General features: G+C 45.3%; 2 protein-coding genes across 3 annotated transcripts; one reads left to right on the top strand and one right to left on the bottom strand.

The window, feature by feature from the left end:
• Window positions 1-80,950: 80,950 nt before the first annotated feature.
• CUNH11orf68 (chromosome unknown C11orf68 homolog) lies at window positions 80,951-95,674 on the bottom strand. Of its 2 annotated transcripts, none has more exons than XM_088468321.1 (2): window positions 95,608-95,674; window positions 80,951-83,436 (listed from the first exon to the last, which is right to left on the bottom strand). In XM_088468321.1, exon 2 carries the CDS (start codon window positions 83,424-83,426, stop codon window positions 82,701-82,703), a length of 726 nt encoding a protein of 241 aa, XP_088324447.1. In that variant the 5' UTR covers window positions 83,427-83,436; window positions 95,608-95,674; the 3' UTR covers window positions 80,951-82,700. The 2 variants fall into 2 exon arrangements, with proteins under 2 accessions (XP_088324447.1, XP_088324448.1); XM_088468322.1 differs by having other exon boundaries at window positions 95,585-95,663.
• A 146-nt stretch (window positions 95,675-95,820) lies between these two features.
• DRAP1 (DR1 associated protein 1) lies at window positions 95,821-142,404 on the top strand. Its single transcript, XM_088468320.1, has 7 exons — window positions 95,821-96,091; window positions 106,592-106,664; window positions 112,302-112,395; window positions 115,740-115,859; window positions 115,997-116,087; window positions 116,177-116,265; window positions 142,171-142,404. The coding sequence occupies exons 1-7, from the start codon at window positions 96,050-96,052 to the stop codon at window positions 142,304-142,306; spliced, it is 645 nt and encodes a 214-aa protein (XP_088324446.1). The 5' UTR covers window positions 95,821-96,049; the 3' UTR covers window positions 142,307-142,404.
• The last annotated feature ends 1,775 nt before the right edge of the window (window positions 142,405-144,179 follow it).

Raw genomic sequence — 144,179 nt, 5'->3', positions numbered from 1 at the left:
AGTTTTTACGACTCACACATTACACCAGCTGCCCCTGCCACAACAGTGCACTCGACCATCGTTTCTAGTGCTGCCGCATTTTCCCCTACTGTAGGTGTTGGTGCCCACCCTGGCCCTAGTGGGTTGGGTGCTCCGCACACCCCACAGGCCGATCCCCATGGATGCATTCACCTGCGCCATCCCCCTTTTCGCACGCACCGCAGCCCCCATTTTTTCCATATTGGCCCGCATTTTATCAGGCCGGGCAGTCTTTGGCGCAAGGGTCTGCATCGGCAGGGGCGGGGCTTTACCCCTATTGGGCTCTTCCAGGTTGGGGGTCTTTTATGCCGCCAGTTTCTAATCAACCCCCTCTCGTGGGCCAATCCCCTGCTTCAGACAGCGGGTCGATAGCTGCGATAGTAAACCGCAACTTTTAGGGACGGTTTCTGTTAATAATACAGCACACAGTGTTAGGCCCGTTGATACTGCTGCTCCTCTTTCTCTTACAGCCCCTTCCGGAGATTCGGAGGGTAGAGTGGAGAACACGCACGGGACTCCACAGACGTCAGCAGCGGACAACGATGAAAGAGCTACGACTGCAGTTGCCATTGTTGGCGAGGAGGGGTCTGATGATATTGTACCTGGCAGCGATAGCTCAACCACTAGCGATTCTAGTTCTGCCTCGGGTTCACCAAAGAGGCCGCGCAAGCTCATGCGCATGCTGGAGCAGCACTTTAAAGGAATGGATAAAGGCATAGGGGTTAAGCCAGCTAGGGCGCCAGCAGCCTCTACGGCTTCGGATGCGGATTTAGTGCACTGCTCCAATACGGCTATCACTAGAGGTGTTAGGAAAGGTATTAAGGAGATTAACAAGAGTCGCTATGTAGACCTTTTTACGATTATGGAGTTAGGTAGGAAAGGCTTAGCGTCAGCTAAAGCCTCTGGGGGAATGGGCGAGGAAGCGTACCATTCCTACGATAATTGGATGACTGGAATGCTGGTTTTTGGTGCTTGTTATCTCGAGACAAGGCCGGCAGAATACATGAATGTACTCAGGTACAGTCATCTCATCCTGGCATTCCTACGATGAGGATTTTCGCAGGAAGGTAATAAAACCATGGCTTTGGGTTTCAAGGACGTCGAAGTATGGCTTGACATTGCGCAACAGCACAAAGTCTTGGGCGGCAGCACGCCAAAGCGTAAGACTCTGATCACAGCAAAAACGCAGGCCATTCCATTCATTAAAGGGAAATACTTTGCCTTTAATAGTGGGCAATGCGATAGGGGTACGAAGTGTCGTTTTTGTCACTCCAGTGCCAGCTGCAGCGGAAACCACTCCACCAAAGATTGCACCAAGACAGTTGGGTCTTCAGGTATCACTCGTGGCGAAAACGAAAAGTAGTCTGGATTTAGCCCCTTCCCCGATTCGTTTCCAGGTGTTGTATAGATGGTTAGGTTTTTACCCGGATAGGGCCTCCGCAGAGTTTTTGTTTCGTGGTTTTTCATGCGGTTTCCGCATCCCGGTCGTAGCATCGGTTACAACGGTAGCTTCCCGCAATTTGCACTCGGCCAGAATGTTCCCCGACGTGGTGAGAGCCAAATTGGCTACAGAGTTGGGCTTGGGTCGCATGGTCGGTCCGTTTCCCATACACAATTTGTGCATATCTCCACTGGGCGTAGTCCCCAAAAAGGTGCCGGGTAAGTTCAGGCTCATACAACACTTGACGTATCCTGCCAGCCGGTTAACGACGCCATCGAGCCTAACATTTGCAGCGTGAGTTATCTTTTGATGATGCGCTGAGGCTGGTTAGGAGTTTTGGGCTCGGGGCATTAATGGCGAAGGTTGATAACGAGTTGGCCTTCCGTTTGTTGCCCTTACACCCCGAATCTTTTCAGCTGATGGGTTTTAGGTTCGACGGCTCTTATTTTGTGGATCGCTGTTTGCCCATGGGCTGCGCAGTCTCTTGCATGTTCTTCGAGAGGTTTAGTACTTTTCTTCAATTGTGAATTCAGGCGGGTTCTGGTCATGCAGGTATTGCCCATTACCTGGATGACTTACTAGTCGTGGGACCAGCGGGTGAGGTCAAGTGTGGTGATGTGCTTTTTTCAGTAAACGCATTGTTCCGTACTCTTGGGGTGCCCGTCGCGCATGAAAAAACGGAAGGCCCAGTGACGTGCTTATCCTACTTAGGCATCCAGATAGACACATCGGCCGGTTGTTGTCGCTTACCTGAAGACAAGGTTTAGTGGTTGAGAGAGCAAATTGGTCACTGCGTAACAGCAAGTAAGGTTTCTTTGCGGGAAGTGCAATCCTTGCTGGGGTTGTTGCATTTTTCATGCCGTGTGATACCCATAGGGAGGGTTTTTTGTAGGAAACTGGAGAGAGCCACGTCGGGTATATCCTTGCCTCATCACAAATTGCGCCTGCCTAGGGAGATCAAGGATGATCTGACTTTGTGGTTGTTATTCTTAGAGAAGTTCAATGGAGTTAGGATTTGGCCTTCCCCACCCGTCGATAGCAAGTGTCTGCAGCTGTTTACGGATGCAACCGGGGCAGTTGGTTTTGGCGCTTATTTTGATGGCGATTGGTGTGCTGAGCCTTGGCCAGAGGCGTGGCATTCCTCAGGCTTGACGACAAATATGCTACTATTGGAGATTTTCCCAAATAGTGGTCGCCGTTGAGCTCTGGACCCACAAATTGAGTAATCAGAACATTGTGTTCTGGTGTGACAATTTGGGGGTTGTACAGGCCATTAATAATCAGAAGTCGTCTTCCATGCCTGCATTGCACTTGGTCAGGCATCTGGTCCTCCGTTGCTTGGAGGCGAATATCGGTTTTAGGGCATGCCACTTTCCGGGAACTGACAACTGAGAACTTAGTCCTTAAGGCAGACTCCCTTTTATGCAAAATACACCGCTCAAAAACCGATCAGCTGGGCCGGGGGCGGTGGATTACCCTCAGGGCGCAGCCCCAGTCCGGAGTGTGTCCGATATTGTTGGCAATTAAGTTTGCTAGTTTACGCCCTTGTAGCTGTTCCCACTGGCTGGCGCACACAAATTCCTCTCCCCTTACAAAATTCCAATTTTCAGCTGTCTTTAAGCATTGTTTACTGGCTTTAAAGTTGGATACATCCGCTTACGGCACGCATTCCTTTAGGATAGGAGCTGCCACTTGCGCTGCAGGGGAAGGCATGTCAGTCAGCAGCAATCAGTCGCTTGGCCATTGGAAATCTTCCGCTTACAAGCGGTACATTCGTCCTAATATTAGCCGCTAGGAATGCGCTCCATGCCGGGTTGACCCAGACTTTTACTCGTTACCATTGTGGGGGTGTGAAGGGATTTGGCCGAACTAAATTTTTTCTTTACCCCAAGGGAAATAAAAAAAGAAAGAAAGAAAAAAAGAAAACAAAACAAATGAATGAATTAAAAAAAAAAAAAAGAGAGAAATAAAGAAATGACACAAAGAGAAACAAGATCCCCTAGGTTTTTTTTTAGATGGTTTTACCTTCGCCCGTTTCTCCTCATATTGCGCCGCCCCTCCCTCCCTTCTCCCTGCTGCCCAATTGTTTAGTATTGGTCGTGTTTTGTTTGGAGGAATGTTAAAATTTGCCTGCATGTTTTGTTTCATGGATTGTTATTGACTGTTTTGGGATTAATCTGATTACAGATGCATCTCAAGATGGCTCTCCTATTTGGTTTATCGGGTACTCCTTCATTTACTGGGCTGGGCAATCTCATTTATCCACCAGGGCAGCAGATTTATTGGGTGGTCGGGAGGTTAGGTGGTTAGGAATTAGGGGGCTCAGGTGGGAGGGAATCATTCCACTTGCCACTGAGTCCATCGTAAAATGGGGCGTCCCTGGGTGCTTGGTTTTTCACGCCGGCGGCAATGATCTAGGGAGAGGGACAGGTATCAGCCTTATCCTCCGTATTAAAGCTGATTTGCAGGCTCGGTGGGGTCGGTCGGACATCACCCAGCATCGCGTGTGGTGATGCCCTTACGGTGCAGCGGTCTTAGACCGGACGAGGAGGAAAGTTAATGCCTCTGTTGGTAACTTCATTACAGCAAGAGGGGGTTCTGTCATTAAACACCCTTACGTCAAATATGATGACCCTAGTTTATTCCGCCCCAACGGGGTGCACCTTAATAAAGCGGGCATGGTTCTGTTTTTGCGTAGCCTTTTTTCCGCATTTGGGGTGGAATTGTAGTTTTGGGGTGGCGTGCTGCGGTTCTATTAGACCCTAGCGTTGGCAGAAAAGCATTGCTTCTCAGCGGCCCAACAGGGCGCAAGTGGTAGTTGCGGGGCGCCTTCCTTTCCCAGGACAAGTTGTCTCTGCCCTTAAGGGGGGACCTGGGCTTCTTCCTAGAGGTGGGCTCAGTAGTACTAAGCCAAATGAATGGGGGTGTAGCCTATCGTAACTCAGGTTTGTGTCAGAGGCCTTCAGGTAGCCTCATTTACTAGTTTATCGTGGGCTAGAGCTTGGGAAGCAAAGCTTTTCCTTCGCCACCAAAGAGATTGTAATTTAATAAATCTTTGTTCAATTTTGATTCCACTTCAGTTGTCTGTGTCTTCATTCAAGTTAATTAAGGCAATAAACACCTGTGTAAGGATCTAACACCTCAGGCAATGAGGGCTTATGTCCTCACTACCAATGTTTTTGACAGTATGTACTTTGTCTGTTTTAATTAATAAAGATTGCATAAAACTGCCAAACAAAAATCCATATAACGCATTCTATGGGACTTCAATGATGTCTGACAAGATGCTTATAAAAGTCCTGCTGAAATAGTGACAGTCTCCTCTTCTAGCATTAGATCTAGGAATTGTTTAATTGAGTTCAGTGAATCCCAATCTTTTTCGGACTGCCATCCCTTAGGTTCCACAAATTTATTCCAGCACTCCCCACACCCACCCATTGAGACAATTATTCAAAACATTTTTTTCAAAGTATTGATTAATGATATTATATTATGGAACTAAGGGCCGTTTTCAATCAGGTGGGAAATGACGAATACTTTTTGCATGCTGAACTTTCCACTGTCATCGCTGGTTTTACCTGTGGAAAAGTATCACACGCGTCCCCGCTTTTCCCAGTATTCAATTAGGAATCGGCGAAAATGACACCCAGCGAATTAGGACCTGGCAAAAAGTCCTGTCAGAAATGGGGAAAACTGTCTGGACCCAGCTGAAAAGATGCACTAACATAGCGGATCACTATAGGGGTGTTCTAGTACCCCTAATAAAGCTATTCTTGGTACTTTAGTTTTTTTCAAAAGCTTGCTATTAGCGTCTTTGCACAAGTGGTGAAGAATGGCATTACGCAATATTTTTTCAAAAAAATAAGTAGTCCCAGCAAATTTGGGGTACTAGCATATTTAAAAGTTGCTAATGTGAAGTTTTATAAAACTATAAAAAATAAAAAATCCACCTGCCGCAAGCACCTGCAATCTTAAAAACATCTGGCACAAAACTTGGGGACCACCCTGGAGTCTATTTCGCTAGTTTTTATGTTTGTTCCCCAACTTTGGTCTTTTTCGCCCCCAAAATAAAAGTGCTTTTTTGGGGTGTTCTGAAGTATATTTTAAACTTTTTTTACACACTTTACCTTTGGGGGCTGTCCCAAGGGTGCTGAGTGGTTTCCGGACATTCGCACCTCAAAACTCCAATTCTGCACTTTTTTTTTCAACTGCCATTCATAGATGAGACTTTTTCGCCGGGTTCATTGCATTGACTTTCCGCACCAGCGAAAAGTCTCCACAATTGAATACAGGGATAAGTTGCCGCTGGCGAAATGACGTCATCGGCAAAACTTTTTCGCACCTAATTGAATACGGCCCTAAAAATGGGTTTTAAATTAAAATACAAATTTATACTGGTTTCTCTTAAACTATGTACACAAGTGCTATTCCTAACATCTGCTTCTGGGATAAATGAATGCAAAGAGATTGAACACACCACAAAAACAGGACATCGCTGACCTAGCACTCTGGCTGGAGAAGACTGGTACCATTTCACCATACCTCCTCGCTGAAAACCACCTGGGTAAAGCAAGACAGTGCCTTAGTCTGGACAAAATCCTTGGTTGTAGGCACAAGGGCACACCCAAGCATAAGCAGCGCATTCCCAGACACTGACACGCAGGAAGGAATAACAGTGCAGAACGTAGCTACTAAAACAGTCACTAGACTGTATTGCACTAATGGATGTACGTCCCATAGGACCACTATCAACATTACGCTGGGCTGAGCTCTCCAATAAGCCTGTAATCTGCAAAACTGGGTAGAATAGCGGTCTCCTGCTTGTATACTTAAAAAGGGTGTTCTCTAAACGAGTACACCTCAAACTGTGGTAGAACTGTGTCTATAAACCACTTGTACTCACATTTAGGACCTCATTCAGAGGCGGTCGCACGGAGCAATTGGACGTAGCGAGCGATGTTTTTTTCAACTGCGCATGCATGCACATGGCAGTGCGCGTGCACAAGCCTGTCTTTCCGCCCGCAATCCTCTTGCTCGCTAGTCACTACGAGGTCGTAGCTGTGATTGACATTTCGTGCCATTTGTGGGTGGTTACTGGGGAAGGTGCTTGTGAACGGGGGTGTGGTGGCGCGAACGCAGGCGTGGTTGACCTCAAAAAGGGCGTTTTAAGGGCTTGCATATATTACTGAGCGAGTCATCACACACGTCATCTCATTGCAATAACGATGCTACTGCTCGCAGGGTCTACCTTAAGCATTGCGAGTGCAGGTAATGGTTTCGGCCTCAACCGATGTCTGTAGGCAATTAACATTGTAACAGGTGTTAATCGTGCTGACGTAGGTTGCCGCTTGTTTTGCATATTTTCGATCACTTTGGGTGCGACCGATCGCTCCTGAGCGACCGCCTCTGAATGAGGTCCTTAGTCTCATCTCATTATTTACACCATCAACACTCCATGTGTGGTACATTAGTCATCATTACATAACACCTCCCTTCTCCTCCCCCACCACAGGTTCCAATCCCTTAGCGCTGTAACCACCTCTCATATCTAATGCAAAGCTGTACACCTTCAGTTACAGCAGCTCTCAGCCTCACAAAGCAAATGTAGTTTATCATCCCTCTATCCGATTCTGGGATACATGATGGGATTTTCAGTTCCAGAATAGCTGAAAAGTCACAATAATTCCAGTACCCTCTGAGTGGGATTAGAGAGCTGCTTATGTTATACCATAAACCCACTCTATTATCCTTATATACCTCCCACCTTTCTTTCACCTCCTATCCCCCTCCCCAATGTTTCTTCAATGGCTCCCCCAGACGCCTCTCCATTCTCTAACTTACTTCTCAGCTAGTCTACGATGCCACATGCATCTCCCCATGTGTAGTCTCTTCCCCTTTTTACTGCTGCCCTCACTGCACATAGGTATAAGGACCCAAAGTTCTATGCACTTAGATGCTTGACTTATACCGATCTGTGTAATACTGGGGAGCTGATGATATATTAGTTCACCTCTGTAGACTTCCAAGTTGTCGTCACTCAGCAGAGGAAAACTGGAGTTTGCACTCACTGTAAAATCCCTTCCTCATAGTCCATCTGGGGGAAACTGCATTACTTACATATGGGTTAGAGTGTGTGGCACTAGGCGTTTGGCACTACAATGATCAAAAGAATACTCCGCCCATCCAACCCCTACCACCTCCACTGGACCCTCAGTTTATTAGTTTAGCAAAACTGTATGGATAAAGTTGGAAAAAGATACCCCAGGTGAAAGAACAAGACTTGTCATGGCGTTCACAGAGGCTGCTTGAGGATCCCTAGAGTGAGCTCCATACAGATGAAGCTTCCTGTTCATGTGGGAGTTCACGATTTCCTAAAAAAACTTCTGGTGAAATTCCTATTCTCCGTGGTGAGCGGTGTGGCGGCTGAGAAAGCCGACCTTTTAGTTGTCCAACCCTGGAATGTAAATGACTGATATAACAGGAACCCAGAGTTCTGCCCAAAGAAAGCGCTGCCTGAAAACTTCAAGTTACATCCTGCTTATTTATGTATGCCACAGCCATGGCAATGTCTGACTGGATCCAAATAGGCTGGCCTTTCAGAGACTGCTGAGCCCAGTCCAGGGAATTCCTGACCATCCTCAATTCTAGAATGTTGATTGCGAGAGCAGACTCTGTGGTGGGCCAAAAACCATGAAAGTGCTGGTCCAGAATTACTGCTATGCTACCCATCAGGTTGGCATCTGTCATGACAAGCACCCACCTCCAAATTGAATTGGGGGAACCCTGGGCTGATTTGGGGTGTGGAGCCACCACAGTAGTGCCTGGCGTGTCTGAAAAAACATCTGAAAGTTTTCTGTACAGAAAGGAATCCAGGTTCTGAAGCGTCCAGGCATGAAATCTGGAGAATGGAACTGCCTCAAAGGCAGCTACCATGTTCCCCAGCAGTTTCAAACAGGGGACCCAAGAACACCATCCTCTGAGATGGGAGAAGGTTTGACGTGAGAAAGTTAACAATCCAGCTGTGGATCTGTAGAGTGTCCACTGCTACCTGCAGATGTTGATGCAGAAGGACCTCTGATGGATGCTTTAGTAACAGGTCATCCAAATAAGTTATTATGGTAACCCCTGTGCATCTTAGTCAAGAAACCATATGGGCCATGACCTTCGTGAACACCCTGGTAGTTGTGGAGAGACCGAAGGGCAAAGCCTGAAACTCAAAATGTAGGTCTCCTACCGCAAAGTGGAAAAGATGATGGTTACCCTTGCAGATGGGAATATGGAGATAAGTATCTTTTATGTCCATGGATGCCAAAAACTCCCTGGTCTCCATGGTGCTGACTGAGCGCAATGATTCCATCTTGAATTTCTCCTGAAAGTGGTAAGGATATAACAGTTTCAGAGTCAGATGAAAGGACCCGTCTGGCTTGTTCACCAGAAAAGCTTGGAGTAAAACCCTAGCCCTTGCTGGCAAACAGGAACCGAAACATTGACTATGGAATCTAAAAGGGTATGAACCAACTCCTTTTTCTGGACGGATCCTGGGGAAGAGGAGCGACAAATTATCTTTGTGGCATGGGACCAGCCAGGTCCAGAATATTCCCTCTGGTCACAAAGCCCCTCACCCCAAAGATCCGGGGCAAGATGTTCCGGAACTTGAATAATACTAACTGAGGGTGATCTTGGGCCCCCAGAATTTCATGCGGTTTACCATTGGCTTGGGGAAAGGACAACCGTTTCCTGTAGTGACACAGCATGTGAAGGCTTCCCTGTGGGTGTATCCAGACATACTTCTGAAGGATTAGAAGTACCCTCTGCCCTGGGGCCGAAAAGGACCGAGACCTGGGAGATATTGTCTTGGGAATAGAGACCGGGAGTAAGGGCTCTTACCCCCAGTAGCATGAGATATTTTTATTTTAAGTTCTGACCCAAAAAGGAACCCCCCCTCAAGTGGGACTGTCTCCAACGTATGCTTGGACTCTGAGTCAGGATGCCAAGACCTAAGCCAAATATATCTCCTAGCAGAAACCGCTAATGACCTTCATGGATCTGCTCTGCTAAATGAAATTATTCAGAAGTATCCTCCTCAGACTGAATTCCTGAGACCATCTGAGCCATCCAGGTTGCTATTGCCCTGATGACCCAGGTATTAGCCATCTCCGGCTTAAAGCTGGATACACACTAGACGATGTGTGTGCCCAGCGACGGCTCATTATATTGGGCGGTACGTACACACTGCATGATCTAGTTTATGACCACCCACTATATCGTTCTCCCGCAGCATCCAGAAGCATGGTGTTGGCTGCCGGATCTTCAGATCAGAAGATGAGTCGAACGACGCACAGGAGTGAGCAATCATCCATACACAATGAGCGATGTGGCAGATATATCGCTCCTATCTGTGTCGGAACAATATATTGTCCGATATATATCACTTAGGGCCTGATTCAGACCCGCTCACACGCGCGAGCCCTGGAGCGAGTGAGAACTTCACTCGCTTGGGGCTCGCAGCAAAATGGGGCGGCTGTCGATGTTGATCGACAGCTCGCCCCGTTTTGTAGGTGGGTCTGGGGTGTGGCTGCACAAACTGAGGCGTTCCCAAAGGAATGCCTGCCACTTGTGGGCGACCCTACTGACATCACATGTGAGGTCAGTAGTGAACTTCCTGCTATATTAGAGCAGGAAGTTCACTGGAGCTTGCGGTGGACGAGACCCTACCACAAGGGTCTCGTCGCAAGGCCAATGGTCGCGATAATCGCGACCACCGCCAGGCCGCCCGCACAAGCTGTGGGTGGTCACCCACAGCTATGCAAGTGGCCTGGAAGCGTTTTTTTTTTTAAAATCCGCCCTGATTCAGAGCGTGCGCTCGCAAATAGCGAGCGCCTCTGAATCAGGACCTTAGTGTGTACCCAGCTTAATGGAGGCACCAGTAAGAGTAAACATGGATTTAAATACAGCCTCGCTTCTCTTATCTGTGTGATCTTGTAAAGGAACAGAATGCACCATAGGGATAACTGTGGCAACCAGGAAATAGGTGCAGCCAATCGGGGCAGGACCTCCCAAGGCCTGGTATCTTCGTCTGCAAAAGTATAAAGGTACCTACATTTTTTAGGGGCCTGAAATTTTGTGTCTGGTTGGAGCCAAGTTTTCAGTAACATTTCTCCAAAATGCGATAAAGCAGGGAAAACAGACACCTGCCTCTTCTTACATTTAAAGAAAGAAGCAGAGCTAGCCTCAGTGTCTTGTATCTGCAGGGTCTGGTGGACTGCGTCAAATAAATGTCAGATCCTCAAACTAGCAAGAGAATCCTCCCAACCTGAGGCATCTTCCCAATCAGGGTCCACCTCCCCCTCCTCATGAGAGGAGCCTGTAGAGTCAGAATGACCAAGAAACCTAACCGGGGACTGTAATGACTGCTTTTTAGTAGCCATGGGCCCAGCAGATGCTGTCATCACTGCCTGACACTTCCCCATACTTTTTGCCCATGGCAGCTCATCTGGAGGATCAGATAGGGGCTGAGGGAAGGACTGTACACAAGGAAGAGAGTCACTCACCTGAGTCTTAGTACTGCAATAGCCTCCGCCATGGACCTAACCCACTCTGGGAGTACCAACACATCTACAGAACCTCTAGGCTGTGGGGCCATGACGTTGCAAGCTGCTCAGAGAGAACCTGGTTCTGTGCAACCCTTTGGTAATTTCTTTCTGCAAGTGGAACATGGAAAATACACAGTAGAGCCCTGCTTAGCTTTAGAAGCTTTTTCTGGTTTCACTGACATGTTGTTATTCTAATACAGAAATAAAACAGGAAAATACCTGAAATCCTGACACAGGAATAGTGCAGGATGCTATGTTAACAACTAACAACCTGCCTAAATCCTTAAGCTCTGGAATAGTGCAAGATACTGTCTGACAGTTTAGTAGCCACCTAACGTAAAATGTGGATTATAAACTTAATTCAGCAAGTCCACATACAGACAACCTGCACAAATAAAAATGAGCTATAGCACAAATGATTGTGCTATTGTTAATATCACACAAGTGCCTTATCTCTGCCACTGTATGCAGTGTGTCCCCCAGTCTGTATAGCTGGTCTCTTTGCTAGAAAATGGCACTGGAGAGACTCCTCTGAGCCCGCCAAGGAGGAATGGGGCAGAGCTAGCCTTGGGAGCACTGTCTGAATGGCGATTCCACACTGCCACAGGCCCTCACCCAGCCAACAAAAAAGCCCAAAACAGCAGAGTAATGCTTTCAGAAGCCACAGAGTGTGCTAGGAAAACCAGCAGAGACACCCGGTCATGGAATTATGCTGTGCCGGCAATGAAAGGGTCGCAGACCAGCACTACTAGGGTAGCCTGTGGCTGCTTGTTACAAGCTGCACTCATAGCTTGTCTGTTACTAAGGTGTTACCTCCTGTTGCCGGGCAATCAAGCAAACAAGGAAAGTCACATATGCCTTCCTAGTGTTAGGGGGATTGGCTCACTCTGCTATTTGTATGCTCTGAACTTTTACCACATTGCTGATTATAGCGTCTTGTCAGTGAGCTATCCAGAGGCCAGTGTGTGCTCCGTGGTCTCCAGCCATTCAGGACTCTCTGTTGCTATGTATCCTGCTGGGCTCCAGCCACTGTTACCAGTTGCATACTTGTCTGCATGCCGGCTCTGTGATTCTCTGGAGCTCCTGCGGTGTATCAGTTTCCAGGGTCCCAGTTGTGAACTCTCTCCAGCACAATTGTCTGCATTCCAGCTCCATGGTCTTCCAGTTCACCTGCAGTGTGTCAGCCTTCTGGATCCCAGCCGTGAGTTCACTCCTATGTACTTGCCTGTTTTTACTGCTCCATGGTTGTCCAATTCCCCTGCTTTGTGTCAGTTTCCTGGGTCTCAGCTGAGAACACAGTCCAGCTAAAGCAAGACATCATTACCTCATTTCAGCAAAGTGGCCAAGGCCAAACCATTCATCAAGGATTTCTCTGCTTCAACTCCGGCAGTCCAGCTAAAGCAAACATCATTACCTAAAATCAGTAAAGTGGCCAAAGCCAAACCATTCATCAAGGATCTCTTTGCTTCAACTCTGGCAGTCCAGCTAAAGCAAGACATCATTGCCTGATTTCAGCAAATTGGCCAAAGCAAATCCATTCATCAAGGATCTCTCTGCTCCAGTTCTGGCAGTCAAGCTAGAACAAGACTTTATTTCTTCATTCATATAATTTGCTACATGCCACACCGCTCACCATTATTTAGGTGTCTCATTGTAGGCCTGCAAGACTAAAAGATTTTGGTTTCCATTTCTTTATTTGTTGTACAGAACTGTTCTTTGAATATTGCATTTTAATTTCTGCCATTATAACACAGTGCAACAGTATATTATTGACATCTTGACTGTACTTGGGACTCATGCTACCTACTCTGTTGCTTATTCATTTGTCTGCTCATTGCCAAAAATAAATTGTTATATTTTTATATACTTTACTGTTTTTACTCCAATTCAATACCAGAGAATCATAACATTATAATCAGCCAAATATATATTGACTTGGAGCTTAGCATGGAGCAAATCCAGGGACCCGCACAGACACTGGCAGCCCAGATACAGGTTCTGACACAAAAAGTTCAAGAACTTTCTCTATGTGTGGAAGAAGTGCATTCGCCTGTTTCTTCATCTAGTTTGAAAGAACCCTAAATTATTTTACCAGATCGGTTTACAGGGGATCGTAAATTATTTCTGAATTTTCGGGAGAGTTGAAAATTATATTTTAAGTTGCGTCCTGTTTCTTCCGGGACAGAAAGTCAGTGAGTTGGTCTTGTGATTTCATTACTCCAAGGAGATCCACAGACTTGGGCCTTCGGTCTCCCTGCAACTCATGCAGCCCTTCAATAGTGGAGGCTTTTTTTGTGGCTATGGGTTTGATTTATCATGATCCGGATCAAGTTGCTCTGGCAGAGTCAAAGTTGCGTTCTCTTAAACAGGGACTAAAAGCTGCGGAGGATTATTCCTCGGAATTTTGACAATCAGCTACAGACTCCGGTTGGAATGATCCAGCCCTTTGCAGTCAGTATCGCCTGGGCCTTTCTGAAGCTATTAAGGATATCCTTCTTCAGCACTCTCCACCTCAGTCTTTGGATAATCTAATTCACCTTGCTATAAGAATTAATCGACATATCCATGAACGTAAATGAGAATTAAACCTTCCTGGAAGATCACCTCGATCTTCTGTCTGGGTTTCACCTCCTGATTCTGATGAACCTATGCAGATAGGTGCTTCTCGTTTATCCTTGGAAGAAAGACGTAGGAGACGGAGTAAAAGGCCTATGTATGTATTGTAGGGAAAAGACACATTCCCTGATTAATTGTCCCATTATAACAGTAAAAGCCAAGGCCTAAATGTTAAGGAGGGATTGCATTTAGGCCCTCCTCCCATTTCCTTTGAAAATGCAATTTTGGTTCCTGCCAACATCCATTGTAATACTGTTACTTTGCAGTGTCTGCTTTCTTGGACAGTGGCGCAGCCGGTAATTTTATGGACTTTGGATTCTTTAAATCTCTGGGTGTGTCAGCTGTTCCCTTGGACTCAAAATTCCTATTTCTGGATTGGATGGAGGCCTTGTGGCTAATGGCCATATTGAATTCAGAACCCCCTCTTCTTCAGTTGTCTGCTGGAGCATTACATTCAGAATCTATTTCTTTCTTTCTTATACAAGGTTCTCTGGCACCCATTGTAATCGGCCTTCCAGGGCTCAGAAGTCACAATCCTGTTATTGATTGGTCATCAGGAGAAATCTTAAAATGGAGCCAAGCTTGTCAATCAGCCTGTCTTACCCTTCCTCTCCGAGCTGTTCAACATTCTGAATTGAAGAGTACTCCAGTTATTCCTGCTCAATATCAAGATTTCATGGATGTATTCTCTAAACAACTGGCTGATGTTCTTCCTCCACACCATCCATATGATTGTGCTATCAACCTGGTGCCCAGTGCTAAATTGCTCAAGGGTCGACTATGTTCCCTTTCGATACCTGAAGATAAAGCTATGAAAGAGTATATCGAGGATGCCCTTGCCAAAGGTTTTATTCGTCCCTCCAAGTCTCCACCATCAAAAATTCTTATCCTCTTCCACCCATCTCAATCTTGTTTGATCAATTATGTCAGGCCACAATTTTTTTAAAATTGATCTCCGAGGTGCTTACAATCTCATAAGAATTATAAAAGGCGTCGAGTGGAAGACAGTCTTTAGTACTCACGCGGGACATTATGAAAATCTTGTTATGCCCTTTGGATTTGCCTATGCCCCAGCAGTCTTCCAAGACCTTATCAATGAAGTCCTTCGAGAATTCTTGGGAAAATTTGTGGTGGTTTATTTTGACGATATCCTTATTTTTTCCCAGTCTGTGTCTCAGCATTCTCATCATGTTTGACAAGTTTTACAGAAACAGCGGGAGAATCAGCTTTTTGCCAAGTTGGAGAAATGTGCTTTTCATGTCAATCAAGTTTCATTTTTAGGCTACAATATTTCCTCCAAAGGTTTCTCTATGGATCCTGACAAAGTCAAGGCTGGGTTGGACTGGGTTCAACCCACTTCTTTGAAGGCTATACAGCGTTTTTTGGGTTTTGCCAATTATTATAGAAGATTTATTAAAGCCTTTTCCACCATTGTTTCTCCAATTGTTGAACTTACTAAGAAAGATGCTGACACTGGTAACTGGACACCTAAAGCTGTTCAAGCTTTTGAAGCCTTGAAGGCCACATTCACTCAGGCCCCTGTACTCCGACATCCTAATCCAGATCTTCCTTTATTCTCGAAGTTGATGCCTTTGAAGTTGGAGCTTGAACTACACTCTCTGAAAGGGATCCCAATGAAAACAAGTTGCATCCATGTGCGTATTTTTCTCATAAGTTCTCTTCTGCTGAATGGAACTATGATGTAGGCAACCGAGAGATACTGGCGATCAAGTGGGCATTTGAAGATTGGAGGCATTGGCTTGAAGGTGCTAAATAAACATCAGATTAAAGTGCTTACTGATCATAAAAACCTTGCATATATCCAAACTGCTAAAAAACTGAATTCCCATCAAGCTCGTTGGGCACTCTTCTTTACACGCTTCAATATTCTCATTTCTTTTTGCCCTGGATCTAAGAACATTAAGGCCAATGCACTCACTAGGAGCTTCATTCCAGAAAAGCAAGTTACAGGTTCCGATGAACCGATTGTTCCTCATTCCCGGATTCTTTGTGCTGTCACCCGGAGTCTGGCTGAGTCTATCCAAGTCTGTCAAGATGAATCACCTCCAGACAAACCTCCAAGCCTTTTTGTTCCGGTAAGGTTCAGAAAATCAGTGTTAATGGACTTCCATGCTAAACAAGCTTTTGGTCATCCTGGCATTAGTAAAACTTCTGAAGTGCTGGCTCGTTCTGTTTGGTGGCCATCTCTCAATAAGGATGTTCGCGAATTTGTCCTTGCTTGTGAGGTCTGTGCTTGCAACGAAGCACCTCGAACAGCTCCGTCCGGTTTGTTGCTGTCTCTTTCTATTCCATCAAGACCATGGACACACATAGCTATGGACTTTATTGTTGAACTCCCGGTCTCCTCTCAATGTTCAGTCATTTGGACTGTCGTGGACCGATTTAGCAAAATGGTTCATTTCATTCCACTAACCAAACTGCCAACGAACTGTCCCAGTTGTTTCTTCAGCACATTTTTCGTCTTCATGGGTTACCTGTGGACATTTCAGACCGTGGTACGCAATTTGTGGCACAATTTTGGAGATCTTTTGGTTCTTCCTTGGATATTTATCTCAGCCTTTCTTCAGGATATCATCCACAGTCCAATGGCCAAACAGAATGTGCTAAGCAATCTGTGGAACAATACTTGCGCTGTTATGTTTCCAAGCATCATAATGACTGGGTGTCTCATCTACTGCTTACTGAATTCGCTTTTAATAATTCTTGTCATTCTGCATCAGCTGTTTCACCTTTTGTTTGTTACAGGACAACATCCAAGAGCCAACTCCTTTGATTCCAATCAGTCAGCAGCACACTCTGTTTCCTGACTTCGTCGAATTTGGAACAAAATTAAATCCAATCTTCAGAAGACTGCTCTCCGTTCCAAAAAGTCTGCTGACAAACATCGGAGGTTCTGTACATTTAAGAAAGGTGACTTGGTCTGGCTTTCTACAAAGAATATTAGACTTCGACAGCCTACTCAGAAGCTGGGTCCTAAATTTATCGGTCCATTTTGTATCCTCGATCAAGTTAATCCAGTTGCCTTCAAGCTACTTCTGCCCAGGTCATTATGAATTAATAACACCTTTCACTGTTCTTTGTTGATACCAGTATTCTACTCGTCCAGATTTAAAGCTAAGCCTTCTCCTAAATCTGCTCCAGTTATCGTCCAAGGTCAACAGGAATATGTTGCGGAGAGGATTCTGGATTCAAAAATGTCTAGAGGCAAATTGCACGTTCTCTTTCATTGGGAAGGGTATGGCCCAGAGGAACGTTCCTGGGTTCCGGAGGATGGTCTTCAGGCTCCCAGACCCAAGAGACCGTTTTTTTAAAAAATTTCCTGATAAACCGGAATCTGGGGGTTCCTTAACCCCGCATCAAGGGGGTGGTACTGTTACAAGCTGCACTCACAGCTTGCCTGTTACTAAGGTGTTACCTCCAGTTGCCGGGAAATCAAGCAAATGAAAAAAGTCACGTGTGCCTTCCTTGTGTTAGGAGATTGGCTTTTTCTCCTATTCGTATGCTCTGAACTTTTACCACATTGCTGATTATAGCATCTTGTCAATGAGCTATCCAGAGGCCAGTGTGTGCTCCGTGGTCTCCAGCCATTCAAGACTCTCTGCTGCTTATCCTGCTGAGCTCCAGCCACTGTTACCAGTTGCATACTTGTCTGTGATTCTCCAGAGCTTCTGCAGTATATCAGTTTCCAGGGTCCCAGTTGTGAACTCTCTCCAGCACAATTGTCTGCATTCCAGGTCCGTGGTCTTCCAGTTCACCTGCAGTGTATCAGTTTTAACTAGTTAACATTCTCTAATGATATCTCTCTTATTTCTCATTGGTATCTCTTTCTCTTGCTTCTTTTCCTTTTTAAAAAAAAATAAAAAATGTTTCATTATTTTAAAATATACAGTGAAAAATTATTTATGCGAAATAGTATTGTTATGAGTATTATACTTAGGGCAATAATATAATGCCTTTCCTCTGCATATTATTTACGTGGAGCTGCATGAATTTAAATCCGCCATTTTTATTAGGGGCAAATGCTACATCCATTAGAAATGAGGGGATAGCGGTCATGTGGTGTAATAGAGTCACGTGATGTAATATGTTCGCTTATCACGAGATTTGCACATTGGATGCAAGACACTGGGAGGTGGAGCCGCCTGTCTTACTCCGGCCGCTAGATGACATAGCGGACGGGAGTCACGTGACCTGCCTTTTCCCATGGCCACCCGCTGCATACTGCATGTCACACTATGCGGCAGTACAGGATGTTTCTATCCTCGTGGGCAGGAGATCATGTGACCTGTCAACTTGATGGCCCCTTGAGAATCACATGATCTCCTGTTTACACCACGTGATCGGCGTGGTGGATGGATGCGGTTTGCAGGACAGGTATGTTTGGGTTTTATACCCTTACTATCTGTCTAAATTTATATTTTTATAACAATGCAAGGTTTGCCTCATTAATCTAATTCATTTTAATAGTTGGAATATTTCTTTTTCAATGCACGTATACAGATGAAGTGTAATTGTTCTCATGTGTTTGTAATTAGTGGCCCTATTGTTTCTGTATAAATAGAATTAAACATCTAATCCCCTTTTTTTTATATAAAGCTGGGAGTCACCCAGCGAAACGCGTCAGATGTTGAGCACCCCCTAACTCTGAAAAGATATACCTGGATTTTCATTTATACCTTTGTTGGCTCCATTTCCTGAATCAGACTCCGTGGACTACACAAACCCCGTTTGGGGTATCTACTAAGTGACAGGTGGACTTCTACAGTCGCTTTCAAGACATCCATTGGGACTACACAGTTTCACCACTCCAAGGGACACTATAGAGCGTGTTTGCTGTTCCGCCAAAATACTGGACCCCTGTACATCGTGAGTTGGTTAGAGACTAATCCAATTGGAATTAATTTCTTCCACTGTCATTATGAAGGAGTCATAGAGGAATAAGCCACTGATAGTTACATCCATTGTGTACTATAACCTCAGAGCAGGGGCAGTATATCCATCGATTGGCCTTTACATGTTTTTAATGTGAATTAATGTGATATTTATATACATATGTGTGTTAGTGTATAATTTATATATTAAATTTATTTACTGATTACACTTCATCTGGTTACAATACAACATTCAATTGTATTTATCTCATATTAGCGCTGTATCATACTATCTGTTTAGCATCTTTTCTATTGAGTGTGACTACACTCATATATTACAGCTGCTGTGGAAATAGTGCCCATTAAAGCACCTGTTGTGAAGATTTCTTCACACAATCTCTTTTTTTGCCCCTAGACCAGCACAGCTGATTCAGTGACACCCTGGAGGCAGTAGTCAGAGCGGGACTTACAGCCATATTCAATTAGAGGCGAAAAGTCTGAGGTTTTTCTGGGGATAAAGTATCGGGCGTGTGCCCGCATATCCCCGTATTCAATTAGGATTCGTCGAAAACAGGACCCGGCGGAAAGGTAAGTATCAAAGTCTTGTCACTTTTGGGGAAATCAGCCTGTCACCCCCCAAAAGATGGTCTGATATGGGGGATCACTATGGGTACACCCGAATTTACCTGCTAAAGGTATTTGGGGTTTTTAAATGGCCGCAGCAGGTGCTTTAATGCGTCTTTAAAGAAGTGGTGAAGAATAGCATTTAGCTTAAATTTTTAGGGAAAAATAACTTGTCCCATCAAATTTGGGGTACATGAAAATGGGTGCAAGCATATGTTTAAGTCCCTAAAGTGATTTTTTTAAAAATCATTAAAAATACACCTGCCGCAACCAAGCGCATTCTTAAAAACACCTGCCGCATACTTGGAGACCCCCCCTGAGTCTATTTCGCTAGTTTTTCAGTTTGTCCCCCAACTTTTTTCACCCCCAAAATGAAAACACTTTTTTTGGGGTGTCCTATCGAACTTTAAAAATTTTTTTTGACACAGATTACTTTAAGGGGACATTCCAAGGGGTGCAGGGTACTTTTTTTTAAGTCTGCGCCGCAAACTCCAATTCTGCACTTTTTTTTGCCACCTATTCAGTGGTGAAAACTTATCCCCGGTTATTGACAAAGAGTTTTCACACCTGCGAGGGGTGGAGTTTTCTTTGGATTATTTTAGTGCCAAACTCCTCGTGCCACACACTCTAACCCACATGTAAATAACACAATGTCCCCCAGATGGATGCAAGAGGAAAGTTAGTCCCACCGCGGCCTGTCAGAAGCAGGGCCACCATAGGCGATGTGAATACTGTGCACTGCAGCAACTGGCTGCATGGCCCCTACATGGAAAAAAAAGAGATGGTTACAGCTAAAAAAAAAACCAACAACTTCTGCTTACAGCTAGAAGGGTTGCTAGCCAACCAAGCTCCTATCTGCACAACAGCAGCAATAGACCAATTGTAATTTTAACTTAAAGCTGGCTGACATGATCTTACAACTACATAAACACTGCTGAAGTACTATCAGGTTCACTTGAAGTCATCTGACCCTCATTCATGTGGGAAAATAATGCATGTTTATTATTAAAAGAAATAAATAATTAACAATAATAATAATATTAATTATATTAATAATAAAAAAGGAAAAGCCACTTTTCCAGCCCAATCAGATTAATTGTGTGTGACTCTGAGGGGACTTTGCATGGATGTTATGCACTCATGTATCATAGTGCCAATATCACACAGTGTCCCATTGCCACAGAGATGCATTAATCCCAATTACAGGTTTTAAAACTAAAATGTCCTAGTCCTATAACAGCTCCGGACCTCTAGTAAAATGTATATATTTCTATTTTAGTTTTCATACTAGCTGAACATGGCTAAAAGGTTTGGGTAACTAGGTGTGCTTAATCACAAGACAAAAATGATGAAAACAAATGTATCCTATTTTTTCTGTTTCTTTCTCAAGAATGGCCACAAAAAAAAAAGATTATCATTCTAATATGATACTAAAGAAAGATATGCAGTATCTGTTATAAAAATAATTATTATATAGATTAAAAAATAGTAAAATGTATTTCCCATTAAACTTATCAAAATAAAAACCACAAGATTGGTTTGGTAGGGCAAAATGCTCCAACTATTAAATGAACAGAAAAAAACAAAACAAAAAAAATATATATATTCGGGACTTCCAATAGGTAGAGCACCATGATAGCTGCATATTGCGAGTATCTCTCCCTTCGTCTAACTATCTGCCTCCATTCACTTCCATTCAGTACCTTTCAACTATAATCCCGACACATTACTGGCTGACTTATTGGGTCACACACACTGCCAGTCCTTCCATTCATTGACAAAGCCGACATCGTTCATTCCTGTGTTCATTAATAAACCATGACCTATGTACACAGTAAGAGTATGGGAAGTGATGGTGCAGCTTCTTACTTCAATACATTATGACAACTGCAATATAGCTATTTAAGGAAGATTTTATTGCAATACAACACATAGGACATGAATATACTGTATTATTATTATTTTTCACTTCTATGCTTTATTGACTTACTGTTATGTTCTTCTCCACAGGTGTCACTAGAAGAAGAAGAGAGGAGAAGAGTGCGAAGAGAAAGGAATAAAATTGCTGCTGCCAAGGGCAGGAACCGCCGTAAGGAGCTGACAGATTTTCTGCAGGCGGTATGTGAAGAGAACGGGGAAGTGGGTGTAGAACCTGAGTTAGAGAGGCCAAGATGGGATATAAACTCTGGAATGTTGGTTCTGGAAAAATGAGACCATTGGGTTAATAGAAGGAAGTGCAGAAGTACTTGAAATACATTTTGGTATCAAAATCAGTCCTGTTTTTCCTGTTTATAGGAGACCTCCAAACTTGAAGGGGAGAAGTCAGTTCTGCAGAAGGAGATAGCTGAATTGCAGAAACAGAAAGACAAGCTGGAACTAATTTGTTTTGAGGGTCTAAAACAGAGTGTCCGCAAAGGCAGCAGTAACACAGCTGTTTGAATAAACTAAATGTATATAATGCCTACTTTAAGATTACATTATTCCATAGCAACTTGTATTTTCCTTAATATAGTTATATTTGTGCATCTTTAATCCTTGATGCCCACCAGCCAATCTGCAAGGTGCCCTGATCCCATCAGCGTAACCAGCAGGGGACTTCCTCTAAGCTCTTCAAGGAGGAGCCACATGAAGAACCAGCTCAAAGTCCTAAAGTCAATCTCCCCAGAATATAGTTTAGCGACACTGTTCTTGATCCAGAAGCTCTTCACACTCCTTCCTTGATGAAGACACAGTCAATTACGCCAACTCTGGTCTTCACTTCCCTGGACCTTAAGAGTCTTGCTCCTCTGCCCATCGCAGGCTCAGTAGTAGCAGCAATAGCAGCGGGGATCAAAGTCCTGCCTCCCTCAGTTCACCTACATTATTGACTCTTTAGGATGATCGTTAAAACAAAGTTATCTTCATTATGTCTCAATTGTCTTACAATAGACTTGCCAGTCCTAAGATTAAGATCCCCTATTCTCTCACTCCCAGTAAGGCATGATATCACCTTCCCTTAATAGGGTTTCCTATATACATATTTTCTTCATTATAAAGGGATTAAAATAAGATACATGGCCTCTTTTTCATAAGGTCACAAGTTCATTCAGCAGTAGAGCTATATAAGACCACAGGGTCACAGATAAAGTCAAGGGCAAAGCCGACACTAAACTGCATGACCCTTGTTACAAGGTCACAACAAAAAGTCAGCGGCAGGGACGAAATTAGGCTATGTGGCTTTATAATAGAGTCAGAAGAGAATGTATTGCAGAGTGGTCTGTATTTATTAATTATATATTTTTATATGGTCCTTGCTTAGGGTAAATGTATGTACATTTTGATAATGGTACATCAATGAAGCACCCCCCAAAAAGTGTTATTATTCATGTTTATCACATGTAATACTAAAATTAAACAAGATATACAGTATATAATGAAATACAATACAAATTTTACACAAAGGCAAGAGTAAGTCACTGAGATGTTTCAGAGTCACTTAAAGCCTCAGAAGGCAGATATTTATTAAATTGGATTTATAGCACCAGAATAAGTTGGGGACACATTCCATGCCCCCATTGCTACTGAGAACTATGGTCTAGTACTAAGTATTTGTCAATTCCTGGTGACTGTGTGATGTTAGGCCAATCTAGGGCTACCTATGAATACAATACAATTTGTTTTTAGAGTTTAAAACAGAGTGTCCTCAAAGGCAGCAGTAACACAGCTGTTTGAATAAACTAAGTGTATATAATGTCCCCTTTAAGATTACATTATTCCATAGCAACTTGTATTTTCCTTAATATGATTATGTTTGTGCATCTTTTGCCCGTTTTGTTTCTGCGACTTTATGGCAATACAGCTATAAGCCCTTCCCTGGTGTATAGCCGTGTGTCTGCAAGGACTGAGACGCACACTTTCATACCGCTTTATGCATCTTTAAATGCACCTACAGCAGGTGCAGATAATCAATTTAAATATGGCCTCCCATGTGAACGATTCTGCGTCTCAGTATGCAACTAATATCAGCACCACACCCGTGCCACTCCGTAACCTGCCCATAAGACGGACCATCTTCGTGTATTCACCAAGGCACCTTCCTGTCACCGCCCAGGAATGCCTGACTCAATAAATACAGTTTGTCACAGTGTGTCGGACACCAGTCATCACTTACCGTGTCCGGCAGCACTGGCTCCCTGATAGGCTGCGGGCGGGGAGTTCCTGGCGCACGCTGCCGATGACGTCTTCTCGGGCTGCCTGTCATGTCCCCCGGCGAGCGGCAAGCAGGGAGATCCCGGCACCTGCTGCCGCTGGCTTCCACTGTCGGATGGGTGCAGATGGTCGTGGCTCCCCTAGGGGCGCGCATGCCGTACTGCAAGTATATTTAGAGAGACAGGCACAGGATTATGGAGTCACTGATTGGGGCTGGCTTGAACCCTGACCTATATAAGGAAGGTCCTGGGAGCACATCAGTGCCAGAGTATATGGTCCATTACTATACTCCAGCGTTCCTGTGCATTTCCTGATTATTGGTTCTGACCTTGGCTTGTTCGTGACTCTGATTCTGCCTGACCCCTGGTTCGGCGTTGATTATCTGGTTCTGACCTCGGCTATTCCCTGTGACCCGTTACGCCAGCTACCTGGTACCGTATCGTCTGTTTGGTTCTGATCCGGCTTGTCGACTACACTAGTTTTCTGCACTTCAACTAAGTTCACCAGCACCTGTATAGGGAAACCTAACCTGAGGGCCGCAACATGTGTGTCGGATGCAGCCAAGTCCATACCTTCTTGCGAGGGTCCCTGGTGAATACCACCGGCACATTAGACTCTGTGCCTCAGGAATAGGTCTAGCCAATTCCCTGAACACGGGTTGCATCCACAAGAGAGTTTGTGACACACTTTCTGAGTCCGTGCGTCTCCTGTGTGCCTCAAACGCAACTGAACACGGATTCTGGATGCACGCGCAGTGCGACTTCATATAGGAGGCCATACTCAGACGGATAATGTGCATCTGCCATAAGACTGGTACCAGTTTTGATGGTGCATCCGATGGTACAGCTAAAAGGTGCACTATGTGGTATTTAAGTGTCTAAGGACGCTGACGTGTCTGTCTTTGCACATCTGGACGCACGGATGTGCACTAGGGAAGGACTTTGTAGCGTCTTTAGCAAAAAATACAGGTGCAGCTGCATCTAATTCAGAATCAGGCCCCAGTGATCGTGATATACGGGCTATAGCACGTTTTTATGTGATACAGGAAGTTAGGGACTCGGTTTTTAAAAATGCCCGGGTCCCCCAAGACACGCGGCGTGTGCACCGAGAAACAGCCAACCACCACCGGCGGTGATTGGTTGGGGAGATGCTGCCGGTGGTTGCTGCAGCGCACACACGGCAATCATGAGACGGACTCTCATACCTATTTCATTAAGCACCCTGCAGAAATCTGGCAGGGCGCCACGTGCTGTTCACCATCGTGGCCAGAGGCTCCCCACAGGGGAGGAGAGTTAGCTGAAGAGTTGAGGGGCACAGTGCCAGGCCTTATTATAACTATGCCGCAGACACACTACTTATGGTAATAAAACAACTTGGAGTGACCTGTTTGATGTTTCTCATTGATAAACCCATTGGTCTATACTGTTTTATACATAGATTATGACCCTTATTAAATCCTACTCTCCCCTCCCAACCCTGCTCCCCTTTCCCCATGTCTCTACCCCTTCTGCTCTCCTCTCCTGTGTACCTGTACACCCACCTGTGCCCCGTTCCCTTCTCCCCATGTGTGTACCCCTTCTGCTCGCCTATGTACTTTGCCCGTCCCACCTCTGTGCACTGTTCCCCTCTCCTCATGTCTGTACCCGTTCTGCTCTCCTGTGTACTCTGCCCCTCCCACCTCTGTGCACCGTTCCCCTCTCCCCATGTCTGTACCCCTTCTGCTCTCCTGTGTACTCTGCTCCTCCCACCTCTGTGCACCGTTCCCCTCTCCCCATGTCTGTACCACTTCTGCTCTCCTGTATCCTCTGCCCTCCCAACCCTGTGCTCCCCGTTACCCTCTCCCCATGCCTGCACTCCTTCTGCTTTCTTGTGTACTCTGCCCTCCCACCACTGTTCCCCGTTCACCATTTCTGTACCCCTACTGCTCTCCTGGGTGCTCTCCCCTCCCGGTGCCCTTCTCCCCATGTCATTCTCAGTGCAAAATATTCACTATAGCGAGTTTTTATGGGCTACAGGTAGTGGGGCATAAATTGTTATGGGACCCAGAAACAATGGAGTAGGACCCCAATTTTTAAAAGTATGGGGTCCTTGAAACTCACATTTTTTTTCATTCAGTTCAATTACACTTTGTGTGCATTTGTGATATGTACAGTAGTGGCTGTGCTCATCATGTGGACATGTCAGCACTCATCCCTGTGGATGTGCTCTTTATTCAAGAAATAGCTGGATGGAATGTGACTGACAGAAGATACACAGGCCCTCACTTCTGATGCGCTCTCACGGCCTGATTCAGAGGTGCACGCTATTGCAGCCGCAACTGTGTCTTTATGGTGATGCCGCAGCCTATGGGCTTCCTACTGGCTGCGGCGCTGTGCATATTAAGATGCACCATTGTACATTGCACCAGCACTATGTAGGCACAGAATGTCCGCCTGAACAGGATGTAGTCAGGATCCCCACGGTCAGGATGCCGACGGCCACAATACTGACGCATTCCAGCGGCAAGTATTAGGATTAGGGGAAGGGTTAGGCTGCAGGAGGAGAGGAACCTGAACATGGCCGCCGTTGCTAGTACAACTGTGGCAAAAGCATCTGGTTAGCCATCCCGTTACCACCTCCTGTTACCACTCATAAATAGACTCTGAAATTGCGTCTCTTTGTATCCAAATTCGTTCTGCGTCTTTTGGCGGTGACCATTGGGACACATGCGCAGTGTAACTCGGATGCATGCGCAGACGGAAAATATTGTCCGACATCCATTTCTTCTCCTCAAACTAAGGAACAGCCTCTGCTAATGGAGAGTGCATGGTGATGCCTGGAAAAAGATCTATGCGGTACCTTACACATCCATTACAGGCAAACCTTCTGCCCCTTTAGCATCACTGTTGAATGACTTATTTAGTTTTTTACCTAAAGTATGGCTGTGTGTAATTGCTTGGGATTGTTTTTAGTACAAGTATGAAGCTTTCATCACACTACTTAGAGGGTCTCATTTAGACCCGGTCGCAAGCGCTGAGCGCTCGCAACCGGGTCGATATTGATCCACTGGGCATGCGCACGTCGGAGCCGGCTCCGACGCGCGCATGCGCAAGACCCGGCTAGCGACGGGCGCTCCATCACTGCGGGTCTCGCACCAAAGTGGGCGAGCTGTCGATGTTGAATGACAGCTCGCCCTGTTTGGGAGGCGGGCAGGGGTGGTGGCTGGCCAAACGGAGGCGTTCCCGACGGAACGCTTACTGTTTGGGGGCAGCCCCACTGACATCAGTAATTATGTCAGTGGGGAGCTTCCTGCTCGATCAGAGCAGGGAGCTCCCTGGGGCTTGCGCTTGCCGAGACCCAACCTTAGGGTCTCGTCGCAAGCCCCGATGGTCTTGACCATCGCGACCATCACCCTGGTCAGTCGCTAAGCTGTGGGTGGTAACCCACAGCTTAGCTAGCAACCAGGAGGCCGCACTTGAAGATGCAAGCGGCCGCCCTCATTCAGAGCGACCTCTTGCATCTAACGACCGGGTCTGAATGAGGGCCAGAGTGTGCCTAGAAATGGACGTCTCTGCCAGAGGCCTACACTTCTAATGGCAGGTTCTGGAGCACTGTGTCTCCATTTTTAGCAATCTAATAAACTGAAAGTCACTCTATACTGAATACAGTCTCTGCATTATTGCCTTAGATATCATACACTCTGCTCCATTCCATATTTTGCCCACACTGTATTAGATTATATACTGTTGCTAATTTTCCACTCAGCATACCAGACCCACTTAACTTACAGATCCTGTAGTGGGGTGAAAAAGTGCCAGAGGGTACCCGAAATACCTGAGAGCCTAGGGGCCCGGCCATGGGTTAATACAGTCCTGGACCCATATGTTGCTTTTATTTGACCAGGTTAAGGGTCATATTTATCAATATTATGAATTAACCCCTGGAGTATAGCAGAAACAACTTCACAAGATTTAGCAAGCAAACTTAAGATATTTATTGTATGCCTCACATGAGCAGCACAAAGAATTCCACTTGGTTTGGCTGGATAACAATTAGTAATCAAGATACACAGTGCCTGGGATTACAGAAACACTTGAAATTCATAACACAACCAGATATGCACATAGTGAAAATCCTTGTATACTTGAATGTAGTTTATAATATTTGCAGGTATTGAATATAATTATCAGATAAGGAGCAGAGGGCCTGATTCAGAGCCGGACGCTGACCATCCACAGCTATAGCGAGCGGCCAGGAAGATGGTCGCGATGGTCAAGACCATCGTGACCATCGGGCTTGCGACGAGACCCTTGTGGTAGGGTCTCGTTGCCGCAAGCCCAAGAGTGCTTTCGGCTCTAACAGAGCCGAAAGCACTCCCACTGACATCACTTGTGATGCTCTGAATCAGGGCGTCCATTTTTTTTTTTTAAAGACGGCCTCCTGGCCGCTCGAATAGCCACTTATGCGAGCGGCCAGGTGATGGTCGCGATGGTCAAGACCATCGCGAAAATCGGGGCTTGCGACGAGACCTTGTGGTAGGGTCTCGTGGCCGCAAGCCCCAGTGGACTTCCTGCTCTAATAGAGTGATGTCAGTAGGGCCGCCCACAAACGGCAGGCATTCCTTCGTTAACGTCTCAGTTTGTGTAGCCACCCCCCGCCCCGCCTACAAAATGAGGCGAGCTGTCGATCAAAATCGACAGCTGCCCCTATTGTAGGGAGTCCCGGAGCAAGAGAATTTTTCTCTCGCTCCGGGGCTCGCGCATGCGCACGGGGGACCATCGACCAGCTTGCGAGCGCTGTGCGCTCACGAGCGGGTCTGAATCAGGCCAGAACAGAATGAAGTAACAAAAGTCTAAAAACACAGGTAATAATTGCAGGTAGTGGCAGGTTTCAGGCACAGGGAGTCAGAACGGACATGGAGCGTACTATGATACAGAGGCAGCAGTCCAGGCAGGAAACATAGTTGGAAGAAACAAAAGTCCAATAAGCCAGAGCAGGAACCTTATCACAGGAAACAACATAAATGACCAGCAAAGCATGCTGGTTCCAAGCAGCTTTTAAGGCTAGTTAACAAGTGTTGTCCGTGATTGCTGATTGGCAATGGCTCACCAGGCAACTGATCTAGTAATGTCCAGATAGCAGCGCTTCTGGCAGGGACCAGAACTGCAATTCATACACAAAATGGCCTGGTGACCCCTGGTGGTGAGAAAGCATATAGCAAGGAGCAAAACAGACAATACTAACATAATGCACCCCCTCTGGAAGGCGGATTCCAGATGTCTTAAGGTCATCATTTCTTCTTTTTCTTTTCGACATCAGGGGAAGAATGTAAAGACACATTAGTATACCCTGCAGAATTTAAGCAGTCATCCAAGAGAGCAAAAACATCAGGCGGCCTGAATTTCTTTACAACTGCCTGACAGAAACCAGACAGATCTGTAATACGGGGTCTTTAGAGTACACTAAAGAAGATGCCCACACCAAAGCCTTTCCTCTGAACCTCATCAACATATTGGCTATTATATCCTCTTAGGTAACATCAGTTAATTCCATATATTGGTGCATAAAATCTTTAAACTGGGAGACATTCCCATCAAAATAAATGGGCTGACAACTGTAGCGTATGTTAACTGGTGTTGTCCATGATTGCTGATTGGCAATGATTCACCAGGCAACTGACCTAGTAATTTAAAGATAGCAGCACTTCTGGCAGGGACCAGAACTGCAGTTCATACACAAAAGGGCCTGGTGACCCCTGGTGATGAGGAAGCATATAGCAAGGAGCAAAAAACTATTATTTTTACTAAAATATTGTGAATACGGGAGTTCACATTACTAGTAACAAAGGGCTATTAAAGCAGTTTTCGTAAAAAAATAAACTACTCCAAGCCCTTAAATATGCATACTTTTAGTAGGCAGATCGCATTTCCCATAACAGACGGTGCATGCGCAGCATAGTCCCTGGGTATTTTTGGGTCAAAAATATGTGAAAAATCTGCTATACAGAGCTGATGCAGGAACGCTGGAGCATCCAAGAGGACACTACAGGCAATGCACTTCTCTCTGGTCTCGGTGGCCCTGTCCCCTCAGCGTGACATCATGATGTCACATGTTGGGAGGCCAGAAGATTGCCCTGCTTCGGTGGTGTTGGAAGCAGTTGTCAATATGAAGCTGAACATTGTGTATTGATATTTTTTTATCATGGTTCTAAATCTCAACTTTCTAGGAGCACTGACCACCTTTTAAATTAATTACCTTATACATTTCTATCTATATACATTTAGCTTTATCCTCTATATCAAAAAAATAAAATAAAATAATTTTTTAGAATTAGAAACTGAGAAAACAGTTCTTATTTATTTATAATTTCTTTCTCCTTAGCAGTAGATGTTGTATTTCTCAGCAGAGTAGATGGAAGTAAAAACCTAAGTTGGTTACATAGGTACGTCACTGGATGATGGGTGTTAGTTTCTTATTTTTGACAAGATTATTTAATGTTTCCTTTTATTTGCCCGGATGACCGGGTATTTGTGCATAGCTCCGCCAAGATGGATCTTGTGTTCGCTTTCCCAGGCATAGTGCAGGTCGTCTCGCATAACCTAATAAACAAAAAAACCTGTTATTCAGCTATTGAGGGTCATATTCAGCTCACAGTCTGTTAGCTGAACTTATATATTACAACAACATAAATAAATATATTACAGCAACAAACATATATTACATAAACAAATGTTACAGCAACATAAACATATATATTACAACATATACATATATATTACAATACCATAAACAAACATATTAAAATCCTGTGAAAAACATATTAAAATACCATAACAAACATATTTAAATCCAGTAAGAAAAAAAAAACATTAAAACAACATAACATGAATAAAAACTTAAATATACCTAAAAATGTAAAAATCAACATTAAAAATCACAAAACTATTTACAATTATTGCTAAAACTTTATATGTCCATATTTTTCTCCTTCCTTGGAATGTCTATGGATAGCGAGCAAGAATTTGTCACAGGATTCCTTGAGATCCTGCAGTCCAAAGAATGTCTATGGCAGATAAGCTGTAGATAATACCGTAATAAGTCCCAAAAATTGGCAGCGTTGGAGGTGTTGTTGGAGTACACCAAAATGTTTGTTTCGGATGGTACCCAGAAAACAGTCCGGCAGAAAATCCAGAACTTGCGTACGGTGTACATCAAGGAGAAGAAGAAAGTGGATGATTCCAAGCAGTCCGGAGCGGGCACAGACGACCTCTATCATCCAACGTTGTGGTACTATAACATGATCAGCTTCATCAGCGATCAGGAGCCACAACCCCAGTCTGTTGTCCTGATGGCCGAGCGAGAGGGAGAAGAGACGGCAGAAGGGAGTGGACCGTCTAAGGAAGTAGAGAGACAGTTCACAAACCAAAACCGTTTTTTTTTATTTTTTATTAAACAAAACATTTTATATCAATCCCAAATGTCCATTATAGTCAGTTGTCTCACAGACAGTCCTCCTGCCATGGCACCGCACCTGGTCCGTTGATATAGGCCATATACTCCTTGGTCGATGTTGTTGGAATTGGAGGTGCAGACACTGATGTAAACTGATATAGTTGTAGGTGTCTACCTGCGCTCTAACTAAATGATGTAAACTGGGCAATCTCCTCCGGATGTCCTGCATCTTCTGGTCTAGCTGTGACTGGTTTTCCTTTGCAAAAAGTTATGCAGCACACAGCACGCCATCACGACCCAGTCTATCTTGTCCACACGTAGGTTTATGGTGGTGTGGAAAATGCGGAACCGGTTACTCCATATTCCAAACGCATTTTCCTCAATGCGCCGTGCCCGAAATAGATGATAGTTGTAGATCCTCTTCTCTCTGGTCAGGCCCCTTTGTGCAAATGGCTTCATCATATGTTCATGTAAAGCAAAACCTTGTCTGCGAAAAAACCTAATTTAGGACGTGCCTTGTCTCGTCCAATGACTGCTAGTTGAAGGTTTTGTTGGTGAGCCTCTGGTAGAATGCAGTCTGTTTGAAGGACCCACCATACGAAGCACGGCCATTCTTGCCAACATCCACAAACAAAAATTCGTAGTTGGCATTCACCACTGCCATGAGAACGATGCTGAAGGAGCCTTTATAGTTGTAGTAATATGATCCGGTGTTGGTAGGTGGGTTGATGCGTATATGTTTTCCATCGATGGCTCCTCCGCAGTTAGGGAAATTCCAACGTTGTTCATACTCTTCAGCAATGCTCTTCCACTCACCACGGTGTTTGGAGACTAGAAAAATAGTAAAAAATGAGTTAAAACATGACTATAATATTTATTTCTCCATTTATTTTCCTATATAGACTCCCCACCCAAGAGCCTGATATATCCTCAATTCCGGACATACTTCATCCCCATGCCCACCAACCATTCAACCCCCTCCCCATCATCTCCTGCCCCTCCCCAAAAGAAAAAGAAAAGGCAGGGTAAAAAGCAGCAGCAGCAATACATAAAGCAGGAGGACATATTCCTGCAACAAGCAGAACAAATCCTGCAAAAAGAGCCAGACAACATAGATGACTTCATGGCACATATAAATAGTACAATGCGTAAAATGAATGGCCAAACAAAGAATGAGTTTCAGAAGCTGGTGTATGAGCTCTTAATAAGGACTCTAAATTCAAATTTGCATAGGTCAACATGCATAGCAGACCCACTTCTATACTCACCTGCCCCAACCATCTCTGTGAGGCCCCCCCCCAGCCCATTTGGAGGCTACACCACTACCTAGTACCCCATCCACAAGCCAGGCTATTTATACTGCTCTGCCGGAGGCAGAGGATGATTTGCCCCATTATTAGAAAATGTAAAGTGTTTTTTTTTTATTATTGTTGCCTGTACTATCACCAAATTTTATCACTCCCAATAGGTACTGTATGGTATACGGTAGTGATGAAGCTGATTGGACAAGGTCACTACACACATGGCGCAAGTACAGATTGATGGAAGCCGGGGCCGCAATCTGTACTTGTGCCGTGTGTGTATTGGCCTGTCTATTGGGAGTGATAAAATTTGGTGATAATGCTGTTTTCTACATTTTATATACATAATTTTAAATTTATATATTAAAATAAACACAAATAAATTTATTTACTACTGTGCAGTGTTGTTGGTACAGTGTTGTTAATGCAGCCTTATTGGCTGACAATACAGTTATATAAAAGAGTTAAAAAAAAAAAAAAATTTCTTTCACAAGAAACAACTGTGTAATGTGTTTTTGTTTTCTTACCTTGCAATACTGGTACTGCAGCACTTTAGCTATAGCCTTGCAGGTCTCCCGGATGATGACGCCCAAGGGCTGAGGGGAGATGAAGGTCCCAAACTTCAGGTCTTCCAGTGACCTTCCTGTAGCCAAGTACCTCAGAGTAGCCACCAGCCTCTCTTCAGCAGGGATTGTCCTATGCAGCCTTGTGTCCTGCCTCTGGATGTGGGGGGTCACCATACTCAGCAACTCCTGGAAGGTGTCGTCATCCATGCACAGGTAGTTGCGGTAGTCGTCCGGGTTGTTCTCCTTGATCTCCATCTGCAGGGAAATGTGAGAGCGAGTATCCCTTTGCAGCAGCCACTCCTTGGTCCAGCATGCTCTCCTCCTCCTTCGCTGGGCCCTCTCCTTCATCACCTTGAGCCCAGCATAGGCGACCATCACTCTATACCGATAGGTCTCCATCAGCACAGAATTCAGAAACAGGATAGAATGCAGGTAGGTAGCACACACTTGCAGGTAGAACACACTTTATAAAAGGCAAGCCAAATACAAAGCAGAGCACAGTAGCAATGTACAGGGTTCAGCAGGTATACACCTAGCCTCACTAGCAGTAGAGAAGAATGTGCACAGGGTTAAAATGGCATCTGCTTTTTATACCCCCTAGCTAGCCCACCCATTATCCTCGTGTGTTGTTTGGTAAACTCACGATCTATCGGGCACGATCTCACGATTTGGACTTCCGACACATTGCACGATAGATCGTGAATCAAATTGGAAGCTTTTAAGACCTAATTGTGACCATGACTGCCGGGGAGCTCCTGGGGAGAGTTCAGGGGAAATCATACATGATGTCAGATCGTGAGCACTACACCAAGTGTGTAGGCACCTTAAGTGTGGTCTGGCTTAAAATGCAACGGGGTTATTGGACAAAAACCTCTGCACAGGAAAAGAGAAAATGTGAAATAGTCTACTTAATAAATCAACAATACAAAAAGCGAAATTGAGTGTTTATACTGATAGTATTACAGGTGTTGGTGGGTGCTTCCCGGAATCAAGAATACATCAAATACAGATGTAGGGTTCTCTACAAGAGAGTAGCGTTCCCGCTAGGCTGTTTTAGCGGGGCGCGACGCCCTGCCCTCCTTCTGGAGGGCAAAAAGTACCCTGCCCTCCAGAAGGAGGACAAAAAGCGCCCTGCCCTCACAGCCTGCGGGTGCCGTCTGGAGAAATGTGCGGTGACACGGTCAGCGCTGGAAAATAGACGCCGAGCGCATGCGCCCAGCATCTATTCTCCCTGTCTGCAGCACTTGGGGGCTGCCCGGCGCGTCCGTAAGTGCCGGGCACGCCCCCAAGAGTGACGAAAAGGGGACGTGTCTTATAGACATGCCCCCTTTTCAATGGTCACGCCCCCTTTTCGGGCATGCGCACAAAGGTGCCCTCTCTGGCTCTGGTGCCCTGCCTGCCGCTGGAGCTAGAGTGAACACTAAGAGAGCAGAGAAAAGGAAAGTGATTCCTTTGTGGGGGCACTCTTATTTTGGTTATTTTTTCTTTTTATCACAATATTTAAAAATAAGAGTTATGGTAGACTTTGTTAACTCTTTCTCTTCGAGGTTCATAGGGTCCACAGGGATACCATGGGGTATGTAGTTGGAGTAATCCATTGCACCAATCAGCTACAGCTTTAAAGCTCCCAGCATGCACTCCTCCTCCCTATATACCCTGCCCCCAGCCACATGCATTCAATTTGTAAACAAGCCTAACGGCAAGAGCGACGGAAAGTGGAAAAGGAAGTACAATGTACACAAGAAACACTCTAAAGAAACGAAGAGGGCATCAGTGACAAAAAAGAAAGGAACAGATCCCAACTGAGGCCAGGCGCGTCAGCGTGGGTGCCCTGTGGACCCTAGGAACCTCGAAGAAAAAGAGTTAACAAAAGGTAGGTCTACCATAACTCTTATTTTCTTCTTCAGGTTTTATAGGGTCCACAGGGATACCATGGGGATGTAATAAAAAAGTTCCCTTAAGGGTGGGGACGCTCCTGAGCAGAGAGGAGAATCCGCCGCCCAAAGGAAGCATTCTGGGAGGCAAAAGTATCAAATTCACCTTGCACTACTGTTCTGCACCACAGAGTATACACATGAGAAATAGTCATACACCGAGCCAGAGTCTGCTTGTTAGCTGGCGAGCCTCGCTTATGAAAGCCATATAAAACACAAAAAATGCATCTGATTTCCTAATGGAGTTGGTCCAATCCACGTACATACGAAGAGCTCGAACCACATCCATTTGTGGTCCACTGTGTCCAAGGGTTCAAAGGGGGGAGACTTAGAAGACATGGGAATGGCAAATAAAAAGCCCAGGTATAGCACTAAAGTGCACTTGATAACTGTAGTGAGGGTTAATGGGAAATGTCCAGATAGTGACAGGCAGGAACAGTCCAGTAAACAAATATGGTGAGCTGTAACAGAATGCAGATATGATGAGCTGTAACTGAATGCAGGAATGATGAGTTGTAACGAGTGCAGGTATGGTGAGCTGTAACAAATGCAGGCTGAGGTAATGAAGTCCAGCTGGGAGTGAAGGGAGGAAAGGTGCAGGGAACAGCAGGTTCAGGTACTCAGGCAGGTGAAAGGTATGTGGAGGGTGCAGGGTAAATCCAGCAGGATGGAGCAGGCAAGGTTCAGGACAGTAGCGAAACAGACAGACAGGCAGGTAAGGTACTTTCTCTCAGCTGCAGCTGAGAAACACGTTGTACTGGCAAAGAAGGAAGGCTCTGGACTTTCCTAAATACTCAGTGCCGCGCTGTGACTGGCTGGAATGAGCACATGACCTACCAGGATTGGACAGTCGGAATCACATGGCCGCAGACAAGATGGCGGCGCCCATGCCAAGAAACGGAAACACTGCCAGACCTCACCAGGCCTAGTGACAATGTGCCCACACAGAACTACGCGCAGCCAATGCCCCTCGCCAAACACCAGCACCGCTGCCAGAGACCCCCCGCCACAACAACCTCGCAGGTAATACCCGGTGACTACCATGCCGAGAAACCCAGGCCATGACAGTACCCCCCCCCCCCGTTATGGGTGGCCTCAGGACACTCACCAGGCCTCTCCGGATGGGCAGCATGGAGCCTCTTGATGAGTGCAGGAGCATGGATATCTCGGGCATCGGTCCAACAACGTTCCTCTGGGCCGTAGCCCCTCCAGTCCAGTAGGTACTGCAAATGTCCTCTGCGGAGACGGGAATCCAGGACCTGGGAGACCTCAAACTCTATGCCCCTTTCAGTCTGGACATGGGGAGAAGCAGGCAGGACTCTGTGAAATTTGTTTAGCACCAGCGGTTTCAACAGGGAGACATGAAAGGAATTAGGAATTTTCAGATAAGGGGGTAGTTGAAGGCGATAAGCCACAGGGTTAAAGACTTCTATGATGGAGAAGGGCCCGATGAAGCGTGGGGCTAATTTCATGGATGGCACTCGAAGTCGTAGGTTCAGGGGTGGACAACCAGACCTGGTCTCCAACTTGCATAGATGGTATTTTCCTACGCTTCTTATCAGCTTGAAATTTGTAACGGGAGGACGCCTTCTCCAGGTCAGTACAAACTTGAGACCAGATTGAAGCAAATTTCTGGACAGTGTCTTCTACAGCTGGGACATCAAAGACGGGCAGGCTTTGAAATTCAGGGACCCGAGGATGAAGGCCGTAGACCACTTGGAATGGTGTTTGGTTTGTGGAAGAGTGGTAGGAGGCGTTATGAGCAAATTCAGCCCATGGCAGCAATACAGACCAATTGTCTTGGGAAGATGTCATAAAAATCCTCAGGAAGGTCTCAAGGTCTTGATTAACCCTCTCTCAGTGGAACCGTTGCTTTGTGGGTGATAATCTGTAGAAAAATGTAGCTTTACTTGTAATACAGAACATAAGGCTCTCCAAAAGTTTGCTGTGAACTGAACACCACGGTCAGAGACTATCTCAGCTGGAAGACCATCGAGACAGAAAATATGTTGAACGAACAAGTGAGCCAGGTCAGGGGCAGAAGGCAATTTCTTTAATGGTATGTAATGGACCATTTTAGAGAATTGGTCTACTACGAACCAGATAGTAGTGAACCCTTGAGAATTCGGCAGATCCGTGACGAAGTCCATGGAGAGATGCTTCCATGGACGTAATGGAATAGGTAGTGGCAATAACTCACCAGCCGGTGCCTGACGTGAAGATTTATGCTGGGCACACGAAGAACATAAAGAAATAAATTCCGACATGTCTGCTTTCATGGATGGCCACCAATAGCCTCTCTTTAAAAATTCCAAGGCGAGAGGAATGAGCCCAGGTGAGGAGTTGCTTCCTTAACTCCGGGGCCACAAAGGACTTCCCTGTAGGAGGCTGTAGCTGTAAAGTGGCGAAGACTCTTGACTCCAAAACTGGTATTTTGTTGATTCTCTGATTTGTCATCACAGCGGAAAGATCTGGACAGGGCATCTGCCTTTTGATTAAGGGCTCCAGACTGAAAGGTCAGGGTGAACTGGAACCGAGCAAAAAATATCACCCATCGGACCAAACGAGGACTCACGCACTGAAGATTCTTGAGGAAGAGAAGATTTCTATGGTCCGTGAACACAGTGAAGGGAAACTTGGCCCTTTCCAGCAGGTGTCTCCATTCTTTTAATACTAACTTTACTGCTAAAAGTTCTTGCTCACCAATGGCATAATTTCTCTCGGCAGGAGAAAACTTCCTCGAGAAGAATCCACAGGGATGAACTCGATTATCATCATAACGCTGGGAAAGAACTGCACCCACGGCCTCTGAAGACGCATCCACTTCCACTAGAAACGACCTATCCAAATCTGGCTGTCGTAAGACTGGAGCTGAAATAAACGCCTGTTTTAAAAGTTGGAAGGCAGTCTCTGCCTCAGGTGGCCATAGGACAGGGTTAGCGTCTTTTTGGGTCAACGTGGTAATGGGAGCCAATAATGATGAAAATAATTTAATAAAACATCTATAGTAGTTGGCAAACCCAAGCAATCTCTGGATGGCTTTCAAAGTTTGAGGACGGGACCAATCCAAAATCGCCTGCACCTTCTTGGGGTCCATTTCTAGACTGGAGCCAGAGTTGACATAACCAAGGAATGGCACACTGGGAACCCCAAAGACACATTGCTCCAGTTTGCAGTAAAGGTGGTTCTTTCTCAGACGGGACAATACTTCCTTCACATGTTCATGATGTTTTGTTACAGAAGACGAAAAAAAGCAATATATCGTCCAGGTAAACTACAACCGAGACGTACAACAGGTCCCGGAAAATATCATTAACAAAGCCCTGAAACATGGCAGGGGCATTGCACAACCCAAAGGGCATCACAAGGTATTCAAAGTGTCCATCTCTAGTAGTAATGGCGGTCTTCCATTCATCGCCAGCTCAAATGTGGATGAGCTTATAAGCCCCTCTCAGATCCAGCTTTGAGAATATGATGGACCCTTTAACTCTGTCAAACAATTCTGTGATCAGGGGAAGAGGATATCGATTCTTAATAGTTATATCATTGAGGCCCCGGTAATCTATACAAGGTCTTAGGCCTCCGTCTTTCTTGCCAACGAAAAAGAAGCCAGCTCCAACGGGAGAGGTGGAAGGACGAATAAACCCCTTTGCTAGGTTGTCCTGGATGATGTACTCTGACATGGCTTGAGTCTCAGGCACGGATAGAGGATAGGTACAACTGCGAGGTGGCATCTTGTCAGGTAGTAGCTCGATAGGACAGTCCCATTCTCTGTGGGGAGGTAAGACGTTCGCTTGTTGCTCGGAAAAAACATCAGAGAACATCTGGTACTCCTTGGGTTTTACCCTGACAAAGCTACCTAGCGAAACGCCGCGACGGTTAACAGCGCTCCATACACTATTATGTCCTAATATGATACTCTGCCAGTCAGCACTGCATAATGTGGAATACTTACCCAATACAGACATGAATATGTATGTTGCAGCACGACTGGCAGGAAACTGTTGTTGCATATAGAGATGTGTGTATTGCAGCACAAGTAGCAAGAAGCTGCGGCTGTTAAACCTATCTGAAACTGTGATAAATTAAACAATGATAATGTGTATTAATATCACCCATTAATCTGACCACTGCTGACACAGCAACTCGGTGCAGTACTCTACTACGGAGGGACCCCTCTGGACATGCACTTTAGCACATAGAGATTTGCGAGTAGAGCAGGATAGTGGAAATAGAGACACCCAGTATTTGCATAAATAATTTCCCAGCAATACACACATATATATATATATATATAATGATGGTAGGATGTATGATATGGGACACATGAAATGAGGTCACAAATTTGTGTGGGAGATATATAACCACATTAGAAGTTACATGATACTAAATACGGTGGAATGTCCAGGATATAAGCATAGGACTCTGTGAGAGTGACAGTAACAGAGAAGAACTACACAGTAGACGTGCTGTGATAGTACTGGGTTTAATAATAGAAATAAAGAACTCTACATTTGTGTATAGAGAATCCTACTGGTCACATGTTGAAATACACCACATAAATTGAATCTTTTATTAACACTGTATTAAATATAGGGGTGTGCACCGGCCACTTTTCGTGTTTTGTGTTTTGGATCTGGATCTTTCTTCGTGTTTTGGATCTGGATTGGTTTTGCCAAAACCACCCTTCCGTGTTTTGGGTTCTGGGTTTTGTGTTTTGGATCTGTATTTTTTTGAAAAAAAGCATAAAAACAGCTAAAATCACAGAATTTGTAGGTTTTTCTGCTCCTATGCTATTATTAACCTCAATAACCTTAATTTCCACTCATTTCCAGTCTATTCTGAACACCTCACACCTCACAATAGTGTTTTTATGTCCAAAAGGTTGCACCGAGGTAGCTGGATGACTATGCTAAGCGACACGAGTGGGCGGCACAAACACGTGACCCATCTAGGAGTGACACTGCAGTGGCAGACAGGATGGCAGTTAGAAAAACTAGGCCCCAAACTGTACATAATGCAAAGAAAAAAAGAGGTGCAAGATGGAATTGTCCTTGGGCCCTCCCACCCACCCTTATGTTGTATAAACAGGACATGCACACTTTAACAAATCAATCATTTCAGCGCCAGGGTCTGCCACACAACTGTGGCTGAAATGATTGGTTCGTTTGGGCCCCCACAAAACAAGCTGGCAATTAATGTGTCCCTGCACAAACTGGCTCTACGGAGGCAAGATGTCATCCTCATCCTCCTCATCCACCGATTCCTCACCCTCTTCAGTGTGTACATCCTCATCCTCACAAAGTATTAACTCGTCCCCACTTGAATCCACCACCACAGGTCCCTCTGTACGTTCTGGAGGCTGGTCTCCCTGGAAGAGCTGATAATTCATTTTGATGAACATCATCTTCTCCACATTCTGTGGAAGCAACCTCCTACGCCTTTCGCTGACAAGGTTCCCGGCTGCACTAAACACTCTTTCGGAGTACACACTGGAGGGGGGGCAACTCAGGTAAAATAGAGCCAGTTTGTACAGGGGCCTCCAAATTGCCTCTTTTTCCTGCCAGTACAGGTATGGACTGTCTGACATGCCTACTTGGATGCTGTCACCGATGTAATCCTCCACCATTCTGTCAATGGTGACAGTATCATATGCAGTGACAGTAGACATGTCAGAAATTGTTGCCAGGTCCTTCAGTCCGGACCAGATGTCCAAACTTGGTCCTGCCTGCCCTGCATCACCGCCAGCGGGTTGCTTAGGATACCTAAGTTTTTTCCTGGCAGCCCCAGTTGCGGGAGAAAATGAAGAAGGAGCCGTTGACGTGTCACGTTCCGCTTCAGCTGACAGTGTGTTCACTAGCAGGTCTTTGCACCTCTGCAGGCTTGTGTCGGCCGGAAAGAGAGACACCACATAGGCTTTAAACCTAGGATCGAGCACGGTGGCCAAAATGTAGTGGTCTGATTTCAACAGATTGACCACCCTGGAATCCTGGCAAAGCGAATGAAGGGCTTCATCCACAAGTCCCACATGCCGAGCGGAATCGCTCCGTCTTAGCTCCTCCTTCACTTTCTCCAGCTGCTTCTGCAAAAGCCTGATGAGGGGAATGACCTGACTCAAGCTGGCAGTGTCTGAACTGACTTCACGTGTGGCAAGTTCGAAGGGCTGAAGAACCTTGCACAACACGGAAATCATTCTCCACTGCGCTTGAGTCAGGTGCATACCCCCTCCTTTGCCTATGTCATAGGTGGATGTATAGGCTTGTATGGCCTTTTGCTGCTCCTCCATCCTCTGAAGCATATAGAGGGTTGAGTTCCACCGCGTCACAACCTCTTGCTTCAGGTGATGGCGGGGCAGGTTCAAGAGTGTTTGCTGGCGCTCCAGTCTTCGGCACGCAGTCGCTGAATGGCGAAAGTGGCCAGAAATTTTTCGGGCCACCCAAAGCGTCTCCTGCACGCCCCTGTCGCTTTTCAGAAAATTCTGCACCACCAAGTTTATTGTGTGAGCAAAACATGGGACGTGCTGGAATTTGCCCAGATGTAATGCCCGCACAATATTGGTGGCGTTGTCAGATATCACAAATCCCCAGGAGAGTCTAAGTGGGGTAAGCCACTGGGCGATGATTTCCCTCAGTTTCTCTAAGAGGTTGTCGGCGGTGTGCCTCTTACTGAAACCGGTGATACACAGCGTAGCCTGCCTTGTAACGAGCTGGCGTTTCTGAGATGCTGCTACTGGTGACGCTGCGGCTGTTGCTGCGTAAGGTGATACATCTACCCAGTGGGCTGTCACAGTCATATAGTCCTTAGTCTGCCCTGTTCCACTTGTCCACATGTCCGTGGTTAAGTGGACATTGTGTACAACGGCATTTTTCAGGACACTGAGGACACTTTTTCTGACGTTTCTGTACAGTCTCGGTATCGCCTGCCTAGTGAAGTGGAATCTAGACGGGATTTGGAACCGGGGACACACTACCTCCATCAATTGTCTAAATCCCACTGCACTAATGGCGGATACCGGACGCACGTCTAACACCAACATAGCAGTCAAGGCCTCAGTTATACGTTTTGCTTCAGGATGACTGCTGTCGTACTTCATCCTCCTCGCTAAGGACTGTTGGAGGGTCAATTGTTTAGTAAAAGTAGTGGTGTTCCTACTTCCTCTCTGGGATGATGAACGACTCCCAGCAGCAGCAGCAACAGCAGCAGCGGCAGCAGTAGGCGTAGCAATGCAGGATCCTCCGGAGGAATCCCGGATAGGAGAGTCAGTCATGCCAGTGATATGGCCTGCAGGACTACTTCCGATCCTGACTAAGGAGGAAATTGACGAGGAGGGAGTTGACGGTGTGGTTTGCAGGCGCTTGGATACAACAGGACAACGGGATTTAGGTGTCCCTGGACTGCTTACGGTCTGAGCCAAAGTTTCTGAACTTGACAGTAACTTTTTATGAACGCGCTGCAGGTGCCGTATAAGGGAGGATGTTCCTAGGTGGTTGACGTCCCTACCCCTACTTATTTCACCTTTACATATGGTACATATGGCAAGACAGTTGTTGTCCGGATTTGGATAGAAATATTGCCAGACCAAAGAGGTGGAATGTTTGGTCTTCTGCCCAGGCATGACCGTGATGGGCTTTTTCATCCCACGGACAACAACTGTCTCCCCCGGAGCCTGATTTAAACAAACCACATCACCATCAGAATCCTCCTCGCCAACTTCCTCCTCAGCGCCAGCTACACCAGTATCCTCATCCTGTTGTACTTCAACAGTGACATCTTCAATTTGCATATCAGCAAGTGGACTGTGGGTGCTCCTTTCAGCACTTGCAGGGGGCGTGCAAATGGTGGAAAGAGCCACCTCTTCCCGTCCAGTGCTGGGAAGGTCAGGCATCGCAACCACCACCACACTTGGACTCTCCTTGGGGATTTGTGATATCTTCTTAGAAAGCACAGTTCTTCGCTGTGCTTTTGCCAGCTTAACTCTTTTGATTTTTTTAGTGGGAGGAGTGCTTCCATCGTCATGTGAAGCTGAACCACTAGTCATGAACATACTAGGGATCGACCTTAGCCGTTCCTTGCCACTCCGTGTCGTAAATGGCATATTGGCAAGTTTACGTTTCTCTTCAGCTGATTTAAATGTCTTTTTCAAGGTCATTTTCCTGAACTTTGCCATTTGGGATTGTATGTGCCCTCTACTATGACATTGGGCATCGGCCTTGGCAGACGACGTTGATGGCATGTTATCGTCTATGTCATGACTAGTGGCAGCAGCTTCAGCACTAGGAGGAAGTGGTTCTTGATCTTTCTCTATTTTATTTTTATCGGAGAAAGTTTGGTCCTCCATTTATGTTATATCGATTTGATATATACGTGCGGCTAAACACAGAAAATAATTTTTTTTTTGGTTTGGACTGGAGTGTACTTTGTGGGTTACAGCACCCTTTAACGGTCAAGCCAGCCGGCCCTTTACTTATGACACAGGCGCACTCTTGGCACTACTTTGTTGATGCACGTGCGGCTACTGCGCACACAATTCACAAACACAGAAAATAATTTTTTTTTGGTTTGGACTGGAGTGTACTTTCGGGGGTTACAGCACCCTTAACGGTCAAGCCAGCCGGCCCTTTACTTATGACACAGGCGCACGTTTGGCACTACTTTGTTGATGCACGTGCGGCTACTGCGCACACAATTCACAAACACAGAAAATAATTTTTTTTTTGGTTTGGACTGGAGTGTACTTTCGGGGGTTACAGCACCCTTAACGATCAAGCCAGCCGGCCCTTTACTTATGACACAGGCGCACGCTTGGCACTACTTTGTTGATGCACGTGCGGCTACTGCGCACACAATTCACAAACACAGAAAATATATTATTTTTTTAGCACTTGGGGGGAGCACCCCTGATGGACAGAGCACCCCCTGGACAACACTACAGCACCCCTTTAGGACTGGGACACTGCACAGGACTTTGGAGTGGACACAGCCCCTATGGAGAACTGACTGCACAACACAGTCCAGCCAGCCCCTATGGACTTTGAAGTAGTGGACACAGCCCCTATTAACAACAGCAGCACAGCACAACACAGCCAGCCCCTATGGACTTTGAAGTAGTGGACAACAGCAGCACTACACTACACTACACTACACAGCACTAACTCCCACCCTCCCTCTTCACTGTCCACAGCCGAGTGAGAAAATGGCGCCGACGCGGGTACCTTATATAGGATCCAAAACCCGCGAGACTCGGAAGGCGGGATGATGACGTTTTGCCTCGATGTCAGATCCGAGTCAGGCGGGAAAAGTCGAGCCTGACTCGGATTGGACTCGGATCGGGGGGGCTCGGGGGGGGTTCGGATTTCAGAAATCCGAACCCGCTCACCCCTAATTAAATATAAGGTGAAAACCGATCAATAATAACACAAGTAGGGGAATTGTTCTCCATTACATTCCTGAACAGTGGAATGGTACTCGTTATATGCTGCAATAGATGATACAACTTAGGCAGCGATATATATGAGAATACCAGAGGAAGGGATTATTCCCTCTGTAATAGTGGAAATTATTAAGCACCATGCCCATGTGTGGCCCATATTTTTAGGTGACACTATTTCCACTCATCTCAGTTTATATATGCTAACCGGTTATTGATATTAACATCAGGGCATCTAGTGGATTAGGAGCGTACGCGTTTTTTAATAACACATTCATTTACATTACACATACTATCCCTATTTTTAAGATTTCGCTTTTTAGTCCTCAGATATTAAGTGTATAAATTAATCAAAGTTATATTTTATGTATCATTTTTGTTTAGTGCACTGCAATGGACATCATATCATTTAAATTGATAGGAAGCTCACGGGTAATCAGATCATCTTTTAATCGGTCGGACAGACCATGCCAAAAGGCTGAGGTGAGGGCCTCCTCATTCCACTTAAACTCTGGTGCCAAGATTTGAAACTATACAGCATATTGGCTGACAGGACGGGTTCCTTGTCTCAGGGTCATGATGATGGACGATGCTGACACTGTGCATCCAGGTTCATCGAAAATTCTCCTGAATGAAGATACAAAGTCTGTATAGTTATCCAGCAGCGAGTCTGAACGCTCCCAGAGTGGGGAGGCCCAATCCAGAGCCGAGCCGGTCAGCAAGGACACGATGTATGCCACCTTGGTTTTAGCTGTGGTGAAGTTATCAGGCTGTAACGTAAAGTGTATATCACACTTATTTAAAAAACCATGACAGAGTTTAGGATTGACGTCAAATTTGCTTGGCATGGGTAGATGTAGACGAGGGGATACCCTGGTCCCTGTATTACCAGGCACAGGAGAAGGTGTAGTCGCTGATACCCCAGGGGTGATTAACGAGGTTTGCAGAATATTTTGGCATTTAGACATCTCCTGTAGGAACTGGGCCATTTGATGTTGCATAGCTTCCAGGTTTTGTAAAAGACCAGCAATACAGCTAAATAAATCCACTCCAGACTCCTGTTTCGTGGCCGGATCCAAGGGGCCAGTGCAAACTGTGAGGTTCTGAATTTATTGTGGACCCGGGGTGGTGATAGTAGCAGACACAGAAGCAGACTTAAATGAAAAAGTGGAGTTTTTAATAAGTGACTTAGAAGACATGGGAATGGCAAATAAAAAGTCCAGGTATAGCACTAAAGTGCACTTGATAACTGTAGTGAGGGTTAATGGGAAATGTCCAGATAGTGACAGGCAGGAACAGTCCAGTAAACAAATATGGTGAGCTGTAACAGAATGCAGATATGATGAGCTGTAACTGAATGCCGGAATGATGAGCTGTAACGAGTGCAGGTATGGTAAGCTGTAACAAATGCAGGCTGAGGTAATGAAGTCCAGCTGGGAGTGAAGGGAGGCAAGGTGCAGGGAACAGCAGGTTCAGGTACTCAGGCAGGTGAAAGGTATGTGGAGGGTGCAGGGTAAATCCAGCAGGTTGGTACAGGCAAGGTTCAGGCCAGTAGCGAAACAGACAGACAGGCAGGCAGGTAAGGCACAGGTACTCTCTCTCAGCCGCAGTTGAGAAACACATTGCACTGGCAAAGAAGGAAGGCTCTGGACCTTCTTAAATACTCAGTGCCGCGCTGTGACTGGCTGGAAGGAGCACATGACCTACCAGGATTGGACAGCCGAAATCACATGGCCGCAGGCAAGATGGTGGCGCCCATGCCAACGGAACGGAAACACTGCCAGACCTCACCAGGCCTAGTGACAATGTGCCTGCACAGAACCACGCGCAGCCAATGCCCCTCGCCAAACACCAGCACCGCTGCCAGAGACCCCCCGCCGTAACGACCTCACAGGTAATACCCGGTGACCACCATGCTGAGAAACCCAGGCCGTGACATGTAGACAGGCAATGGTCATTTAGAGATGGTGTTATAAAACCTTCGGAGATTGCGCCAATATCAGGAGGTCGTCCAAGTATGGTAGTATCATGACTCCTTGTCATCTGAGATGAGCTGCCATGACTGCCATTATCTTGGTGAACTCCCGAGGGGTTGTAGACAGACCAAAGGGTAGAGCCTGAAACTAGTAATGTTGCTGACCTTTGGTAAGATCGTGCAATAGACACATGCAGATATGCATCCTGTATGTCCAGGGAAACCATGAAATCTCCAGGCTCCATTGCCAGCATAATTGACCGTAGGGTTTCCATACGGAACTTGGGCACATGGATGAATTTGTTGAGAAACTTCAGATTTAGAATAGGGCAATGAGACCCATTTGGTTTCAGAATCAAAAACAAAATTTGAATAATAACCCCTTCCTTGTTGCGTCACACGAACGGGGATTATAACCCCTGACCTCAGGAGGGCACAAAAAGCCTTTTGGAGGGCCAATGGAGGAAGAGTTGTACAAAAATGTCCGAGGGGGATGCCTCAGGAACATGTAGGCGGTCCATGAGAGACCACTTCTCGAACCCAAGCATCCGTAGTTGTCTGATGCTAGGCGTAAGAAAACTGGAGAAGTCGGCCTCCTACCCTGATATCCCTCAGGGGGAGGCCCGCCCCATCAGACAGCGGGCTTATTGTCCGGCTTGGAGGCTGGACGTCTAAGATTTCTTGTGGGAATTATCCTGTCTGGAGAAAGACTGTCCCTTTGCCCTTCCTTGCGGGCAAAAGGACCAAAATGACGACTGCCTATACCTAGGGGTAGTCGTAGATGGCAACCCAGCAGATTTAGATGCTCCAAGCAGCAACCGAAGTTGCCGACACCCTAGAAGCCAAATATCTGCATCAATAACTGCTTCTCCAACATACACAGCTATTTCTCACATTTGGCAGATATAAGACAGGTGTTCTCTTGTAGCATCTGGCATATTATCTTCCAGATATGTTGTCCATTCTTCCATAGCCTTGGCCACCCAGGCTACAGACATAGCGGCCAGGTAATGGCTCCAGATAATGAAAAAGCTGATTTCAAAAAGTCTTCAAGCTTTCTATCTGTAACCTCCTTGAGTGCGGATGCGAAAGGAAAAGGTAATGTAGAGCTCCTGATCAATCTTGTCACATGAGCTTCTACTGTTGGAGAAACTTCCCATTTGTTACATTCACCAGGTGAAAATGGGTACCGAGACCTTCCAGGCTGTCAGCCAAAGGGTTCTCTTAGTAGCCTGGAACGTCTATCTGGAGTATTCCATGCTTCAGACATGAGATCCGTCAGTTGTTCCGACTGAGGAAAATAATCTTTTGCCACCTTAAGACCGGAGTCTTAGACTTAGGTGGTACCTCCTCTTCCTCTATATTCATGACAGATCTAACCGCTCTCACCAGAGAGGGGACATCCACCAAGGATTCGTGGTCTTCCTCAACGGAATAAGAACCGGAAATCTGAGTATCAGAGTGTGATGATGATGCAGTGTCAGGATCCTGAGGCAACTTCCGAAGGGATACTCTTTTATGCCCTTGCTTTACCGCAACTGGTTTAATCGCTTACATTACTTGCTGACCGGCTATAGATGGTAGCATACTCTGACTAGAGTGAGCATAAGCATAAAACCAAAAAGGATTCATGGGAGACATATACATAGAAGGATGTAAATGCTGTGGATATCCCATAGTGGGAGGCAGTACCGTTGCCGGAGCCTGTGAAGCTGCTGCACGGTCCACTAAATGAGAAATAACCTGAGACCAAGAGGCCACCCAAGGTGGTTCTTGTGCAGGTGCTGGTGTACTGGATTGGAGAGGTGGCTGTTTGAAACAGGCAACACACAAACCATCTTGTACAAAATCCTGCTCTGACAGGCCTGCCAAAAAGGATTTACATGATTCCAGCGCAGGAGGCTCAACCTCCTTCTTGCGCTTGCCTTTAAACATAACAGTGTACAACAGGTATAAGATATAAATGCAGTCTTCATAAGTAAATGTGAAAAAACAATGAAAAACCCCACACACCTGTACAGAGGGATGAGGAGAAACACAGTGATAGATATATCTGACAGTTTAGAAATAAACAGCAGTATGAATACAAAAGCTAGCATTAAAGTCACATACAATGAATATATAAATTCAAATGCAAATGGGCTCTGAATCAACTGACCAAACCCTCGGGGGCTTGGTAGGATATAGAGCACTATGGGTCTCATTCAGAGGTCGTAGGATGCAAGCGGTCGTTCTGAAACAGGGCGGCCGCTTGCATCCTGAACGGGCGCCTCCATGACGGTCGTTAGGCTGTGGGTTAACACCCACAGCTCTAACGACCGACAAGGGTGATGGTCGCGATGGTCAAGACCATCGTGACTTACGACGAGACCCTAAGGTAGCCTTAAGCCCCAGGGAGCTTCCTGCTCTAATCGAGCAGGAAGCTCCCCACTGACATCACTGATGATGTCAGTGGGGCCGCCCCCAAACGGCAAGCGTTCCTACTGGAACGCCTCCGTTTGGCCAGGCACGCCCCCGGGCCGCCCAGAAAACGTCGTTAGCCGGGTCTCGCGTATGCGCACGACGGAGCCGGCTCAGTCATGCGCATGCGCTGGGTGGCAACATCGAGCTCAGCGCTCATGACCGACTCTGAATGAGCTCCTATATACCTGACCAAAGGGAGTGGTATACAGGGAGACTGATCCAACCTTCTGAGAACCAACCTCTTTCAGCAAAGCATCAAAGGTGGACTGTGAGCTTCTCAATACATGAGGTGGTCAGAAATAACAAACCAGACACGGGAACCCACAAAGGAAGTTGCATCTGGGTTGGGGGAAGGACTGGCCAGTGAAGCGCCTATCTCCCCTAAGCTGCATTAACGGCACGGGTACGCTGGCCTCACAGTAGTAGACACTACTAGTGCGTCTACCCGTCCCCGGGGTCAGACGATAATTCGAGTCCTCCCTCATAAGTAGCAGAAAGGGGCCAGTGTCCTGTGAAAAGCAACAGCTGCAGCATTACATGAAGCGGAGAAGTTGTGGTGGCAAACCGGGAGTGAGAGCACGGATAACGTGCTTGGAGTGTGCTGTTACAGAGAGCCTGAGGTGGTTTCATGCTGAGGTACCTGAGGAAACAGGAGCCACATAGCGACTGCGTCATAGATGGCTGGCCAGAGGTAACTGATCTCAGATGAAGGACCCCGAAAGAGAGAGGTCATTGGTTTAAAGAACTTTGGTAGTGATATCAGAGTTGTAGTGAGCGGATGACTGGAGACTCCCTAATCCGCCCCAGCTGAGGCACAGCATGAACTGAAACATCTGGGGTGTCATGAATCGGGGTCTTAGCATCCCTTACAAACTCAGACATTCTTTTATTTCTGTTTTCAATAGATCTCAGGGACACCTCCCTGTGATTAACTAATACACCTGTGTGCTCACCTGGTCAGCCAGATCAGGGGCTATTCACCACTTCCTATTTAAACCAGTTCCTGGGAAAAACCCATTGCCTGAATGTGTTCCTTTCACAGGATAATTCTAGGCGCCAGGTTTACTCCTTGAATCCTGTGATCATGTCCTCTGTGACTCTCTTTGCTACTCCATGGATTTCTCGCTGTGTACCATCACCTGTCAGCGCTGCAGCTTCCACACTGCATACCAACTTGCTACTCCTCTATGCAGTGCCGGTGAGTGCAGCCACGGTCTTCATTCCATCATACCACTGGGAAAGTGCATGCAAGTTACCTATATTATATTACTCTGTGCTTGGTGTTTGTTCAGGTTATTGGGTTATACTATTGTGCTAACCTTGTATTGGTTTCCCTGTACTGTGTACTATTGTCTTGGGCTGGTCCAGAGAAGGGTGCTGGTTCCAGGGCTCGGTGTGCAGTATACAGTCTATGCACCGAGGTGTCCAGTAAGCTGTATTACTTATCCTGACACTCAGTTTCTGAGTTCCTCACTGGGTTCCAGTTCCAGGTTTTGCATCAGAGCAGTACCAGAGTTACACCTTCCTCAAGCTGTACTCGGACTACATTAGACTCCGATTCCTGGCTTGAGTTCTGATTTCCAATCTACCAGTACTATATTGTTCTGAGTTCCAGAGATCACCTTTGTCTCTGGAGTGTTTCTCTGGTCTTGCTGGCCTTCACAGGTCACTAGTCAAGTGGTTGTCCAGGGGACCTGGTCTGTTTACTCTGGTACCAGTTCAGTATACTTGCATATCACAAGTCTGTGGTTCCTACACTATCACTAGTGTGCCTACAATCGTATTTACACCCATGAGCCAAAGTATAATTAAGCCTCCACGTTTTCTATACACATTCGTCATCCCCAAGGATCCCGAGCCGGATCTACAGAATATCAAAACCGCGACATGGGAAAGCAGCTTATTGAGGTGGAGACTGCCTTGGTCTGGCAACTTCCTCTGCAGCTCCCTGAGGGGTAATTCCCAATTCTGGACCTACTTGTGGGAAGTGTTTTATTTATTACATAGATATGTAGTAATGCTATTGGTATTACCATGGTAATAGAAATGTAAGGGTGTTTTATACAGGGTGTTTCACTCTTTACTGGGCCCAAAGCGTTTCTTAGAACTTTTAAAGTAATTGATGTGTGCAGCTGGTGTGGGTCCCGTTTGAATTTGGGACTGAGCTACAGACTAGGGACGTGAACAGCTGGCTTGGATGCTAATGGCGAACACTTTTAACACTTGCTATGATTTTGACTGCCTCATGTTTCTCACAGACCAACGTATGTCTGTGTCAAATTTCACTAACTTACGTCAATTACTTTAAAAGTTATAAGAAAAACTTTGGGGCCAATAGCGAGTGAAACACCCTGTATATAGCTAATGGCAAGAAGGATTGCATGGGGTGAGTGACTAATTACAGTTCAGGGGCCAGAGTATAGAAGAATGTCAGCGGATACCAGAAAAAAGGTCCCAGATATAAGTTGAGGAGTATCATTTACCTAAAGAAGTATTTGAGGAGTAAGGGATCATAACAGAAGTTAAGAATCACACAAAATATTACTCCAACCACTGAATTATTATACATTTAAATATACAATGTGAAATACATAGGGAAATAAAGTGTCTGTATTATTATTCTTGTTGTACTATTTGATACATTGTATTGCATGACACTAATATTATAACTAGTTGGATGACAGAGGAGAACAGTTTCAGGCAAATGAACTATTTTCTCTATTTGTGATCATAGTACGGTATATGTGAGTTATTATACCATTGTTGGAAAGTAACATTACTTAATGTGATGTGGGGAATGACCCAAGCCATCCCCTGGAGAATCATTGTAAAAATGCTTTGGTAGAGACATTAACGTAAGCACCAGTGTTACACAATTACATAAGAGCTGTTACTTTAATTGCATACACATACACATAGTGATGTAGGTCCTCTCTGTACTGTCACCTGTTAGTCTAGATCTCCCACCCATACTCATTTCCAGAACTGTGTTCCTGTGGTGTAGTGCCCCTTTACAGCCAGATTCAGTTTTAGGAAGTTTGGATCCAGATCCCGGTGGTCTAAGGCCAGGTACACGATAAACGACCTGACAATCTTGCCGAAGATTTGGGCGATTACCCTTTTCGTCCCAGAACATGCAAGACTGCCAGTACACACTAGAAGATTAATGAAAGACGGAACAATCACTCATTCCATCCATCATTAATATGCACTGTACCACACAGGTTATCGTGTCACGGGCCGTGCAGTATGGCCAATCACACGACATCGCAGACAACATCTGGGAGCGTGCAATAGTGCATACTAGATGTGGACGATTTGTCATTCCAATTCATCTAAATTATTCAAATCGTCCAATTTATCGTCTAGCCGCAAAGCTATTTGATGCCCTATTCAAGATTATTGTTGGTGCCCCCTAGCAGATAATCCCACCACCAAGCTTAGGGTTTATACAGACACCAAAAATAACACTTTGGTTTATGGCTTATTTTTTATTGTTAAAGTAACCAAAACGGTTTATTGTAACCAAAGTGTATCCTGCGCCTGCTGCCGCCGAATGGAGCACACAGCAGTGGTAACAAGACACCCAGGTACCGACATCGGAGCCGGCCCCTTGAGGACGCGGTAAGTACCCAAGAACGGGACTTGTACACACTGCTGACACCATCTCACGTCCAAGCATGCGGATCATTTATACAGCCGGTTGTTTTACACAGACAGAGTGCATATTAACTCTGCATGGCATTGCAATACTGAATTCAGTAACAAAGACTCCCAACGGCACTGGACTCCGGTGGGAAAACAAACACACTGCACAGGATTTTAACAAATAATACCAAAGTAGAGTACAAAGAATACGGAACTTTTATTTTCCTTCCCCCCAATATCCTTTCCCAACCTTATCCCAACACTATACACATTTTGTCCTAAAGTCCTGTGTCAAAACACCTCCAACCACTCACCCCCACCCTATGTTTGTCTTTCGATTTAGATAAATTTTTTAACTAACTACAGCCGGCTAATAGATCAAGCCAAAGTATGGTCTGCTACCTACACAGCATGGACACCCTACTCAGGGGGACATTGTCCATCTGAGCATGTTTTAAAATACTATCCCAATACGTTGAAATATCTACATAGCTCTTCAATGCAGAAAACTCATATCAAATTCATCACCTGCACAGAGGAGTCAGGGCCTGATTCAGAGCCGCTCGTAAGCGGCCGCTCGTTCGCTCCGAGCGATGTTCGCACATCTGCGCATGCGTATAGGTTGTAATGCGCAACCAGTCAGTGCGGTCGGAAATAGTGTGCTCGCAAAATAGCAAATGCCTGCTAATTTGAGTGACAGGATGAGGCGTTTGTGGGTGGTAACAGGGGAAGGTGCTTGAAAACGGGGAGTGGAGATCCGAACGCAGGCGTGCCAAACGGTCAAAACGGGCATTTAATGGGAGTGCATAATTAACAAAGCAGCGTCATCGATCACGTCACTTGGTTGTCTTTTAGCCTGAACTGCTCGCATGATTGCGGTAGTAAAATGCTACCACAAGAATAGCGAGCAGTTCATACGCCTTTCGATGTACTCGATTAATCTAATAAATAGCGGAGATGACTTATAATGATGCGAACGGCTGGGGGGCGTCTTTACAAAATAGCGAGCGCATGTTTCGGATGCCTGCTCAGACATAGAGGTGTCAACAGACCGCAAAGAGCGAGCACTCAATTTAAATAGCCAGCCCCTTTTTCTGAACGCACGAGCGCAAATAGCGTCCGGCTCTGAATCAGGCCCTCAGTTTGTCCCAGGTGCAGTGGGGGACTGTCTGAAATGCAAGGCACAGAGAGCTAACTTTTACCACTGCTTCTGGGCATGTAGAAAGGTCAGATGTTTTTGGAATAAAGTTCTGAACTATATAAATGAAATAATGGAGCTGCGATTACCTATACATATTATACCTCTGCTCTTCTGCAACTGTGATATATGGGTGTCTTTTCTACAGAATCATAACAAATCTGAGGTGTTGCCTTTTCTTACTGTGATACTGACGGTGGCAAAGAAATTGATTCTGCGAATGTGGTTGGAGCCGGTGGCCCCCTTATTATCAGCAGTTCAAGCTAATCTGCTGGAGATTCTATACTTTGATAGACGATCCACCTTTCCAGATATAGAGAAGGGAGTGGAGAGACTCTTTAGCAGATGGGGAATCTTTATTCAGCAATTAAATAATTCATTACAATCTGACATAATGAAAAGATTTGAAAATACTACATGGTCTTTTACTAGAAGACTGTCTGCTGCTTCATCATAGACAGATGAGTAGATCTTCTCTCCACCCTTCTTCTTCTTAAATTAAATGAGTGGTTTTACTGGTTCTGCTAAAGTGCGTGGAAAATTTACATAATCTGCATAATAAACGGATATATGTTTATGGAGCTATAGAACTTGATGTATTTTACGCTTTGAATTTACTGGGTATTGCTGTATAGATTGATTTTGTCTCAACATGTATATCGTTTGATGTATGTAAACATTTTGCAAAAGTTTAATAAAAGGATTTTGAAAAAAAAACAAAAAAAACTAGTGTCGGCTAATAAGTGTCATTTACATAATATAATTTATTTGATACCAATATATTTTATGTACTAACTAATTTCCCTTCAATATTAAAATAAAAATCTTTGGTTATTTTAGAACACTAATGACTGTGCTATTTCATTACATTGCATCACATTGTATGATTTGTGTGATAATATTCGACATAACTAACGCTCGTCAAGCCATTGCACAACTCACATACTAAAGAAAATACATAAGGTTAGCGCTCAGGTAGCACCAAAAGCTGCAAGATTATTTTTGACGAATACCGTAAGAAGAGGGTGGGGACCTCACCCCTGAGCAGCTCCGGTCGCAGGTGCCAGAAGTTTTTTACCTGCGCAGGGATACATACCGGTACCCAAAATTCAAAATTAGACTCATTATAGTGCTGCCTGCTGCGGGCCTATTCATTGTGGCGGGCCCAGGTCGGTGCAATGAACCGGCTGTACCGCCACTAGTTTTGCCTCTGACCCAGCACCCCTCTTGCACAGAGACAGCCAACATCACCCCTCTCCCACACTGCAATCCTCATCCAGCACAGCACCCATCATAGAGAACCCCGCTGCCCTCTTCCAGCACAGCACCCCTCACCCAGTAGCACAGATCAAAGCCAACATCCATCACCTGGTCAGCACACAGCACCAGCACCCCTCATAGCTGTCAGCTGAGCACCCCTCACTACATGCTGAGCTGACATTAATTTAAATATTTTTATAACATAGTCACTTTTTAAAACTGGCTGACTGGCTGCCTGTGCATGCATCCGACCCTGCTGTTTTGCAGATCCTGCTTAATCCTCCTCACTGCGCTTTGTAGGGGTGGCGCTGGCATGCTGCAGGGAGTCAGAGCAGGCTCATCCTGCTGGACTCCGCAAAGGTCCATGGGAGGAGGAGCTACTGTGGCTGAGCATGCGCAGCAGCCCTCCTCCAGAGACCAGCGGCCATTTTTGTTGATGCCCAGTGTCCATTGCACCTACTGTGCAGAGTCTGCTACTGTGCTCCAGCCACCCTGGAACTGATTGCTCCTGCAGCAGCAGCCCGCTGTTGCTGGTTGTGAGTTGCCTGCTACAGCTTCTGCCCGATCAGAGCGGAGAGCTCCGATCGCGGGCGTCTAACCACTAGCAGAGCCCAGTCCTGCAGCCGCCGGCGGCTGTTTCTCCGCTGCCGGCCCACTCACTGTTTGCTGCTGCCGGGCCTGGTCGGAGCTCAGAAAACAGTGGAGGCTCCATAGCGGCAGTTGCCCCGGTCGGCAGCAGGTGCCCCGTGCCTCAGTGCCTGCCCCAAACCTCCGCCGACCATCGGCCCTAAGTGGGCTTGGATGTCCCTAGGCATACCAAATGCCCTAGGCAATAGCTTAATTTGCCTAGGGCCAACTCTGCCCTGCCTAAGCCTGATTTGCAGATATGTCTTTTAGGTGTGTACCCACCTTAAGCTTGATTTGCAACTGGGCTCACTGCACTCTGCATGGCCTCTTTGGACTCCCAAATGGCAACATTTCTTCAGGCTGGTTAGAACCATTCTGGAGGTGCTAGGAAGGAGCCTAATACTGCCAGGCCCTCCTGGATCGCAGCAGGCCACCAGTAGCCAAATGTATCATTTACAAGGCGTTAAGGGCTCAGGGCCTAATTCAGAGCCGGACGCTCTTTCAGAGCGCTTGCTCTGAATCAGTTTATCCCTCTCTTTTTTTAGAGCGGACTCCTGGCCGCTCGCATAGCTGTGGGTGACCACCCACAGCTATAGCGAGCGGCCAAAAAGATGGTCGTGATGGTCAAGACCATCGCGACCATCGGGCTTGCGACGAGACCCTTGTGGTAGGGTCTCGTTGCCGCAAGCCCTGGTGTGCTTTTGGCTCTATCAGAGCCAAAAGCACTCCCACTGACATCATTTGTGATGTCAGTGGGGCCGGCCCCAGACAGTAGGCGTTCCCATGGGAACGCCCCCGGCACGCCCACCAAAGGTGGCATGCTGTCACTCAACATCGACAGCACACCCCCTTTGTAGCGAGACCCATAGCGACGGCTTGCCCGTCGCTATGCGGGTCTCGCGCATGCGCACGACGGAGCCGGGTCCCTCGTGCGCATGCCCACTTGGCCAACATCGACCCGCTTGCGAGCGCTCAGCGCTCGCGAGCGGGTCTGAATCAGGCCCTAAATCTACTAAAGGTCGATTTTAATTGATTAAAAGTTAATCTCAGGGGCTAAATCACACATTTACTAACAAAAAATCAACCTAAAAAAATATTCTGTTAGTAAATATGTGATTTAGTCTCTGAGACACAACATATCGATGTTGATCGTTAAAATAGTTTAATATCTTTTTAACACCCCCTTTTTTTTTCTTGCCAAGGACATAAATATGAAAGAATTCTTAAAACTTTCCCTGAAAATGCAAATACAGATGACAGCGTCCGTGGTGCATTGAAGAACTGTGAAACCTGAATATCGGAGGATGGTACTGTGTAATACACTGATCTGCAGATGTACCCATTCTACTTTACACTTTAATGCAGAAATATCCCCTTACAGGTGCTTGCCCTACTGCCTACATGTTCCTGATAGACTGGGTTGTATTGGGAAGTTTAGATACCCCTGGAAAAAAATATAAAAGTGGCCTCATGTAGGAGAAACCAAATCTACAGTAGACATTGCTAACACAACACAGGTGGGGATAAAATAAGATTTCTCTAGCAAATAATAGTAAAATAAAAATAAAAATCACATTGTCGCTGACTAATTGCACCCAAAACTTATAGCATCATACTGACATGCAGTGTACCAGCATCCTAGTGACCGCCATACAATGCAGAAAGCAACCTAGTGACTGCCATACAACTGCCTGAGTGTACTGTACAAATGTGGTTGGGTGCTTATTAGAGCCCCCAGGTAACCCAGTAGAAGGAGGGGGTCCTGTCCTACTCACCCCTTCTACAGACGTCAGATCCAGAGGGAATGTTGCTCTGATAGGGACCCCACTACACAAGGAACGCTCCCATGTGACTGCTATTACACAGACCACAGGACCAGGAACAGGACAACATTTATCCTGGCCTCATTGCTGGGCAATACAGCTGACAGCTAAGGTCTGGAGATGGGGGGTTGTGGTTACAACATCTCTACAATGGTGTCTAATAAAGTGATTTAAACAGTTTGGTCTGTCATTAATGTTGTATGTGGCCCTTATAGAAGTTTGTAAATGATTAGAAAGCCTTACCCAGCAATCTGTAGGAGGTTTCCTTCTCAGATCCAAGGCAAGGGGACTGGGAATGGCGGCTCAGATCTGCATAGTTATTTAGTTTTCTTTTCTTAGCACGGGGTAATTGGGTTGTTGTCCTGTGTGATAAATTATTATCTATTATATATGATGATAATAATAATAATAATGCATATTTTCATATGAAATATAAGGGAAGTAATTCAGCACCCATAAATGCCCCCCTGCCATTAATGTAGAAATGTCCCTATTCCCCTGTCTGTTCCCCCAGCACATGAGGGCCACATCCTACCTTTGGGAACTGCGGCTATAAAATGGGGATGCAGCTACATGCAGGATGGCCGGTCTGGCAGACAATGAGCATGTTGAAGTCCTGAGAGTGCTGCAGACCTGCTTGGATTACATATATTGTATATTAATATTTATATGTATCATTTATTTAGTATGCGGATATTAGACGAAGTCTAATTAAAGGCTAAGGCTGATAATAATGAATACCAGCAGAGATTCCACCTGCATTTACTTTACTAATGACTGAAGGTATATCTTCATTCCATGTGAAATAAGGATCATTGTCTCTGAGGAAACAGCCAGACAGGGCTGAGAAACGCGTTAGACCACCTTATTTTCCTATTCATCACACGGACCTTTTGACCACTTATTACGGTGGCTTATAACCATCTGCCGCTGAGTTTTTGACAGAGCATGGAGCTATAAGAACGGCTCCCTTTCAGCGGCCGCCTACCAGCTGACACCCGGCTTGTTATCTTTCCCGGCTCTCCCTTACACGGAGCTCCGACTGCTAAATACAGTGATCATCACCAGTTGCTGCGGCTACTAAGACGGAGCACAGACCAGTCGAAAGGCTCTAATCAGGCGGCTCCATAACAGTGGTAACCCTGGATTGACATATTCCCGATGCCTTATTATAAGAGGTTCCACTATACCAACAGGAGGTCATATTATCGCTCCGTGCGGTGATACCTATTATCAGAGTGGCATTCCGGACACTGCCCTCAGTTCTTCATTGGAGTGAAACTGGGAGTTACATCAAACAGGTCAGCTTGTAATGTGCACAATACCACCATTCAATAACTTACATAGTGAAGCTTGCATAATGATCAAGCTATGCACTAGTTCCCTTTTTTAATTATCTGGGATCATTTATACACCTCCATCATTTGATAGAGGTGCATGGACATATGTTCCTTGGAGCTACATTCAGATTATCTGATCATACCAAATCTCTTTTACAGTATATATTTTAGTTATATTTTAGTTATATTTATGAATGTAGCATCGTCGAATACACTATCCATATAGTCAATGCACTGTTATTGTGGACACTTATATGGTCCAAATCTGTTTATTTTGTCATTTATGTTATAGTCATTTTATTACAATATTTATTATCAAATATATCATTGTTACATCCCATTGCGCTTTCTCCCATTGTTAATAAAATAATTGACTGATATTGTGACAATTATTATTTTATGCTATTATAAATGTTGACCACATCATGAAATAATTACTGTTTCATAAATCATCATAAGTAAACTTTGTTGTCGCTATTATCAATCAAGTATTTTTTCCTGAAGGATGGACACAGAGCAAAGAGGCAGGGCAATCAGAGCCTGGGGTCACTGTGTGGAGCAGTAGGGTAGCGTGCTTTGTATAACTAGGCCCTGCCCCCTGCGGCACAATGCTGTGAATGGCAGGAAGAGGGGTAAGGGCCAAGATTACGCAATTCTCACAGAATCTTTTCTATAACAACAGTAACAGTGCTCAGAAAGACGGTACCGGTACTCACCTAAAGTTACAAGTGGATATAGTTTATGATAGCTTCCGTCACCCCTAATCAACAGAGATTATGGCCTCTATGTCACCAGATGTAATACCCAGTGATTTTGAGGATTATAATCCAAATTGTGTTAATTTACTGTGATTTGTGGCAGGTTTACATTTTTAACATTTATAGCAATTTAGCCCAAGTTACTGGAAGTTTACTGAAACCCTCTAGAGGAGGTCTGACTATGTGTTGGGGCACCCACACCAAGAGATTCTCAGCATTAGCCATATCCGGAAATATCCCTGGTTGGTGGGCACCAGGGAAAATGTGTGTTTATTCTTTATTAATAGTAATATGACCCCTTTTAATATATTAAAATATTAATATTGTGCTATCTGTGTAAATAAGATTATGAGATATGGCTCCCGGCGTACTTGGCCTATGCTCACCTACTCATTCTGCTTTTCAAGATGAAATGAGACATAAGAGTAAGATACCAATAAAATTGGCATATTGATGTAATTATTATTAATTATATACGTGCCCAGTACAGATTTTTATTTCTTTTATGGAAATTAAGAACATGTATATCCAACCTTACATGTGCCCCTTTATGTTCTTGATTGAAATAATTGTGCTTTTGTACCCAATATAAAATAGAACAAAGGGCAATTAAGCTACAGTATATATGCCAGTCATAGGCTTAGGGTCTAATTCAGAGGTGCACGCAGACACAATTATTATTATCCTTTATTCATATGGCACCACAAGGGCTCCTCAGCACCTAACAAAGTACATAACAGTTGAGCAGAACAAGAGAACAGTGACTTACAGTACATGACACTTCAGGATAAGTACATGGTATATAAACATTGCTGCAACAGCGGTCATATCACTGAAATAAGTAACAGGGTGGCAGAATTCAAGGGGTAGGTGCTGTTGTAAGGAGTATGGAGCAGATAATAGTATAAGTAAGGGAAGGAAAAGCACATGGGGATAGAGGGCCCTGCTCACGAGCGCTTACATTCTAAAGGGGAATGGCAAACAGACAAGGGTGACACAGTGAGCATGGCACAGAGGGTTAGGATGAGAGATGGTTGGCTTCCTATTATTTGTAAGGAAGTCACTTGGAGTACAAAAATTTATGCCGCAGACATTCTACTTTACGAGAGAGTTTTTGTAGGTGTCTTATTACTGTGCAATGCCACGGTTGACATCTCAGTTTACATGGAGTTTGGTGGGTAGCTGGAGCCACTTCATCCAGGGCTATTTCTAGAGTTTGGTTAAGTTGTGATCAGGGGCGGATTGGGGATTAAAAAGTGGCCCTGGAAAAAATCTCTGGAAGTGGCCTCACGCAGGCGGCACCAAATCAACTGTAGGAGGAGCCAACAGCAAATTAGGCAGAATTAGAGATCTGTGCATGTGCAGGTCTCCTTCTGCAAGATTGCTAACGGTGTCCCAAAAGCCGTATCATGATTGACATGCTGCAAGGAGGGTGTCGGCCATGTTTTCTGGGCGTGCCAAAGCCAAATGGCTGCGTCCTTGGACGTAGCTTCACTGGCGTCGGCAGCGTAATTTTGCTGGACATCGTGAGTAACCTGAGGGTTATTCAGATGTCTGATGGTCATGCAGTTGTTCTGATGCAGCAGCGGATAAAAGAAGCCATCAGTGGGTGTCTCTTTGCTTAAGATGCCTCCTGCGGCTTTAGCATAATTTCACAAAGACGCAATCAGCCCGTTAATACAGAGTGCAATCCATCCTATGCCAGTCAGAGCCAACAGATTGTGCAGCGTCTGCTTTTCATGCTAACCCACCATGTAATATAAATCAGTTAGATAGAGATTCATTATCAGACATGTAGAAGCAAAACAAAAAGCCTGGAACACTCCACTATGATACGGGCCACAACTTGGACAGCCCTGCACTAATTCCCATCATATAACGCAGAGCTATACAATCAGACACAGGCGTTCCTGTCTCAGTATAGCCTTCTTGCACTAATTCCCATCATATAACGCAGAGCTATACAATCAGACACAGGCGTTCCTGTCCCAGTATAGCCTTGCACTAATTCCCATCATATAACGCAGAGCTATACAATCAGACACAGGCGTTCCTGTCCCAGTATAGCCTTGCACTAATTCCCATCATATAACGCAGAGCTATACAATCAGACACAGGCGTTCCTGTCCCAGTATAGCCTTGTACTAATTCCCATCATATAACGCAGAGCTATACAATCAGACACAGGCATTCCAGTCCCAGTATAGCCTTGCACTAATTCCCATCATATAACGCAGAGCTATACAATCAGACACAGGTGTTCCTGTCCCAGTATAGCCTTGTACTGATTCCCATCATATAATGCAGAGCTATACAATCAGACACAGGCGTTCCTGTCCCAGTATAGACCTGCACTAATTCCCATCATATAACGCAGAGCTATACAATCAGACACAGGCGTTCCTGTCCCAGTATAGCCCTGCACTAATTCCCATCATATAACGCAGAGCTATACAATCAGACACAGGCGTTCCTGTCCCAGTATAGCCTTGCACTAATTCCCATCATATAATGCAGAGCTATACAGACACAGGCGTTCCTGTCCCAGTATAGCCTTGCACTAATTCCCATCATATAACGCAGAGCTATACAATAAGACACAGGCATTCCTGTCCCAGTATAGCCTTGTACTAATTCCCATCATATAATGCAGAGCTATACAATAAGACACAGCCGTTCCTGTCCCAGTATAGACCTGCACTAATTCCCATCATATAACGCAGAGCTATACAATCAGACACAGGCGTTCCTGTCCCAGTATAGCCCTGCACTAATTCCCATCATATAACGCAGAGCTATACAATCAGACACAGGCGTTCCTGTCCCAGTATAGCCTTGCACTAATTCCCATCATATAATGCAGAGCTATACAGACACAGGCGTTCCTGTCCCAGTATAGCCTTGCACTAATTCCCATCATATAACGCAGAGCTATACAATAAGACACAGGCATTCCTGTCCCAGTATAGCCTTGTACTAATTCCCATCATATAATGCAGAGCTATACAATAAGACACAGCCGTTCCTGTCCCAGTATAGCCTTGTACTAATTTCCATCATATAACGCAGAGCTATACAATAAGACACAGCCGTTCCTGTGCCAGTACAGCTTTACACTCATTCCCGTCATCTGGCTCCTAGAGCAGGGGAGGAATGCTGGGAAAAGGCACGGAGGAGCTCTCACACACTGCTCGGTATAGGCTGCCTGTCACTGAGCCTCAGTGACAGGCAGCCTATACTGAGTAGTGTGTGAAGATGAGGCACAGAGAGGTTGGGAATAGCAGGCGGCGGCATCAGCTAATAGGACCCTCTGCCACCGTCAATGCTATGTGACATTCTTCATTTGTTTTGCTATGGGGACTCAACGGCCCCTTCGGGGTCCGGCGGGCTGCTAGTGCCTGCGAAGGAACACACTGATGGATGTGTTACTGGGGACGGGGCCGCTGACAGGTGCCAGCGGGCTGTCAATCATTCAAAAAGGCCCCCGATTAGTGATGCGTTGGGCTGTGGCATCCATGCAAGAAGGCCCAGCGCATAAGACACGCTACAGGGGGCGTGGCTGCTCACAGACTGTGGCTGTCAATCATACAAGGCCCAGGGTGAGTGATGCGCTACTGGGGAGGGGTGACACGTAAAGTGTATGAGGTTTGCAGGATTTTTATTCCATAGTGAAACACCTGTATGTGTGTGGACCTGGATTTGGTGATATGTCACCAGCTAATAAAAGCAGGAAAAACAAAAGTTAAGGCGCAACCAGAGGTCACACCAGATAGATTGGATAAAAGTAAATAAATAGATTATATATATAAAGCACACTTAATCGCTGCCATAAAATTACCCCAGCATGGAATGAATTGCTGTAGGCCAGGCAGTCCTTTACTGCGATGAGGTATCCCAACATTATGAAATTATTGAGGACAAAGATAATCCGGTCTGCTTGAATTAAAGGTCTTTTATCCCGTGAAAGAAATTCCAAGGATGTCAGCAATGGTGTGAGACGAACGCGTTTTTTCTGTCTTAAGACAGCTTCCTCAGAGGCAATGAGACCATCTTCCATAAGTAGGTGCATATATTCCCCAGCTCATTATCACAACAGGATACCTCTGCGATTAGAGGGGCGGGATCATGACTGATTTATCCTATTGAAACACTCACACGTTTCAAATATATAAAAATAGAAAACAGATAGAAGCTGCCTATCTTGCTTCATACGCTTTCACCTTCAGGCTGTATATGTAGGAAACGGTCCTGGGACACAGACACGAGGATTTTCTTTCTGTATTTCATCTCCAGCCCCTGCAATAGAAAACAGATGGGCTAAGCCTGGATGGCCTCAACTGGGATCAGTGGAAGGTCATCATTGGCACTTTTGGCCTCAGACTTTGTTATACCTCAGTGCCAAGCACCCGAATGCAACTCTTAGGAACACCCGATGAAGGGATGGGGGATTCGGACGACACACAAACAATATTGCTCTAACCGGGATATTCTTGTCACTTTGCTAGACAAATGTCCCAGCCTCAGCACCTGCAAGAAAGCATAGAAAAGCAGCCCCCTCCCCACAGCTTTCTTCAACAGTTTAACTACCTTTATGGTGTAACCCACCCTCTCTAAGCTAACTAAATACACAGGTCCTTAAACTAGGCCACTAGTGTGTAACATAACACAAATGTGTGTGTGCACTACTATAAAGGCCCAGTATACTTAAGCAGTGATTCCCCCGTTCTGCGACCCGATTGGGGAAATTCAGCATGTTAAAAATCCTTGACTCGTCGATTCTGACTATTTTCGTCTCAGGATAGGAAAATCGAGATTTGAATATCCATGTTCCCAAGACATCGCTGAATGGGCAATTGCCGCGATAGTGACTAGATGTATGGGCCACTTTACCTGCACATCTAACACTAGGGGGTAAATTTACTAAGAATCGAGCTTGGGTGACATTGCAATCTCACATGAGTTTATGCATGTTTTTCATTGTGCAAATTTACTAAAGACAAACTCCAGTGAGTTTGGAAGTGAGTTCTCTCATTTCACTGTTAAACCTCGTGTGAGATTGTAAACTTGAAAAAACTCCACCCCCCCCCCCCCCAAAAGCAATAACCAGCCCCGGACTTGTCAGCCAGTCCTGGTTGCGAAAATTACGGGGAACAAAACGAGTAGGGTTCCACCGTAATTTCGGAACCAGCACCAGGCTGCAGGGCCAGTCCTGGTTTTAAATATAGGGGAGGGGGAAATTGCGTATATTTAAAACCAGCACTGGACCAAACCGACCAGGGTGTAATGCCACAGCCAGGAGACCCTATTACCGGGTCTCCAGGGCCAAAGCATTCTCACCCCAAGTCGGTCAGGCCAAGCCAGTGATCTGAAATGGGGACCTCCGAAAAAAGGGGTCCCCCCTCTCCCGAAACCCCAGGCTTTTTTTGACGGGGGTAATAAAGTGTAAAATCTAAGTAAACTATTGTATTTTACAGTGGAACTACAGGTGCCAGCATGCCTGCCCTTTGGCACTTGTGGAACTACAAGTGCCAGCAGATGGCCAGCATCCGTACCTGCACTGTAAAATAAATAGTTAAATAAAGACAGAACACACACACACACCATTAACAGTAAAAGTTTAATACACACATACCTCACTCACACATAATTACCTGCTGCCAGATGTTCGAGTCCACTTGTCCCTTAGAACCCGTTTGGAGTCCCTGAAAAAAGATCCTATACTCACCTCCATTCTTGCGCTGGTCTCCGTTGAATCCAGGGGGGTCTTTGCAAAAAAACAAACCGCAATAATCAACAGGTGTGGTATATATGTATATGCAGACTGTTGACATTCAGTATGTCTACATGTTCAAAATGTCAACATCCACGAAGTTGACACTCACATATTGATATTTTACGAATGTCAACACTAATATTTTAGCCTAAAATTAACCCTATCCCTAATTGCAGCCTAACCCTATATCAGGGTTCAGCCTAGGATCAGCTATCTCTCACCTCTGCGCCGGCTTCCCCTGACTTCTCATTCGGTCAGACGTCAGGTGCAGTGATGGGCGAGGTGCTGAGCATTCTGCCTTAGGTGCTTGTGAACTTCCATGGTCGGCTGTGTATGTTGGGGATCGGAGTTCCTAGCATGGGCGCCACCATGACAGTTCCTATCATGTGACAGCCTCCCAACCAATGATAGCATGATCTCGGTTAGCTGACGCAGTGCTCCAATCATCTGCTACCCCTGGGTATATATCCGGCTCCAGAACTCCAGGAAGTTGCCTGATCAACAATTGTCACTCCTATGTGCTAGTAGAATCTTGTTCCAGGTTCCCTTGGTTTCCACATTTAGGCCCTGATTCAGAGCCGGACGCTCTGACCAGAGAGCTCGCTCTGAATCAGGGCCCATCTCCATAAATATGGAGCGTCCTCCTGGACGCTCGTATAGCTGTGGGTCACCACCCACAGCCTATACGAGCGTGCAGGATGATGGTCGCGATGGTCTTGACCATCGCGACCATCGCCAGTGCAAGCAGAAGCCTGCGGTTTCTCAACCGCAAGGCCAGGAGTGATTTTGGCTCTATCAGAGCCAAAATCACTCCCACTGACATCACTAGTGATGTCAGTGGGGCCGGCTTCTGACGGTAGGCGTTCCCTTGGGAACGCCTCCGTCTGGCAGGCACGCCCCCGGCACGCCCACCAAAGGGGGCGTGCTGTCAATCAACATCGACAGCACGCCCCCTTTGATCAGACACAACGAGCGAAGGAAAGTCCTTCGCTCGTCGCGTCTCGCGCATGCGCACGACAGAGCTCCCTCCGTCGTTCGTATGCGCAGTGCGCACCATCGACCCACTTGCGAGCGGACAGCCGCTCGCGAGTGGGTCTGAATCAGGCCCTTAGTTCCTAGTGTTTCCAGTGAGCAGCAGTGCGACCAACATCTCTGCCTGTGTACTAAGTCTCCAGTGTTTCCAGTGAGCAGCAGCGTGACCAACATCTCTGCCTGTGTACCAAGGGCCTGATTCAGAGCCGCTCGTTCGCTCCGAGCGATGTTCGCACATCTGCGCATGCGTATGGGTTTTAGTACGCATGCGCAAACCAGTCAGTGCGGTCGAAAATCGGGTGCTCGCAAAGTAGCGAATGCCTGCTAATTTGAGTGACAGATTGAGGCGTTTGTGGGTGGTAGCAGGGGAAGGTGCTTGAAAACGGGGAGTGGAGATCCGAACGCAGGCGTGCCAAACGGTCAAAACGGGCGTTTTAAGGGTGTGCATAATTAACAAAGCAGCGTCATCGACCACGTCACTTGGTTGTCTTTTAGCCTGAACTGCTCGCATGATTGCGGTAGGAAAATCCAACCACAAGCACTGCAAGCAGTTCATACGCCTATCGATGTGTCATGGCCAGGGTATTTCAGCATGGCGCTAGGCGGGTGTTACCTGTGAGGTCATTGTGGCGCGGGCTGTCTGGTGGCGGAGCTGGTGTCTGGCGGGGGGCTTTGGCTGCGCGCGTTGTTTTGCAGCCCTGTTGTCACTCTGCGCTGGTGAGGCCTGGCGGCGTCTCCGTTCCATTTGGCATGGGCGCCGCCATCTTGCCTTCTGGCCATGTGATGCGGCTGGCCAATCCTGGTGAGTCACATGTTCCCTCCGGCCAGTAACAGCACGGCATGGGGTATTTAGGAAGGGTCAGTGCCTTCCTTCTTTGCCAGTGCAACGTGTATCTCAGCCTAGCTGAGAGGGAGTTCTCCGTGCTTTCCTGTTCCTGTGAATTCGCTGTCTGCCTGTCAGCTCCTAGTTCCCACTGGACTACCCCGCTACCTCCACCACCCTTGCCCATACCTGAGTGCCTGAGCCTGCTGACATCCTGCGCTTCAGTTCACTACCTGCAAACCTGGCTTGATTATTTTCAGTTCACTACCTGCAAACCTGGCTTGATTATTTTCAGTTTCACTACCTGCACACCTGGACAGCTCTAATTGTTTCTACCTGGACATTAACCCTTTTGCTCCCACCACAGAACTCTTGTGCACATTTATATTTTCCTGGACTTTTATTTACTGCCACATTTTATGTCTACTCAAGCACTTATTAAAAATCCTAGTTTTATTTACAAATCTGCTTCTGTGATCACTCCTGCTACCACCCCGGGTCCACAAACAACCCAGAACATAACAGTTTGCACTGGCCTCATGGAGCCGGCCACGGATCAGGAGTCAGGAGTGGATTAGTTCAGGTGCATTTCTGGTCGTTTAGAAAATCTGGAAAACGTGCAGCATCAGATGGCTAAATTTCTGCAAGAGATGTCCAAGCGACAGGATAGTTTGCAAACTTCCTTTTCTACCCCTGAAGTACCAGCATCTACATCCGCATCAGCGTCTGGGAATACAGGAGGCAGATCATCTCCCCGCTCACGTCTTCCTTTACCAAATAAATTTGACGGCAATCCTAAACTCTGCCGAGGATTCCTAAATCAGTGTGACATACATTTTACCCTGCAGCCTGACAACTTTCTAACTGCAAGAACTAAAGTGGCTTATATAGTCTCTCTGTTATCCAGCCAGGCCTTGGAATGGGCTTCCCCACTCTGGGAGCGCTCAGATCCGCTGCTGGATAATTACGCAGGCTTTGTGTCATCCTTCAGGAGGATTTTCGATGAACCTGGGCGTACTGTATCAGCATCTTCAAACATCATGACACTGAGACAAGGGGTCCGTCCTGTCAGTCAATATGCCGTGCAATTTCAAATTTTAGCATCAGAGCTCAAATGGAATGAGGAAGCCCTCACCTCGACCTTCTGGCATGGGTTGTCAGACCGACTAAAGGACGATCTAGTCACTCGAGAGCTTCCTACTAATCTGAACGACATGATTTTGTTGTGTATCAAAGTTGACCTTTGCTTCAGGGAACGTCAGGCTGAAAAAAACAGAACTGACCGGCAAAGGTCATTTACCCCCTCCATTTCTACCCGTCCTATTCCTTCCCCTACTGAAGAGGAGCCTATGCAGGTGAATCATTCACACCTCTCTAAAGAAGAATGTCAGAGAAGAATGCAAAAGAACCTCTGTCTGTACCGCGGAGAGTCCGGTCACCTGCTGATCTCCTGCCCCCGTAAACCGTGAAATGCCAAATCCTAACTGACCCTGGAGACATCAAGTTAGGAGTTATGAACCCGTCTCCAAAAATTAAAGATTTCACGATTACCCTAGCCTTGGATCTTTAACCCAGACCTGTCTTTGCTACTGCTCTACTCGACTCGGGAGCAGCCGGAAATTTCATAACGTCTAGTTTCATAGATAAATTTCAGATTCCTTGTTTGTCTCTCAACCATGCCATCTCTCTGACCTCTACAGATGGACGCCCTCTAACTAACGGGATAGTCACCAAAGAGACTCAACCAGTATTGGTCCGAATTGGGGCACTTCATTCTGAGTCCTTAAAATTCCTGGTGATATCAGAGGCCTCTCAAGAAATTGTTCTTGGTCTACTCTGGTTACGTCAACATAATCCCAGGATTGATTGGAGTTCTATGCAGATTCTGTCATGGGGTATGGACTGTCAGAAATCCTGTCTTCCAAAAATTCGACCTGTGAGAAAGACAGTTCCATTAGTTTCTTCTGGAGGAATATCAGATGTTCGCCGACGTTTTCTCTGAACAACAAGCAAATATCTTACCCCCTCATAGGGAATGGGACTTTCCAATTGAATTGATACCTGATAAGATACCACCTCGTGGTCGTACCTATCCGCTGTCCTTGCCTGAGACTCAAGCCATGACCGAATACATCCGGGACAACCTGGCAAAGGGGTTCATTCGCCCCACTACTTCACCTGCCAGAGCTGGGTTTTTCTTCGTTGGCAAGAAGGACAGTGGTCTAAGACCATGTATCGATTATCGAGGCCTTAATGACATTACTGTAAAGAATCGATACCTTCTTCCCCTGATTACTGAGTTGTTTGATAGGGTCAAGGGCTCTGTCATTTTTTCGAAATTAGATCTAAGAGGGGCTTACAAGCTCATTCGTAGCCGAGCTGGCGATGAATGGAAGACCGCTTTTAATACCAGAGATGGACATTTCGAGTATTTAGTAATGCCTTTTGGATTGTGTAACGCCGCTGTCTTTCAAAGTTTCGTTAATGAGATTTTCCGGGATCTGTTATATGTTTCGGTTGTTGTCTATCTGGATGACATACTGATTTTTTCACCCTCTGTGGCTAAACATCAAGAACATGTTAAAGAAGTTTTGAACCGTTTGAGAGAAAACCACCTTTACTGCAAACTGGAGAAGTGCGTCTTTGGAGTGCCCAGTGTACCTTTTCTCGGCTATGTAATATCTGGCTCCAGTTTAGAAATGGACCCCAAGAAGGTACAGGCAATTCTGGATTGGACCCGACCTCAAACACTGAAGGCCATCCAGAGATTGTTGGGCTTCGCAAATTATTATAGACGCTTCATTAAGGGATTTTCTACACTGCTGGCTCCCATTACAGCCTTGACTCGCAAAGGTGCTAATCCTGCCCAATGGTCACCTGAGGCAGAGTCTGCCTTTCATCTTCTAAAACAGGCCTTTATTTCAGCACCAGTTCTTCAACAACCTGATCTGGACCGGCCTTTTTTGTTGGAAGTAGACGCATCATCTGAAGCTGTGGGAGCAGTCTTGTCTCAACGTTATGAGGACAACCGAGTCCATCCGTGTGGGTTCTTTTCTAAAAAATTCTCTCCTGCCGAAAGGAACTACGCCATAGGTGAGCAAGAACTACTAGCTGTAATTTTGGCGTTGATGGAATGGAGATATTTGCTAGAAGGCGCCAAGTTTCCATTTACTGTTTTTACGGACCATAGAAATCTCCTATTTCTCAAAAACCTCCAATGTGTGAGTCCTCGTTTGGCCCGCTGGGCAATATTCTTTGCCAGGTTTCAGTTCAAACTGACCTTCCGGTCTGGAGCACTTAATCAGAAGGCTGATGCCCTATCGAGATCTCTCCTCTGTGATGATCAATCTGAAAATCAAAGCAATACCCCTGTCTTGGAATCAAGAGTTTTCGCCACATTACAACTTCAGCCTCCTACGGGAAAATCATTTGTGGCCCCGGAATTAAGGAAGCAGCTTCTCACTTGGGCACATTCCTCTTGCTTCGCAGGGCACTCAGGCACTCGGAAGACCTTGGAGTTCCTGAAAAGACACTATTGGTGGCCTTCTATGAAGGCAGATATAATGGAGTTTATCTCTTCCTGCTCCTCCTGTGCCCAGCATAAATCATCACGACAAGCTCCAGCTGGGGAATTGCTTCCATTACCTACTCCATCACGTCCATGGACACATCTCTCCATGGATTTTGTCACAGACCTGCCAGTCTCTCAAGGTTTCAACACTATCTGGGTTGTAATAGACCGATTTTCTAAGATGGTCCACTATATACCGTTGAAGAAGTTACCTTCTGCCCCTGACCTGGCACAGTTGTTTGTCCAACACATATTTCGTCTACATGGCCTTCCTGCTGAAATTGTCTCTGACCGTGGTGTGCAGTTTACTGCAAAATTCTGGAGGGCTTTGTGTTCTGTTCTTCAAGTGAAGTTAAACTTTTCCACGGCCTACCATCTGCAAAGCAACGGCTCCACCGAGAGTGTTAATCAAGATCTAGAGACTTTCTTAAGAATTTTTATGTCATCTTCCCAGGACAATTGGGCTGCCTTGCTGCCGTGGGCTGAGTTTGCACATAATGCTTCCTACCACTCGTCAACTAACCAAACGCCATTTCAGGTTGTATATGGCCTTCATCCTCGAGTTCCCGAACTCCGAAGCCTGCCTGTTTTCGATGTTCCGGCCGTGGAGGACACGGTGCGGAATTTTGCTGCCATCTGGACTCAAGTACGGTCTGATTTGTTGAAGGCATCCTCTCGCTATAAGACCCAGGCCGATAAGAAGCGTAGAATAGTTCCACGCATGCAAGTAGGAAACCAGGTCTGGTTGTCTACTCGGAACCTTCGTCTAAGAGTTCCGTCTATGAAATTCGCACCCCGCTTCATCGGTCCCTTCACCATAACAGAAGTCATTAATCCAGTGGCCTACCGTTTAAAGTTACCCCCATACCTAAAAATTCCCAATTCCTTCCATGTTTCCTTATTAAAGCCCCTAGTCCTGAATAAGTTCCATAATGCTATACCTGCTTCTACTCGAGTCCAGACGGAGAGAGCAGTTGAGTTTGAAGTCGCCCAGATCTTGGACTCTCGTCTGCGCAGAGGTCATCTTCAGTATTTGTTGGACTGGAAAGGTTACGGTCCAGAGGAACGTTGCTGGACCGATGCTCGTGATGTCCATGCTCCCATGCTCATCAGGAGATTCCATTCTGCCCATCCGGAGAAGCCTGGTGAGTGTCCTGAGGCCACCCCAACAGGGGGGGGGGTATTGTCACGGCCAGGGTGTTTCAGCATGGCGCTAGACGGGTGTTTCCTGTGAGGTCGTTGTGGCGCAGGCTGTCTGGTGGCGGAGCTGGTGTCTGGCGGGGGGCTTTGGCTGCGCGCGTTGTTGTGCGGCCCTGTTGTCACTCTGCGCTGGTGAGGCCTGGCGGCGTCTCCGTTCCGTTTGGCATGGGCGCCGCCATCTTGCCTTCTGGCCATGTGATTCGGCTGGCCAATCCTGGTGAGTCACATGTTCCCTCCGGCCAGTAACAGCACGGCATGGGGTATTTAGGAAGGGTCAGTGCCTTCCTTCTTTGCCAGTGCAATGTGTATCTCAGCCTAGCTGAGAGGGAGTTCTCTGTGCTTTCCTGTTCCTGTGAATTCGCTGTCTGCCTGTCAGCTCCTAGTTCCCACTGGACTACCCCGCTACCTCCACCACCCTTGCCCATACCTGAGTGCCTGAGCCTGCTGACATCCTGCGCTTCAGTTCACTACCTGCAAACCTGGCTTGATTATTTTCAGTTCACTGCCTGCAAACCTGGACATTAACCCTTTTGCTCCCACCACAGAACTCTTGTGCACATTTATATTTTCCTGGACTTTTATTTACTGCCACATTATAGGTCTACTCAAGCACTTATTAAAAATCCTAGTTTTATTTACAAATCTGCTTCTGTGATCGCTCCTGCTACCACCCCGGGTCCACAAACAACCCAGAACATAACACGATGTACTCGATTAATCAAATAAATAGCGGAGATGACGTATGATGCGAGCGGCCAGGGGGCGTTTTTTCAAATATAGTGAGCGCATGTTTCGTTCGCTCGTTCAGACATAGAGGCGTCAACAGACCGCAAAGAGCGAGCGAATAGCCAGCCCCTTTTTCTGAACGAGCATCCGCAAATAGCGTCCGGCTCTGAATCAGGTCCCAAGTCTCCAGTGTTTCATGTGAGCAGCAGTGCGACTAACATCTCTGCCTGTGTACCAAGTCTCCAGTGTTTCCTGTGAGCAGCAGTGTGACTACATCTCTGCCTGTGTACTTAGGGGGTAATTCAGACCCGCTCGTGAGCGACAGTACGCTCGCAAGCGGGTCGATGTTCCCCACTGCGCATGCGCACGACGGAGGGAGCTCCGTCGTGCGCATGCGCGAGACCCGGGGAGCGACGGGCTTTCCATCGCTCCGGGGCGTGCTGTCGATGTTGATTAACAGGACGCCCCCTTTGGTGGGCGTGCCGGGGGCGTGGCGGCCAGACGGAGACGTTCCCATGGGAACGCCTACCGTCTGAAGCCGGCCCCACTGACATCACTAGTGATAGAGCCAAAATCACTCCAGGGCTTGTGGCAGGGAGACCCTACCGCAGGGTCTCCGTCGCAAGTCCGATGGTCGCGGTGGGCTCGACCATCGCGACCATCATCCTGGCCGCTCGCATATGCTGTGGGTGGTCACCCACAGCTATACGAGCGGCCAGGAGGCCGCTCCATTTTCATGGAGGAGGGCACTGATTCAGAGCGAGCGCTCTGGTCAGAGCGTCCGGCTCTGAATCAGGCCCATTGTTCGAATGCACCCCATGGTGCAAAAGTGCATCTGAACGCTATTACCAGTGTGTCTCTCGAGTGCCACCCTGTGGTGCAGAAGTGCATCCACACGCCAGTACCAGTGTCTCCCTCGAATGCACCCCGTGGTACAAAAGTGCGTCACCCCGTGGTGCAAAAGTGCGTCCACATGCCAGTACCAGTCTCCCACGAGTGCCCCCCCACTGAGCAAAGGTGCATCAGCACACTACTTCCGTTGCACTTCTTCAAGTATCTCTCAAGTGTCCTCTCTAGTGTACCTCTCTGGTGCTAATTCTAATGTATCTCTCTCTAGTGCCATTCCTAGTATCATATCCTGGTGTAGTAGTGCCTTTGCTAGGCACTTCCCTTGGGCCACTGATATTCAAGTCTCTATTCCCACAGGACTTGGATACCTGGTCAAAGGACGTGACCTGCCTGCAGGGTGCAGCTAAGCCCATATCCCGCTTGGAGGAGTCACTGGCGAACACCTCCCTGCAGGTTAGACTCCACACCTTTGACCAGGTCTCGTCAACATCCAAGATCTGTGGACGAGGAGCCCTGATATCCAGGCCTGTTACCCCGAATTCTTCCAAAAATCAAGATCACAACCCCTTCATAGGGGATTCCAGGACGTCAAACCTGACACCCTACTCCTAACCCCAATTGTATGTCAACAGTGTTGCCGTCGACAATCACAATGTCGACGATCTAAACATATTGAGATCCTGAATGTCGACATTCTGAGTGTTGACTTCCTGTCTGGAACGCTAATCAACATCTGCTTCACTTGCTGCTTATATGCAGTACCAGTTATCATATTTAATATGCCTTACATATGGTACCTGCTCTATCTATGTTGCAACTATATAATACCTCCTGCTCAGATTCTAACTGTAGAGATCTAGCAAAACTACCATATCAAAGTTCAGAATAACCTAGAGACATTGGGCTCTGCAGGAGCTTTACCTCAAACAACTGAAGTGTCTCTGGGTCAGGTTATCCAAGCAAGGTCTGTCAGCAGCAACGCAAGTAAAGATATAGGAATTACAAGCAGCTCATATAGTTCAAGCGAAGGTGGGGTCAGCACTGTAGGAACACGTTCTGTCTGCTATTAGCCAAGATCCTGAACCTCTGATTAACTCCGTGAAAAATAGGATAGGTACGGCATTCAAAATGATCAGTTTATGACACAGTGTAAACTGGTGTTCCAAATGCATTCTAGGACATATTCTACTGACTCTAAAAGTGGGTCTTATTCTAACACTGTTGAAAGGGGGTGAATTGGCCCAATTGTTGAATATGTGATGCTTTTTGGCTCTTTTGAGCCTTTTCACAGAGTCACGAGTGGAAAAGACCAGCACCCCGAGAACTCTTAGTCACATATTTATCTATATCCCATTGTCTACATACCAGGAAGTACACCTCAGAAGACACCAGCCATGAGAGCTGCAGCTGTGGAGGGGTGGCTGCAAGTAGAGACAGCCTGCACCACTCGCTCTCACCTTCAGGCTGCCGATAACGCGCCAGTTGACTGTCCTGGAATGCAGGTTTGACTCAGATGGAAACTCACGCCCCTGGACCCTGGAAGGGACGGGAAATGCGCTACATCGGGATGAGCCCACTAGGATCAGTGGGGGGGGGGGGGGTCATCATTGGCACTTATGGCCTCAGACTTGGTTACACTTCTGTGCCAAGCAGTGGAATGCAACTCTTAGGAACACCTGATGAAGGGATAAGGACCAGTGGCGGAACTTTGGGAGACAATGGAGGAACCTGCCACCGGGCACCAGCCCTTAAGGGGGCACCTCCTCCATTGCTCTAACCGCCGAAGGTATGTGCTGACCGCTAATTTGCTGCACATACACCGATAGGCTGTCCGGTGGTAGTTGTGAAGGTCGGGGCTCTGGGTGGATTCCTTGCTAAGCCTGAAACACATTCAAAGATCAGTGCTTCCAAAAAGGGGCATGGTGTGGGCGGAGCGGCACTCACGGCTGCTGCCACGCCCACAACATACCCCCAATATGGAGGCACTGATCTTTCAATGTGTTTGAGGATCAGCAGGTGATCCCCCCCCCCCCGGGTGGCTAGGTGAAATCTATGATAGTAAGGACTAGAGAGGACATCTGTGTGGAGAGGGAAGGTGATCTGTGTTAGTGGGGGGAATCTATATTTGGTGTTAAGTGCTTTGTGTGTGCGCAAGGGGGGGAGCTGGGGGAGGGGCGTAAACATCTGTCTGGGGGGACCTGAGTGAGTGGGGAGAGTGTATGTGTGAAGGGGGAAATCTGTGTGAGGGTTGATCTTTATGGCTGGAATGCTGTATGTGTGTGAAGGGGGAGAGAGCTGTCATTATTGCCATGTGTGTGAATGTATTAGTGTGTACATTTTATCAATCGCATCAAAGCACGGTTGCTTAGGGGCCCATTTATCATTCTATATTTGCGGCTAAATAGGTGTTTTCGGGGGTTAACCGCAAATATTTAGTTTCCCTCGGATTCCTCCATTCCCGCTGGCAGCGATGCATTCCGGATACTGGCCCCGCAGCTAATGCCATCTAGCTTATGGGCTACACATCGCATAATTACCCGGGAGACGGTTCCTCCTGGCAATGGCTGTACATATGCAGCCAGCGAGACTGCACATGCGCAGCGGTTCCGGCAGCTCTCCATGCACATCGCAGGGATGGGCTCCTTTCTGAGCCCCTTTCCCTGCATGTGCCAGATGCTACATCTCTACGCTATTGATCGCATTTTGAAATGCAATCATGGGCAGTACTGTCATGCCCAGATCACATTGCAATTGTGATTAATAAATGGGGGCCTTGGTCTGCAAATAGGTATCATGATGACCCTTAAATGTGCGTGACACTTGGGGCAGGATGCATTAAGCACCACCACTCATAGCGGTGTTTAGTAATGCCATATGCTTGAATAAAAATTTTTGGTACCAGATTCATTCAATTTATACATTTTATGTATCCTCTAGCCCAAACCTCTCTGATTATCAATGATTTGAAAGGTGACCCATGCATCTGTTAGGAGATAAACATCAAGGTTCTCCTCTGTCCCCATTGTTATTCATTCTGGTACTAGGTCCACTTATTATGATTCTTCAAAATTGGCAATGTTTTCAGGGCATAAAAATAAGGTGTGAGCAGGTGAAGCTAAAAGGCTTTGTGGATGATTGGCTTCTATATAGAGGTAATCTTGCAGACAGTCTAAAGCTTATTTTGAATAAAATCCAGTGTTTGGAAATATGTCAGGCTTTGCTATATACTGTAGTAAAATTGCTCCTTTCCCTGGGTTCTGAGGTCGGCTTTCCTGAGGACATGGCTTGGGCCTACACTAGACAAAACACTATATGTACTTAGGGATTTATCGGCCCCGTATTGTTCATGACCTGTTTACCCTTACTGTGTGCTATCTTTTTATGCACTCCCTTAAGGAACTATGGCCCTGATTCAGAGCCGGACGCTCTGACAGACCGCTCGCTCTGATCAGGGCCGTCCCTCTGAATTTAAGAGCAGCCTCCTGGCCGCTCGCATAGCTGTGGTGCCCACCCACAGCTATAGCGAGCGGCCAAAATGATGGTCGCGATGGTCAAGACCATTGCGACCATCGGGCTTGCGACGAGACCCTTGCGGTAGGGTCTCGTTGCAGCAAGCCCTGGAGTGCTTTTGGCTCTATCAGAGCCAAAAGCACTCCCACTGACATCACTTGTGATGTCAGTGGGGCCGGCCCCAGACGGTAGGCGTTCCCATGGGAACGCCTCCGTCTGGGCAGCCACACCCCCGGCATGCCCACCAAACGGGGCGTGCTGTCAATCACCATCGACAGCACGCCCCATTTGGTGTGAGACCCATAACGACGGCTTGGCCGTCGTTATTCGGGTCTCGCGCATGCACACGATGGAGCCGCCTCCGTCGTGCACATGCGCACTTGGCCAACATCGACCCGCTTGCGAGCGGGTCTGAATTAGGCCCTATGCTCTTTGTGCGACCTCCTGATATTGCTTAAAGTAGCTTCTCATTATTATGCTCACCTCTGTACTCTGGGCCCGATTCAGACCTGTTTGTTAGATGAGTTTGCACGCAGCTGTCAGCTGCCAAAGTATGCAAATTCCGCGATCGCACAGCAAGACATGAGCACACCCACTATGTCTTGGCGTGCGATCGCGGTATGTTTTTAGACATCCAAGAGCCTGTCTCAAGACGCCCACTTTCCCTTCGTAACACACGTCATCTCCAGGAAGTGTAACAATCGGTAACATCGAGTACCATCAAACCCATACACAGCACTTGTGTATGACCATACCCTACCGCAAGCACTGCGAATGCAGCAGTGTGTAAAACAGCCATCTGACGTGTCTGATGATGCTGCATCTTAATTATGCATGCCCTTGGAGCGGCGGTCAGACACGCCTGCATTCGCACAACCTCACCCCCTTTTCCATCAACCACCCCGTCACCACCCACAAACAGCTTGTCCTGTCACTGATTCTAGCGAGGAGTCTGTGTACAAGGGGTGATCGCTTCGCGAATGCATGGACTGGCTCGAGCACTGCGACTTATACGCACGCGCAGATTGCAAACATCGGCAGGCAACGGGCGAACGCATCCTAGCAAACGGGTCTGAATCAGGCCCTCTGTACCATTAAAGACTAAGGAAAATAGGGATGGGTATTTTTCAATGGGTTACATAATTTCCACATTTAAATTAACAAATGCTGTACATTACCTATCTACTATATATACTTCTAATGTTGTGTCTGTACATAGAAATGTTTTTGGAGAAATATACTCCTTGGTACGGTGTATGAAATATGGAGACAAACATTTTTTTTTTTCACAATTTTTGTTTGTAAGTCCGTTTGTTCTAGCATCACGAAAAAACTACTTGCTGAATTTGGACTATGTATAGTTTAGTCACCTATAAAGCAACTAAGGAGTGTATTATCTCAATGTGACATTAAAGGAAAAACCAGACACTTCACACAGGGTGTGTGCAGTGTGTAGGCTACTCAAGCCAAAAACAAAATACTAGATTTATATAAATATCTATTTTTTGGGACAAATATACTTTTAGGGACTGTTTATGAACTATGGAGACAAAAAATATTATAGGATTTGCACAGGCTCCTCAAGTCCAAAATGAAGTAATATAAATACCTTGTGTCTTGTTACTGTGCTCGCCTTTGTAGCAGAGTTTGGCTGTTCCTCAGCCAATTTTAAGCCTCCTACACAGCTGTTTCTGTTAACGACTGTGTTTCAACCTACATATGGAAATGGTGATCATTATCACTTGTTAGGTGTATGATTTTGTGCAAGTGTACCTAGAAGAAATGATGCAGTTTTGAAGGCAAAGGTTGATCACATTAAATATTGATTTGAGTTAGATTTCTCTTCTGTTAATTCACTTTGCATTTGTCATTTGATAAAAATAGACTATTAGCACTTCTATTTTTAAAAGCATTCTTACTTGCAGAAATTTACTCAACACCCGCCTAAAACTTACGCACAGTGTGTGGTGTGAGTGTGTGTGTTATATATATATATATATATATATATATATTGTGATAGGATCACTGGTAAAGTGGTCTGTGACAGGGACATTTATCCCAGATTCCTGTCCTATGTGTTTAAAATCCCCAGGAGAAAGTCTGCAGTGTAGCAGGCTTGAGTTTCGGCTTTTTGAAAAGCCGGTTTGGGACCTGGGGGTTGTGGGTGAGAGGAGAGGGAGGGCTCCACCCACGGCCACTCCAGGTTTTGGTTCTCGCAGCCTGGCAACAGGTTGTTAGGGTTTCCACCTGAGAGTGGCCAATATAAGCCTAGTGTGTTTAGGGCTGATTGTCTCACCTGGGAGAGCAGACAGGGAGTTTGCTCAGAGACACTTGGAAAACCTATCTGTAAGTACTGTGCTGTGCTTGTTGCTGGTGAGGGCATTAGGCCCTGCCAGGTTCTGGTAGTGAGGGAACTACCTGTGAAGTTAGTGCCCCGACAGGGCTAGGATTTATGTTTGTTTTCTGTGTGTTATTTCTGACATTGTACAATAAAGACTGGCGCCGACCAGCTTGTACTCGCATCCAGACTGGTGTGCTGCTTCCCTGCTGCTGTGTGTGTGTGTGTGTGTGTGTGTGTAAGGAAAGGAAGGAGTCCCCTACCCAGGAGAGGGACCTCCTAATCTGACTGTGTCACAATATATATATATATATATATATATATATATATAGACAAACATACACACACACACACACACACACACACACAATAGGCTTATAATTTATTTGTTCAGTGTTTATTTTTTTTTTTTTATTTGTTTAGTTATTTCACCTGCCATCATAAACACAGAACAGGTTTAAAATTAATTTCAACTTTCAGCTCTATTGGATTATTTGTATTAATGTGTAGGCTTTAATATGGATTAATGTAACAAAATGTTACTGTACATACAAGAAAGTATATATACTTTGAATTTTAAGAGTGATAATACATTTTAGAGCTTCTATGGCTGATGAAAATGTGGACATATTTATTCACACTAGGGTTATAGATACACACATTTTGTTTAAAGTAAACACACAAAATTTCATAATATGTAATGATCGGTTATGGTCTGTCTCATCTTCGACATGCACATAGGGAGCAGAGCGCGATACACTCTGCCCCCGAAAGACTAGGCAGAGAGAATGGAATACAGTCATTGGTAATACCTGCGCTTGATAGTATGGAAGATGGTTGGTGTTTCATATGGTAGTGATACTATAAGGCCCAAGTGTTTGAAAAGATAATTTATTCCTCAATATTAATAATGCTTAATAGGTAGAAAAATATGGGATCTGCAGGTAGTCACAATGCTACCGGACTCCCAATTTATCTACAACAAACCAAATGGATGTGAGGATGTGGGCATGCGCGAAAAGACATGGGTACTCAAAACCAATTAAATATCGCACCCCGATCTCCCATCACATTAGACGAGAGACTGGGCGCCATAAAACAATTGAATGGCCCCCAATATTTCTTTATGCGATTTTTAGCAATGCATTCTAGAGATGTAGATGCAGTCTTAGATTATTTAGTATGCTTTTGATTATCACACAACTATACAATGCTATTTGCATTGGGAAAAACTGAAGTCCATTTTGTGTATTAGAAACAACTGTTATCAAAGAACAGCTTTGCATTGTATTCCAGGGCAAAACCCATCAAAACAAATGGTGATATAATGACATGACTGCAAAGCACAGAGACAGGCTAGGAGAAACATAAACTAGTTGCAGATTATGCGACAGTGGCTAATGTAAACCCATTATTGTAATAATTGTTTCCATTGTGGATTACTGTAGATCCGTGTCTTTTGTCTTATGGGCCCATACATTAGCAATCACTTTGGGCAATTTTGCATTTTGCAGATGAAAAAAATCGTCAATGTATGGGGTTCTCCAATTGCCGATTTCGACCAAAAAGTGATCAGAATTGGTGAATCAGGTTGTCCAAAATGATGGATTTCACCGACCAATCGGGGCTGTAGATTTATAGCATATGGTAACAATCAACCAGTTTGCAGCCTGTTTCTAGTATTTTACTAGTAAAATGGGTACTTTAATGATTCGCAGATCTGATCTTTGGTTGGAATAGATTTGCAAATCACTGGACAATATCGGCAAAGTACTGGTGGAATAGAAAATTGTTAAAATGCATAAGTTGTGAATCTTTTTTTTGTGATTGCTGATGTATGGGGCCCCATTAGGTGGTACTATGCATAGAGAAAAGGGGGCTGAAGGTAGCGCTAGTATCTCAGGGCACAGGATGCTGCCCAAGAGGGAAAAAATAGGGGCTCACCTTCCCTAAATAGCTATGCATAAAAAACAGAAGCCCTCTGGCGCTTTTTGTGGTACCCGTATACAGTTATAAATAACACAATGCAATGTAATATTGCTATATAATGGTAGATTTTATATGTATCACAGTGAATATACAATGAATGAATATTGTTAAAAACGGCTAATACCGGTATATTGATTAAAAGAAGGGACATACAAACTCACAACATAAAACAAGAAACATAAAACAAAGTGAAATAGCTCTAAGAAATCTGCTCGTAAAAGGTAGGGGACAGACTCGCTTTTGAGCATTTTACTCTGTATCTTTACAGCTGGATATATAAGCAAACAGATACAAAATATGGAATAATAGGATATTGAGTGTCCTCTTCACAGGATTTGTGGTCCACTGAAAGTCAATGATCTAGGTGATCGTATGAAAAATCTCACCTTTACCAGGGTAAGTCCTATAAAGGGTAGTATAGGGAGTCCAATCAGTAGGAGTAGTTTGCCGGCAAACTTAGGGGTACCTCACGTACTGCAGACGTCCAAAGGTGCCCCATCACTGTCATCTATGCGTTTCACCTATTGAATAGGCTTCCTCAGGATCTACCATATAGCAATATTACATTGCATTGTGTTATTTATAACTATATACGAGTACCACAAGAAGCACCAGAGGGCTTCTGTTTGTTTTGCAGTACTATGCATAGAGTTTGAGAAGGCAGGGGGGGGGCAAGGTGTCAACAATGGTTTGTAATACAATTAATCAATGCAAATGATATTAAATATTTAAAAATAAGAAATTGCACATACTGGGCCCTGTTCAGAGTCTGTCTAAAACACTTTTTATAATTTGTTTTCTCAAGTTGCAATTTTTCACATGCGCAAATTTTTGTATAATTTTATCAGTCTCAAATGTGACTGCAGACTGTGTAGGACTAGAAGGCTGATACCGGGGCTAGAAAAGGGTGTGGAGTCATGGTGCAGTCACAGCAAAGGTGCTGTAAGGGCATGAAATCATAGAGCACAACTAAAATGTCCGGTGAAAAATCACAAGTGTCACTTTCTGGAGGGGTCGGAGTTGCATGTTCTTCCTGGTGTAAGTGTTGATAGTGATGACGATGTGCGTTTGTCCGTAAACGGGAAAACAAGCCCATTTATAGCAAAACCTCTAAAACTGATGCAGCAGTGTTGTAAAAGTCATTCTTCTCTGCCATATACTCTCATTTTACATGATTAAACAATGCTTCTTACTCAACTGGGGATTAGGAGGCCTGCACATGTATTTTAAAGAGTGGTCCTAAAAACAAATAAAAAATATTAATTGTGTGGGCTGCAATTCCCATGTTACAGCATCCAATTCATCTTGTCTACTGAGCCAATAACGGCCATGTGATTGCATTGTGCACATGCAGAATCCAAACCTCCAGTTGCAATCCATCATCTCAGCCAGGTTAGACAAGGGTAGGTAGGTGCAACTAAAAAGAAGGAGCTGGACCTCAATATTTGCCTCAGTATCGGTCACAAAAATGAGAATGGATTTGCAATCACATTTTGTAAATCGTTTCAGACTGACTCTGAATAAGGCCCATTGAGATTAATAAACATTTACAACAGCATTCATTCATTCACATGCATATCAACCACACACATATCTATTTATTGTATACACGTATGCACCAAGAACAAGTGAGAATATTCAGAAGAAATCAAAGGCTCACTACTGCTGTTTTCGGCCTAGAAATGAAATGAATTGGCCAAAATTTCCACACAAAAATTAGGTAACGTGTTGTAAAAATCATTTAGCACCCACACATAAATTCCTATTTAGGTCACTTCTATATTAGTAACCTTGTTGGTAACTCTGGATCTGCGAGGAATGCATTCCAGATCGTATCGGCTTTCATAGATGGTGGGGCACATCTGCCACTTGTTGTTTCTGTAGATGCCTAAATAGGTGTACACATCTGGCTTGTAGCTCAGGAGACATTTTACCCCCGAGCTGCGGATTACAGCATCGGTTTGCATGATGCTTTCTTCATCTGTGAAGTCTTGATTATACACACATATAACATGTTTGCTGTCTGGTTGGTGAGGGCTCACTTTAGCTACATCAAGGCGACCTTCTACCACTGCATTAGCTATCCCACGCCAAGCATGGTCAACCTTGAACCCTGTGTCTAAATGTATGAGCCATTTTCCAGAAGTAACTCCATAATTGAGGGCTAATTCACGAACAAGTTCATAGTTAATTTTGCGCCCTGTATTCTGAAGCTTATCCCAGTAATCCTGAAGTTCCTTGTGACCTGATGCCTGTCTGAAGTACCCTGGGCCATACACAGCTAACCACCCTACCGATCCAGATCCTTTTTGAAGGTTTCCAAAACGGCAAACCCTTGAAGGAAGATATGTTTGCAACCACTCTTCAAACTCAGCTCGTGGAGTCTTTCGTGCATCAAAGATTATCCAAGGGTCCATGTCAGCAGCCATTGCCTCTGCAGCATATTCTTCTGCTCCTCTTGAACCCCTTTCGACCTCCTCACAGTCCAACATTTTTGCACAGCTGCCATAATAACAATGAAATGATTTCTATTTTAATATTATGTCACCGTTGCCCATGTTAGCAAATATAGAAATAGATTAATTTTCAAACAAGCTCTGCACTTTTTTTTTTGTGTCATTTTATTTTATTTTGGGGGGGGGGGGTTTGAGGCAGTATCTCATCAAAGGAGGGATGAATTTGTAGGGGAGGGCATTACTTGGAATCGGAGCGGGATATATTAAACTGAGAATGGTATTTGTACAGAAGATAATACATTAAGGGGGATTTAAATTGTTTTTTTGGGTGCTCTGTGTCCGACGGAGCAATTCAAATCTTGCTCCGTTCAGGCGTGAATACAGCAGGCACCCATTATTTCTGCTTGCCCCTCCTGAGGAGGTGAAAAGTCCAACTTTTTGCACATTTTCCACCAAATAGTACAGACGATCTATTTGGTTGCGACACGCGCAATAAAAGAATGGGCGCATGACGGCGGAATAACAATTGGACATAGCCCCGTCTAGTGTGACGGACGATAGAGCGCTCTAAAAGATTTTAATTGCTCCCTAAATGTGATATTTATAAATCTATGTGTTGTCACATCAAAATCAATATAGATACAGAATTAAGTTCCAGTGCATAAAAGTAAATTCTGGAACTCCATTTATTTCAATGCGTCAGGGCTTTACGATTTTGAGTTAAAAAAAAATATTTTTAGTAAATATCTCTGAAAAACTAGTTATGTTATTACATCAAATTGACAAAACTTATCTAGCAACTAATTTTATAAACTGAAATAAAAAAGTTGAGGTTTCACAATACACGTGTATCCTGGCCTCACAACTTCAAGGTAAAATTGTCAATTTATTACGGTTAATTTTATTTAATTGAAATCCTCCAGGCCAGCCATCACAAATGGATTAATACTTTGGTCAGATGAGTAAAGACAGGAAAAATAAACACACAGAGGCTATAAATCGAGATACCTCCACCCCCTTCACTTTACTTATATATTCTTTATATTGTCTCAATTTGTAAGATAATAGAATTCTGCCATGTTTTGAATGGATTACACAGATGAGTCACATAGTAATCTATGATCAGCAGTAAAATAATGAATACAATTATCTAGTGAATGAAGTGACACTGTAATGGTGCATACACACGGTCAGATCTGTCAGATGAACGATGTGAACGATTTTACCAACGATTTGAACGATTTCAGACAGTATTAAAATGAATGGAATCGTCCAAATCTGATTGCAAACACATCAGATGTCAGATATCGTTATCTGACATGCAAACACATACGGGTACATCGTTGCAGGCTGACGTCAGATTTTCTTTCAGATATGAACGATTTTTAAAATCGTTATCGTTCAGATCTGACACAAAATCTGACCGTGTGTATGCACCATAAGAAACTTCCCAAGCTGCTCCTTACACCAAAAGGTACATAGTTTTCCCACTGGACAAATGTTATTGCTACCAGAAACAACACATTAGGGGACATATTCAATTGGGTGCGGAATCTTGCCTGCAAAAAATTTTGCGCACATCGCACGTAATTTTTAATTACCGCGGGTATGCGCACTCCCTATACCCGCAGTATTTAATGTAAACATAATGGTTGCAGATTTCTTTGCGGTCAAAATCCAACGAGGAGAGATGTGCCCATGCTCCACACACCGCCGACACACTTCCAGGGGACACACACAGGGGACACACCCCTCACACAGACACCGGCAGCACCCATAAACACACACTGATACCAGCAGCACCCCTCACCTACACACACTACTGACAGGGGGTCTCACACACAGGGGACACACCCCTCACACAGACAGGGGCAGGACCCTCAACAATCAGGACAAACACACACACTGATACCGGCAGCACCCCTCACACACAGGACACACACCGATATGGGCAGCACCCCACACACACACACACTACTGACACACAGGACACGCACAGGACACACATTAACACCCCTCACACAGACTCTGGCAGCACCCCTCACACACAGGACAGACACACTGATATCGGCAGCACTCCTCACACACAGGACACATACACACTCATACCGTCAGCATCCCTTACACACAGTTAGCGTTCCCGCCAGGCAGTTTTAGCGGGGCCGGGCGCAGCGCCCTGCCCTCCTTCTAGAGGGCAAAAAGCACCCTGCCCTATAGATGGAGGGCAAAAAGCGCCCTGCCCTCACAGCCTGCGGGTGCCGTCTTCACCCACGGGTCGCAGTGTCCTGCAGGTGGGGAAATGTGCGGTGACCCTAATCTCCCTGTCGGCAGCACTTGGGGGCTGCCCAGCGTGTCTGTAAGTGCCGGGAACGCCCCCAAGAGTGACGAAAAGGGGACGTGTCTTGTGGCCACGCCCCCTTTTCGGGCGCACGGAAGTGCCCTCTCTATCTCCGATGCCCCGATACCGGCAGCACCCCTCACACACGCACACATACACACTGGAAGGAAGTCTCAAACACACACAGACACCGGCAGAACCCCTCACACACACACACGCACACACTGACAAACACTGAAGGGGTCCCACTCATGCTGCTGGAGTAGACAGAGGCAGAACACTTCAGTCAGGGAAGCAGAGGAGGAAGACTGTTCTGTAGAAGGTGAGTATTCTGGACTAATTAAGCTAATTGGAAACTTCTAATTGCTTAATTAGTCATTAGGGGATTGTTCAAGGGGTCCTGAAGCAAGCCCCTACCATATTTCCTTAAAATAATGAACTAAGGAAAAATTGGACTTGATAAAGAGATGCTCAAAAAAAAAAAATGTGAGCGTCATGTGAAAAATTAAAATAGGAGAAACCTTGCAACTGTGGGAAACACCCCGGATTTTCAAATTTACGCCTGCAATTGCAATAAAGTTCCAAAGAATCACACGTTGGTGCTGCCAATACAGGATTAAGATTCCAGGGTACCATTAATACAAGGCCTATACCTTTCTTTGCAGCTTGAAAGAAAACTGAAGAATGAATTCAGATGTCAATCTGGTGTCCAGAAATGACAAAGTACAGACTCCTGAACTTTCATGGTAGTGACCCTAATCTAATGTACACTGAAGGAAATACAAATCCTAATGTAGATAGGAGAACATTGCTTTCTAGCTTTAAGAAGTATCTCAATTACATTGTCAAAGACTCCTTTTTATTTTAGCAATCACTATTATTATTATTTATATAGCACCCCATTCTATGTAAGCGCAGTAAAGTGAATATATGTCATAGTCATTCAAATCAGTCCCTGCCCTAGTCTAAATGACATAAACACAAAAATACACACTAGGGTCAATTTTCTCAGCATCCTAGGGAGGATGATGGGAGGAAACCGAACCACTCCACACATCCCAGTGCTGTCAGGCAGTGATGCTAACCACTGTACCACCATGTTTCCACATTTTCTAAGATATGATATATAGGTTGAAATGCAAAATCAGGCCCTGGTGAAGCAGGTCAATCCAAGGTAACAGAGCCCAAGGTTGATTCAGAAGTATGCCCCAAGCAAGAGCAAACCATGGGCGGCATAGCCAAAATGGAAGCACTGTTATGACGGCAGCCAGCGAGATGAAAACTAGGAAACACATACCGTAGTTGACAGCTCCATGGGAAATGGGGCAATCCAATCAGCGCAATATTGATTAGCCCTGGGAAGTTCTCACAGCTATTCAATTGGCCGCGCTTGTTAAGTACAACTAGAACCACTTAAATGGGAGAATGCCAGTTGCTGCGCCTTAATCTGGGTGTTTAGTCGAGGTAACTCGTCATACTCCAAACAAAGTTGCGGCCGTGAGGCTGCCAGTGCCGCGCTAAGCCGGAAAACAGCACTGTGGCAGGCACTTACGTTGGATTTTTGTTTATACCTCAGGAGGGTGCGACAATAAATCCTGTAGTCAGACTTAACAGCACGGTCAATTGAACAACTCCGGGAACTCCTTCTCGGGGATATTCAGCATTGTGCTGAATCGCCCCCATGCAAACAACAAAGCATCTATTCCATTTGTTCTGGTGTCCCTGGAGGAGATGCACTAAGCCTTGGAGATTGATACAATGAAAAGTGATAAAGTACCAATCAATCAGCTCCTGTCAGTTTACAGGCTGTGTTTGAAAAATGACAGTTAGGAGCTGGTTAGTTGGTACTTTAATACTCTCCAAGGCTTAGTGCATCTCCCCCCGCCCCCCCAGTGACAGAAATACAATGGTGATAACTTTGTGTTTGAGGAAGTTGGTAAGAAATCTATTTGAGGAAGCCCAAATGTTTGTACGAAGAGTTGTAAAAACTCTTTATTTAAGGTTTATTCTTTATTCTCCTAGATGATCTAGATCAGTGTTGGTTAACCTTGACACTCCAGCTGTTGTGGAGCTATATATCCCAGCATGCCCTGCCACAGTTTTAGCATGCCCTAATAGCAAAACTGTAGCAGTGCATGCTGGGTTATGTAGTTCCATAACAGCTGGAGTGTCAAGGTTAGCCAACACTGATCTAGATAGTCACTGAGATTATCTGCTACCTTGTGGTCTTTGACTTCTACGGTACATGTAATCAATTATATCAAATTACTTTCTTCCCTAAGAAACTGCAACAGGAATGTGGAAACCTACTGAACTAAGGAAACCTCCTTTTCCTATTGCCCAGATAGTGGATCGTACAGATGCCATGTCTTGCATAAATTCCTTGATCAAGCTGTCTCGGATTAGGGCCTTCTTGGCAGCTCTTTCAATGATACTGTCATGATGGGTCTGTGACCTATGAGCGCAACCATAGTGATCTTCTAACAGCTACCACTGTATAGACATACTTCTGGATGAGTAATTGCACCTAGTGGAACTTCACAGAGAAAATCTAACCCTTTTGCTTTACTCAATATTTCACACAAAATATTTTTTCTTGTATATGAAGGGTCTCTGCCCACATTTACAAGCTCCCTTAAGACAGAAGCCATAGCCACATTGGACTTCCTGAAGAAACATAATATTTCTCAATGTAACTTTCCATTTTTGCTATCCATAGGATCCTTAAGCGACAGGCTGGCTATGGGTGCATACATTATAGGGGGATGTAGTTAGATTACCAGCGGCTGGAATGCTGGCCATCGGAATCCCGAGAATGGAAGCCGGACGCAGGACTAAAGATAGGCATCAAAATCTATCTTTAGCCCCACGCCTAAATCCCAATGCCCGGCATCCCTAACGAAGGTAAATGGGGTTTCTAGCTATTAGCCGCCGGGGGGGGGGTGGAGGGTTCATGCACCCCGGGGGGGACTTAGGGTTAGGCTACGGGAAGGAGGGTTAGGTTTAGGGTGCGGGAAGTTGGGGGTTAAGCACCACCGAGGGGAGGTTAGGTGCCACTGGGGGGGAGGTTAGGGTTAGGCACCACTAAGGGAGGGTTAGGGTTGGGGGGGGGGCAGGGGAGGAGGGTACTTAGCAGCCCCTGCCGTGGGGTGTAGGCCACTCTGGCTTCCGGCGTCTGTATTTCATCTGGCGACTGATGAGTCACCAGCATTACATACCGATTCCAATTTTAGGCAATGAATATCATTTAGAAGTTTGTTAATCCTGAAAAGGATACATATGTTCAATTAAATTGCTGCTAGTCTTACGGTGCGTACATACTTGACAACTTGACAACTTGCAAACGATGTAGTGAATACACACTGGGCAAACTACCAAACGATATATCATGGGTCGTTCGGTCGTTTCATTGTTCCCTATATAATGTTAACATATCGCCTGGTCGTCCGGTAATGATAACAATTTTATTTATATAGTGCTTTTCTCCATCAGAAAGAAGAAAGTAAACTGAAAACAGTCAACATAATGGGTACGATAGACATAATGCAGGTTGGAGGAGCCATTTTGGGTAATAACTTCCCTAGGTTATATATCCCACTCATGAAGGGTACCAGGCAAAGCAGCCATTTTAGGCGCGCTACATAGGTTACCCTTGGAGGAATAGGGAACACTTAGGAAGGATAACACATAATGGGGAAATTGCAGGTACTAAGGGCCAGATTCCTTACGGATCACTATTGCGATCACAGCTTCATAATCACACGCAGGTCTACTGCGAAAATGTGCTAATAAATGCTATCGCAATGCCGTCACAGTGCCAGCATAGAGACCCCCACTGCCTCCCACTACCGCTATCTCATACAAGGAGCAAATACGAGGAGATATCATACAAGGAATAAATACGGGTCACTGAAACGCATGTGTGATAGGCACTGCATGAATAGATCCACAAGTTGCCCATCCCGCCAATGTCAGCACCATTTGAGGAACACACCATTTGGGCGTACTGCGTAGGTTACACCTGGAAGGATGTGCAACTTGTAGAAGTATAACATCCAGGTAGAAAAAAAAAACAATACAGAGGCAAAATTTACAGTATTAATGCAAGGCTGACAGCAATATAACATCTATGGAAAGGTTAATGTAAACTTAACAGGAAAAGACAACGAATAGAAGCAAAACTGCACCAAGCTTCATGAATTGGCGATCACAACCCAAGGTCCATTCGAGGGGTCACCTTTCTGCATCGTTCAGTATGGCACAGTTGGAGTGGATCAGCAACTTGCATGGGGAGATCAGCCAGGAGTGGATCTTGAGGGCTGCGGGCTCGATATCGAACATCCAGCACATGCACCAACCCCCAAACAACTATAACAACCGCTTCCCTATAGTAACCAGGCTAACGATATCGACCAGGTTGACCTGCATGCAAGGGCGATGGTCGATATCGATCATCCGTGCCCGCACATTGACCATCATTTGGGGGTTGGATTGGCCCAAGAACAATATGATCGATAACGATATGTATTTATATCGTTCTTATCGTCCAGTTAAATCTGACCGTGTGTATGTATCATTAGATGAAAACAGTCATTCTGTAGCAAAAATTGCTGATTGATTTTTCTCCTTCTGTTCTCCTCCAGTTTAACTCCTGAATAACTCCAATTTAAAAATTCTAAGTTTACAGTGTAAACTAAGCACTCTTGTTATAGCAACCTTGGCTATGCAGCCTTATAGTAACTAATAAGTATGGCTACAACCAGGTGTCCACACTGATTCCACCCCACCCCTAACACATAACAAAAGGTCAGCAAACAAATAGTGAGAAGACAATCTATAAACACTGATACTTAGTAATTTCCTGCTTTGATACAGAATTTAAAACTATATGAAATACTGTATAGTCATTTACCTAGCAAATAGAATTACCAGGCAGCAGGATCTGTTGGTAGTGCGTACACACTGCACGATTTGAACAAAATCATAAGCGACATTGTCAGATTGAGCTGCATGTAGGGGCGACCTGAAGATGCGAGGGACGCTACGTGAGCGCACATAGTGCGTACACACTTGTTACGATGCATCGGAATCGGGCAAATCGTTAAAAAAAATTAATCTAATGTGTACGCACCCTTAGTGTTCACTCTAGGCGCAGGGTGCTGATCAGTGAGGAGGGTATATTTTAATTTTGAAGGGCAAAATTTTAGACGTGATGTATTGCTACAGCTACAGTAGCGAAATATCAAGTCTAAAATTTTGCCCTTCAAGATATAAATATGCCCTCCTCACTGATCAGCACCCTACGCCTAGAGTGAACACTACATCTGTTCCAATTCTACAGGGGCACATCCACTAGCAGAGTGTGAAAAGAAAAGACTGCACGATTACGATATTGTAATCGGGCAGTCGTTTCAGAGTCTGTGCTGTGCCTACATTGAATGATCAGTGGTTCAGTGCAGGCACCTTCCCTCATCCCCAAACATGGCCAATCTGTCATTATCGGCAGACTGACCAGCATGTTCGGGCGATGATAGATGTCAAAAACGACCAGCGGGAGCGCGAATCGCTGGTCGTTTTTGACATTAAGCTGGCCGATTTGTGCCCGATTAGCAAACGATTGAACGATAACGTTATTGTTCAATCGCTCTGTTTAATCGGGTAGTGGATACCCACCTTAAGATCTTGGTTCTTCATGACCAATCAAGGTCAACCATACCGGTTTCAGACATAAGACACAGGAAATACACAGGTACGCCCCGGATCTATCAACCCAGGAAATTCCCGGATCTCAATCTGAGACCCCCATTTGCACTACACAAAAAACAAGAGAAATTCCTAGGTCGGCTGTGTTCACCCTGAACCCGGCTATGTCCTGGAATTCGTGTGTGGATTTAAAGGACGCTTTGTTTTATGTTCACAGTAATGACATAATATAAAAATTAGCATTTTTAGAGTAAAGGCCACAAAGTTTATTTCTAAGCTTTTTTTTTATTGAAGATCAATACATTTTTTACATTATAATAAAAGAAAGTTATGAATATAGCCATAAGAAAGTTTCAGCCAATACAAAGGTGCTGGCCCACTGCTGCTGCTGTCGCTTGGGGTGTGGTTGCCACTATCTCAGTTGCTCCTTGTTCGGGTGCCTGCATGTTATCTGCAGGTGCACAGAACAGCCCTTCAAGATAAAAATATGCCCTCCTCACTGATCAGCACCCTGCGCCTAGAGTGAACATGTTCCAATTCTAAAGGGGCACATCCACTAGCAGAGTGTGAAAAGAAAAGGCTGCACGATTAAGATATTGTAATCGGGCAGTCGTTTCAGAGTCTGTGCTGTGCCTACACTGAATGATCAGTCGTTCAGTGCAGGCACCCTCCATCATCCCCAAACATGGTCGCTTGGGGTGTGGCTGCCACTATCTCAGTTGCTCCATGTTGTTCGGGTGCCTGCATGTTATCTGCAGGTGCACAGAACAGCCAATGAGAAAGTTTTCTAAAAACCTGGGTTGGATGCGTTCACACTAGAGGCGACCTGGGTCTCACAGGTAAATACCCCGGTACAGAGCAGGGTCGTGGACCCGGGACTTCGACCAGGGTCGTTTCTGTTCACACATGCGCGTCCACAGCCAATTTTTGCTGTATGTCTGAAAGGGGTATAAGAGAACTCTGGCACTCACTGACACTTAAGGGACCAGGCTGAACGTTATCTATGTCCACTCAAATTGATCGGGATATCTTCTGCCAATGTAAATTAATAAAGTTTTCCTTTGTGACAAATGTATCCTACAGGAAATGGTTTCCTTTGTGCTGGATAATAAGACTTGCTTGTTTTGTTCTCTCCAGCAGACTTTGCTGGAGGGAACAAAGTAAACTTATGCCTAAACACTAAATAAACTTACCTTAAGCATATAATAAAACTGATAAATTCTCCTTAGCGCTGTTCTTTTTGGCAGAACGGTGTTAGCTTTTCAATGTCCATGAGGTTTACACAGAGGGAGGCCCAATATATAGGTGCCCGTGACTACCTGAAGCACTTCAGACCAAAAGATGAGGAGGTACAAATATCCAGTATCATGTTCGGCATCCCCAGGGAGCCACCCATGCCCTGCTTGCACTCCTGGAGGTGTGTTGCAGAGGCCATCAGACTTCCCTGTAGCAATTAGGATTTAATTGCCAAATTCTCAAAGTTATAGGATATATACAGGATGAGTCTCCAATATTCAAAATGATTGGGACCAGAAGTAGTTTGGAATATTTGCATACCATAATGAGATATCTTGGGAATGGGACCCAAATCTAAATACAGCATGCTTTTTTGTTTCATATACACCCAGCCTGAAGGTAATTTTATACAATATTTTAATAATTTTATTGCATCAAACAAAGTTGGTGTATATGAAATGAATTTATGTTTCATATGGGTGTGGTATAAGAGATAGACAGTAATTTTGTTAGAAAATGTCTAGATAGCCACCAGATGTTAGACAGTCAATAGTTCGACAGGGAAAAAAGTTAGACACAAACAAAAGTCAGACACATTAAAGTTAGATATGTAAAAAGTTCGACAGGTACAAAAGGTCGACAGGGTCAAAAGTTCGACATGAAAATGGTCAACAATTTTTTTTGTTTGTTTTTTAGCCCTAATCTTCACCCTAACCCTCCCTCCTGGTGCCTAACCCTAACCATCTGGTTAAGTGCCTAACCCTAACCGTGGGGGTAAGTGCCTAACCCTAACCAATAAAAAAATGTGTCGACCATTTTTGTGTCGATCTTTTGTACATGTCTAACTTTAGTGTGTCTGACTTTTGTCTGTGTTGAACTTTTATCCTTGTCTAACTATTAACTGTCTAACATCTGGTGTCCATCTAGACATTGTCTAACTAATTACTGTCTGTCTATAGTCCAGAACCCGTTTCATATACACCTTATACACACAGCCTGAAGATAACATTATACAATATTTTTGATCATTTTGTGCATTAAACAAGGTTTGTTTACATTGAACCATCAAAAAGCAAAGGTGTCACTATCTCAGTCATGATAAAAAAAAGTCCATATTTCGGAATATTCCATATTCCAGAATATTTGGATATGGGAGACTCAACCTGTAATACACAAGTAAATTGCACTGGGTGAAACCACATTGAGCAACCTTGATGTTCAGTGCAAATATGAAGGATTCTTACAATATTTATAAACCCTTTCCCCAAAGAGAATATATATATATATATATATATATATATATAAATAATATCAAGTAAATATCAGATGAGTCAGCCTAGTAATAATTAAAATATTTTATTGCAAAATTATCAAAAAAAAAACAAAAAAACAACATAACGTTTTTCAGACAGCACATACAAAAATCAGTAGGAAATCTAAACTCCATCTTTAAAGGAAAAACCTAATTCCAGGTTGGCAATATGGATAGTGAATGAGTCCCAGTATAAATAGACAGTACATAGAGATTCATTATTACTTAGTACGTTCCAAAGTACATCACTTTCTTACCGCTGAGAGAACAGAGTTCAGCACATTGTGTCAAGCTGAAATCCCAGTTTCTAATCTAGGACTATATCCAAATGACATGGCAGTTCACATATATCTTGCCAGCAATTTCGTCGCACATTACGGTATAAACCAGTATTATGTATAAAACAGTATGCTCTGCAATTCAGCATCTGTACTACTACTAACAGTCAGCTGTTAACATGTAACATACTATAACTACCTGTATGGCTTCCACAAAATCAGGTAAAGCTTGTAACCTGTTCGGTTTGCCAACAAGGCTGTTTGACATTAGCTGTAATGACCATATCCTCCATTCATCTGGAAAGTACTGTATGAATAAATATAAGAAATCCCCTGACGCATTTTGTCTCTGTTCAGAGACTCTCTAAGATGGTTTCCTTGTTTAGAATACTCTTTAAGTACTATAAGAAGGGCATTTCTGCTTACATTGTCACTTTATTCACAAGATCAGTTAAATCATTAATTTACATCTGATCATAGATTACTAGCAGGCTCATCTGTATACACCATTGAAAACATGGCAGAATTCTACTAAAACATATTGTACAAATTGAGACTATATAAACAATATATAAAGGAAAGGGATGGAGAAATCACATTATATACTGGTTTGGGGCTGTTTCCTTTTTTTTTTCTCTACTCTGCTTACTAAATTGTTAACCAATATTTAATGGCTGCCATGAAATTTGAAAAGGAGATTATAATCTTCTAGGTTAAATGGGTTTATGGAGTGATAGGAATCAAAGCGAATAAACTTGGGTGGAAGTAGATGAGCAAGATGAGGAGGATAGAGGTGAGGATAGAGAAGGTTTATGATTAATGTTGATTCAAATTGTAAAGCGCGACAGAATTTGCTGCGCTATATAAGAAACTTAATAAATAAATGTGAATTGAAGGTGTAATATCAGTGGGAGGGGTGAACATTGTGATATGGAAGATATAGGTTTTGGAACTATTGTTTTAGCAAATATCATATAACAATGTTTTAAATGTGCCTGGCTCCTCCATTTTCTAATAAAAAAAAAAAAAATTGCTCTGAGAACTGATCTACATTATTCCGCTATCTACCATATAATAAGAGAGGATTTGTAATATGCAGATAAAGAATCACTGGTCATTTTAAGAGTAAACTTTTCTGATGACATCACATGTACTGAGCAAGTGATAAGAGTATAAATTATACTTATAATTTATTATTATTATGAAGACGAAGAATGAGGAGGTACAGTACAATATTACAGGACAGCAGCTGAAGCTATTGTGAAGTGGGAACACATAATTAAAAAGAGAAATGCTTGTGAAGTATTAAGGTTACTAGTTATCTTACTAGAGGAAAGGCTCCGTTCTTACCGGTCAGCAAGATGACACTTCCGGCTCTAGGCCCCGTAACCTAGGTGACATCATCAGCCATCATTGCTAGTCTGGGTAATGAGGAAGTTGTGTATTTTCAAAACTTTATTAACAACATGCGAGAAATACCTAACACAATAACAGCGCAGAGTACGCGGCGGGATATGACAGACACTGGCCGATGATCACATTGTATTTTTAAGGAGACAGAAACATACTTTAAAGTTAATTAGAGCATTTATGTCAATCAGCTTTATTGTTCACTGATCAGACTTACAATGCACTGACTGCCGTGCACTAGGAAGTATTTTTTTTTCACAATAGGATGAACTTTATTAAACAGCTTTTCGCAGACAGAGCTTGACAGTCCTCTAGGCGGTTGTGGTCCGAATTGTTCTCCCCTTTTACAATCCTCGGTGGGTGAGACTACTCTCAATCGACGATGCCGAGCAAGAAGAAGAAGTACAACGCTCGTTTCCCGCCGGTGGGTTTGTGGCCTAGTTTATGATTACGTTCTCAGATGCAGCCTCGGATTTTCCTGATACCGCTATCCGGAAATCTTCCACCGTGCCTGACTATGCAGATGTCCTGGTTTATGTGAATCACTGTAGGCTTGAATGCCTTGCTTTCTAAACCCACGACATAGAGTTGTACTTTAATTGTTTTTATAGCTCGGTATCCTTATCTGTGTACCCCCTTTGGGAAAAGTTCACCCCAAATTCTTACGTGTACTATTGCATGAAACTATCAGCTCCATTCAGCTATCCCACATTACACAGGTTCTTTAGTCGTTCTATGTGCCCAGGTGTGAACTCCTTTCCTGTCTCCTCTTCATTTGTAAATGGTTCCCCTATTTCACAGCACAGTACCATCTCTATCCTGTAGCTGCCTCCATAATTCTCTGTTGCACAGGGTCATCTACTGTCACTTGGCTCTTTCTCATCTGGACGATTTGTCTTCTCTCTAAGACATCGACCAGTGGTTCCCAAACTTTTTCAAATCACGGCCCCATAGCATCAGCATTTTTTTCACGGCACCCCTGTGCCAAACGTTTCTCATTGAGAAATTTAGCAAAAATTAAATTTTGTAAATTGTGCTTATATGTTCAGTTATGTGGTGGCTGACATGGCTGCGCTTCTTTTTGTCCACATATTGTTTGATTTGCAGCTATTAGCGGTGGTTTTACCTATCACAGTGACTATCATTTATTTGGTACTGGATCACCAACCTGAGGCACCCCTGCAAGTGCCCTGAGGAACCCCAGGGTGCCATGGCACACAGTTTGGGAACCACTGCACTAGACTATTTTTTTTTTGTTGTTGAGCGATGTGGCTGATTCCGATGCATCGGAACGACTAATCGTTCAATATTGTCTATTGTGTATGCACTATGTCGTGCGCTTCCGTGGGTCGTCATCCGCATTGTCAGGTCGGCCCTATGTGCAGGCCATCCTGACAGTGCAGCTGATGACCCCATGCAGCGGGGTGCGGCAGGGGCTGACATTGTGCAGATCCACTTTTATTTCTGAGAGGGTTCCTCCTTTTCATTCTTGCATTGGTACACACGTCTTGTTACCAATGCACTAATTTATCTTAAATTGGCTGACTTTTCTTCATTGCACATGTTAAACTCCTTCTATTAAGTGTCCTACATTGAGTAGTCTGTCTGCTGTCCCAAATCCATCCATGTTCTTAATTTATTCTTCATCTAATTGGCTCATTCGCATATCTTTTCACCCAACTGCACAAGGTCACCCTCCATCATCACTTCACTATCCTTTAATGCATCAGCTCACCTCCATTGTTGCATAAAATCCACAACATTCTCCATTGCTAACTTTTTCTTTAGTGTATAGGTTGCCTTTTGAATGTGCCCCCTTCACCCATTTTCTTAGCCTTTCTTTTCACTTGTTTATCACCACCACTCATTTTCAGTTGTTCTCTATTGCACAGATGAATAGTCATTTGTTAGCTCCACCTTCAGCATCTATTATACCCCTTTTCCACCTAAATTCCGGGTCTGACCCGGAGTTGGAACAAAGTTCCTATCCGGATCAGACCCGGAATTTTGCCGGCGCTGACTCAGGATATTCCCGAGTCAGCGCCGCTCACACCGCAGTCGGGTCTGCATAGACCCGGCTTTTGCGGAGTGAAAGTGGACGCTTGGAGATGACGTCATCTCCAAGCGCCACTGAAGCCGGACCAATCGGCCGGCTAGCAGCGCACTCCAGGTTTTCGTGACCCGGAGTGCGCTGTTCCCATAGCAGGGTTTCACGGGCTACGCCCGTGTTAAACCCTGCTAGTTACCTGGGTTGGATTGCCGGGTCACTCGACCCGGCGATCCAACCCTCTACCCTTTTACACCAGGGAGCTGCCCGGGTTAACCCTTCAAAAACCCGGGTTTTAGCTCCGGTGTAAAAGGGGTATTACTATGTTCTCTTCCTTCTCTTGGTCTGTCCAAATGGGGATAGACAACATAAATGGATCTTATCTGTTTCCCCCCTTCACGTGGTCACTTCATTCCTTTAACCCCCTTGTCAATGATTCTTTTTTTTACTTTTTCAAATATCCATTTAAGTAATTTGGTTATGCAGCACCCACTCAAATTATGCCTTGTATTTTTTTTTTCTACAAAAGACTATGGATTCACAGAAAGTATCATGTTATTTTTTTATATCCCGCACAGCAATAATAATCCATCCAAAATGGGCAACAAAAATATTTTTATTCTAAGCACCACCAAGAATCATTTTTTGGTGTAGCATGAATCTGTTATTTATTTATTAATATGGCAAAAAAGCAAGATTCTACACACAGGTTTACAAAATAAAATATTCACTTGATAATTGCTTTTTTTTTTCTACTAGTTCAAATGAAATGTTTAAAATATGTAGCCCAATATGGCATACTATTTTGAAAAGTAGACAATCTGCCACATCTGATTATGATACTCCTGTGTTTATTGATACCAGGATGGGGTGATCTGGGCAATTGAACACTCCAATCACTTGACTACTTAAGTCCTTCTATAGTGTAGGGCAGGGATAATCAACATGCAGTCCTCTAGGTGATGTAGAACTACACATCTCAGCATAACCTAATAGTAAAACTGTGGCAAGGCATGCTGAGATGTGTAGTTCTATAGTAGCTAGAGGGCCACATTTGAATACCCCTTATGTAACATGTTATTTGCTCACCTTTTTGAAACTATTTGTTACCACCGGTATGTAGTCAGGAAGCCGCCAGTGAAATCCCGGCATGGGACTAATGATAAATACCGACGCCTTTCATTATCCCCACACCGAAATCTCGATGCCCTGCATACCGATCGTAGGTAAGCCGGGCATTGGCAGAGGATAGCCACGGGCGGGTAGGGTTAGGTTTAGGTCTCCCGGGGGAACTTAGAGTTAGGCACCCACCCCCCCCCCCGGGAGGGTTAGGCTAGGGGAAGGGGGGTTAGGGTCATGCTCCCCCAGGAGGAGGTTAGGGTTAGGCACCCACCCGAGAGCGATAGGTTTAGGGTGTGTGGAGGGGGGGTAAGGTTTATGTACCCCTGGGGGAGGTTAGAGTTAGGCACTAGGGGGGAGATTAGGGTTAGGCACCCCTAAGGGAGGGTTAGGGATAGCCTTTATACTTACCCTGTCGGGATCTCCATATGCCGGTCTTGCGGCGTCGGTATTTCATCTGCTGTGCTGAAGTCTGGCGGTATAACATCGATTCTATAACCACCAATGTGTAGCTGCCAGGATGTAGGAGTTCATGCATTTTTAAAGGGGACTATTTGTTTCTATGGGATTGCACAGCCAAGAATTACAGTATATAACAAAAGAAAGAAAAAGATTCCCATGAATGAGTGCACAAGACCCTACAAAATTAATCTAAAACTTAATCTTTATTATTTTTAATATAATAACTACAAATGTGGTATAATAAACATAGCAAAATCCAAAACCAAAATAAATAAATATTTAAAATGTTATAGTGCTCAATTCCTAAAAGTCCCAAATAAAACTAACATAGTAGTATTAAACTGTATAATACCTATATTGAATTGTTCAATGACATACAGTATTAAATTATCCCTGGAAGATCCAGTATTGTCTGTGTCTTGTGTAATAGATCACTAATGAGTTAGATTAATATCCTTACAGTTAGTTGAAAAATATTGTATATACACAACTCATGTCTCTCTTAGCCAGCTTAAAATTTATGGCATATACGCACACATACACCACAAATATCAAAGCCGACTTATATTTGGACAATCAATGGGTTAAATAAATACCCTCACAGTATGTTCAATTTCATTGGAGGTATTATATATAGATTAATTTTGTAGGGTCTTGTGCACTCATTCATGGGAATCCTTTTGTTATATATCACTTATGTATCTCAGAGTGGCACCCCTTTCCATTGATAATATACTCTATATAGAGTTTAACATTAATAAGGGTGACCCCGTATATGTATATAGAATTCCTGGTGCAACCTAAATTCTCGTTCCCCCGTTCCTTGTTATTAACAAGAATTACAGTAGTTCAACATTGGTTGTTTCTTTGCAGACCGATATAATGTTGTGGCAGTGATGTACTGCCAATAGGAGCAATCTGATGGCGCATCGCTAACATCACCTGCAATTTAGTTACCTTTTTGTCTCCACCTATCACCTGGCTCTACTAGTGTGAGAGTGCATGGTGTTATTGTCTGTGTAACTGTACTAGTAACTTGGCTTGGACTTCTTAATTATTTCTGCAGTGTAGGGGTTATTCTCGCATCATACACGATTACTAAAAGGGGACTACACTCTTTGAAATGCGGGTGCCAGGATTGGGATAGGAATGTTTTTTTTGTTCTTTTTTAGTGTGCTTCCCTGTCACTTTATATTTCACAGCATTTTTTGCTGTGAGGGGGTGGGGCTTAATGACATCACACCCCAGCATGATGAAGCCACACCCCCTCCCATCTTTAACATCAGTTGCCAGCATTGCAGTGAATTTTAGGTCTTTCCCGCATTTGAACTCCTGCAGTCAGAGTGGGGCTCATCCTTAGCACTTTTAGAGTTCGTACTGAGGACGAGTTCAACTTGAAGCGTTTAGGGAATATTCCAGGGATATAGGGTTTAATATTCCCTATTTCATTTTTTTCAGTCTCTTACCTTGTTCCTTATTCTTCAGGTTCATCCCAATTCTTTGTTCTACAGTCAGTGGGTTCATCTGCTTGCTTTTGCGGTCTCCAGTGGAAACCTGAAACCTCATCTCTTAAATGTCTAAATTGCTATTATCCTGTGTATTGTCCACTGCTTAGGTTCATTGCTCTCTCATAATTTCCTGCCTTGTATAGGATCACCACCACTTTTATATTTTCACGTAGTTCATTTTGCACAGGCTCAACCTATTCTGTTCAATTATATCTTTGGACTGGTTTGCCACAGCTGAAGCAGTTCTTTATTGTGTGGGTTCAGTCACATTTTCTTTTTAATATTCTATAGCATACGTTTTCTCTTTACAGTTTAATTTTTGAAATGAATGCTATCCCCAACACTCTGATTTGTAAACCTAGAATAGTGCAGTGAGTGGAGGGCTATTGTACAACCACTGCATGTGATGTCACCCATACCTTCTTATTGGCAGGATTACATGTGTTCTCCTTTCCAAGCAATCTAACCACAAGCTCTCCATCCACTGCAGACCTCTGTATCTGGAGGGACCGATGGATTGATTCTTGGGAACATTGTGCAAATATGAGCTTCCACTGTTGACACATTGCTTCCATGCACAATTTCCACATAGCAATATGTATGTCTGCAGTATACACTAATTAGAAGATACTTTTTCTGTGCTTAAAGGACTACTACTGGATGCATTTCTGAGATTACTATGCAAGACCTCTGTTTCTCCCTTATCAAATATATCTGTTGTTGGTACTTGTTTCATTGGCTCCATGGAGCAAACTGGGGGAACATTTCTCTTGGTTGTCTTCACTTTATATACCCCTTAAATCAGGGGTAGCCACAAATAGTTGATGATGGGTGGCACAATGGTCAGAATTGCTGCCTTGCAGCACTGTGGTCATGGGTTAATTTCGAACTAGGGCGTTATCAGTGTGGAGTTTGTATGTTCTATTCTGTGTTTGCAGGGATTTCCTATTGGGGTCCCAGTTTCTCCCACAAACCAAAAACACACTGGTAGGTTAACTGGCTTGTGATAAAACTTAGCACTAATGTGTGTACGTACATATCATAGAAAATATAGATTGTAAGCTCTGCTGGGACAAGACCAGCTAAATATCTGTAAACCGATATAATGCATCCACTATGGGGGAGTTTCATTCAATTCAGTGCGATGTTGAATAGCGCTGGGAATGAGTTCCTGAAGCTATTCAATTGGCTGTGGCACCTTGGGCTTGGAATTTACTGAATAAGAACTTTGTGATCAGTGTTCTCCCCAGAAATTTTTTCCAGCCGGGTGGCATCAAGAAGTAGCCGGGTGGGGTCCTTCGCAATAATAAAATGTTTTAAACCTTGACCTTTTTAGAATGTTTTGAAATAACATTTTATATATTAATTCTCCTTCTTATTAGAGGCCCAGTCGTCTGATTATGAAAAAACTGTAAAGTCTGTAGGATCTGGTCTTTTTTATACAGCTCCCAGATACTGTCCACACTTGCAGGCTTCCAAATGCCGGGTGGCAGGCTTTTTCTTGCAGGGTGGTGCACCCACAAAAACCAGCCTGGGGAGAACACTGGTGATGCAATTAAGGCCTTGCCCGCTCATAAAGCCCCCGATCCATATGACTATTCAGGAGAGTACTAAAAAATCCTTCAAGATGACCTCTATTCCGTCACATTCATATAATCTTTTACCTAAGCTGGAAAAATATCCCCTTCTTCTCGGTTCATACCATCCCATTACGTTGCTAAATGTAAATTTTAAATTACTTGCTTAAATCATGGCCACTCGCCTACAGAAAATTTTACCCACTCTTTTAACTGAACACCAATTAGGATTTGTGACAGGAAGGCATTCAGTTAAAGGCATCCGCACCGCTCTGGCCGCCATAATTTCCTCTAACCATGATTCCCATGCTTAGAACATGCTTCTGAGCCTTGACACACACAAGGCATTCAATACGATCCTCTGGCCTCACTTGTTTGAGGTTTTGAGTCGCAGAGAATTTGCTCCAAATTTTATTAACTACTCCACTTTTTCTATCATTCCCAATCTACATCATTGTTGATCAGTGGATTACGTGGTACAAGGATGCCCTCTCTCTCATCTCCTTTTCAATCTTGCCATTTTTCCCCTCCTCCGTATTCTGCAACAATGGTCCAACTTTCAGGGAGTTTGTGTGGGCACTTGTAGTATTAAACTCACGATATACGCAAATGACATTCTTTTATACATTAAAGACCCCCAGCATACATTACCTCTGATCATGCAAAAGTTTGGGCAATTTGGCAACATCTCTGGTCTTCAAGTTAATACAGATAAATGAAGGACAATGTTCCTTCATCCCACCATTGTCACTTCCTCCTGCGGTTCGTCCTTTTCATTCTCCTGGGCCTCCTCACACTTAGAATATTTAGGTATTATTTTGCCCAAAAATCCTGCTCAATTGTATGACATGAATGTACCTTCGATGACTCGACTTGTTACTGAGGAGCTCCGGAGTTGGAGACATTTGACGCTCTCATACCTTGGTAGAACCGCCCTCACTAAGATGATGACCTTGCCCCGTATTTATATGTTACAGGCATTACCCATTCTCCTCACTATAAGGATATTCAGTTAATTAACAAGTTTTATCGATCATTCTTGTGGCAGGACTCTCATTAGCCTTAAGCTGGGCATCCACTATACAATTTTCGGTCAGATATCTGTCCAATCTGGCTGGTTGGAATGAAAACCTGGTAATGTATGGGAGCAAATGACAGTCGATCATATGGTTTTAAACACTGAAAAAAGGACAAAAAAAATTGTTCAAATTGGTTACATTTGTGTGTTTTAACCAATTTGTCAGAACAACCATTTTTGGCTATTTTCCACTGTTTGCGAGCAAATGGACGACTGCAGGTTTTCATTCCAACCAGCCAGATTGGACAGATTTCTGACAGAAAACTTTATAGTGGATGCCCAGCTTTAGGAAGCTATATCAAGCTAAATCTAATGGAGGCTTAAACTTTCCAAATGTTTTGGTTTATAACCATGCCTCCTTGATGAGATTCTTGATTGGTTACAAGATCAAAAGATTTACGCTAATTCATCCCTTGAATCACCGCTTCTACTTACTATGGCCCTAAAATATTTCCTTCACATTCATGATCAGGAGGTTCCGTCAGAGGTTCATGACAATCCTTTATTAATGACAGCTAGGCACCTCTGGCACATTCTGCGTCACAAATCTTGCCTGAATGCTCACAAATCCATTTATCACCCGTTATTGCGTAACTTAGATTTTCAAGAGGGATGGGCGGCCTATGCTTTTACGGTGTAAGTCATCTGCTCAACTTAGATGCGCGGCGACACCTAACATTCCTTGAGGCAACTGCAAAATTTGAGACTCTACAGGCTTATCCTCTAGCTTATTTTCAGGCACAACATTATGTAGCCTCTGTGGTGTGGACATTCTCTGCTGTTGATTGGCGTAATCCGTTAGATCAATGCCTCTCAGAACCAATACCCCCATGTAAAGCCATCTCTATAATATATAAATAGATATATATATATATATATATATATATCTATATAATTCTTAAGTGGGGATTTAGACCATGACTTGGTCAGCCAGGGGATACGCCAATGGCTGACACAATTTCCAACTCTTTCTACTGAGGATTTGGTAAGAGGGCTACTGAGGTCACGTACACTGCTAACTGCTAGTTCATATAATAAACTTTTTTTTAAACGTACATCATAGGACCTATTTGTCCCCCTACAGACGGTACAGAATGGGTTTATCCAACTCCCACCATTGCCCTAGATGTGCCAAGGAGGAGGCTGACCTTTTATTATTGTCTGTGGGAGTGTCCAATAGTCCAGGGTTTCTGGAGGCGAGTACGGCGGGAGGCCGAAAACCATCTGGTCAATTTTGTGCCGCTTACTTCGGAATGGGCCGTCCTAGGTATCTTTCCGAGGGGTCAGAGACTTATTCCGGGTAGCAGGAAATTATTACTCGCTATAAGTGCCACAGCAAAAAAGACCATTTTGCAGGATTAGATACACCCAATCCCTATTACTTTTCAATTGTATAGGGAGAAATTAACTTTATTTTCCGAATGGACTGGGTTGAAACGACATTTGAAAAAGAGATAAAGGCCACTTTTTACTTTGACACTTGGGAAAGTTGTATTGCAATTTTTCATAGTATGCGTCTGACCCAGTGGTATGTAAATAGAATCCTCTTGGGTGATCCTCCTATCACGCTGCCTGGCGGGTGTGTGCCAGACATTCTTTTTATTTATTCATTTAAGTTATTTATTTACTTTCCATTATCTGCGTTTATGTTCCTGTCTATGTTGGGTTAAACCTTGGGCAAAATGAACACTTGTATAATATAAAGCATATGGACATGCTCTGGAATATATTTGTGCTGTTATACACTGTATGTATGGTTTTCCTTTATTTGTACTGGACTTTTTACACTTATGTCTTGCTACTTTGATGTATGGTGTTTTTGTTCAATAAAAAACTTTCATATATATATTTTTTTATGTGTGGTCACCATAGCAGAATTTTGTATGGACCCGCATTTACCACTCAAGGATGGAAACAACACTTATTTCCTCCCCACCCCCCCTTTACGTCACATGGCAGCTACCAAGAGGGGAGTATTTATTTTTAATAACTTGCAAAACTATAGTTTTATGTAGTAACTAGCTTTTTACCGCGGCTTCACCCATTATGAAATTGCTTCTGCTGTTATTTTTGTTTGTTTTTTTTCTACTTACGGTGTTGTAGTTGTATTGCTTTGCATAGGGGCACTGTCACGGAACTGGTGACAGCAGCGCCTTCACCCACCGCTCACAACAATGTCACTGTGTGCCCTGGGCACAGACTGCTATGTAGCCTATCCTATTCATGTGAATGTGGGCGCAAAGCACCTCCCCCACCCATTACTGTACGCGCACATGGCGACTCACCTATCTCTTGCATTAATGATGTAATCAATGTTGTTTATTGCTCAGCATTAACTTGACTGCTCTAGATGAAACAAAGCACAGGTTATTTATAGGAGTTTCCACTACAAAATGATGCATTTCCATGAAAATCGGTTTACTAGTTTTTGTGCCAACTTGAAACAAACAAACAGACACAATGTTCTTATAATATTAGTATAGATTACTATCCCTTCTAATTCAGTAACCATTTTATGGAGTTGCTGGGATTTTGTAATTAAAATTTTTACGTTAGATCCACAGTGATGGACTTTCTATCCACTACCAATCCATTGACTGCTTATAGCAGAGGTTCCTAAACTCTGCCATTACAGTCCAGGTTTTATGGATATTCGTGCTTGAGCACAGGTGACTTAATTAGTACCTCAGTCAATTTGATTTAACCATCTGGGCTAAAGCATGGATAGCCTTAAAACCTGGACTATAATGGTGGAGTTTAAGAACCACAGGCTTATAGTACTGGAATATCACATCTCTGTTTCAAGCTATTAAATCTGATGGGTATACTCACTAGTCTTTGATTGATACATTTAAAACGGCAGTAGATATAAATACTGAATAATGTTTGCTTAATATTTCTTTCTATTGACAGTCAAAGCTCTGATGAGAGAGAACTTTGACAACTCTCCGGTTAGTAAATCTACCCCTAAAACTAATTTCATGTAAACAGACTGTATATTTGGGATTTACTTTGCAAGTTTCCAAATGTATGCAGAAACTGTGGTAAAGAGCGACTGTAATGGATTCCACCTCATAGATTGTAAATATCAAATGTTTTTTTTGTCTCACTGAGGTGTATTCTCTAATTTAAGGCAAGGATAAAGAAGATTATGCAGACCGATGAAGAAATTGGCAAAGTTGCTGCTGCTGTTCCTGTCATCATTTGTATCCTTTGTTAATACATGAGGCTCAGATTGCTTTAGTCCTTTCTTATCTGGAGGGTTGTCATTCCTTATTGACCTGACCAGTGTCTGCATATTGATATTGTATACACTGTTATATTTTTCTTTGCACTTTTTTTATTTGAAACACTGAGTTTGTTTAGCTGGTGAATTTAGTTCCCTGCCTCTTCATAACAGCCCTTGTTCAATGATGGTTGCCTACAGCAGAGTAAGTAGCAACCATTAAGTGAGATTATAAAAATAAACATAACTATTCATTATTACATACATATATTGCCCTATGGATATGATTTATTGTAAAATAATCTTGACAAGGATGTGTCCAATGAAGACCTCATACAAAACAAATGTCTACTATCTGTACAGTGTATCCAGTGGTTACACTACATTGCTTGCCAGGGAAATGCTCAGGAAGCTACATCTGGCACTGGAGGTGGCGGTTAATAAACCCTAATTTTAAATTTCAGATGCAGCACTTTAATGGTTAGTTGAAATATCTAACTATGGGGGTGATTGAAAGTCTGACGGTATTGCTATAGCAGCTGCTGCCATGGTAGCAGCTGCTATAGCAATGGTAATGCAGCAGGAGGCATCACGCCTCCTGCATGCATTTCTGATCCAGTGCGTTCTAGAATGCAACACTGGAACATTTGCAAGACTATCAGCCGGCTAACTGACCCATGGGGTCACGCAAGCTGGCCGCCGCTGATGCTAAAAAGAGGCCATGTAATCTATGTCAGTCGACGGAGATCCTGGCCTTGTCTCTCCCCCCACAATGGCGGTAACACGCCTCCATTTTATGAAATGGAAGCTGTCGCTGCCCCCTCCCCACTCACACGTCAGCGGTCTGTCAGTCACTGACAGTCTGCTGCCACTCTGTGTGCGTTTAACGCAGGACCCGTACTGCACATGCGCAGTACGGATCTTGTGTCATCTCAGAACGGCACAATCTTGAGATGTGTGCTAACCATCGGGTTAGCGCACATCTCTGAATTAGCCCCTATGTTCATATATGTCTGGGTGTACACTAAACAATGTGTGTACCCAGCGATGCAACTGACGAAGCCCCCGCCGCATCCCACTGCTTGGGATCGTCGGTCACATTTTCAGATTGAGCTGCATGTAAGAATGACCGGACGATGTGACTGATGACCCTGGGCCAACAGTGGGTACACACTAGACTATTTTGACGAGATGTCTATATGTCTGCCTGACCCGTCGGATCGGGTGAAATATCATCTAATGTGTACCCTGCTTAACTTTGCGCATATGATAAAGTCTGCAAATATAAACTGCTTATTAGACATACACCGCTACTGTTCTTTCTAGCACCCTGCACCTGTCGCAACCCGTGCAGTCCCTCTTTCCTGCCTGGGGTGTCGCTCTCTGCTCTGGTGCTTCTAGCACACTCAGCTGATGCAACAAGCTGCTGAGATACAAATCAGAGAGTGCTAGAAGCACCAGAGCAGAGAGCGAAACCGCAGGCAGGAAAGAGGAACTGCACAGGCTGTGATAGGTGCAGGGTGCTAGCATGAGCACTACTGATCAATCCGGTAGCCTCAGTAGACTGCTAAACCTCAAAGCAAGAGACTGGGCACAGCCATCACTCAGGTGTGTAGCTTCTGTAGGGTAACCTATAACAAAGCGATTGTATTTATGTGGGAACCATATCTTTATTCGCGTTTGCAGCAAAAAATATACAGTATGGGATGAAAATGGAACCATAAAACCATTGTACTACATGGAGATGTATACCAAAGAGATAATTTTCAAAAATATAAAGGTCTGTTCATTTCATACAGTCCCCTTTGTAGTGTCTAATAATGACATGCAAATACGCACTATGTATCTTACCCACAATTGAAGTCCGGTGACTCACTTTTTCAGAGTGGGTGGGTCCCCGGGAACGCGCTCTGCTGCTTTCCAATCTCCTGGTATATGATTGATGCCTCCGGCTGCAGGGAGGACTATTAAAGGAGCCATTACGTGGTGCGCCGTTCCCCTGCAGCAGCTCACAGCGTGAGAGTAGTGTGTCTGATCTCCCGGCCCGAAGACTGGTCCCGGCGCCCCCCCGGCCTGAAGACTGCTCCTGGTCCTAGAGGCTCACCTGGTCTGAAAACTGCACCCCACCTCGGCGTGGACACTCCGGCCCCCCCGGCTTAAAGGTACTGAGGGCTAGCGCGGCGGGTGGGGGATGGTGCCAGACTCAGACTGCATCCTAGAAGGAACAGTAGGAGCGGAGGTGCTGTCATGCCGCTGGTCTTGCTCTGTGGCATGCGGCAGCATAACAGCACCTCCGCTCCTACTGTTCCAGGGACCCGCTAGGAGCATGAACATCACGCTCCGACAGTAGGGTATGTAGGGGAGCCTGGGCTGCTGGGGACGGGCGCACTTCTCATGTGCCTCTCTAGCTGTCCCTCCCTAGCTGGATTCACCGATCCTGCCTCCTCTGAAAAAAATAGAGCAACGCGGGTGGTTATTGAAACAGGGAGTAGGTGGAGGGAGGGGTAATGATGCAGGGAGTAGTGGGTGGGAGGGTTGTTAGTAGTGCTGGAAGTAGTGGATAAGGGGGTTGTTAGTGGTAGTGGGGTGGGTTGTTAGTGATGTTGGGTGTAGTGGTGGGTGTTATTGATGCAGGGAGTACAGCAGTGGGGGGGTTGTTGGTGATGCTTGGTGTAGTGGGGGGTTGTTAGTGATGCTGGGTGTAGTGGGGGTTTGCTAGTGATGCTGGGAGTAGTGGAGAAGGGGGGATTGTTAATGGTGCTGGCAGTAGTGGGGGAAGTCCCAGGGGTTGTCCCTATTGATGTACAGCCTCTGCTTCCTATAGATGGGCTCTTTGTATATCATGGGCCTACATTATAAGCCCCATTATGGTGAAATCAATATTATTAATGGCGTTAGCTGCGGGGGCCAATATCTGGAATGCATCGGATTCCGGATATTGGTAAATCTGGCAGCCAGTGGCAGAACTCCCAGAGACAATGGAGTCACTTGTTGTCGGGCTCCAGCCCTTAAGGGGGCATCTGGCTCCATTGTCCCCCGGCCCGTTCCGGGCACTACTATGGAGACGGAGCGCCGATGATCGGCACTCCACCTCTAGCGGCGTCAATACGGGAGTTGCGGTCGCACCCCCTATTTGCCGGGTGCCCGCTGAGTGTGTTACCAGCGGGCGCCAGGCTCCTTCTTTCCCCCCAGCGGTAGCCAGAGGAACGGAGCTCACTACTGAGCTCCGCTTCCAGGTCCCGCAATGCACTATGGGAGTGACATCATGACGTCAGTCCCATAGTTCCGAGGAGCGGGCGCCGGGGACGGAAGGCAGCAGCACTGGAGCGGGGTTTGAGGTAAGTATTGTTTTTGTTTTGTTTTTTTGTACGTGTGTGCGCTCGCGGGGGGGGGCTCACTACAGTGGGCATTATTGGTGGCTCACTACAGTGGGCATTGGTGGCTCACTACAGGGGGCATTATAGGGGGCATTACGGGGGCTTATGACTGGGGGCTTTCTACAGGGGGCATTACAGGGAGCTTACTATATGGGGGCTTAATATAGGGGGCATTACTGGGGGCTTTCTACAAGGGGCTTACTACAGAGGGCACTACAGGGAGTTTACTACTGGGGGCTTACTACTGGGGGTATTACAGGTGTCCTTACTACTGGGGCACTGGAAAGGGGGACCATTACTGGGGGGCACTACATAGGCGGCACTGCACAGGGGGACCACTACTGGGGGAACTGCATAGGGGGGTGGCAGCTGGGTCTGGCATAGGTGCTGGGGGGTGATACATTTTAATTTGGGGGGGCACCAACATTTATCTTGCCTCCAGGCACCTGGGATGAAGTTACGCCACTGCTGGCAGCATCGCATCCCCCATAGAAACCTATGGGGGATGCGGCTGCCAGTGGGAATGGAGGGATTACAGCGGGTGTCGGAGATACCTGCTGCGGTCCCTCCTTGATACATCCTGGGGAAACTTAATATTTGAGGTAAACCTCCGAAAACAGGTGTTTTCGGGGATTTTACCTCAAATATTCAATGATAAATGGGCCCCTAAAACTTTAGTTGGCTAACACTGACAGCTCTAATGTTGATTACCAGCACCTGAGTCTATTAAGGAAAAATGTCTCATTCTGCACTAAGGATTAACCAAATTTTGTACTTCCTATACTATACTATATTAAAGCTAAAGAATGTTTTACATAACTGTTTAGCATTCATTATTTTTTTCTGTTTGTTAGATTTTTATAAAACTTTCATTCCCATGGGACCCAGAAATGGTCAGGTAGGACCCCAATTTAGTAAAGTGAGGGTTACCAGGGACCCACAATTTTTTTGTCTCACCGCGATCACTGCATATCCATGTAGTCTGTGTGCATGTACATATAACTGCAAAATTAGTTAGGCCTCCAGCTGACGTACAAATTAATTTTCATCCTTTATACATTTTAGCTACCAACCTCAGTAAAGAAATCCCTTTTACATAAGAACACTGATAACTGTGTGCTTTGATTATTGTTGCTTTCACATTGCTCCAGGGTAGAGCAGGAGCCACAGCTGTATCGTGCATCCTTTTGTAGAAAGCACCGCCTATGCATTCATGTTGTAGACTATAACAGTAGCCGTGAGACGTCTATCAGTTGTATTTGAAGTATTTTCACCCATCCTGGATTAGCACATAGATTACTGCCAACCAGTGTGAGAAAGAGAAGGTTGCACTTTGTGTTGCTTTTTTAAAGGAGTAGCTCATTCAGCTAAATGGTCACCTCTCCATCTCTTCCTGATGGCTGTCTCTGAGGACGCAGGCAGTGTATTAAACAGAAAAAGTGTTTCGGTCCCACTAGTACTGTTTTCTGTTGCTGTAGACATGTTGCTTGGTATGAAAATATAGTTAACCTTCTGTTTAATGCTTCATTCAGCTCTGGACGCAGCTCAGTTTTTTACAGATTCTCGATGTTCAGGAAACTGCGCATGCGCCGGACACGTACTGTGCATGTGCAGTACGGGTCTGTGATGTTACTCGCAGTTCGGCAGCAGACAGTCCGTGATTGACAGTCTGCTGCCTTTTCTGGGCACGGAGGGGGCTTTCCACATGCCCAGAAAAGGCAGGCCAGGGTCTCTGTCAGCTGGCTGAGATTTCCTGGCCTCGTTTCTGCAGCTGCGGCGACCGGCTTATGTGACCCCCTGGGTCACTTAGCCAGCCAATGGTATCGCATATGATCCGATATTGCATTCTACAACGCAACTCAGATCAGTAATGCATGCAGGAGGCATGATGCCCCCTGCTGTGTTACCAAATTAAAGCTATCGCAGCTGCTACCATGTAAGCCGCTGTAATAGCTGCTTCGTCCTCAGCTGAATCTGGCCCTTTGTCACTTTTATAGTTTGCGTTCATGCCATGTATCAGCTGCTATTCACACTTTAGAGAATGGTGCCATGCAAAGATCATCCTCATTTTCCGATGCGCGTGTTAGGTATAACTATTCACCACCATAAAACCTGGTTCAATCAGAATTTGTTATGTACTCAAGTTTGAGGCAAACAAGTTTTGGAGCTGGTTGCCAGCTGATCAGGGACCACAGTGTATATTACTGCATCATTATTTCAGCTCCTTGACACTCTCCTAGCTCGTGCACTTGAGCTGTTCCTGGAGTCGCTCCTGAAGAAGGCTTGTCAGGTCACGCAATCTCGAAGCGCCAAAACCATGACTACGTCACACCTGTGAGTTTTTTGTTATGTCCTTTCACTTGGCCTTCCTCCCAGCAAAAGATAAGAAATATAACCATCTGCACTTGTGGCACCATGACAGATGGTCAGCCGTTCAAAAGATCAATGCCTAGAAATAGCTTGTCTCTTTCATTACACCATCCGTGTTTCACTGCTGCTGTTATAAGTCAGCAATGAATTAGAAAGAAAAGACAGAAATGTGCCATCTTCCTTTTTAATTTGTTTCTCCTAAAAGATAAAATGTACAGTAATCATATGCTGCCTTGCCAAAACATCGACATAGCCTGCCAAGTTCCAGGTTTATCTTTATGTCTTTCAAATAGAACTCTGTCGAATGTCATTTCAGGTTGATGTTATTCGTCATTTAGGTTAGAGACTGTAACCAATTTACTTTTCCAGTCCCTCTGAGGACCATGTGACAGTATTGGTCTGCTACTGGCCGTGATATTTATCTGGTCCCCTCGATGTTGAACAGCTGTGATAATGTTTTTTTTTGTTTTTTTTTTTCATTAAAAAACAAAATGATGAAAGAATACATACGCTTGTTTCACATCAGAATTGCAGATGCTATATTAAAGAAATGTAGTAAAGCTGGATACACATTGGATGATGTGTACCCAGCGTGACATCACCGGAGACCGAACCCAGCATGTGGCAAGTGCGTACACACTTGCTGATGCCTGGTCCAACGGGGGGGAGGGACATGTCATGCTGAATTCTGCAGCATGACATTGTTAGCGACATTCCCCATCTGACCTTCAGTAGGACAGACGTGCTTTGTTGCTAACGACCCGCCGGTCGTTACAAACTAGATGTACCCAATATATCTCTCTGAACTGCAGGATAAGATGGCATATCTTCTAGTGTGTACCCAGCATTATTTCTCCAACTCTGTGATGGGATTTTCTTTACTGGCTGGAAGGAAATGTCTTATCCACAATTTCTTCTCACTAAGGGTCTGATTCAGGATTGCACACAGATAAGCCACAGAAGCATCCGTGTTGCGTACTCGGAATGTGAATCTATGCAGCCGTACGTTATCATCCGCTTGTCATCGATGTCAGCGCGCATTTGCACCAGCCCCTTACCAGGTGGAACAGATCTGTCTGAACAGAGAGATCTCGGCGTTTGCAATTCTGCCTACACACCCTCAGAACACTGGGCCTACAAACGAATTCCCAGTTATTATTATTGGTAGTGTCTACCTGCGCTCTGACTCATAAAATGGGGGTGTATTCATTCAGCAGCAGTACCTTTAAGGTGACCCAAAGCTTGTAACTGGTAATGGTGAATGGAGGGGGGTACTGCGCTTAAATGAATTGAGTATTCTGTGTGTACACAAATGAGGCTAACACTGTCTGTATTATGCTGTTTATTAGGAGTCACACTGTTATACCCTCTCAGCTGCCAGTGGAAATGCCACTGGGTCCTTGTCATTTCAGGCTGGTGTTTTCCATCAATTGGGTTAGAGGCTGTAACAGATTTACTTTATAATCATCCCGAAGACCATGTAACAGTTTTAGGTCTGCTACTAGCCATGACCTTTATTTGGTTCCTTTCTGTTCATCAGCCGTGATAACTCTAAAGGTGCGTACACACTACACACTGGACGATATTACTGAGCGACTGCACGATTACGACATCATAATCGTTCAATCGCTCAGTAATCGTGCACTTTTATGTCAGAAACGACCAGCGATGCGCACTCCCGCTGGTCGTTTCCGACATTGTCCATCGCCTGAACATGCAGCACAATCTGTCGATAATGACAGATTGGCATGTTCAGGAATGATGGACAGTGCCTGCACTGAACGACTGATCGTTCAGTGCAGACACGACAGGGGTTCAGGAACGACGGTACAATTACGATGTCGTAATCGTACTGTCTTTCCTGATCGCCCAGTGTGTAGGCACCTTTACTGCATTGGTTCCCAAACTTTTGTTTTAATCACATCATTTTTTTCACGGCACCCTAGGCCAAAAGTCTCATGTTAAGGAAATCAGCAATAATGATTAAATTAAGTAAATTGTGTCGTCATACATCTAGCCTGAATACGCCATGTGCTGCGCCTGAGCTGCCAAGTCCTGTACATCTCTGCAATTGCCATGTTGCGTCGCAATGTGAAGTGACTAGGACGCACCAGGAGACTGTGCCGATTTAATTTTTGAAAAGTGACAAATATGTGTGCAACTGATTGTGCTCATCACATTGATCATAAATAATTTGATTTGGTCCTGGACCACCAACCTATGTCACCCTTGCAAGTGCTCTGTGGGACCCCAGAATGCTATGGAACCCAGTTTAAGAACCACTGAATTACTGTATAAAGGAATACATTTGCTTGTTTCAAATTCGAATTGCAAATGTTATGTATTAAAGAAATATTCTAATTCCACAAACTTTGATGGGATTTTCTTTTCTCCCTGTACTGGCTGCACAACCTGACATGGCCTGTATAGTATCTGCTCAAAGTTGGGTATGGTTGGCTCGGGCGCATGCGCAGTGAAAATTTAATCTCAAGATCAGTCCGCTAAATGGCCTTGTGCGCAACTCTGAATCGGGCTTTAGTGGTACAAATGCTGTATTGTTATGTACCTGGCTTAGGTTTACACAATTATACACATTTGCACATGAATGTCTAGTCCAAAATGTCATCGTCTTCATAGAGGTGTGCAGGAAAACTTACGCATGCACCTTGAAATGCACCAAGTAAACGATTGAGCTCACTTAGGGAATATGTATCAAACCTGCTAAATGGGGTATATTGCCCGTGGCAACCAAACACATTTTAGCTATATATTACATTCTATAAATTGATCGCTAGTATCTGTTGCTATGGGCAACATATAGCAGTGTGAGCCCATGTTTTTGCAATCTGTAAATGAGCTTTATTGCTTCAAATGGTCAGCATTACCAGACCTTACAGGTCAATCGGTGGTTGGCAACTAATTCACTGACCACATTATATTATGGTGACTATAAGTATGTTTTCACTGTTTAAGTTAGGACTGACCATGAAAATAATAGCAAGAACAAATATATTATGCCAGTATATTATTTGAAAAGGCAAATTGCTTAGTAATATGACTGTATTCAAATAAGTGTATGTCAATGTTTTACCTGGAACTTGTGGATGTTGTATTGGGCTGTATTTAGTATGTTGTATGTTGGCTTCTTTGTGGGTGGAAAGCTGATAAGTCTAACCAAAAATAAGCAATATTATAATGTCCACCAATCTTTTACATACATTAAGCACCCAGTTCATATATTATGCAATGAGAAAACCTTTCCATATTGAATTATATTAACATCTTATTTCTTCATTTCCTCATCACAGGAAGCAGTGTATAGAGCTTGAGCAGCAGTTTGACTTCCTAAAGGATCTTGTTGCCACTGTCCCAGATATGCAGGGGGAGAATGAAGACAATCACACAGAGGGGGAGAGGGTGTCACGGAGGTAGGACATAGCCCTTAGCATTATATCCACAGACCATGTTACTTTGCTTTAGTTGCAGCAGCTTGATGCTGACACTGTGCTTTTCTTAAGAATAAGAATCGTGATTCGTTAATGGTTCTTTACAAATGTTCCCCTAGGGGTCGAAAACCAGGAAGTAGTCGAAAGAACGGCGGTACAACTATGAAAGGAAAGGATAAAAAGCAATCCGAGACCGATTCAGAACAAGAGGTGGGCTGTCGTCGTTGTTTTATACATTTTAGTATGTAATTTAGCAAGTCTATTTTGAGCAGTATTGATGTAAATCTGAATATTAACAGGACGATTCTGAAGGTACAGAAACAGAAGGTGAAGAAGAAATGTGTCCTGCCCCAGCTGCAACTATCCAGTCACACGCCACATTTCAAAGGTAAAGTCATGTGACTCTTGTACCTGTGGGATGTAAAATGGGTTAGTATGTCAAATGTTTAAGTAGCCACTTTTGCCAATGGTGTGTTTACAGGGTTCCGATAATGCCAGCTCTAAAGGCCCCATACACTGGAGATAGCAGCCTGTGATGTTTTCTAACTGTCCCTATTGCTACCTACCTTCCATTTGGTGCTGCACTTGCCACCGGCTGATTCCCTCTTCTGTCAGTCCGCTCTGTCTGCTTGCTGATGCTCATTAGTACGCTGCTGTGACGGGACTTGGGGTGTACGGTGTCTGTTGCTCCGCCTTTGCCTTTTAAATATGTGTACACTGTGTGTTATTGTCTAATTGTGCTTTGCCCTGTGATGAAAGTGACAGTGGGCACCGAAACGGCCGTAGGGCTATCTATGTACAATGATTGCTGCTGCATCGGCTCCAGGCAGATGAAGTCTGTATAAAGTATAAACTGCTGCTTTCTACTTCAGGGTCCATAGGGTATCCACAGGATACCTTGGGGTATAGGTGATGACGTCAGTCTTCAGGCACCACAGAGTTAAAGTTTTCAGCCTCCCAGGATGCATCTGGGTCCCTCTCCTATACCCTGCCCCCGGGCCAAGGCATCTCAGTTTCGTCGGTGCCTGGCCGGAGTCAGAGGCACTGTGCAGAGGGGGGCTATGAAGAGCCCCTGAAGTTTCTTTTAAAGGCAGCGCTGGCTGCACATCTGGGAGTACAGCATGGACAGTCAGTACTGACGTCCATGCCGTCTCCCCTACACCCCGCCGGTACCAGAACGCCGGTACTGATCCGGGGATGCTGGTAGACATCTGGGGTCACGGCTAGCGGTGTCCCCAGATGTTTTGGACCATGGCCGGATCCAAGGGGATGCAGGTAAGCAGCGGGGTCCCGCGGTGGGTCCCTGCTGGTCACATGGTCCTGAGTCCCCAGGCAGGGGGCTCCCTGGGGACTGGCTGCAGCGTGGAGCCAGGCGACCAACCTGCGCTTCCACTACCCCCTGGGACAGCGGGCCGCTGCTGAGCGGCATGCGCTGCGGCGTCCCAGGGGTTAAATGCATGCCAGGGGAGCGCGCTTTCCCTGTCTCACAGCCGGCGCCTCCCCTGCTGCACACAGCCTCTCTGCTCTGCCTGATTGGCCACAGTGTGTCAGCTGTCCTCCCCAGGCCGGCCTCCTTCATCTTCTGCTCCTCGGTGGCCATCTTTAAAGCATGGTGAACACTGCTGGAAGCCTGTGAGCGGTGGCATTGCGGTCTGGGTCCCCCAGCATACCTCTCCTCTGTTTGTCACAGGTCAGTGTATGCAGCGCTGAGTCCTACCAGCCTGAGGGTCTGAGTAGTTGAGAATCAGCGCTAATAGTGCAGGGATTTGTTTCTTCTGCATTGTATGTGACTGAACTGCTAGCCTGCTGTCTGTACTTTCACTTTCTACTGTCAGCTTTATTACTGTCCCTGATCTTGCTCTGCTCAAAGCCCTTGCGGTGCGCGGTGTGCAGGGTGTTATTCACACTATACCAATACGTATAGGTGTGAGTGTCACATACTTACCATCATGTCTGAGACTGATTTTCCTCTCCAGCTCATGTGTACTAAATGTAAGGTACCAATAGCGGAGGGAGAGGGTAACGCGGAGGGGTTATGCCCCCAGTGCCTGGCACTGTCACGGCCGATTATGGTCACGGTCCCGGTACAGGAACCTCCCTGGGCTTGTTTCGCTAAGGCGCTTACAACCCTTGTGGGCCAGCTAGCTCCGCCACCTGCGTTTACCCAGACGGGTTTGTCCCAGCAGTCAGTGGTGTCGTCACCCATGCGGGAGTTCCCGAGACAATTGATGGTACCCCACAGTCTCCCTGTCCCTTCCCAGGTTTCTCCGGAGCCTGCGTGGGTTAATACTCTTAACTACATAGGTTCAGCATTTGTCCGATGTTTTACAGGGGGAGTCTGTGTTGCGGCCTCATAACGGCCGGTGGCGTCTTTATCTGCTCCTTATGGGGATGACGATGAGACGTCAGATCATGGGGAGATTCTGGATCTATCTGACCAAGAACCTCTCCGTACCAAAGAGCCGGACGCTAAGTCCAAGGTGTATATCCCTGGTCTTATTCGAGCGGTCTGCTCGGCTTTAGTTATTGAGGATATTGATCCTTTGGTGGCCACATTCATATATGCCTTTTTAAGGATATTAAGGGTGAGGCTACGGTGTTCCCTCTTTCTGATCAATTAGTGGATCATTTAGAGGAGGCGTGGAAAAATCCAGGTAAACGGTTTCAGCCCCAGAGACGCTTAGCCGTGGCTTATCCGTTTGCGGTCAATTATTTTTCTAAGCGGGAATCCCCTACGCAAGTGGATTCACATGTCACACGCCTAGTCAAAAGTGCCACATTGCCTATGCCTTCGATGTCATCCTTGAAGGATGTCACTGACCGCAAGGTGGAGATCTGCCTCAAAGCCGTTTATTCCCTTGCAGGGAAGCATCCAGACCGGCTCTGGCCGTGTGTTGGGTAGCCAGAGCTATGGAGCGCTGGGCGGATAATTTGGAGGCGTCTTTGGACTCTGACTGTTCGGCTGAACAGACCGAGTTGGTGGGCAATCTCCGAGACTCGGCCACTTACATTAATGAAGCGGCCTTATATATTTGTATGCTCACCTCTAGGATCTCCTCTGCAGCCGTGGCTCCTCGTCGCACCTTATGGTTGCGTTCTTGGAAAGCGGACGCGGATTCCAAAAAGGGATTAGAAGGTCTGGACAGGTACTATTTGGTCCAGATCTGGACAAAATTGTAGTTACGTTGGCAGCAGCAAAATCTGCATGTCTTCTGTCTGCTACGATTCTTTCTAGTGCTGGTGGGTCGTCCTTTTGGCCTCACAGGGCCCAAGGTAGGCCTAAAGTACAGTCCTGTCCACGGCAGGCTGGGGCCAAGAAATTGTCCAAGCCCAAGAATCAGGTCTGGAGTACCAGATGTCCGGCTCCTAGGTCAGATAACAAACCTGCGGCCTGACGGTCCAGGCCTCCTTTTGGGGGACCCCAAAGTGGGGGGCACCTGCTTCAGTTCGCCCGGTGCTGGTCGCAGTGCATGTTCCAATTTCCCAGAGGGGCCTGGGTTTCTATTCCATTCTATTTTTGGTGCAGAAACCCAATGGGTCTTACCGTTCAATACTAAACCTAAAGGTCCTCAGCAAGTCCTTGAGGGTGCCTCTGTTTCGGATGGAGACCCTGCGGTCCATTATTCTGGGGACTACATGGTGTCATTGGACATCCAGGACGCTTACCTGCATGTCCCTATTTTTTTGCGCCATCAGCAGTTCCTCAGATTGGCAATCTGCAACGAACATTTCCAGTTCCGGGCACTGCCTTTTGGCCTGGTGACTGCTCCACGGGTATTCACCAAGGTCATGGCGGTCATGGCGGCTCTCCTGCGGACGCAGGGAGTCCGACTGTTGCCTTATCTGGACGACCTCCTGTTGATAGCGGGGTCTCCAGAGTTTCTTTTACACCATCTGGATCTGACGATTGCGGTACTGCAACGTCACGGCTGGTTGACAAACTGGCAGAGGTCCACTCTCACCCCGTCTCAGAGGATCCTGCACCTCGGGGCCTTATTGGACTCCAGGCAGCAGTGGATCTTTGTGACGGAGGAAAAGATCCTTGCTTTGTAGTTGAGGGTGCGCAGTTGTCTGCAGTGTCGTCGAGTGTCGACACACTTGGCAAAGAGATTATTGGGCTCAATGGTGTCGGTATTCGACATGGTGGAGTACGCCCAATTTCACTCCAAACCTCTGCTGCTATTGATCCGGTCCAGATGGAATGGATTGCCTCAGTGTCTCAAGTCCCAGACGATGGGGCTCACTCCGGATGTTCGCCTGTCTCTAACCTGGTGTTTGCAGACGCCCGTTCTGGGTGGCGAACTGGGTCCTGTTAACAACGGACGCCAGTCTCCGGTGCTGGGGAGCTGTCACGGGTCCACACTTGTTTCAGGGCAGGTGGACTCGGGCGGTAGCGGAGCTTCCAATAAACATTCTGGAGCTCCATGCGGTGTCAAGAGCTCTCCAGCGGGCACAGCCGGTTCTCCAGAGTCACCCTGTGCAGGTCCCGTCGGACAACGCCACCACGGTGGCCTATTTAAACCAGCAAGGAGGAACCGGGAGAGTGGTCTTTATACCAGGACGTCTTTCGGAGTCTGGTGGACAAGTGGGGTCTTCCAGAGATAGACCTCATGGCGTCCCGGCACAACAACAAGTTGCCGGTGTACGGGTCTCGAACATTAGACGAAAAGGCGTCTCTGGTGTATGCCCTGTCCGTCTAGTAGATGTTCCAGTTTGCCTACCTTTTCCCTCCGTTTTCCCTTCCGCGGGTATTACGGAAATTCAAATCAAGAAGGAGGTACGCTACTGTTGATAGCTTCCGAGTGGCCCAGACGGCACTGGTTGTCCGACCTCCAGAGTCTGTCAGTAGACGTTCCTCTGAGGTTACCATTACGACCGAATCTGCTGTCATAGGGTCCTTGTCTTCACCCGGACCTGACTCGGTGTGGCTGTTGAAACGGTCATGCTAAGGTCCAGAGGGTTTTTCTAGCTCCGTGGTGCAAACCATACTAAGAGCTTGTAAACCTTCCTCGGCAAGAATCTACCATCGTGTGTGGCATACTTTCTTCCGGTGATGTAGACCTAGAGGTTATTCCCTTAGGGAGTTCCGCCTGTCTAGGGTGTTGGCTTTCCTACAGGCTGGACTGGATCATGGGCTTCGCCTGGCTTCTCTGAAAGTGCAGGTGTCTGCCCTGTCAGTCTGGTTTCATCGTAGGATTGCTGCGCTCTCTGATGTGCACACCTTTATGCGAGGTGTTCTTCGCATTCAGCCACCTTTTGTTCCACCGGTGGCGCCTTGGAATTGGGCTGTGGTCCTGAGAGTTCTCTAGGGACCGCCGTTTGAACCACTGGACTCAGTGGACTTTAAATGGCTTACAGCTGAAACCATATTCCTTCTGGCCATTGCCTCGGCCAGACGGATGTCGAATTTAGGGGTTCTCTCTTGTAGACCCCCTTTTCTGAATTTTCATAGGAATAGGGCGGTGCTTCGCACTCGTCCGGGATTCCTTCCCGAAGTGGTATCCAGTTTTCACATCAATGAAGAAATTGTTGTGCCGGCTTTCAATTCACCTGGACTTTCAGTGGGTGACGCCACTTGGGATGTTGTGCGGGCATTGAGAATTTATGTTGATCGCACTTCTTCTTTTAGGAAGTCGGACGCCTTGTTTGTCCTCTATGGCTTCCGTAAAAAGGGTTGGCCTGCTTCAAAGTAGACTTTGGCAGGCTGGATTCGTATGGCAATTTCAGAAGCTTATCTTCATGAAGGTCTTCCAGTTCCCTCCTTGGTGAGGGCTCATTCCACTAGGTCTGTGGGTCCTTCGTTTGCAGCTAGACGTGGTGCCTCTGCAGTTCAGATCTGCAAGGCTGCTACGTAGTCTTCTGTCAATACCTTTGTGAGGTATTACGCTTTTGACATCTTTGCCTCTCAGGATGCTTCCTTCGGGCGGCGGATTCTCCTCTCAGCACAGGAGCGTCCCCACCCTTAAAGGATACTGCTTTGGGACATCCCCAAGGTATCCTGTGGATACCCTATGGACCCTGAAGTAGAAAATATGAGATATGGTAAGAACTTACCCTTGTTATCTCTATTTCTACGAAGTCCATAGGGTTCCACAGGACTCCCGCCCTGTCGCACCTGTACTGCAGATGGGCTTTATTCTGGTCACCGTTTTTTTCCGTCTCCCTATGGTGAGAATGTGATTCTTGTGAGTGTCCAGATTTTTTTTCTTCTCTCTCTTTCGTCTCCTCCTCCGGCCTATGGCTTGTGACGTAACTGAGATGCCTTGGCCCGGGGGCGGGGTATAGGAGAGGGACCCAGATGCATCCTGGGAGGCTGAAAACTTTAACTCTGTGGTGCCTGAAGACTGACGTCATCACCTATACACCAAGGTATCCTGTGGAACCCTATGGACTTCGTAGAAATAGAGATAACAAGGGTAAGTTCTTACCATATCTCATATTATTTTTGCACGTTGCACTTTGATTTGTGACTGAAGAAATTATACTGGATGCTGTTTTTGAACATGCACAATTTATATAAACCTCTTTCTTTGCAATTGTTGATATTTGGAGTGCTGTTTTTTTCAGCTTACACTGGACTATGCTATTTATCTTCTACGACTGAGCACCCATCTTTTTATTTGATGATGGATTGTGCAGGATTTAGCTATATATATTATAGTTGCACTCTATTCTAGGACAATAACGATTTCTTATGCTTTGTGACCATAACAACTGGCTGTGTGTTACATACGGTAATTGCTTTTCTGGTGTTAAGTGTTTATGTGCATTTACTTTGCATAATGGTTTTTTTGTAAATCAGTATTTTCCTATTTTACTTTGAGTTGGTCATAATGACATATAAAAGTGTGCTTGTGGTATTGGAGGGAGCAGAATTAATGTGTTTTCTTATATTGTAATCTTATCTTATGCATGATTTTTATTTATTTTTTCTTGAGACTAAGGGTGACCAACACCCTTGTTATATGACGACTTCTGGAAAACAGGGTTGTCCTTTTTGTTGTGGTGGTCTGTTAGGTTTTCTTTTACGAGGCAGTTTGTGTTTAGCTCTAGTAGTGCCAATGTTTTGTGTGTGGAAAAGGGTAAGCCCGAAATTTATGTTTCTGTATTATTTATATGGTGGCCGTAAAAAGTATTGAGCTACTTTTTACATATTATTTTCAGAAATCATGTAATTTAAGATGTTTTTAATCACAAATTCTTACCGCCGATGAGATGTTTTGTAATATGAAGTAAAGCAATAATAATGCTTTGCACAAGTGGGCACTGCTATTCTTCTTTGCACAATTTTTTCCCCACTAGTTGTCTATTTAGAGGGAGCATTAATTGCACAAGTGTCGCATATCAGATTAATCAACACAATCTGCTGGTGCGTCCTAGCCGTATCACATTGCAGCTTAGACGCATTTTTGGCAAAAGAAAGACACCCAACGCTAGCAGAGTAGCACGGGAATGGAGGCTTTCTCATGCCAGGCAAGTCACGCTGCGTATTGAGGCCAATGTATGAGGACACATCTGTACGTAGCTGTGCATTTCTACATTTTCTAAAGGCAGTATTGGGTTGCAGGGAGAATCAACAGTATTACAAAATGCAGTCGGGACGGAAGAGAGCTGAAGCTACAAATCATACCCTGAAAAAGTGCCAATACCAACATTATAAATGATATATACTTTTTTTGTTATAAAAAATATTAACTGTATTAAAGGGCTTAAAACTTTTAAGATAACTCATTTATTAAATTAGTCTTTCCAATTTAGTAAAGCATTGGGAGTCTCTCCTGGGACACCCACTTACGTAATGATCACTGCTTGTCTACTTAAATTTGGAAACTAGGGACGAGCTCAATGAGGTGCAGCTTAAATCTGTGTGGTCGAGCTACTATTACACCCTATGCATCCAAAGCTAGATTTCTACATGATATATGCAACCAATACGACTTCTTTGCCACCAAAATCCTTTGAGAAGCTGGCTTAGTTTTAGACAAAAGATAGTATGTAATATGATTATGTTGTTGCAAACACATACAGAATATATAGGAGGAAGCATTTTCAATGCTTCCCCTAGTAAGGGAGTCAAACTGGCAACAAACCTACATGTGCTTTCTGATGGCACCAGTAAACCACAGTGTGATACACTAGACCAGTGGTTCCCAAACTTTTTTGAATTACGGCACCCTAGTGCATCAGCATTGTTTTCACGGCACCCCTAAGCCAAAAGTTTGTTATTCAGAAAAAATGTAGTGAAGTAAATTGTGCTTACCTGTCATACTTAGGTTTGGTTATATAGTGGTGGACAGTTTTGTGCTTCTATTTGTGCACATATTTACATTACATTGACCATAAAGAATTTGATTTGGTGCTGGACCACCAACCTGAGGCACCCCCTGCAAGTGTCCCGAGGCACCCCAGGGTGCCGCGGCGTACAGTTTGCGAACCACTTCACTATAGATACTTTTAAGGCAGTAGTTCTTAGCCTTTTTTTCCAGTTAATGTCTAAATATATTTTTTTTAAAATGTCTCCAAATATGTTGACTTTTCGGCGTTAAAGAGCAATATATTTTAGGCAGGTGTGGAAAAATGCTGCAAAGTAAGAATGCTTTCAAAAATAGAAGTGTCAATAGTTTATTTGATCAAGTAACAAAATGCAAAGTGAATGAACAGAAGCGAAATCTAAATCAAATCAATATTTGGTGTGACCACCCTTTGCCTTCAAAACGGCATCAATTCTTCTAGGTACACTTGCACACAGTTTTTGAAGGAACTCGGCGGGGAGGCTGTTTTAAACCTCTTGGAAAACTAACTACAGATCTTCTGTGGATGTAGGCTTGCTCAAATCCTTCTGTCTCTTCATGTAATCCCAGATAGGCTCGATGATATGGAGATCAAGGCTCCGTGGGCGCCATATCACTTCCAGGACTTCTTGTTCTTTTTTTAAGCTGCAGATAGTTCTTAATGACATTGGCTGTATGTTTGGGGTTGTTGTACTGCTGCAAAATAAGCTTGGAGCCAATCAGACGATGGATAAGTACCTGCCCGTATTTCTCAGCATTGAGGACACCACTAATCTTGACCAAATCCCCCAACTCCATTTGCTGAAAAGCAGCCCCAAACTTGCAAGGATCCTCCACCATGCTTCACTGTTGCCTGCAGACACTCATTATTGTACCGCTCTCCAGTCCTTAGGCTCAGAACTGGCAGAAACCAGTGGACCCAGGTACATCCATCTACTGTTCAGAGAAGTCTGGCAAGAAGTGGTCTTCATGGAAGAATTGAAGCCAAAAGCCATAACTTTTGAAGTTGAAAAAAGACCAAACGACTCAATTGTGCACGAAAACATAGGAACTGGAGAGCAGAAAAATGGCAGCAGGTTCTCTGGACCGACGAGTCCAAAATTTTAAATATTTGGCTGTAACAGAAGGCAGTTTGTTCACCGAAGGCCTGAAGAGCGGTACAATAATGATTGTCTGCAGACAATAGTAAAGCATGGTGGAGGCTCCTTTTTTGTTATTGTTTTTCATCAAAGATGATGCTGAAACAAGGCTCTTTTTTTCTAAATAGCCACACACGTTGTCAGATTGTTCCTGGCCTTCGTTTTGATATTCGTGAGTGTTGAAAAAACCTGCTTAGCACCAATAGGTGGTCCCAAATGTTATGAGCCCATTCAGAGCTCTCTGTACAAGTGAAAATGACCGTATATGAAACCACGTGTGGTGGCGTGACTCACTCCAAGCTTGAACATTTCATACCCCCAGATGAGAACCTCTGCTTTAAGGGATGCCCCAAAAAAGTCCTGCCCCTAGTACCTGTGCTGTTTGTTACACAATTTCCATGCATATCTATAGAACATATGGATAAAAATTGCTCATAACTGATAGAATGTTGTGGAAGCTTACATGAAATGGGAATCCAGCATAGCTGTGTGATATCTGAAATTTGGATGATATCCTGAATAATTTTATATGATTCAGCTGAAACAAAAATATTCTGCAGTCTCTTGGCCGGCTTGACATTCTTATGTAATGCATTATTCTGTTCTGTTTTTAGTGAAGCTCAAAATTGTTTTCTTATGATTTTTGTCTTTGCTCTACTCTGGAAGGACTCTATACATAGATTTTTTTATTTTTGGTTTGGTCTGAATTTCTCCTTGTTATCACTAGTTGTCTATTTTGAGGATTTTTTACAGCTGCATTATTATCTACAGTCACTATCACCATTTTAAATTAAAGGAAAAAGGGCAATGAACATGTGGACAGGTCAGAAGCCTTAATGTCCTTGATTGGTGCTTAAGGTTGGTCAGTGTCGGACTGGGGTATTAAGGGCCCACCAGGGAAGTCCAATGGCAGAGACCCACTGAAGGGGTGTGACCAGTCGTTAGGTCGGGGTGGTTATCAACTATAGGGGCACGACCATCCCACAAAGGACATGGCATATAATACAGCCCCAGATTCCCAGACACAGCATTGTGCCAACTGTGCCCAATTTAGCCAAATACATTGTCTGTGGCTGCTTTAGTAGAGGAAGAAGAATCTCTCCAACCTTATAATATAATATAATCTGCATGCTTTTAGCCTAATAATAATAATCGTTGCCCCCTTTAGACTAATAATAGTTGTCAGAGAGACAGGTTAAGTGCAGGGGCTGGCTGGCAACTTTTAGCCTGGGGGGCAAATGCATGCAGGCGGCCCTGGCAGAGGAGTAGCGTGTAGCCAGGGTGCCCGAAGAACGTGCGTGCTACGGCGCCGCCCCCCCTCAAGTGTTTCAGGGAGGAGGCGGGTCCATATGGGATTAATGTAAGGTAAAAATAAAGATATGGGGCAGCCCCCTGTCGTAGTGCCCATATGCAGTGCCCCCGTGTGCCACAGGAGATAACACCCTTATGCAGGCCTCCAGTAGTGCCCCCAGTAGTGATCCCCCCCCCCTATGCAGTACCCCTTGTGCCCCCAGTATTGGTCCCCCCTGTTCAGTGCCCCTTGTGCCCCCAGTAGTAAGCCCCTTATATAGTGCCCCCAATAGTGGTACCCCCTATGCAGTGCCCCCAGTAGCAGTCCACCCCCCCCATGCAGTGCCCCCAATAGTGGTAACCCTTATGCAATGTCCCTTAAATAGTGGCCCCAGTTGTAGTCTCCCCCCTATGCAGTACCCCCAGTATTGCCCTTTATATAGAGCCCCCAGCAGTGGTCCCTCGCAGTGCCTCCAGTGGTAGTCCCCTCCCCCTATGTAGTGCCCCTAGTAGTAGTCCCCTCCCCCCTATGCAGTGCCCCTAGTAGTAGTCCCCTCGCCTTGTAGTGCCCACAGTAGTAGCCCCCCCCTTGTAGTGCCCCCAGTAGTAGTAGTAGTCCCCCCTTGTAGTTCCCCCAGTAGTAGTAGTAGTAGTCCCCCCCCCCCTTGTAGTGCCCCCAGTAGTAGTGGGTCCCCCCCCCTTGTAGTGCCCCCAGTAGTAATCCACCCCCTGGTAGTGCCCCCAGTAGTAATCCCGCTCTGGTAGTGCACCCATAGTAATTTCCCCCCTGGTAGTGCCCCAAGTAGAGAGAGACTTAATAAAAAAAAAAAAACACTTACCTGAAACTCCCGCTCCTGGTCCCGACTCTTCCACCGGCTCCTCTGGCCGCTTTGCATTATGGGAGAGACGTCGTCATGACGACGGCTCTCCCATTACCCACTGCGGGAGCCGGAAGATGGCTCCCGCAGTGGGAGCAGCGGCAGCCGATGAGAGTCTGACAGACTCTCAGCGGCTGCTGATTACAGCAAACAAACAGCTGCCGGCTCCGGCGGCTGTATGTTTGTGCTGTGTAGCGCTGACCGGACTCTGTCCGGTCAGCGCTACACACGCTGTGCAGTCTGTGTCACAGTGACACAGACTGCACCGGCCCAGCCCGCCACTGGTTAAGTGGGAGAAACAAAAAAGGGGGATGGAGACAGAAATGGGAGTGGGAGAGAAAGATGGGACAAGAGGGGGAGAGAGAGGGAGAGAGAGTTAAAATGGGAAGAAACCTATAAAAGGAAAGAGGAGAAAAAAAATCTGCAACTCCAGCCACGACTTGGCTGTATGTGTGTGTATATGTATATATATATATGTGTGTGTGTGTGTGTGTGTGTGTGTATGTGTGTATATATATATATATATATATATATATATATATATATATATATATATATATATATATATATATATATATATATATATATTTACACACACAGTCTCCATCCGTTTTTTTTTTTTTTTTTGCAAAACCAAGGCGGCACTCCCAATGATGATGGTACAAATAGTGTTGCAGATGCACTATGCGATCATTACTGTATACATTTAAATGTAATATATAGAATTTCAGAGGTAGTTTGCATATCAAATTATGTTAGGGTATGAGTCCGCACTAGTTGAATATATACTTGAAATGATAATTATTAACATATGAAGGTACAAATGAAAATACAGAAAACCAATATTCTGGTCTATCCTAACTGTAAAATTCATTGGATGACTCCTGGTTGGTGGTGCACCCGCAAAATATGTGTGAAACACATGAAGCAAAAGATAGAGATATTTTCTTGTAAGGAACAAGGAAATATATCAAGAAAAGAACAAATTAGCCTTGGGCGGGGCACTCTTGGAAAATAATATCAGTGATTTGTAAATGATATGGTGAAAATTAACATTTATTGTGACCTAAAATGAAACTCTCTCATGAGAGTGATTCCAATAAGGAACAAATAACATACAATAAAATCGACACTCACAGAGAGTGTATGAAAGAATTGACAAAATAAACAGTGAAACATACAATATAAATCAAAGCGGTGAATCAGCCTTATATGTAAGGTCAGAAGGGGGTCGCAGATCGAGGTTCAATCATCCTATCATAGGATTAATGTATGATGCGACCGTTCATAAATAATATAAACATTTAAATTAATATTGTCTAAATAGAAAAAGTATTGTCTAATAAGACAAGAGGCGAAAATATACAGCAGACCTCAAAACCCCAGTCCTCAAATGAGAATTCATAGAGGAACTAAGAGGATACACCTCAAAGAAAGTTTGAATACAATTGAGAATGATTCTAAAACATCTTGATAGGGGACAGATAAGTTTAGATAGATAGATAAGTTTTAGCTTAATTTTCACCATATCATTTACAAATCCTTAGTGTGTCCCTGTTGCCACGAACGCTGGTGCCGGATGTGACGCCGACGTCACATGTTCACGTTAGTGAGGGTTCCGAGACACGACGTATTGGGGTGGGGGGAGGTGCCGGGCAGGGGACGCTGCATTGGGATGGGGGGAGGTGCCGGGCAGGGGATGCGGCTATGCGACGGGGTAGGTGCCAGGTAGGGGACGCTGCATTGGGATGGGGGGAGGTGCCGGGCAGGGGATGCGGCTATGCGACGGGGTAGGTGCCAGGCAGGGGACGCTGCATTGGGACGGGGGGAGGTGCTGGCATTGGGACAGGGGGAGGTGCCGGACAGGGGATGCGGCTATGCGACGGGGGAGGTGTCGGACAGGGGATGTGGCATAAGGGTGGGGGCAACGTTGTCCATCACAGTGCAGGGGCGGTGTCAGACTGTAGGGCAAAGATCCCTCCCCCTGTATGTAAGCACAGGCGCACTGATCAGGCTGGAACAGTTGCCTGAAATGATTAAAGAGAGTAGACCTGCATCCACTCTCTGTGTTGGAGCTGGAAAAAATAATAATCTGTGGGGACAGTATTTGGGAGCCTGCAAGTGGGGCCAGTATCTGTGGAGCTGTATAAAAATATATATTCTGTGTAGCCTGCAAGTGGGGAGAGTATCTGAGAGTTGTATTAATAATAATTTATTTGGTGCCAGCAAGTGGGGCCTCTAAGAAGAAGAGGAGAATTAATATATAAATTATTTCAAGTTTAAATCATTTATAAGGTCAGGATTGAAAACATTTTATTATTGCGAAGGCCCCACCCGGCTACTTCTTGATGCCACCAGGCTGGAAAAATGTTCTAGGGAGAACACTGTATGTATATGTATGTGTGTGTGTGTGTGTGTGTGTGTATGTATAATATATATTTATATTTCTACTTCAGGGTCCGTAGGCTCCATGGTGGTGACTCGCCGAGACACGGTCCTTTTCCCCCAGGGATGGGGACGATAGCAAGTGGAGCCAGGCACTGAGTCCTGCGCTTCCACTAGGCCACCAGGGAGAGCGGCCTGCAGCGTTATGGATACACTTCAGCGTCCCAGGGGTTAAACGCTGGCCACGGCAGGCTGCCTTCCCTGTTCAACAGCTGGCTCCTCCCCGCTGCACAGCGCGCCTTTTCACAGTGGTCTGGCTTGCCTGTGGCAACTCTCCTCCTCCGGATCCGCCCCCTCAGTGATCTCCGGCGGCCATTTTCTCCTGGCTGAGTCTCAGATCTCACAGGCAGTGCGGAGATCGGGTCCCCCTACATACCTCTCCTCCTGGAAGTGGTCAGTGTATGTAGCACTATATCCTACCAGGCACTAATGGTGGGGTACACACTACACGATATGCTCCCTGAGCGATATCGTGTAGTGTGTCCCCAACAGGCTGTGCTCAATGTCGTTACTGACATTGAGCACAGCCGCTGAACGATATCATTAACGATATCATTCAGCGCCGGGCTTTCTCCCCCATTCCCTGACATGCAGCAACCTGACGAGGTCAGGTTGTGCTGCATGTTCAGGCGATGGACAATGTCGGAAACGACCAGCGGGAGTGCGCATCGCTGGTCGTTTCCGACATACAAGTGCACGATTTGTGCACGATTACTGAGCGATTGCACGATTACGATGTCGTAATCGTGCAGTCGCTCAGTAATATCGCCCAGTGTGTACCCACCATAAGTCTGTGTAGTTGATTGGCAGTGCCATGAAGTGCAGCCATTTTACTTTCCCTGTGTCTTTTTCTCACTGAGTCAGGGTGTAGCCTCACAGTCTGTTATTCTGTGTTTTGGGTCATATACAGTATATTGGTATCCTCTTCACCATGTCTGGTACTGAAAGTGATATGCCAAATTTGGCTCCAATCCGGCTGTTATGTAAAAATTGTACAGAGGATTTAAGGGTGGGAGACCTGGTCCTTGAGGTATTATGCTCCTCCATTTCCCTCTGCGGTCTCTACCACTCTGCAGGTGCCCCCTTGGGCGTGCTTCGCGCAAGCACTTACGGCCATTGTGGGACGTTTAGCTGCCCCTCCTGTGTTTTCCCCGCTAAGGTTCACACAGCAGCAGTTTGTGCCCTCTCAGAGCCTGCTTCAGCAGACTGCATACATACAGGTATTATCCCCTCCGTGGATTAATATGATTCCCACCGCGCTACAAAGTGTGGCTGAGGTGCGGCAGGGAGAGGCATCCCATAGTAGAGCGGCTAAAAGATTTTTGCCCTCATCTCAATCTACTCTGTATGATGACTATGTTGTGTCATCTGATGATTGGGTGCTACCGTATTGATCTGACTCTGAATCCTCTACACGTGAGGTAGAGACCAAATCAAAAATATATATTCCGGGTATCATACAAGCAGTCCGGGCAGCCTTTGTCATAGAGGAGGATGAACCTCTAGCATGCATATTTCAAGGACCTAAAGGCAACCGTGGCCATATTTCCTTTTGTCTGAACACCTGGAGGTGGCTTGGAAAAAACCTGGAAAGCAGTAACAGCTGCAGAAGCCTCTGGCCTATGCTTACCCTTTTGCCGAGGACTATTTTACTAAATGGGAAACTTCACCGGCGGTGGATTCCCATGTAACTGGCTTGGTTAAAAGCGCGACACTCCCTATGCCTTCCATTTCATCCCTGAAGGATACTACAGATAGGAAGCTGGAGGTTTGCCTGAAAGCCATTTATTCTCTTTGAGGTGCTGCGTGCAGACCAACCATGGCTATCTAGGTGGCTCGGGCTATGGAATTTCAGGCAAACACCCTGGAAGAGTCCTTGTCTTCGGAGGCGACCAGGGAGCAGTTGAATCTGGTGGGTAACCTACAAGATTCGGCTACCTATATTAACAAGTTTGCCTTGGATGTCAGCTTGTTGAATGCTAGGATTTCCACTGCGGCCATTGTGGCTTGCCGCTCTCTGTGGCTTCGTTCTTGGTGGGCTGATGCAGGCTCCAAAAAGGGCCTTGAGTGTTTACCTTTATAATGGTAAGGGTCCTATTTGGACAAAATTGTGGATACATTAGCAGTGGCTAAGTCGGCTTGTCTGCCTTCTGCTCCTGCGGGATCTCGGACTTCGTCCAGGTAAGGTTAGAACTCCGTCCTTTTCTAGGCAATCAACCACCAAACAAATCTGCTGAGCCCAAGAAACAGGCTTGGAGTGCGAGACATCTGGCTGCTAAGCCTGACGACAAGCCCTCAGCCTGACGGGGCGGGCCTTCCCCTGGGGGATCCCAGGGTTGGAAGCTGACTTTTTTTCAGTTCGCCCAACACTGGTGTCAGACTACCACAGACACCTGGGTGAGAGAAGTGGTCTCAGGGGTACGCCCTCTCCTTCCGCAGAAGGCCTCCCCATCAGTTCTTCTGCACAGGCCTCCTGTCCAACAAGGACAAGGCTTTGGCTATTCAGGAGGCAGTACAGTCCTTGCTTCAGGCAGGAGTTATTGTACCGGTCCCGTTTCCCCAAAGGCGGACGGGTTATTATTCTAGTCTTTTTCTGGTTCGAAAACTGAACGGATCCCACCGACCTATACTGAATCTCAAGCCCCTGAACAAATTTCTCAGGGTGCCTCGACTCAGGATGTAAACCCTACGCTCGATCATACTGGCTATGGAACTTGGGGATTTTATGGTGTCGCTGGATATTCAGGATGCCTAACTGCATATCCCGATTTGCTACGGCTCGCCAGCGTTTTCTCAGGTTTACTGTGTCACAACAACATTTCCAGTTTCGGGCTCTGTCGTTTGGCCTTTCTACTGCACCTCGGGTGTTTAGAAAAATTATGGGGTCCGCCTGTTAGCATACCAGACGACCTCTTGCTGTTAGCAGGGTCTCCGGAAGTACTTCACCACTACCTGCAGCTGACGATATCTGTGCTGCAGATGCACGGGTGGTTGATCAATTGGAAGAAGCCCTTCCTAATCCTGTCTAAGGATGCTCCATCTGGGGGCTCTGTTGGATTCCCAACAGCAAAGGATTTTTCTAACAGCAGACAAGATTGCCACTTTGCAGACGCGGGTGCGCAGATGCCTTCACAGTCGCCGAGTGTCAATACACTCGGCAATGCAGTTACTGGGATACATGGTGTCGACGTTCGACATGGTGGAATATGCCCAGTTTCATTCCCGGCCTCTGCAGAAATGAATCCTCTCCAAATGGGACGGATTACCCCATTGGATAAGGTCACAAGCGATGGTGCTCTCTCCAGAGGTGCGTCTGTCTCTGACTTGGTGGCTCCAGTCGGACCACCTAACCAGGGGGTGCCCCTTGTTGATTCTGGACTGGGTCCTTCTGACGATGGACGCCAGTCTCCGGGGTTGGGGCGCAGTGACAGGTCCACACTCTTTTTCAGGGACGGTGGACAGCAGAGGAGTCTGCTCTTCCAATCAACATATTGGAGTCTTCAGGGTCCTGCAACAAGCTCGACTCATACTTCATGGACGACCCATGCAGGTTCAGTGAGACAATGCCACATACATAAACCATCAAGGAGGAACTCGAAGTCCGGCGACTATGTCAGAGGTGTCATGGGCGGAAGGCCATCTACCAGCCATATCGGCGGTGTTCTTTCCAGGAGTTCTAAATTGGGAAACTGACTTCCTCAGCTGTCACGACGTGCTTCCCGGGGAATAGTGTCATCACCAAGAAGTGTTTCAGCTCCTAGTGGACAGGTGGAGCCTTCCGGACGTGGACCTCATGGCCTCTCGACAGAATCACAAACTGCCTCTGTACGGGTCCAGGACAAGGGATGCCAAGGCTCTCTTGGTAGACTCTCTGTCAGTCAAGTGGACCTTCCAGTTTGTGTATCTCTTCCCTCCAATCTCCCTTCTCCCTCGAGTACTTCGGAAGTTCAAACAAGAAGGAGGCACTGGCTCCAGCGTGGTCAGACATCACTGGTACTCAGCTCTTCAGAGTCTCTCCATCGACACTCCGTTGCTGTTTCCTGAACGTCCGGACCTGTTGTCTCAAGGTGCCTTTACCCGGATCTGGGTTGTCTGCCTTTGACGGCGTGGCTCTTGAGACTGCCCTCCTAAGGTCCAGGGGTTTTTCCGGCTTTGTTGTTAACACTATGCTCAGAGCAAAAAAACCTGCCTCTGCCAGGATTTACCACAGGGTGTGGCATACCTATTTTGAATGGTGTCGTCCCAGAGGTTACGACTCCGAGGTGTTTCAGAGTTTTGGCTTTCCTGCAGGCGGGTTTGGCTCTTGGTCTCCGTCTTGCTTCGCTGAAGGTGCATGTCTCTGTCATTTCAGTGTGGTTCCAGCGAAGGATCGCTCCTCTTCCTGATATCCACACCTTCCTACAGGGTGTCCTTCGCGTTCAGCCTCCCTTTATCCCTCCTGTGGAGCCTTGGGATTTGGCTCTGGTTCTTAGGGCCCTCCATTTAAACCCCTGGACTCTGTGGATTTCAAATGCCTTACTGCTAAGACAGTTTTTCTTCTGGCTATTGCATCTGCCAGGAGAGTCCCCATTTGTTTTTTCACCAGGGCAGGGCGGTGCTTTGGACTCGCCCTGGTTTCCTTCCTAAGGTTGTCTCTAGTTTCCACATTAATGAGGAAATTATTGCGCCGGTTATAATTCCCCTGACTTCTCAGCAGGTGAGGCCTCTTTGGATGTGGTGCGTGCCCTCAGGATTTATGTGGACCGTACCAGTTCCCTTCGGAAGTCAGACTCCTTGTTTGTCCTTTATGATTTCCACAAGAAGGGTTGGCCAGCCAATAAACAAACTTTGGCTAGATGGCTTCGCATGACAATCTCTGAGGCTTACACTCATGAGGGCCTTCTAATGCCGCCCTCTGTTACTGCTCATTCTACTCGGTCTGTGGGTCCTTCGTGGGCAGCTCGCTGTGGCACCTCGGCTGTTCAGCTTTGTAAGGCGGCCACATGGTTTTCTGTCCAGACTTTTTTGAGGTATTATGCTTTTGATACCTATGCATCTCAGGATGCTTCCTTCAGGCGGCGGATTATCCTCTCTGCGCAGGTGCGTCCCCACCCTTTAAGGTACTGCTTTGGGACATCCCCAAGTTCTACCTATGGACCCTGAAGTAGAAAATGAGAGAGATGGTAAGAACTTACCTTTATCTCTTTCTATGAAGTCCATAGGTTCCACAAGGCACCCACCCTGACACACCTGTGCTTCAGATGGGCTTTGCTTTGGTCACCGGTTTTCCATCTCCTTCTGTATTAGAATGTGATTCTTGTGTGTTCCAGACTTTCCTCTCTCCTTTTATCCTCCTCCGGCCTTTGGCCTGCCACGAAACTGAGGTGCCTCTGGCCCGGGGTATAGATGTAGACCCAAGTGCATCCTGGGAGAAAAATTTACTGCGTAAGGTGCCCGGCGTAGGATGTCTCTGCATAACCTATACCCCAAGGTCTCCCTGTGGACTTAGTAGAAATAGAGATAACAAAGGTAAATTCTTACCATAGCTCTCATTTTATCTCTATATCTCATCATTCATCAAGGTAGCAGGTAACTATGGGCCTGATTTAACAGATTTACGTTGGTGTCACAGTCATTGCGTCTTAAGAGATATTCAAAAGCTGCAGGAGGCCTCTTAAGTAAACATACCTCCACTGCAGGCTTCTGTGATCCGATGGCTGTCTAAAGATGCAGCATCGGATCAACTGCGCGGATCTCTGATTAAACCTCAAGTTACACTGGATGCCCTGCAATATCACGCTGTTGGGCCCAGTGAAGCTGCACCCAAGGATGCCCCATTTTTCTGGAACACTCCTTGTCGCCATCCCCCAATTATGCTGCGGCTTTTGGGACACTGCGACCGACATCGCAGAACAAGATATGTGCATGCGTAGATCATAAAAATTCAGAAATTTATGTAAATCTCTGGCTATGAATAACACACTCGCCTTTATATACACCATTGTGAAACAGAGTGTACCAGATAGCCTTCACCCAGCCATGGCATCTATTTCCGGTAAAAAAAAGGAAGTACGTACACTGTTTTGATGATCACCATCCAAAGTGTACAGCACATAGATATATACAATACATCGTGTTCACTCTAGGTCCGGCGCCGGACCTAGAGAAAGAGCACTTCTGTGCGCGACCGAAAAGGGGGCGTGTCTTTGATACGTCCCCTTTCTGTTACTCTTGGGAGCGTACCCAGCACTTACGGACATGCTGGGCAGGCCCCAAGAGCTGCGGTCACTGTGAATGCGCCCGGCATCCATTCACCGGCGGTGACTGCTGCACAGCCGTTTTCCCCACCTGCAGGCTGTTTCAGCGGGGCACCGCGCCGGAGGGCAGGGTGCTTTCTGCCTTTCAGAAATAGGACAGGACACTGCACCCCATTGAAGCAAGTCACCCCCCACATTGCATACATTTATATAAACCTGGTATGACAACCAGAATTAGAAGACATATAATACACATAATAATAAACAGTAAGGCAGGACTACACATGCCAAATAGTTACTGCAGTGATACATATGTAATGAAAGGAATACATGCATCTTGCAGAAGCCAAAAGTCCACATAATCATAAGAATATATGAGCAACAGCATAAAACACAAATAGAGCAGAATATAAGAGACACAAACACAGATTTCAATTACTCGTATAAACTCTACACACCTATTCACATGCAAAATAAACACGTTCTAATCCCAAGAAATACCTAAAATCTATGGCCCACGAATAATGTAACAGACGGGCATAAATAAAAATGGTAATCTATGACGCTGTGCATATGTGTAAAAAATACAAGAGTAAGCACACCTACAAAGTGTTGTCACTAACAAAATAAGGCACAAAAATAAGCAACACCAACATATGTAAACTCTACACATATATACCCATATAAATTTATCACGTGTACCTAAAAGATATATTTGCAGATGATCGTTGTTCATACACACTAAACAACCATCATCTGGCCGCAGGTCCCGCTGTCCGGAGGGTGCGTTGCGCCCCCCTCCTCACGGCCTCTGCGGCAAGTATAAGGGCGGACGTCTGACTGCCTTTACACAGGGCACGATGTGCGGATATTTCTGCTGATATCTGCCATCGGCTGTGCTGCACAGTCGACGCGATAAGTCTGAACGATGACGTTCACAAGCAATATCGTCTACACACTGGCCAACGCACACACGATAAATTGGCCGAACAATTGATTGGCGAATATATCTGCCAGTGTGTACCCAGCATAACAGGTGGGCATAGTTAACAAAAAAAAATCAAATCGAGTAACATGTAATGATTCATCTGCAGAAAAAAATGGGGATGATTCAGCCTCAGACAGTATTGTTTTCGCAGCTGGTAACATTGTAGCAGCTGCGACAGCACTATTATAATAATGCAGCAGAAGGCATCATTCCTCCTGCATGCAATACAGATCCAAGCTGCGCCTATAGACACAGCATCGGATCATCTGCGTGATCCTCGGGTGGCTGAGTGACCATGGGGTCACTCAAGCCAACCGCCGCAGATGTACAAAAGAGGCCAGGAAATCTCCATCAGCCAACGAGAGATTGTGGCCTCTCTTCTCTTCTCCCCCCCCCCCTTTCCTAACGACGGAGACTCGCCACCCTCTCCCTGCCCAGAAACGTGCGGGATTGCAGACTCGTACTGCACATGTGCACTACAGGTTGCGTGCCTACGCACAGCATTGGCCATCGGGGATGTGCGCTAACCATAGGGTTACCGTACATCTATGAATCATCTCCAATGTTAATAGGCTTACTACTATCAGCACCCATGGTGCGAACAGAGTAGCTCAAAAGATGGCAACACCAGTAAGTATATGTAAACGAGACACATATGCAAAACATAATCAAATTCAAAGGATGAAAGGGCAAATTCAAATATAGTAAAGGGCCAAAGAAGTCAACATACCACCTACATGCCCGTAAGTACATGTAATGTACACACATGTAAAACAATAACAAAAAAAATATATATATAATATAATATATACTGTGTGTGTCTGTATATATTACTGTATATGCATGAGAGATATAAAGATAGATAGATGGACATATATATGCATGCATACATACATATTCACAACCAGTTTGGTTTTCAGCTGGTCCTGCCAAAAAGAGTCCGCTATGGACCAGCCAGCCTGCATGCCCCCCGCCCCCCCCCCCTCCCTTGCCGATGTGAGTGGGCGGAGCTACGAGGCAGGGAGGCCGATTGGGGATTTACCCGGGGCCCCGTCTGAACCTGTTCCTGCTTCAAGTCTCACTTCCACTGCCCTGGTTTTTGGGTGAGTGAGACATGTAGAGCCCCTGGAAAAATGAGTGCATGGTGCTTTGGGGAGGAGTAGCTGATTTACTCTTGGTGTTAATACAGCTTTAAACTAAATCCAGGACTTTGTAATATAGGCGGACATCATGTCACTCGGGTATGTACGCTTAAAGATAATCAGACAGGACGATAGATGTCCTTGTAATAGGACTCCCATTTCCTTTAAAACACATGGAAGTCCTTAAGCTTAAAACAGACACAGCACAGGAGTGTGTACAATAGTGGGGTCACCTGGGGAGTTAGTTTGGGATGGACACCTGCAGTCCACATAACTGATTGAGTAAAGTTAATTTTAGATGGGTGTCTGGTTTTCTGTTGCAAGATTATTCTTTAGATTATTAATTTGTTTGCTTATGATTCTGTGTACAACCTGTGTTCCATCTGTGGCCACCTTTATGAGCTGTGTATACTTCAGTTATTCCCTAGAAAGGAGCTGCAGCTGTATGTAGAGTTCCACTAGCTCAGTGGTTCCCAAACTTTCTTAAATTACAGTATCAACATTTTTTTTTAATTGACACCCCTAGGCCAAAATTTTCTTATGGAAAAACTCAGCAAAAATGATTAAATTAAGAAAATTGCTTACCTGCCATCCTTACAGCAGGTTCAGTTACGAGGTGGTGGACACATATTTTAGGATAGACAAAACCAGTGCTCCTGGCTGCCAATCATATTAACCATAAATCATTTGATTTGGTTCTGGACCCCCACCCTGTGGCATTCTTGCAAGTGCCCTTCGGCACCCCAGGGTGTCACAGCACTCAATCTGAGAACCATTGCACTAGTATTAAGCAAGATTCGTTGTGGAGAGTTTTCTATTGCCACTCGCACAAAAGTTCAATGATATGCAGTAATATATGTGATTATTTCTTGTTTTAGATAAAAAAAAACTTCAGTTCATATGTGAGAAACCTGGACTGTAGTTGCTGAGTTTAAGAACCTCTGTCCTAATGTATCTTTTTTGTTACAATTAATGTTTGTTATTTAATTTAAAGGGGTTGATCACTTTAGGTCCCTTCTTTAGCACTTTTCACTTCATAGAGCCTGTATCAGTTGGCTGAGCAATAAAAGGATGATATTATGCAGAAAGTGCACCCATTATGCTTGTTCATAGAAGATAACCACCAGTGGTTGGCTGCACTACATTCAGATAAGTGGTTACCATGGAGAATTCCCAGATTTCTCCAGCGACGCCCCTAATTAGTGCAGCTATTGCTTTCCCATACAGTAGTAGCTCCGCTTCGCTTTGCCAAATCCATTCGCCATCTCAGGGTGTTGTAAGGAGGATTGTTTGTGGAGAAGAGCAGTTCCGCCCCTTCACTGACGGCAGCCAATCGGAGGAACCCAGGGCATATGCCGGATCGCCCACTCACTCTGCCCCTACCCATGCCGCCACTATGGTAAGTTGACCCAACATATGCATATGCCGGGTCACCTCTTCCTTACTGTCTGCTGCCCCATTGCCCACTCGCTCTGCCCCTACCCTCTCCGCCTCTAAAGTAAGGTGACACGACATATTAATATGCCGGGCTCACCTCCCCCTTATTGCCCGCTGCCACAGTGCCCCCTCAATCTGCCCCTGCCGCCGAGATGAACCGGCACATGCTCAGAAGGAAGAGCCTTACCGAATCCACGTTAAGCCTGAGGACCCATGGAGAAGACTGGATCGCCGGAGCCCGGTTACCAGATCACATCGTAGGAAGGATAAGTATACATTTTATTCATGTAAACAAAGGTTATATATCGCTATGAAAGTGATGTCATATATAATGAAACATTTTAATAATTTGACATGAACAAACCCCTTCGTGTGGACTTTTGTTTTTGCTCCATATTCACTTTGCTTTCAACATGCTCAATGTCTCACGTATACTTATTATCTACACCTTCTGTAATGTATATGAATTGTGTACTGTGTCTTGTACTCACGGTGAGGCTGCAATTCCCATCTTGTATTCCTGGTGCATCTGCTCCTGTTATTTGCGGGGGGGGGGGGGGGGTGGCAGGGGGGGGGGGGGGCGGGTGGGGTGGCGGGGGGGGGGGTGGCAGGGGTGCGCATTTGCCAACTCTGGAGCAAAATGCTCATTTTTAATTTTTTTTTTCTGCACGCAATTTACGTAAGCCCACACTATCTACTGATCATCTACTCATCAGATACAGCGACCTGTATGCTGTCTTTGAAAATAATTTAGGAATCCGCTGGTAAACTGTTTCTGATGGCTCTCCCTCAGTACTCGCAATTAGCCTTGTTTTGTTGATTTTACATAATCCTGTTTGGGAGAAATGTTCAATTGCTTTGGCCAGAAATTATTTGCATGTTTTCTCACGGGTACTACTTCAAACCATAATCTGTTTATGGCTAATTGGGATGTGTATTGAGCAGCTCTGCCTTTTATTAACTGTAGTATTCTAGGATTATGTAAAACTAGACACATTTTCCAGACAAATGTTACCCCAGCAGATCAGCAGCAGGTACAAATGTAAGGCATACTGGCAAATTTCATGTGTTTTATGTAGATGTTATTCATTGTGCTGCTTCATAAACTCTTATGCAACTAAAATCAGTATGTAAAATGAATATGTATCAAATGCTGTGTATTACTGATTTGTTTTACACCAACCATCAAGCTTGCATTTTAGTTTGAAGTTTCATAGGGGTGCTTATTACAATACGCAATTCAAGGGAACCATATGTACCATAGAGATACACACTGCATCTTGCATAATGGAATTGAACCCTTAGGGGCATATTCATTTGGGGGCGAGGTTTAGCGGGTTAAAAAACCTTGCGTCCAATTTTGGATTACCGCGAGCATGCGTGCTCCCGACACCCGAGGTGTCCAATTAAAAAAAGTGGTCGCTGGGTTTTCACAGCTGAAAACCCTGCGGCGCGTAAAATAAAAAATAAATAATACTCACCTGTCCTGGGGTCTCCGCAGCTCCTGGTGGCCTCCCCTCCATCTTGTCTTTGTGGGGGCTGCTAGAAGGAGCAAGGGCTGCTGGTAGATTTAGTTCTCCCAGTGCTGGCTATATGCTCATACTTTGGGGGCGCTATACACTTACACACACTGAAAAGCTGATTGGTTGGCATGATACATTTCCCTAGTCATAGCTTTACAGCGTTGCTGTGGAGAAAATCTTGTCTGCATTGTTTTCCATAAGCTATAGTAGAGCAGTAATAGAAGATAAACCAGTAAGTCTTTGAACAAAGGTCTAGAGTTAGAACAACGTTTAGGTTTATGGTTCTCCATATGAATTTGTCCCAAGCAAACCACCGATACCTGCAGCAGTCTCATAAAAAGATCATTTGCCCCAAAATGCCCCTTTTCATTTTATTCTGAGCTATCTGCTTGACCTTTAGCTGCCAGATATGTACATAATCTCCAACAGAAAAGACCAAAGTAGAACATAAACTAGACTTTCCTGCACACAATACAGAGAGAAACCTTTCGAGGTTGTCTGTTTATTGTCTGTTTATTTAATTAGTGCCTCTTCAGTAAGGAAAATGACACATGCAGCCCTCTCTCTCTGTGCTGTGTTCTGGAAGTAGAAGAGTTGGTGGGAGGATAAATTCTGTAGGCATTGGCTTTTTATTGCAGAACACACTCTGAATGTGAATCTTAGAATGAGATATTCATTGGATACCTTCCTCCTAGATCCGGAGAGCAAGCATTTGGTGGTACCTGAGGAAATCTCTGAGAGCCACTGTTATAATCTAGTTGGATCTTGTACCTCTAGAATTAGTATATAGGCTTGTATGACATCTCTGCTTGGGGTAAACACTGGTGTGTAAATTATTAGTCTTATCCTGTTACCTGTACTTTCTAACCTTTAATCCAATTGTATTTCAGATGTTCTAACCGTTGCATCTCTTCTTTGTTCCAGTCCCCCTACGGCTCCAGCTTTCCTACACTTTCATTCTGTACCAGTGATGCCCACGGCACCTTCTGCTCTGCCCACCATGCCAGCTCCGTTGTTGCCCGCTGGCTGCGAAGAGGAGGAGGAGGATTATGACTCGTAGCCTCTGGGCAGACCAATTTAAATTCCGTTTTCATTTATTTGCTTATTTGGTTTTGTTCTTTTATTTTGGTTTTTAAAACTGGGCCTAAAGGCCTGGGGTGGGGGTGGGTGGGGTAAATGTGTTCTTAAATTTATTAAAAAAGGAGGTGGAGGAAATAAATATGGATTCTGTGTTCTTTTTTCTAGTAAGTTAGAGAGTACTATGACGCATTGGCCATGCCACCTTGTCCTGCTAGCATATACATGGTTATTCAGTCATGCACTATACTAATTCTCTATGCAAGTACACAACCTTTTTATTGTTAGCGTAACAATATGCCATTTATGTTACAATCCTTTTATTCTCACTGTGTGTCTATTATGCAAGTAGTATCCTCTGCTAAACTATAAAGGAAGCCTCACACTGTTTTTAGGAATCTAAAGTACTGCATCTAGTATCTGTGTTTATCTGCCCATTACTATATCTAACTATATTTGTAGATTCCAGCTTGTATTAAGACAAATATGTATCAAAGCACATCGCTTTTCCATTTCTTCTTCTGTAGCTTCCTCCGTGCAGTTAAATGACACACCCGACTGCTAGGGGGCAGTGTAAGAACACTTGTGTGCCACCATCATTGGAACTGGGCTGCCACACTTACTCAGCGCCTGCACGTCTGATCATCAGAGCCTTCAAAATAAAAGCATATCCAAGGGCAGAGCAGTGCCAGGCCATTGAAATAGCATTATAAATTACATGGGAGGCTGGGGTCCCAGTGGGATATAAAGGAGGTCCAGATTGGATCTTCATCTGCTATGAAAACTATTAAATCCAGTATTAAGATGCTTTATTAGAAGTTTGGATTTAAGGGGGAATTCAGTTAGAGGCGATTTTAAATCGTTTAGGTAACGTAACGAGACTATCGCTACTTATCGTCTGTATGCCCACTCTAGTTTATCGAGCAATTCGATAAGTGGTGTGCGGGCATTCGCCCATTCATTCTTGCAGGGATGATAGGCGTTAAGATTAGGTGAAAATGAGGAAATCAGGCTGTACCACAAAAAAGGTAAAATGATATTGGTTAACAATATGTCTGCTATGCCCCTTTTACACCGGAGCTAAAACCCGGGTTATTGCAGGGTTAACCCGGGCAGCTCTCTGGTGTAAAAGGGGAGAGGGTTGGATCGCCGGGTCGGGTGACCCGGCAATCCAACCCAGGTAAATAGCAGGGTGTAACACTGGCGTAGCCCGTGAAACCCTGCTGTGATGATAACGCACTCCAGGTCACAATGAGCTGGAGTGCGCTGCAAGCCGGGCGATTGGTCCGGCTTCAGTGGCGCTTGGAGATGACATCATCTCCAAGCGACCACTTACACGCTGGAAAAGCCGGGTCTATGCAGACCCATCTCTGGTGTGAGCCTCGCCGATTCGGGAATATCCCAAGTCGGCTCCGGCTAAATTCCGGGTCTGATCCGGATAGGAGCTCTGTTCCAACTCCGGGTCAGACCCGGAATTTTGGTGGAAAAGGGGTATTAGTGGCCAAAATCAAAGTGTATGGGGTTCTTAAATTGTATCAAATGGTTGTTATAGTATTTTTGAATAGTAGTTTAAAAATGCTAAAAAGCAAGTTTTTATGTGCAAAATACATGCTCTAGAAAAAGTAGGGGTACATAAAAATGGGTGTAAGTAGGTTTTTATGTTATTTAAAGGCATTTAAAAAAAAAAAAAAAAACTGTCACTGCCAGCTGCAATGTTTAAAACACTTGCCCCATTCATACAGCACCCCCATTTACCTGCCCCATTCATACAGTACCCCCATTTACCTGCCCCATTCATACAGCACCCCCATTTACCTGCCCCATTCATACAGCACCCCCATTTACCTGCCCCATTC

This window comes from Taudactylus pleione, unplaced genomic scaffold (assembly GCF_031769625.1).
Source record: "Taudactylus pleione unplaced genomic scaffold, aTauple2 ptg000085l, whole genome shotgun sequence".
Taxonomy (NCBI): domain Eukaryota; kingdom Metazoa; phylum Chordata; class Amphibia; order Anura; family Myobatrachidae; genus Taudactylus; species Taudactylus pleione.
This window is presented reverse-complemented; position numbering and strand designations above follow the sequence as displayed.

Coding starts and splice junctions, on each gene's coding strand:
- CUNH11orf68 (XM_088468321.1), bottom strand. CDS start 83,426: ATGTTGGACTGTGAGGAGGTCGAAAGGGGTTCAAGAGGAGCAGAAGAA.
- DRAP1 (XM_088468320.1), top strand. CDS start 96,050: ATGCCGAGCAAGAAGAAGAAGTACAACGCTCGTTTCCCGCCG. Junction 116,088..116,176: donor AGACCGATTCAGAACAAGAG/GTGGGCTGTCGT, acceptor GAATATTAACAG/GACGATTCTGAAGGTACAGA. Junction 116,266..142,170: donor TCACACGCCACATTTCAAAG/GTAAAGTCATGT, acceptor TCTTTGTTCCAG/TCCCCCTACGGCTCCAGCTT.